The sequence below is a fragment of the Mustelus asterias genome, chromosome 26, assembly GCF_964213995.1.
Source record: "Mustelus asterias chromosome 26, sMusAst1.hap1.1, whole genome shotgun sequence".
Classification (NCBI taxonomy): domain Eukaryota; kingdom Metazoa; phylum Chordata; class Chondrichthyes; order Carcharhiniformes; family Triakidae; genus Mustelus; species Mustelus asterias.
Genome location: NC_135826.1, coordinates 34,311,403 through 34,433,298, shown reverse-complemented (window position 1 = coordinate 34,433,298; position 121,896 = coordinate 34,311,403). Strand labels below are relative to the sequence as shown.

Sequence of the window (121,896 nt, the reverse complement as noted above, 5' to 3'; positions counted from 1 at the left end):
AGCGATGCTCACATCCCATGGATGAATTTTAAAAAATACAAGGGTAGCTTTTACAGCAAAAAAAAGTATAGATTATATACAAAATATGCTTCTAGAAAAAGTGAGAGGGCATGGGATCCAAGGGACTGCTGCCCTGTGGATCCAGAGCTGGCTTGCCCAAAGGAGGCAGAGAGTGGGTATAGATGGGTCTTTTTCTAATTGGAGGTCTGTCACCAGTGGTGTGCCCCAGGGATCTGTTCTGGGACTCTTGCTGTTTGTCATTTTCATAAATGACCTGGATGAGGAAGTGGAGGGATGGGTTGGTAAGTTTGCTGACGACACGAAGGTTGGTGGGGTTGTGGATAGTCTGGAGGAATGTTAGAAGTTACAGAGGGACATAGATAGGATGCAAGACTGGCGGAGAAGTGGCAGATTGACTTCAACCCAGATAAATGCGTAGTGGTCCATTTTGGCAGGTCAAATGGGATGAAGGAGTACAATATAAAGGGAAAGACTCTTAGTACTGTAGAGGATCAGAAGGACCTTGGGGTCCGGGTCCATAGGACTCTAAAATCGGCCCCGCAGGTGGAGGAAGTGGTTAAGAAGGCCTTTATCAATCGAGGGATTGAGTTTAGGAGTCCGGGGATAATGATGCAGCTATATAAGACCCTCGTCAGACCCCACTTGGAGTACTGTGCTCAGTTCTGGTCGCCTCATTACAGGAAGGATGTGGAAAAGATTGAAAGGGTGCAGAGGAGATTTACAAGGATGTTGCTAGGATTGTGTGGCATGCCTTATGAGGATAGGCTGAGGGAGCTCGGTCTTTTCTCCTTGGAGAGACGAAGGATGAGAGGAGACCTAATAGAGGCATAGATCGGGTGGACTCTCAGAGGCTTTTTCCCTGGGTGGAAATGGCTGCTACGAGAGGACACAGGTTTAAGGTGCTGGGGGGTAGGTACAGGGGAAATGTTAGGGGGAAGATTTTCACACAGAGGGTGGTGGGCGAGTGGAATCGACTGCCATCAGTGGTGGTTGAGGCAAACTCAATAGGGTCTTTTAAGAGACTCCTGGGTGAGTACATGGGACTTAATAGGATGGAGGGTTATAGGTAGGCCTAAAAGGTAGGGATATGTTCGGCACAACTTGTGGGGCCGAAGGGCCTGTTTTGTGTTGTAGTTTTTCTATGTTTCTATGTTTCTATTCATCAATAATACAAATTGGACAGCATGGTGGCACAGTGTTTAGCACTGCTGCCGCACAGCACTGGTGACCCGGGTTCAATTCTGGCCCTGGCTGTCTGACCGCATTCTTCCCATGTCTGTGTGGGTTTCCTCCGGGTGCTCCAGTTTCCTCCCACAGTCCAAAGATTTGCAGGTTAGATTGATTGGCCACGCTAAATTGCCCCTTAGTTTTAGGGGGATCAGCAGGGTAAATATGTGTGATTAAAGGGATAGGACCTGGGGTGATTGCTGTTGGTGCAGGCCTGATGGGCCAAATGGCCTCCTTCTGCACTGTAGGGATTCTATGAAATTATACAGATCTGCAGTAAGAATGTTAAGATTGGACACTTATGGTGCATTCACAGTATAACTGTTGTGTAGTTATAATGTAAATGTAGCCTGAATCCACACTCAAGACTCAATGTGGCTGGAGCAAAGAAGAGAGACTCAGTTGGAGGGTTTTACTTTTTCTCGTTTGTAGTTATATTTTAACATCTGTTTTACACTAATGGTGCAAAACTGAAACGACTTTGCACTGGTGTTAAATTTGTAGTGTAAATGCACTCTCGCCCGAGAAAAGTGCATATTGTTGATAATATGCAAATAAAATTGCGATATTTCGACATCTTAAGTAATAAACAAAATGCTTAGCACACTTGGCACAGCTACAGTAAGGAAGTAGGTCGCGGTTCTGAGAAATTGATACTCCTTGAATCTGCCTACAAGTTCCGTCATGTAACTTCTACGCTTGCATGTTACAAACAGATTTTACTGATTATGTCTGAATAAAGCTACTTTAGTCAATGACTGCTCTTTCTCATCACAGCTGAAGGAATATTTCGTTGTAATATTTATCAGTTTTGGAAAGATTGTCGTTTCTTTGACTAAGAAACAAAGTGGGCAACATTCGGAGAAAATATTTTTACTTCATAAATGACGTAGGATCTAAACGATACAGGCGGTAAGCTTTATTGTATGTTCATTAATAGTGTGCATTTATATGTCCAGCACTTGTGATGATAAAAAAGCTACTTATCTCATTTAATCTTGTATTGTGCTGTATAATGACAGAAAAGATACTGTATGCCTGTTGTGAAAACACGATTTTCAAATATTTCCGGAGTTTTAACAGATGCAGGTCAACAATTTTAAAGCACGATGTGAGATTATTGTAGCATTCAACTACTTTGAGCATGTGTTTTAAGACATGAACAGCTAGAAAAGTCCATAAGATTTAGTCCCATTAAGAGTGATTTAATTGTGGTCAAAAATGCAACCTATAAATTAAATTAGTTTGATTTTAAAGTTGTAAGAATTGCCAATGTCATGGTCAAATCATAAAATTCACATATGCAAGGTCTGAAAACCTTCAAAAAGATTGATTTTACTCAATAAAAAACGATCGATTTTGTGTGAGGGGTGACCACACATTATGTATCAGGTCCATTTGATCATCTTATAACATATCTCAGAGAGTGCTTCACCTACCGCCTAAGTTATTTTGGTTTCTTTTCCCGCTTCATTACACTGCAATTGTGGATCACTGCTTGACTAGATTTCTAGAATAATCCCGTGTAATTTTTTCAGTTAAACTAAGGTGATGATTGCTCAGGTTATGTATGAAGAATCCCTTTTTTAAAATCAAAGGTGGATGGAAGTTTATCAGATAAATTAACGGTGCTTGTAAGGTGACAGATAAATTGGAAAGGAAATAGAACAAAGAACAAAGAAAATTACAGCACAGGAACAGGCCCTTCGGCTCTACAAGCCTGCACCGACCATGCTGCCCGACTTAACTAAAACCCCCTACCCTTCCGGGGACCATATCCCTCTATTCCCATCCTATTCATGTGCTTGTCAAGACGCCTCTTAAAAGTCACTACCGTATCCGCTTCCACTACCTTCCCCGGCAGCGAGTTCCAGGCACTCTGTGTAAAAAATCTGCCTTGTACATCTCCTTTAAATCTTGCCCCTCGCACCTTAAACCTATGCCTATGTGTCACCTATGTGACATACTTTGTTGAAAACGCAAGTGTAATTTCAAGTTGCCTTTTCTGTGAGTGTTTAATGTGAAGTAAAGGGCCCAAATGGATTTGCAAACAGTAACAGACAGCATGGCTTTAATATTATGGACCCTCACACCAGACTCCATTTATGCATTACACATTGTTTGGCACCTGCAAAAACTGTCTTACTGCTGGACATGAATATGAGAATAAGAGAAATAACAATCTCTGGATATTAATTTACTTGTTTTTGAATGCACTGATGACGAAACTATCTCACTTCCTACAGTAATTAGTGCAACTGTATAATGACAGTCTGTGATGGTGTAATTCCAGTCTAGTCTGGAGCCAATTTTAAATAAGTGCCAAGATAATTTTAAGAATTCCTGACTAATGGATATGCGTGCCTTTTCAATGTTGGAAGCCAGTTAAATTTTCCCATGTGCTCTCTGAAAATGTTTCAAAATCGTCTAGCACTAGCTGGAAGATAAAGAACTGTTTGGACCAATATTGGTATTTGTGAACCTTCCTCTCCACTCACCTGATGAAGGAGCAGTGCTCCGAAAGCTCGTGATTCCAAATAAATCTGTTGGATATTAACCTGGTGTTGTGAGACTTCCTACCGTGCTCACCCCAGTCCAAGGCTGGCACCTCCACATCATTTTAAAGTATACACGACCAGCTGAGACCAGTATTCTTATTTCCCCATTTCACTGCTGTTCCATTTTAAAGTATACATGACCAGTTGAGGCTCGTATTCTTATTTCCCTATTTCACTGGTGTCCCATTTTCAAGTATACATGACCAGTTGAGAGCAGGGTTGAAAATTTCTTGTCTTGCCCACTGTGGGAATCGTAGCGGGCGAGACAGAACATTTGGCAGACTATTGAGAGGTCCGTTGAGCTCGGGTGGGAATTTCCGGTCTTGGGCCGTGTGCGGTCGGAAAATCCCACCCCAGTATTCTCATTTCCCTGTTTTATTGTTTTTTTTCCTCCTGGGAGGGCTTCATGTAGGTCCTTGTGATCGACAATCTAGTTTGGGCTTCTGGCTCTGCATCACGGATTCCAGTATCTGTGACGGAGCTGAATGGCCCTGAAACTTTACACCAGTTGTCCCGATTTCCTTGTGTAGCTTTGATGGGGGGTCAGCTGAGGTCCTGTAGAACCATCAGAAACAGCCCTTTCAACCGTTGACGCCAGTTTTCTGGGGGTTCCATTGATGCCGTACCAAAGTTACAGTGAAAATCTGGGAGATCCCCAGTGGTAGTTATAATTGCAATTAGTTCCGAGCGGTGAGTTACAGTTGGTTGACTGCTTGCTACCTCTTAACCTTTCAAATGTTCTTCAGTAAAATTGTGTACTGCACTTGGAACACTGACAAAATAAAATCTGAAATAAAGACAACAAATTCTGGAAATACTCAGCAGTTCTGGAAGGATTTTTGAAGAGAGATTTAAATTTAAAATTCAACTAATATCAATTTATAGGTTACATTTTTGGGTACATTTCAGCATCCACAGTATCTTGCTTTTGTTAAACTATAATCTGACTTGGCACTGACTAGTGTCAACAGTTTGAATAGATTTACTAAACTTGTCTGCAACTATTTTTATATATACATGAGGCACAGTTCTTTATGCATAACTAGGTACTGACTGAATACTCGATAGAGATCAGCCATGATCTGATTGAATGGCAGAGCATGCTTGAATGGTTAAATTGCTTATTTCTGCTCTAATGCCTATGTACTCACGGAGACCATCTTTTGAAACTGCAAAGCAGAGATGCATCCATGTTAGAAATAGAAAGAAAGAATTGGTATGCACTGATATCGCAGCATTCCTGGCACGGTGGCACAGTGGTTAGCACTGCTGCCTCCCAGCGCCAGGGACCCAGGTTCAAACCCAGCCTCGGGTGACTGTGTGGAGTTTGCACATTCTCCCTGTGTCTGCATGGGTTTCCTCCGGGTGCTCTGGTTTCCTCCTACAGGTTATGCAGGTTAGATGGATTGGCCATGCTAAATTGCCCCATTGTGTCAGAGGGAGTAGCAAGCTAAATACTTGGGGGTTTAGGGGATAGAGCCTGTGTGAGATTGTTGTCGGTGGAGGCTTGATGGGCCAAATGCGGTTGGAGTTTCTATGATTCCAGGATATCTCAACATTGCTTATAGCCAAAGACTTATTTTTTAAGAGCAGCCACTGTTCTTTGTGGGCACACTTGGCAGACGATAAATATATAGCAAATTGTTGGTCAGGATTCCAGGAGAAATCTTATTTTAATCGTTCCATGGATTAAATTCAGAAGATAGCCTGAGCTTGGCCTGATTTCCCAGAAGCTAGCATTCCCTCAGTGGCGCAGTGAAGTATTAGCCTAGATTATGGACCTGACTTTAATTCTAGCAATGAATGGGCTTTGAGTGAGTTAAAATTTCGCCCAATATCTTTAAGTGTTCATAGATCATAGAATCCTACAGTGCAGAAGGAGGCCATTTGGCCTATGAGTCTGCACCGACCACAATCCCACTCAAGCCTTATTCCCATAACCCCATATATTTACCCTAGCTAGTCCCCCGACTCTAAGGGGCAATTTAGTATTGCCAATCCACCTAACCCCGTACATCTTGGACTGTAGGAGAAAACCGGAGCACCCGGAGGAAACACACGCAGACATGGGAAGGACGTACAGGATCTGCACAGACAGTGACCCAAACCAGGAATGGAACCCGGGTCCCTGGCACTGTGAGGCAGCAGTGCTAACCACTGTACCACCGTGCCGCGCAATTTTTACCCTGTATTCTCAGGGCGAAAATTGATCTTTACTATTAATTAAATTAGATTAATACAGGCGTTATTTAACTGTTAATTTTCTTGTAATCTTATTTTATCTGAGTGGCAATCAATTGCTGTTCTTAAATCATAATTAATCTACGCAACCTGACAAATCCATTTCAGTTCCACACAGTGTCACAGAGTCAATAATATTTTAGTTGATAAAGAGAGTGGGGAGAAGAAAATTAGATGCTTTTTTATGAACATTAAAGAAGATTGAAAAAGTTTTTGCTCTAATCTGCTATTCGTATAAATTTGCACAGGTAGATTTTGAAGTGGGTTCATTTTTGGTCTCAGATTTGGGCCGGAATTTTTTGTCTGTCACACGTGCGTACTTGGAGGGCCTGGAAGCGGGAGCAAAATGCGATTCTGGCCGTGGTTGGTGCTGGAATGTGATTTCACGCTCACTGGTCAATTAACAAGCAGCCAGAGCGAAACATGCACTGGAAAAGGCTCAATGCTGCCGGGGAGGACGGGTAAAGAGCGGGCGCGGAGAAAAGGGATGGCGCAGGCTGGCACTCCTAATGGGCTCCCTCAGGGAGATTACCACTGTGGAGCTGTCTCAGGGAGCTGCAGATCTGTGAAAAATAAATAGCAATGGAAAAACTCTGCAAAACGTGTCTATGCAGCACATTCAAACACAATCGTTAGTCCCCAGACGCATTTGTGAATTTTATTTCAGCCCTGACAGATCATCCCGTCCTGGATCGAGGTTGAAACTAAAATGTTAAGGCTACCTGGCCAATCGGGCTCACCTGTGCCAACTTTAAAAGCAGACTGGCCAAGTAAAATTGCATTCAATTGTCACCTTAGTGGGCAAAGGTTGGCGGTGTGCTTCTGACTCTCACACGCCCGCCGACCAAAATATTGTGATGACATTCAGACGCATGCCCGATGTCTATTCACACAATTTTAAGTATTAATGTTTCAAGTGGACTTACATTAACACTGCAATGAAGTTACTGTGAAAACACCCTAGTCGCCACACTCTGGCTCCTGTTCGGGTTACACTGAGGGAGAATTTAGCACTGCCGATGCACCTAACCAGCACGTCTTTCAGACTGTGGGAGGAAACCGGGGCACCCGGAAGAAACCCACGCAGACACGGGAAGAATGTGCAGACTCCACACAGACAGTGGCCCAAGCTGGGAACGCAGGTCCCTGGCTCTGTGAGGCAGCAGCGCTGACCATGATTTCACGTGTTTCCGGGTTGGGCACATGCCTGGCCTGAGCAATGTGAAATCCTGGCTTTGGAGTTGTGCAGCATATGTGCAGACCAAACCCAGAGGCCGGCACCAGAAATTGGTCTTCATATTTATGACGAGCTACTGACAATTGTTGCAACTCCAGATTTAATTTGCCCCATGTAAAAAATCAATTTAGGACAACGTTCCAGGCTGGCAGTAGCCCTCAGGTATTGGGAGCTGGTGGCTGAATCAGGCAACAGGAATCTATGATTTCCAGGGTTATTGTTGAGGGGGGAGCACTCCTGATCTCGGAGCTTCACATAAAGGTTGCGTTTTCACATAAGAACAAATTACGTCTTAGCCCTGTTTGGTGCTCGAAGGGGTCACTGAATACATGCGAGTGAGGTAGGCCTGAATTCTGCCCCAATAATCGGATCAAATTTTACGCAGGTATCCTCCAGTGTGTTTTAGGCCATTATTGAAATTTCAGGGCCTAATACTTGCTTTATGCATACGCTCTGGAAATCTATGAAACAGGCCAAAAGCCTGTGCACCCTCTCCCATTTTGCCCCTGGAAAACAGGCACAATACACACCAATGTTTATCCTGCTGCCTTGTTACCTCATCAGGCACTGGACAGATAAAGATATAAAAGCAAGACAGAATAGAGAAACTATAATGGGCGGGATTTTCCGGCCGCGCTCGCTCCAAGTCCGGAAAATTCTGTCCGAGGTCAACGGACCTTTGCATGGGTGGTGTCCCGTCCATTACGATTCCTGCGGCAAGTGGGATGGGAAAATCTCACTCTATATCACTGCAGCTGAAAACAATATCAACTTCTGATGACACCATCAGAAAGCTTAACGGCAGTACGCTTGGAACCATTACCGTTGTTCCAATAATAAACATGTCAGGCAGGTAACGGAAATAGAGACAGAACCAGAGGGCAAACAAGTCAGAAGATTACAGAAAAAATGGGTAAGAGGAAGGCCACAAATATCTGAGAAATCCATGATGATTGAAAAACAAAGGAAGGAAAAGGTGAGGAGCAGGAGGGAGATACAGCAGGAATGTATTGAAAGATGGTAATTATTTTTTATTAAACAGTCATTCCAGCTGACATTTGATCCAGGCCAATTTCCAAAGATTACCATTGAATAAGGTAAATTAGAGCAGAAAATCTATCGAGTTTAGATTCAGATCATTATTAGATCACGTAAGACAAGGCTGCTGAATTATGCTAGTTGCTGAAATAATATTACACCAAAAAAGGACAGTCATCTGAATGTGATGAATGAAGGAAAAACAACAAAGGGGTGAATTTTCCCGCTCTGTGGGCAAGGGATAAACCATGGAAAGGTCTATTAACCTCAGACGGCATTTTCTGGTTCTGGGGTGAGCGTGCCCAGAAAATCCCACCCAAAATGTTTTATCCTTGCTTTCAAAAAGTAATGGGGTGGCACGGTGGCACAGTGGTTAGCACTGCTGCCTCACAGTGCCAGGGACCCGGGTTCGGTTCCCAGTTTGGGCCACTGTCTGTGTGGAGTTTGCACATTTTTCCCATGTCTGTGTGGGTTTCCTTCAAGTGCTCCGATTTCCTCCCACAGTCCAAAGATGTGCAGATTAGGTGGATTGGCCATGCTAAATTGCCCCTTAGTGTCGGGGGGCTAGCTAGGGTAAATGTATGAGGTTATGGGGATAGGGTCTGGGTGGGATTGTGGTCAGTGCAGATTCGATGGGCCGAATGGCCTCCTTCTGCACTGTAAGATTCTATGATTCTAACGATCTGAGCATTGTCCACCCTCGCATGAGGGAGACGAGCTACATGTAATCTTCCTACTGTGGAGTCTCGAAATCTGAAGTCCAAACAGAAGGTGTTAGGAATACTCAGCAGGTCTGACAGCATCCGTGGAACATTTATATCATTTAACCTGAGAATATGCTGCAATATTTGATTTCAGCATTATTGTGTGTTGGCTCACAGAGTATGGATGGCACGGTGGCACAGTGGTTAGCACTGCTGCCTCACAGCACCAGGGACCCAGGTTCGATTGTGCCTTGGGTGACTGTCTGTGCGGAGTTTGCATGTTCTCCACGTGTCTCCGTGGGTTTCCTCCGGGTGCTCCGGTTTCCTCCCACACTCCAAAGATGTGTAGGTTAGGCAGAATGGACATGATAAACTGCCCCTTAGTCTTTAAAGATGTGTAGGTTGGGTGGATGAGCCATGGTAAATGTGCAGGGTTATGGGGATAGGGCGGATGGAGGGCCTGGCTGGGATGCTATTTCGGAAAGTTGGTACAGACTCAATGGGCCACATGGCCCTGTCGGGATTCAGTGGATTCTATGGTTCTGGAATAAATCCAGAAGAAATCAAATCCAGCCAATTACTACCTCATTGGTTGTCTTGCCATTAGCAAAGAGATGGCAAGTGTCATTGACAGTGCTATTAAATGGCACTTACTCAGCAATAACCTGATCACTGATGTTCAGTTTGTGTTCTACGAGGGCCACTTGGCTTAGACCTCATTATGGTCTTGTCCAAACATGGACAAAAAAGCTGAATTCCAGAGGTAAGATGAGACTGACTGCCCTTGACATCAAGGCAGCATTTGACTGGGTGTGGTATCAAGACACTGCTGGTAAAATTGAATGGGAATCAGTGGCAAAAGTCTCCATTGATTGGAGTCATGCCTAGCACTAAGGACGATGGTTATGATTAATAGAAGCCAATCATCTCAGCCCTTGGACCTTGCTGCAGGAGTTCCTAAGAGTAGTGTCCTAGGCTCAACAGCCTTTAGCTCCTTCATTGTAAGGTCAGAGTGGGGATGTTCACTGATGATTGCTCAGTGTTCAATACCATTCAGAATACCACAGGTACTGAAGCAGTCTGTGCCTGCATGCAGCAAGGGCTGGACAATATCCAAATCTCTGAGCCAATAAGGGATAAGTAACTTTCACACCACACAGCTATCAGCCAATAACCATCTCCAACAAGGAAGAATCTAACATGACCCTTGATTGATGGCATTACGATCCCAGAAACTGAACAGGGCCAACCATACTTTCCACGCCATCCATACCAGGTTTTGTGGTGGTGGAGGCAGCTTCCTACTGGCCGGCAGTGGGATCTTCTGGTCCTGCTGCTGTCAGGGGGAAATCCATAGTGGGGTTCACCGTTGGCAGGTTTAGAAGATCCCACCAGCAGGAATGGCAGAAAATTCCAGTCAATGTGGCTACAAGAGCAGATCAGAGGCTGGGAATTCTGTGGTAAGTAACTTGCCTTCTGACTCCCCAATGCCTGTCCACCATCTACAAGGCACAAGTCAGGATTGTGATAGAATACTCTTAATTGTTTGGATAAGTGCAGCCTCAAGCAACACTCATGAAGCTGGACCCTGTCCAGGAGAAAGCAGCCCGCTTCACTGGCACCCCATCTGCCCGCCACCTTAAATGTTGGCGCTCTCCACCACCAATGTACATTGGCAGCAGTCTGTACCATCCACAAGTTGCACTACAGCAAGTCTCCAAGGCTTCTTTGACAACACCTTCCATACTTGTGACCGCTGTTTCCTAGCAGGACAAGAGCAGCAGATGAATGGGAACACCCCATCTGCACGTTCCCCTCCAAGTCACTCACCATCCTGAACTGTATTTCCGTGTCTTCTCTCACCAAGTCAAAATCCTGGAACTCTCTCACTAACAACACTGTGGGTGAAGCTGCAGGTGAATTATTTCACAAAGTGCAGCAGTCTCTCAACTGTGCTACTTATACTTTGTACTTTTGTACAGTGTACCCAAGTAAATGCACAGTCTACAGGAAATTACTTCTCAGTCAGGCCTCAGAACACTCTACTTTAAGGTTCAAAAGTAATTAAACAAAGAACAGGGCGATGCATGCCAGTCTCAGTTCGCCAGAGAATATGGGACTGAAACACTGAATATTGTATACCCTGCAGGCAAAGTAGCTGAATAAAGATGTGCGGGTTAGGTGCATTGGCCATGCTAAATTGTCCCTTAGTGTCCCGGGATGCGTAGGTTAGAAGGATTAGCGGGGTAAATATATGGGGTTGTGGGGATAGGGTGGGATTGTTGATGGTGCAGACTTGATGGGCCAAATGGTCTCCTTCTGCACTGTCGGGATTCTATGGTTCTATGAAAGCATCAACACATAGTTGTGATACTTAAATTGAAAATAACTATTTCAAAATGGGTGTAAAATGAAAATACAAGGCTACTAATCTCAAACAGGCTATGTTATTGGTGTATGATACAAACTACCATTGTTAATGACCATTTTCATGTTACAGGAATATCGGGAACTCGTGTTTGAATTTCCATCAATTTGCTAGATCAAATGAGTGTCCTGATAGTAGTGATCACAATCTAGATATCTTCCCCTTCAGAAATTTCATCTTATTGTATAAAACCTTGCTGGTTTTATAAAACAATTACAAACTAATCCTTTCAGGCTGAAACGTCCAAACGTTTAATCACCGTGTGGTCACGGTAAACGTATTGCAACCCAAGCATCAAGTAAAATAAATGATGAAGTGCATGTAATTTATTCCCTCAAGATGTTCAAATGTGTTCAAGAAGTGATTTTTTAAACATTATTTACGACTTTAATTTCCATCCATGCAAGGCATCCTTTTCTCATTTCAAATAGGGAGTAAGTAGCATGAGCCATAGTTTGGATATCTTAATTCATACTGCTATGCTTTATAGTTTATAGGTCGGAGTATATGTCTTAAAATGCTTTAAGAAAGTTTTAGCCTTAAACAGGTGCCATGCCCTATACTATCACTATTACGGTTGGGGAAAAACATTTTCCATTCAACAACATCCTACTTGTGACCACAAACTATCATGAGTAGGTATCTGCAGACCAGAGTCACAAGAATTTGTGACATTTGCCTCCGATTATGCAATTTCAGATTATTTATTCAGCATGTGATTGCCAGGTCTATTCTCAGTATTGAGGTTGTCAGTTTAACCAGTAAATTCTACATTTCTTTGTGGCTGATTGTTGCAGAAAGGCTCTTCCTACTCCACTTTGTTTTAATTCATTCATGGGATGTGAGTGTCACTGGTTGCCAGCATTTATTGCCCATCCCTAGTCGCCATTGGAGGGCAGTTGTGGATCAACCACATTGCTGTGGCTCTGGAGTCACATGTAGACGAGACCGGGTAAAGATGGCAGATTTCCTTCCCTAAAGGACATTAGTGAACCAGATGGTTTTTCCGACAATCGATCATCATTAGAATCTTAATTCCATATATTTTTTATTGAATTCAAATTCCACCATCTGCTGTGGCGGGATTCGATCCCAGGTCCCCAGAATATTAACTGAGTTTCTGGCTTAATAGTCTAGCGATAATACCACCAGGCCATCGCCTCCCCCTTAGTCCTCATAACTCCAATCACTTTCACTTCTCTCTTCGGTACTTGTCTAAAATAATTTGGACCAAAGGATCATTTAAGGGTAACTAGTTTGAGCAAATTCTTTGAAAATTTACGGGCAGATTTCCTCTACTGTGCTTCTCTTCACCCTCTTCTTGATCTCCCGATATTTCTCTGAGTCAGCAAGTGGGTATTCACAAAACGAGCCAGATAGTGACTTCCGCCTTGATTTTCTTTCCTTTGTGCAGTGGCACAGTCAAGTCATCATTCTTCTGTAAAAGTACTCAACTTTCAGTCGGAAACTTTCACTGAATGTTATTTGGAGGAGTTATTATTGCGTGGGCACTCAAAGAATAAATGTTACAGAACGGGGCGATTAAATTAATCACATGCTTTGAATGCGTCGTTCTAAATTTTCCTCAAGAAAAATATTAAATGTCACTCAAGGTGTCCCTAAAGGCAGCCCACTTGCAATTAATTTTCATAATTCCACTCACCAGACTGTGTAGATTCTTATTGATAAGGAAAGCTGACTTTCCGGGTCCTTTCGAGGACAGAAACAGAGGCCCGACAAGGCTTAAAGATACCAATGCCAACCAACATGCCAATTTCCTGACCCCTCGCCTGACCCCGACTATTTTGGGTAGGCTGGACTTGGATTTGGAAAGTAATTAGATTTGTTAAGAGCCTTGTTAAGCACACTGAAAGGAGGCCAACTGGGATTTTACAATCGGCTTTCACTCTCCCAACCTGACAGGGTTTAATTGTCTGCAGGCAGGCAAGTCACGTCAGGCCAGGTGTCCAGTGTTGCAGGCAGGCTACAGGCCCTCTCTGCCTGCTTAGGATGTGGGTGCAGCTAAAAGGTTGGAGAGCGGGTGCCTGTTGTTTGTTGATTTAAACTTTCAATAAAAGGGGACAGGAGATTGTTTTGGCAGATAAGGCAAAGGAGAATCCAAAGAGTTTCTACAAATACATAAAGGGCAAAAGAGTAACAAGGGAGAGAGTAGGGCCTCTTAAGGATCAACAAGGTCATCGATGTGCAGATCCACAAGAGATGGGTGAGATCCTAAATGAATATTTCTCATCAGTATTTACTGTTGAGAAAAGCATGGATGTTAGGGAACTTGGGGAAATAAATAGTGATGCCTTGAGGAGTGTACATATCACAGAGAAGGAGGTGCTGGAAGTCTTAAAGTGCATCAAGATAGAGAAATCCCTGGGACCTGATGAAGTGTATCCCAGGACATTGTGGGAGGCGAGGGTGGAAATTGCGGGTCTCCTAGCCGAGATATTTGAATCATCGATAGTCACGGATGAGGTGCCTGAAGATTGGAGAGTGGCAAATGTTGTGTCTTTGTTTACAAAGGGCTGCAGGGAAAAGCCTGGGAACTACAGGCCAGTGAGCCTCACATCTGTGCTGGGTAAGTTGTTGGAAGGTATGTTGAGAGACAGGATCTACAGGCATTTAGAGATGCAAGGACTGATTAGGGACAGTCAGCATGGCTTTGTGAGTGGAAAATCATGTCTCAAAAATTTGATTGAGTGTTTTGAAGGGGCAACCAAGAAGGTAGATGAGGACAGCTCAGTGGATGTTGTCTACATGGATTTTAGCAAGGCCTTTGACAAGGTACCGCATGGTTGGTTGTTGCATAAGGTTAAATCTCGCGGGATCCAGGGTGAGGTATCTATATGGATACAAAATTGGCTTCTTGACAGAAGCCAGAGGGTGGTTGTAGAGAGTTGTTTTTCAAACTGGAGGCCTGTGACCAGCGGTGTGCCTCAGGGATCAGTGCTGGGTCCACTGTTATTTGTCATTTATATTAATGATTTGGATGAGAATATAGGAGGCATGGTTAATAAGTTTGCAGATGACACCAAGATTGGTGGCATAGTGGACAGTGAAGAAAGTTATCTCCAATTGCAACGGGATCTTGATGAATTGGGCCTGTGGGCTGACGAATGGCAGATGGAGTTTAATTTAGACAAATGCGAGGTGATGCATTTTGGTAGATTGAACCAGGGCAGGACTTACTCAGTTAATGGTAAGGCATTGGGGAGAGTTACAGAACAAAGAGATCTTGGGGTACATGTTCATAGCCCCTTGAAAGTGGAGTCACAGGTGGACAGAGTGGTGAAGAAGGCAATCGGCATGCTTGGTTTCATCGGTCAGAACATTGAATACAGGAGTTGGAACGTCTTGTTGAAGTTGTAAGACATTGGTAAGGCCACACTTGGAATACTATGTGCAATTCTGGTCACCCTATTATAGAAAGGATATTATTAAACTAGAAAGAGTGCAGAAAAGATTTACTCGGATGCTACCGGGACTTGATGGATTGAGTTATAAGGAGAGGCTGGATAGACTGGGACTTTTTTCTCTGGAGCGTAGGAGGCTGAGGGGTGATCTTATAGAGGTCTATAAAATAGTGAGGGGCACAGATCAGCCAGATAGTCAATATCTTTTCCCAAAGGTAGGGGAATCTAAAACTAGAGGGCATAGGTTTAAGGTGAGAGGGGAGAGATACAAAAGTGTCCAGAGGGGCAATTTTTTCACACAGAGGGTGGTGAGTGTCTGGAACAAGCTGCCAGAGGTAATAGTAGAGGCGGGTACAATTTTGTCTTTTAAAAAGCATTTAGATAGTTACATGGGTATGATGGGTATAGAGGGATATGGGCCAAATGTGGGCAATTGGGACTAGCTTAGGGGTTTAAAAAAAAAGGGGTGGCATGGAAAAGTTGGGCTGAAGGGCCTGTTTCCATGCTGTAAACCTCTATCACTCTATGACTCTATGACTCTAAATGTTGGTGTGATGGCACCTCCGTGTTGAAGCACTCTCTCAGTTACTTACCCTGCACTGCAGCTATTGCTGCTCTAAAGCTGGAAGGACTTTGACTGACCCTGCAGCTTCACAACCCTGCCATCTTTAATTAGACAGGGAAGCTATCTCCATTCCAATTAAAGGGATTCTCTGGTCAAACTTTGAAAGAGTGACTTTCTCCCGGGGAGGGGGTGGGAAGCTCAGCATCTGGGAAACAGCCCTGACTGCGCTTCCCACCCCGATGAGCAAATTCAGTCCCCATAATTCCAATTAAAGTTAAAGTTTATTTATTAGTGTCACAAGTAGGCTTGCATTAACGCTTTAATTCAGTTACTGTGAAAAACCCCTAGTCGCCACACTCCGGCACCTGTTCGGGTACACTGAGAGAGAATTTAGCATGGCCAATGCATCCAACCAGCACGTCTTTTAGACTGTGGGAGGAAACTGGAGCTCACCCGGAGGAAACCCACGCAGACATGAGGAGAATATGCAGGCTCCGCGCAGACAGTGACCCAAGCCGAGAATTGGATCTTGATCCAGACGCGATGAGGCAGCAGTGCTAACCACTGTGCCACTGAGGCGTGTAATACAGCATTAGTATCAGTCTTAGAAAGAAACAAAAAGAACAATCCACATGAAATCTAGTTGTTAATCTAAATTAAATAATTGAGTGTCCATAATATTTTCACCGTTATTCATTCTGCATAATTAAGTAATAAACCCAAATAAGCATGAATAGAGTATTCTAGAGTTTTTGCTTTGTTTGTGGAATTGAACCAAAATTACTCTGAGCCATTAACTCGGATGCTCATATCTTTAATGCTTGTCATTCCTGTAGTGACACCTAAATCTCACCCATCTGTTCAAGGTGCGAGGGCTGGAATGCATCATTGTCCACTCTATCCCAGTGATACGCAACCTAGGCTAGTGAGTGAGCTGCATGAGTGTCTCTCTTCCAAGACTGAAGTCAGCCTTATTCATTAACCATGACCCCACGAATAAGATTAAATCCATTTAATACATGACAAATACTTAAAAACAGGTTATAGAAAATGTTTAATCGTTTATATATTAATAGAACCATCAACTTCAAATGGTAAAAACAAAATAAGTATTTATGCTTTGGATGCAGAGGGGGCTCGGACAGTCAATGTTGTGAGCAATCAGCACACACCTCACTTCACTTACCCTTATTTTATGTGCGCATCGCTTCAGTCATACCGGCAGGAAAAGAAACTACACAGATGGAAATCAGCGAAATGAGGCAATGGCCAACAAAATTACCTGTGGGCTACACTCAGATGGGTCGCATGTGGCCACCGGGCTACATGTTTACCACTATGTCTCTATCCCATTGTGGTGAAGTGATAAATAAAGGACAGCATTCTTAAGAAGCAAACATGACCAGGAGGCAGACTTTGATTCAGTACAGTGCTGTAAGATTTATTTAATTACAAAGGGAATCTCTGTCAAGTCGTACTGATATCAGGTGGTTTTTGGGACATTTTGCAGCTACAGGATGACAGACACATTAGGTGCTGCTGCCTTTGGTTATGCGTCTCCTTGACCCTCAAGGGAAGGGAAGTATGTCAGTAAAGATGGTGCAATGGCGCTTGGGTGATATGCCTGTCATGGTTGAATAGCTGGAAGTACAGGCTGAGGGATGCAGCATTGAGATTGTGTTAACTGTGAGAGATTGAGGTGAAGCTGTGAATGTAGGTATTGGTGTGCTGGTAGAGATTGTTGGTAGGTGAACGATGGGTGTGTGGTGAATGGAGCTGGGTGTGAGGTTAGTGGTTCATTTGTATGAGGTCAATAAACTTCTTCGGGCATTGTATCTAGGTCATTGTATCTGGGGCTTCATGCACTGAATGGCTGGCTGCTCCCACTGCCTCCCCATTGTTTGCCTGGAATGACCTGGTACCCTGTCAGTAAGGACCTCTTTCCCCTATCCACCTTCAGCACCAAGGCCTCCAGAGCTATGTCAGGGAACAGCTTCTCTGTTTCCCATTTTCACGCTTCTTCCTTTCCAGGGATTCTTTCCCAGCCAGTTCCAGCCTCTAGTGCAATCAGAATGCATGTCCCCCTTAAGACAAGCAGACTGGCTTAAAGTGGGTTTAGCCTCACACAAACTTAAGCCTTGCTGAGGCATTCAGCCACTCAGCCGTGTGTTTAGCACACCAATGTTATTTAAAATATGCAGCCAACACAAACAAAGGTGTACAGGTTAATGTGAATCATAGTCTCCCTGTCTGTTTATGGGTCTTATCCAATTTTCTTCTCCTCCCTCCCCCATGGTGTTAGAATTGTCTTCAAGTCTGAAGTAGTTGGAAATAAATAGCAATGAGTTTTCTTACCCATGTAATGGGGCTGGGCTTGCATAATAAAATAAAATGCTTTGCACGTTGTGCTGCACAACTTTAGAGAAAACCCTTTTGATGTGTGTGAATGTTGGTCCTTTTCAATTTCACATGAAGTTCCAAAGGCAAAGATGGAGAATTCCCGAGAACATTCAGATTCAGGTGTAAATGATAGTCACATTATGTCACTGAGTTGCCGTAGATACTGACATCGCAACGACCATTGTAGCTTTAAAGGGTGGCATGGTGGCACAATGGTTAGCACTGCTGCCTCATAGCTCTACTGATCAGGGTTCAATTCCGGCCTCAGGTCATTGTCTGAATGGAATTTGTACTTTCTCCCCATGTCTGTGTGGGTTTCCTCCGGGTGCTCCGGTTTCCTCCCACACTCCAAAGATGTGCGGGTTATGTTGACTGGCCATGCTAAAGTGACGATTAGTGGGGCTACGGGGATAGGGCCTAGGTGGGATTGTTGTCGGTGCAGTCACAATGGGCCGAATGGCCTCGTTATGCACTGTGGGGATTCTATGATTCTAAGGGAAACTTATTAAACATTTGAAGGCAAATTAGATAAAGGGTTAAGATTTAAAAAAGCAAGGCACTGGGTTTGGGTTCCAGATGTTCGAGGCAATCCACTCTGTAAAGTTCTGTAATGCTAAACCATGTGTGTTTTAGATATTAAATAGATAAGAATGTTTCTTTTCTTGACACTAATCTTAAGCTTGTGACTCCTTCAGCCTTAGTATTTGTGCACACCAAATCCAAATGAAAGTTAATTTGCTATTGCCATTTTGACACTAAGTTTGGATTCAAGACTTTAAACTTTCCTGGACTGAACTTGAATTGGAAATTTTGAAAAATAAAGTATACAATTGAGTTGAAGTTTTATTTTGTGAACATAGAACATTTAACTGATCTAGCACATGGAAGTCTCTAGAATCCCTAAGCAGATAGATTGCAACAGACTGATGTTCAGGGATAAATTATAAAGATACAAATTTCAGCTCACCAAATCCTTATACCGAGTTCTCACATTTGAGTGGTTTGGTCTATTAATATTGTCACCACATGTTTCTGGCAGTAAAACCAAAAATCCTAGATTGTAAAAGCGCACAAGAAGCTCAGATGAGGGAAATTATTTGGGTCTAATGTTATTTAAAATAACATTGATGGTTTGAGTTATAAGGAGAGGCTGGATAGACTGGGACTTTTTTCTCTGGACCGTAGAAGGCTGAGGGGTGATCTTACAGTGGTCTATAAAATAATGAGGGGCATAGATCAGCTAGATAGTCAATATCTTTTCCCAACAGCAGGGGAGTCTAAAACTAGAGGGCATAGGTTTAAGATGAGAGGGGAGAGATACAAAAGGGTCCAGAGGGGCAATTTTTTCACACAGAGGGTGGTGTCTGGAACAAGCTGCCAGATGTAATAGTAGAGGTGGTACAATTTTGTCTTTTAAAAAGCATTTAGACAGTTACATGTGTAAGATGGGTATAGAGGGATATGGGCCAAATGCAGGCAATTGGGACTAGCTTAGGGGTTTAAAAAAAAGGGTGGCATGGACAAATTGGGCCGAAGGGCCTGTTTCCATGCTATAAACCTCTATGACTCTATGACTCTAATTTGGCTTGTCCATTGGGGGAAAGAAAATTTCCCACGACTTTGTCGCCCCATATTTGGCATATAGGTCAAAGGTTTTGTTCCCAGCTACTTTCTCCAGGATTAAGATTAAACTGGTGAATGGATAATCTAGAACCATTATCAGGAAGAAGGTCTATTCATCAAATGTGCCCAACACTTCCTCATACTGATTGTTGAATTTGTCTTCCACACACATCAGTCCCAAATTGTCCTTTCGTTAGTTTTGGTCTAGTCCTTCTTATTCTATTGAGTGGAAAAAGCCCCCTATGCTACAGTCTCTGGAATTGCGTCCATTGGGATCTTTCTTACAATGTTAATAGGAAGACTTAAAAAGCTGTAACAAAAACAAAAAATGCTGGAAAATCTCAGCAGGCCTGACAGCATCTGTGGAGAGAGAATAGAACCAACGTTTTGAGTCTGGATGACCCTTCATCAGAGCTCTATCTAGTTCAGGAAGTGCACATGGAAAATGAAATTGTTGAAACTCAAGTTCTTGTTACTTTCAGTAACGAAACTCTATTGCCACAGCTATTTCAATACTGCAATGGAATCTTATCACAAGCAAAGAAGCATTAAGTGAGGGATATAGAACATAGAACATAGAAAGCCACAGCACAAACAGGCCCTTCGGCCCACAAGTTGCGCCGATCACATCCCCACCTCTAGGCCTATCTATAGCCCTCAATCCCATTAAATCCCATGTACTCATCCAGAAGTCTCTTAAAAGACCCCAACGAGTTTGCCTCCACCACCACCGACGTCAGCCGATTCCACTCACCCACCACCCTCTGAGTGAAAAACGTACCCCTGACATCTCCTCTGTACCTACCCCCCAGCACCTTAAACCTGTGTCCTCTCGTAGCAACCATTTCAGCCCTTGGAAATAGCCTCTGAGAGTCTACCCTATCCAGACCTCTCAACATCTTGTAAACCTCTATCAGGTCACCTCTCATCCTTCGTCTCTCCAGGGAGAAGAGACCAAGCTCCCTCAACCTATCCTCATAAGGCATGCCCCCCAATCCAGGCAACATCCTTGTAAATCTCCTCTGCACCCTTTCAATGGCTTCAACATCTTTCCTGTAATATAGTGAGAAGGTATCGATTCTTGAATAAAGGGCATACTTACTGGTGGGGTTTCCTACTGGTATGTCCATGAAGTATTTCGTTAAACTTTACAAGTATTTAAACATACTGCTTTGGAAAACATAATCATTTGCTAAGCACATATAAAGAAAAAATAAGTAACATGCTTAAAAAGATTTGTCTTTAAGATCACAGAACAGCGATAGGGCGTGCATCCCATTTTATCCTCCTGGCTTCTTGTGGACTCCAAACTTAATCTCACTGTCTTGGTCTTCCTCTAGCCTTGTAACTTTTAAGGCTTTGAATATTGAGAGAATAGAATAGGATCACTACAGTCCTGAAGGAGGCATTTTGGCCCATCGAATCTGCACCGACTCTCCAAAAGAGCATCTTACCCAGGCCCTATCCCTGTAACTCTATGTCGTTACCCTGATAATCCCCCTAACCTGCACATATTGGGGCACTAAGGACCCCAATATCCCGCTGTTCTTCCACACTGCCAAGCATCTTACCCTTAATATTATATTCTTCCATCCTATTCGACCTGCCAGAATGAACCACCACACACTTATCTGGGTTGAAGTCCATCTGCCACTTCTCCGCCCAGTCTTGCATCTTATCTATGTCTCGTTGCAACTGCTGACATCCCTCTACACTATCCACAACACCACCAACCTTTGTGTCATCAGCAAACTTGCCAACCCATCCTTCCACTTCCTCATCCAGGTCATTTATAAAAATCACAAAGAGCAAGGGTCCCAGAACAGATCCCTGGGGCACCCCACTGGTGACCAACCTCCACTCTGAAAAAGGCCCATCTACAACCACTCTTTGCCTTCTGTGGGCAAGCCAGTTCTGAATCCACAAAGCAACATCCCCTTGTATCCCATGCCCCTTCACTTTCTCCATGAAGTGACAAGAATTGTCATGAAACCCCTTTATAACAAAACCATTGGTTGCCACCCAAATCCCTGCATGGCTCTTCTGCCCTTTTTCCATTTGTAAAGCATCTTGTAGTTTTTATACTAAAGGCTCGATATAAATAAAAGCTCTTAAAACATTGAGTATTTGGAAAGACCAATCCATCATATTCAGCATGGTTTTATGAAGGGTAGTTCATGCTTGCTTGAGTTCTTTGAGGACATAACCAGCAAGCTGGATAATGGGGAACCCTGTGGATGTGGTATATCTCGACTTCCAGAAGGCGATTAACAAGGTACTGCATAAAAGACCGATCCAGAAAGTGAGATCGCAGGGGATTGGGGGTAGAGTGCCAGATTGGATTGAGGATTGGCTGACTGACAGGAATCAAAGGGTCGGGATAAATGGGTCCTCCTCTGGCTAGCGAAATGTAACTAGCAGGGTGCCGCAGGGGTCAGTCCTCGGACATCAACTGTTTCCAATCTATATAAATGATCTGAAAACAGGGACAGAGTGTAACATAGCAACAACTACCGATGATACTAAAATAGTGGGAAAGCAGGAAATGAAGAGGAGATAAAGATTTTACAGATGGATATAGGTAGACTAGGAGAATGGGCCAAAATTTGGCAGATGAAGTTTAATGTAGATAAGTATGCGGTTATCCATTTTAGCTGAAAAAATAGAAAGACAAATTATTATCTAAATGGAAAGCAGATTCAAAATGTGTCCGGGCAGAGGGATCTGGGTGTCTATGTTCATGAATCGCAGAAAGTCGGTATGCAGGTGCAGCATGTAATAAAAAAGGCAAATGGAATATTCACATTTATTGCAAAAGGATTGGAATATGAAAGTAGAGAAGTGTTGTTGCAATTGCATAGGGTGTTGATGAGACCACATCTGGAGTATTGTGTCCAGTTTTGGTCTCCTTATTTGAGGAAGGATGTGATGGCATTGGAGGCATTTCAGATGAGGTTCACCAGATTGATTGCCGGGATGAAAGGGTTTACGTATGAGGATGGATTAAACAGTTTGGGCTTATACTTGCTGGAGTTTAGAAGGATGTGAGGGGATCTAATCAAGGTACATAAAATACTAAAAGAGATTGGTAAGGTAAACATAGACCAAGTGTTTCCCCTGTTGGGGCAATCTAGAACAAACGGTCACAGGTTGAGAGGTGGTAGATTTAAAACTGAGATGAGGAGCAACTACTTCTCACAGAGGGTGGTGAATTTTTGAAACTCGCTGTCCCATAGCATGGTGGAGTCTGAATCATTGAATGGTTTCAAGAAGGGGATAGAAATATTTCTGATTTTTAAAATGGGTTAAAGCGATATGGGGAACAAGTGGGGAGGTGGATTTGAGACCAGGGAGAGATCAGCCATGATCTGATTGAATGGCAGAGCAGGCTCGAAGGGTTGAATTAGAACATAGAACATAGAAAAAATACAGCACAAACAGGCCCTTCGGCCCACAGGTTGCGCCGGTCATGTCCCTACCAACCTAGGCTTATATATAGGCTTTCCTATAACCCTCAATCCTATTAAGTTCCATGTACTCATCCAGAAGTCTCTTAAAAGACCCTATTGAGTTTGCCTCCACCACCACTGATGGCAGCCGATTCCATTCACCCACCACCCTCTGAGTGAAAAACTTACCCCTGACATCTCCTCTGTACCTACTCCCCAGCACCTTAAACCTGTGTCCTCTCGTAGCAGCCATTTCAGCCCTGGGAAAAAGCCTCCAACCTCTCAACATCTTGTACACCTCTATCAGGTCACCTCTCATCCTTCGTCTCTCCAAGGAGAAAAGACTGAGCTCCCTCAACCTATCCTCATAAGGCATGCCAACCAATCCAGGCAACATCCTTGTAAATCTTCTCTGCACCCTTTCAATAATTTCCACATCCCTTTTGTAATGAGGCGACCAGAACTGAGCACAGTACTCCAAGTGGAGTCTGACGAGGGTCTTATAAAGCTGCATCATTATCTCCCAACTCCTAAACTCAATCCCTCGCTTGATGAAGGCCAGCACACCATACGCCTTCTTAACCACCTCCACTACCTGCGAGGTGATTTTAGAGTCCTATGGACCCGGACCCTAAGGTCCTTCTGATCCTCTACACTGCTAAGAGTCTTACCCTTGATATTATACTCCTTCATCCCATTTGACCTGCCAAAATGGACCACTACACATTTATCTGGGTTGAAGTCCATCTGCCACTTCTCCGCCCAGTCTTGCATCCTATCTATGTCCCTCTGTAACTTCTAACATTCCTCCAGACTATCCACAACCCCACCAACCTTCGTGTCATCAGCAAACTTACCAACCCATCCCTCCACTTCCTCATCCAGGTCATTTATGAAAATGACAAACAGCAAGAGTCCCAGAACAGATCCCTGGGGCACACCACTGGTGACCGACCTCCAATTAGAAAAGGACCCACCTACAACCACTCTCTGCCTTCTGCAGGCAAGCCAGTTCTGGATCCACAAGGCAACAGCCCCTTGGATCCCATGCCCTCTCACTTTCTCGAGAAGTCTTGCATGGGGGACCTTATTGAATGCCTTGCTGAAGTCCATGTAAACCACATCTACTACTTTTCCTTCGTCAATGTGTTTAGTCACATTTTCAAAGAACTCCACCAGGCTCGTGAGGCACGATTTGCCTTTGACAAAGCCGTACTGACTACTTTTGAGCATACTAAACTTCTCTTAATGTTCATAAATCCTGTCCCTCAGGATCTTCTCCATCAACTTACCAACCACTGAGGTTAGACTCACCGGTCGGTAATTTCCTGGGCTATCCCTATTCCCTTTCTTGAATATAGGAACCACATCCGCAATCCTCCAATCCTCCGGAACTTCTCCCGTCTCCACTGACGATGCAAAGATCATCGCCAGAGGCTCTGCAATCTCTTCCCTCACCTCCCACAGTACCCTGGGGTACATCCCATCCAGTCCCGGACTTATCTATCTTGATGCTATTCAAAATTTCCAACACATCCTCTTTCTTAATGTCCACATACTCAATCTTTTCAGTCTGCCGCAATCCTGTAGTACAACCACCCAGGTCTTTTTCCACCGTGAATATGGAGGTAAAGTATTCATTAAGCACCTCTGCTATTTCTTCCGGTTCTGTACATACTTTCTCACCTTCACATTTTATAGGTCCTATTCTTTCACATCTCATCCTTTTACTCTTCACATATTTATCGAACGCCTTAGGGTTCTCCTTAATCTTACCTGCCAAGGCTTCTCGTGACCCCTTCTGGCTCTCCTAATTTCTTTCTTAAGTCCCTTCCTACAAGCCGTATACTCATCTAGATCCCTATTATCGCCTAGCTCTCTGAACCTTTTGTACGCTTTCCTTTTCTTTTTGACTAGGTTCAGCGCAGCCTTCGTGCACCACGGTTCCCGTAACCTACCAAAACCTCCCTGTCTCATCGGAACGTTGTCACGCAGAACTCCAGACAAACATTCCTTGAAAATCTGCCACCTTACTTCGGTACTTTTCCTCGAGAATACTTCCTTCCAATTTACGCCTCTAATCTCCTGCCTGATGGCTTCATATTTCCCCTTACTCCAGATAAACACTTTCCTAGGTTGCCTGATCCTATCTCTTTCCAATGCTAGCGTAAAGGAGATAGAGTTATGATCACTATCCCCAAGATGCTCCCCCACTGAGAGATCCGACACCTGTCCAGGCTCATTAGTCAGTCCCAGATCGAGCCTACTTCTGTTCCTAATTCCTATGTTCCTATATGGAATGAACCTCATTTGACCGTGACAAAAGGAACATTTTTGACAATGTATTTAATTATGGTCTGTGACTTTAAAGCAACATTTTAATTAGTTGAAGCCGCGCGATCAGAATATTTTCATAATCTGATTTCCAATAAAGCCAGTGGCAAAAAATCTGCATCACTTCTCACGCTATGAAAATATATTTTTCTTCATTCATTGTTTGTAGTGGGAGTCCATATCACCCATTAAGTACACACAGTTTTAACAGCACTGAATTCACTCAGTCGGAGTAAATAAGGATGGCCTGGCCACTGTTATTCAGGTGAATAAATGTGGAATTCAGCCCTTTGACTTTGGTTCAAGTCTTTGTTTAAATTCAAAAGAATTAAGACGCAAACCAAAGGCAAAGAGTGTGAATGAAGAGTGATGTAGCATTTCTGTTCCTTAAAGCCAAGAAACAGCAGGATTATCATTGCAATGTGATATACCCTGTCAAAACACGAGATGTTGCTGCATGTGTAATCACTGGATTATGTTAAGGTTGTTAGTGATTCAAACATCTTTTATTTGTACTTATCTCTCTTCAGCACTTTCAAAAACGTACAATCCTGAGATAGCTCTGTTCCTTGAAATAGGAAATAGCACCTAACAATTCCATGAATGGGATCAAGTTTCAAATGGACACTTTGCTGTACTTTTTTGGGACAGGTTATTTGTTTCTAGTTACTGAGAAACATAGAATAAAATAAATTTTTAAAAAATGGTCCTGGAGCTAATTTGCAGTTGATTGTGTTGATGTCAAATAGTTTGCATTCCATTGATGGGAGGCCTGGGGTGGTGGTATTGTCACTGGGTTAGTAAATCCAGAGACCCAGGGTAATGCTCTGGGGACTAGGGGTTCGAATCCCACCCCGGCAGATTGGTAAAATCTGAATCTGGAAAAACCTGGAATTAATAATCTAATGATGACCATGAAACCATTGTTGATTGTCGTAAAAACCCATCTGGTTCATTAATGTTCTTGAGGCAAGGGGATCTGTCATCCTGGTCTGGCCCACATGTGACTCCAGGTCTTAAAAAATTATTTCTGAAATGTGCTAACAAGGCACTCAGTACGAGAGAATTGAGGATGGGCTATAAATGCCCAGATCCCATGAATGAATAAAAAAAGAGACAATTTGGATGTGAAGCCACCCGACTTGCAGTTAGACATGAAAGAGTGCAGGAGTTTGTTGCTGTGAATGTGGGATTTAAAATATTCTTTCATGAGTTTGTTAGGGTTTGGGTTACTTCTTCCCTTTCTGTGGGCCTCACATTTCACACACTACTTGTGGCAGAGTAGGTTGATGGGTGACCTACTTTCAGCCTTTGTTGGTGCATCTGTGAACTGCCCATTAGGAGTTTGTGCAGTAGATTGTTGGAAATAATTTTCTTGCATGTATCTGACTGATTAGATATACGGAAAATTGTAGGTCCCTCTCAACTTGCTCCATGATGCCCTTAGAGCAGGGGACTGGTGGTGCAGAGTAATCAATTTTAATTTTAACAATGCTGATATTGCTTTTAGTTTGAGAATCATCGACAGAAAGTTAAAGAAAAACAGAAAATAATCACAGAGCACTGACTGTAGCTTAACAACCTCTGGGGTTAGAGATGGTGAACAGCCAGATTTGCCCTTGGAGAGGCAGGGATATATCTGCCCCCTTCCTGTCATCCCATCCCAATCTCTCTCTCCCATGCCCAGCCCCTGCAAGAACTTGTCCGACCCAAACAAGAGTTATTAATTGCAAAAGGAACCATTTAAATTCCAGCCAAGGATATAATTCCTCTCTGAGATTGATTACTTTAATCAGGTAAAGGTTTGGACCCTTCCTGGACATCTCAAAGGGACTCAGACCTGCTGCAAATTGGTGTGGGTTACATTCATGTCTTTCAAGGGTGTAAAGAGCGGAATTCCCTTGGGAAACCTGGAAACTCCTTTAGCATTGGCACTCGGTATGAGGGATCGGTGTAATATCACCCTTCTTTTTCATTCTTCTTTCATATTCTTCTTTATGAGTATTCTTCTTTAGAATAGAGGTTGACATTCTCACCTGTCACACAGGAGACTGGGGTTCATTTCCCCAACAGGGAGAAACTTACTTTGGGGAGGCACGGTGGCACAGTGGTTAGGACTGCTGCCTCATAACGCCAAGGTTACGGGTTCGATTGCCGGCTTGGGTCACTGTCTGTACAAAGCCTGCACGTTCTCCCCGTGTCTGCGTGGGTTTCCTCCAGGTGCTCTGGTTTCCTCCCACAGTCCAAAAGATGCTCTGGTTAGGCACATTGACCATGATAAATTCTCCCTCAGTGTACCCGAACAGGCGCCAGACTGTGGCGACTAGGGGATTTTCAGAATAACTTCATTGCAGTGTTAATGTAACTTGTGACACTAATAAATAAACTTTAAACTCTCAGTAGAATTTAAAGCATCTAAGTGGACTTCGTGAAAGAAGAAGTCAACTTTTCTGTCCACTTCAACCTCAGAAGTTCTACAAGCCGTATCTCCACTGCTCTCTCTCAAGAAGAATCTGGAACTCAAACAAGCACAAGGTTGAAATCCAAGCTGCAATTGATAAAAGTTGGAGTTGGGCTACAACCTTATTAAAAACCACCTTTCAAGAAGCGTGCCAAATTAACTGGGGCTTCATAAGTTGACCACAATGATTCTGCCAAAGAAACCTCTCAACTATAATGTATGCCCTTTGGTATCTCATTATGAATGGGAAAGGTTTAATGATGTTGAGGTGCTCATTTCCCTGAATTAAACAGAGGCTAATATGTTATAGCATATCCAAAATGTACAAAACTTTAATTTGGGTGAATAGATCAAAGCTGTAACTCGCGCTAAGTTCAAGGAAGTTTCCAGTTGACCTCTAAGGGATTTTCACAGTAACTTCATTGCAGTGTTAATTGTGACATTAACCAATAAACCTAAGAATGTATAAATAAAGTCAAAATTGCTCAAACTTATTAGATTGTGTGCAAAGAAAATTTCAAGTGGTTTTGGTAGCGGAGCATGTGATGTTAGGTAAACAACCAGCCTTTTAGCAATCTGCAGGAAACCAAAACGCAGGAAGTGACAAGAGGCTTCCCTGCCTCATTCACATGTGGTTGATCTAACATGGTATGTGAGACGCAGGTGCAGGACAGTAGTTAGGTTTTTAACAGAAGCCTTTCACTTGTAAGCAAATGTTCACATATTGTAATAAAACATTGAAAGAACTTGGTTTTAAGGCAAGTTTTGATGTTCTAATATTTGTTAAGAAACAAAAGGGATAACATTTTAATTGCCTTTGAAATTGTGTGCAAGAATCGCAATGGGAGACTAACTAAACCATGGCCGTTCAAAAATAACTTCATGCAGCCTGCTAATTATAATGATAGGAGTGTCAAACCCTGCACTGAATGTGTTGTTCCGTGGCTATGTCTTAACTTGGGACCTAGGTTTGTGTGTAGCTAGCACCAAATAAAACAACCTTGCACTATTTAAAGTCAGCTTGCACTTTTTACAGGGTATGTGGCTGTAGGAGAGATTGGAAGTGATGAAAGAGGGGATAGAACATAGAACATAGAACAGTACAGCACAGTACAGGCCCTTTGGCCCACGATGTTGTGCCGAGCTTTGTCCGAAACCAAGATCAAGCTATCCCACTCCCTATCATTCTAGTGTGCTCCATGTGCCTATCCAATAACCGCTTGAAAGTTCCTAAAGCGTCCGACTCCACTATCACAGCAGGCAGTCCAGTCCACCGGGATCTTGGGTTCATGTCACTCTATCTGTAACCCCCACGACTTGCCTGGGCTTGCAAAATCTCACTAACTGTCCTGGCTGGAGACAATACACATCTCTTTAACCTGTGCTTAACCCTCTCTCCACCCACATTGTCAGTATCTTTAAGACTTGATTACCTGTAAAGACTCGCGTTCCAACCATTATTTTGTAAATTGAGTTTGTGTCTTTATATGCCCTGTTTGTGAACAGAACTCCCACTTACCTGATGAAGGGACAGCGCTCCGAAAGCGAGTGGCTTGTGCTACCAAATAAACTTGTTGGACTTTAACCTGGTGTTGTGAGACTTACTCTCATAGAATGACAGTATTTGTCCTTGCACCACTGGCACTCTGCCAGTCTCCTTGCTCGTGCCTGGCAGTAATCCAACCCAGACTGCTGCCACTGGCGCCAAGGCGGTTTTGTCCGAAGACAGGCCATCTATCCCCAGAACAGCTCGAGGGCATCATGCAAGTTTATTGACAGTCTGGTGTCCCTCACTGAACTTCATCAGCCTCCCATCGTCAGTTTACAGTCCCTGGGGTGGGGCACTAGGCGAGGCAAAAGCACCAGGCATCAAGGGAATGCACAAGGGTGATGAGTTGCGTTTTGTAAGGGAGAGGAAATACATCAGTCCTTTAATTGTATTATATACAAGCCTCCAATGGCAATGCATTAACCACTTGTGACAATTTTTCATGTCTGCGTTTGCTTTTTGATTACCTGAAAATTATTCTTGCTGTTCGACTATTTATAATGTGATACAATACAATGTCAAAAGCTTTCAATTGGAAATCCTACTTGTGTTACTTGCTCTGTATATTGATCCTTCTGTTTTTTTTAGATACAAGAGGACCATAAACAATTCCAAAGTGACGATCTAAAGCAGGAAAACTTCAAGTGACCATGCGTGATGTTGCTTACAACTTGCCATTTTTTTATGGCAGCATATCCCGTTCTGAAGCCGATGAATACCTAAAGCTGGGAGGATTGTCGAATGGTCTCTTCCTGTTGCGCCTATGTCTGCGTAACCTTGGGGGTTATGTTCTATCGGTTGTCCATGACCTGAAGGTCTATCATTACTCCATTGAACGTCAGCTGAATGGAACTTACGCCATTGCCGGTGGCAAGCCTCACTGTGGCCCCGAAGAGCTCTGTGAATATTACTCTCGAGATCCTGATGGATTGTGCTGTGTACTTGTGAAACCCTGCCTTCGACCGTCTGGTGTCGAACCCAAGCCTGGAGTGTTTGACAGCATTAGGGAACACATGTTACGAGAGTATGCTCGCCAGACATGGAACCTTGAGGTAATTGTTAATTACGAATCACTACACAGCTTAATGAAGTCAATCCAACCACAATTAGACTTGAGCTGTTCTTCATTTCAGGATGAAAACTGGCCAGTGACAGGAATGTGTAATGTAATAAATAACTTAAATACTCCGGAGGAAAGCACCAAAAGTATAAAGTTAGTCCATGAAAATTTACAAATTAATCAAAATGACAATTAGATTCTGGTAGTGGACTTCAGCTAGGATTGATATCGAAATTCTCAGTAAAACATTCATAGAATCATAGAATCCGTACAGTACAGAAGGAGGCCAGTAGGCCCATCGAGCCTGCACCGACAACAATCCCACCCAGGTCCTATCCCCATAACCCTACACACTTACCTTACTAATCCCCCTGACACGAAGGGGCAATTTAACACGGCCAACCCACCTAATTTGCACATCTTTGGAGTGTGGGAGGAAACCGGAGCACCTGGAGGAAACCCAAGCAGACATGGGGAGAATGTGCAAACTCCACACAGACAATGACCCGAGGCCGGAATTAAACCCTGGTGCTATGAGGCAGCAGTGCTGACCACTGTGCCTACCCGTGCCACCCACATTCATAGCATTTCTGAAATTTCAACAAATGGAATTTTTAAAATGTGTGGGAATTCAGTTTTAATTCCCAATTTTAATAGTGCATGGGTGGGATTCTCTGGTCTCATCCATGGCAGGACCCATTGCGAACAAGAAGACAATTTGGCATTCAAGCCAAAACTCCATTCACTTTCAGCAGCACGAGAAAATCCCAGCCACAATGGGTGGCACGGTGGCACAGTAGTTAGCACTGCTGCCTCACAGTGCCAGGGACCCGGTTTTAATTCTGGCCTTGGATGACTGTGTGGAGTTGGTATGTTCTCCCCATGTCTGCGTGAGTCTCCTCCGGGTTTCCTTCCACAGTCCAAAAATGTGCAGGTTAGGTGGATTCGCCACGGTAAATTGTCCCTTGGTGTCCAAAGATGTGTAGGTTAGATGGATTAGCCATGGTAAGTGTATGGCGTTGTGTGGGTGGGGAGAAAGTCTGGGTAATATACTCTGTCAGAGAGTCGGTGCAGACTCGATGGGCCAAATGGCCTCCTTCTGCACTGTATGGATTCTATGATATGATACGAACGAGGATGGAAGATTTTGGCCTATGAGTGCACCAAGGAAGGTGGTGGGGCTAGCATTAAATTCACACAACTGCATAGGGTGATTACAATACCACAGGACTGACTCCTGCCAGGAGGAATTGATAGGAGGACCAGTCAACAAATGGGAACTGGAAGTTTCCTGTCAAGTGGATTCATAAAGGACAAGGTGAGGATCCCCAGCTGATTGTAGTTTAAGGGGGAGGGGGAGCTTTAATCTCACAGTCAGGAGAGAGGCGAAGCCCAGGCAAAGGAGGCTCCAAAATTTGCCAGCAGTTCCAGGAAGTTGCCTGCTGCTCCTGGCTAAGAAGGAAACCATAAAAAATTCAATTTACTGATTCTCTCAGCCTTCTTCTGGGCCCACTCCTGCAGGTTACCCTGGCAAAGCCAACATGGCTGTGTGAGTTTTTGCATTACAGTAGGTCTCTTTCCTTCAAGCCTTGTACACTAGCCAAAATTCACCTGTAGAAAATGATGTAGAAAATAGTGTGCTGTTCAAAAGGTAATATTATGATGCTCTAGTTTTAACCCCCCTCATGCCCTATTCCACTTTGATGAGGGTTATTAAAACCAGGCCTTTAATGATTATCACACTTCCAAAATTTATTAACCGTACTTCTTAAACATTCATCTGTGATTGGTTTATTTGAAATCGTTATCCATTTTCTCAGTCTTTGCAAAGAAGAATGTGAAATACTGCAAACTACTTTCTTCACGGTTTAATGTGTATTTGTAAGTTGCTCTGCCCAGTGTTGCATAGTGTTTAACTTTTTGCGTTATTGCAGCAACTGCAGACTTATGTGTCTACTGTTGCACGCAAACACACAGCCTTTTAAATCGAGCATCGAGGTGAAAAAGGAAGACGCCTCATGGTGGGCTGGGGGTGAGAGGAGGAGAAGATGATTGTCCTTTCACACCCTCATTGCAGTGTAAGTCTAGCAATGCAGCTGTCATTCACTCACTTTCATCCCAAGTGAAACAGGATAGCTTTCAGGATTCAGCTATTTGTTGTAATTATTGAAAAAATGCCAACCAGAATAAGCATGAATTTTAAATGAGAAAGGGAGAGAAGCAGCATGCTGCTGTGAAGAAAATATGAAAGCATTATAACACTTTTCATGACCTCCAGATGCCTCAAAAGGCTTTACAGCCAATGAGTACCCTGCGGTAAACAGTCACAAACACAATGGCCGAAACTCTATCACCTCGCCTGCCTGGAATCGGAGCGGGCGAAAGCGCAACAACGGAAATTTCCGTTCACCTCGGGCAGGAATCTATGGTCTCGCCTGTCCCAATGGGCAGGACTCTCCAGCCGCGCTGGCCCCAAAACCGGAGAATCCTGCCTCAGGTCAATGGAGCTTTGCGTGGTCGCCCCCCTCCCGCTCGCTATGATTCCCATGGCAGGTGGGCAGGACAGGAGAATTCCCCCCAATATGATGACCAGAAAATCTGTTTCTTGTGATGCTGATTGAGGGATTACTATTGATCAGGACACTGGGGATAATTCCCCTGCTCGTCCGCAAAATAACAGCATGGAATCTTTTGCATCCACCCAATGATGACAGATGAGCCCCAGATTAACATCTCCTCTGAAATACAGCGCCTCTGATAGTGCAGTGCTCTCTCAGTACTGTATGGGAGTGTAGGCCATGATTTCTTGCTCAAGTCCTGGAGTTGGACTAAAACCCGAAGCATTTTGATGCAGAGGCAAGACCTAAAAGGATGTCAGTCAGCAGGAGTGATCTGAATGAGACGGAAGGTCCGTCACTAATGATGGGAGCTCAGGCAGGATGAAGGGGAGATCAAGAGCGATTGTGGGCAGGTGAGGTTGGGAGAATCGGGGGTAACCAAGGGTAGGCCAAAGGTGAGAAGGAGAGGATGACATACGGGGCGGCACGGTAGCACAGTGGTTAGCACTGCTGCTTCACAGCTCCAGGGACCTGGGTTCGATTCCCGGCTTGGGTCACTGTCTGTGTGGAGTTTGCACATTCTCCTTGTGTCTGCATGGGTTTCCTCCGGGTGCTCAGGTTTCCTCCCACAGTCCAAAGATGTGCAGGTTAGGTTGATTGGCTATGCTAAAATTGCCCTTAGTGTCCTGAGATGCGTAGGTTAGAGGGATTAGTGGGTAAATGTGTAGGGATATGGGGGTAGGGCCGGGGTGGGATTGTGGTTGGTGCAGACTCGATGGGCCGAATGGCCTCTTTCTGTGCTGTAGGGTTTCTATGATTTCTATGAGCTCCATGGTGATTCACTTCTCGGCCTTTTGGCGATGATCAAGTATCAGATCAAGCCCAAGATAGGGTGCAATGCCTTATCTTGTCAGCTTGGATCTTGTTTGTCTCTCTTATGGGGACATTGAATTGGATTTAATTGGAATTTGAATTTGGTTTTTGGAGCTAGCATGGAATAGATTTGGATTAACCCAATGTACTCTGAGCATTGGCTTTGTAAATTTAAGAATGGAGTAAAAAAATGTTTAAAAAATGATGCAGAGGCAAGGGTGCTAGCCACTGAACCATGGCTGACACAACATATTAAGTAAGGCTTTAAATGCCTGGTCACAATGGAAACTTAGGCCTTAGTAACAGACAGAAGCCAAAGTCTTCCAATGCATCTCACAATGCAGTCCTGTTGTGGGAAAGAATACCGGAATGTTCCGACCAAGGGTCCGTGACTCAACGCTAACTGTGTTTCTCTCCTGATAGATGCTGAGTTTTTCCAGCGTCCTCTGTTCTTGTGACTGCAATGTACTTACCTGACCTCACATTTCACGTTCTTCCTCCTCCAAAATGTTGACTTTTAAAACTAAATTTAATTGACCAAAGTAAATATATTATATCCAAATCTTAATTAAAATACAGGTTCCGACAGAGCAAGTAACACAAGAATAATTTTCGGGTAATCAAAAAGCAAAAGCAGACATGAAAAATTGTCACAAGTGGTTAATGCATTGCCATTGGAGGCTTGTATATAATACAATTAAAGGACTGATTTCTTTTCTCTCCCTTACAAAACTCAACTCATCACCCTTGTGCATTCCCTTGATGTCTGGTGCTTTTGCCTCACCTAGTGCCCCACCCCAGGGACTGTAAACTGACCATGGGAGGCTGATGAAGTTCAGTGAGGGACACCAGACTGTCAATAAACTTGCATGATGCCTTCGATGCTGTGCTGTGGAATATTAGCATACATGTTCATTGGACATTCCTTTCTATGCTACTTGTCCTGTCTAAATTGAATGGATTGAAATAACAAAGGAAGTACCTTCAGATGAATGTTAGCACTTTTATAAATTACTATGCCATGTTATGATAATTACTGACTATTCTTGCCAAGCGAGCAGGACGTATCTACTGATTTAGCAAACCAAATGTTGTGAGCCAGTTAACCAACACCAGGGTTCCTTGTGAAGGGTGCATCCCTGTCCTTTTCCCTTAACCCCCTGAGATACATTTCCAGCATTTATGGCCAGAATTCTCCCACCTCCCCCACGGCTGGGATTTTCCAGTCCCGCTGCTGTGAATGGAGATTTGGCTGAGCGCCACATTCTCCATTCTCACTGGCAGCACGAGTGAAATTGGAGAATCCTGGCCTATATTTGTGATTTCAGACTTCCAGCATCTGCTGGTCTAAGCTATCGTGAACCACAGGCAGGCAACGTTTGAACCTATTGTACATTAATGCATGCTTTCTTGACGTCAAGTGCTTGATTGAGGGAGGTGCTTAAGATAGTTTAAAGTTTATTTATTAGTGTCACAAGTAGGCTTACATTAACACTGCAATGAAGGTACTGTGAAAATCCCCTAGTCGTCACAATCCGGCGCCTGTTCGGGTACACTGATGGAGAATTTAGCACGTCTTTCGGACTGTGGGAGGAAACCGGAGCACCCGGAGGAAACCCACGCAAACAGGGGGAGAACGTGCAAACTCTGCACAGACAGTGACCCAAGCCGGGATTCAAACCCGGGTCCCTGGCGCTGTGAGGCAGCAGTGCTAACCACTGTGCCACCATGCCGCCCACGTGGATAGTAGATAATGTTGGAGAAAGCGTTGAAATGGCGATAAAGCTGTTCAATATTAATAGAATATTTGAATTGAGTTCTTCCATGGTGACAGCAGTGAAGTGGAATTTTAATCTGTAATGCACGAGTTAAGATTGAATCTATGTCAGAAACACGCAGGGAGATTTTCAACTCATGGTTGCCATGATGTGGAGATGCCGGCGTTGGACTGGTGTGGGCACAGTAAGAAGTCTCACAACACCAGGTTAAAGTCCAACAGATTTGTTTGGTATCACAAGCTTTCCAAGCACTGCTCCTCCATCGGGTGACTCACCTGATGAAAGAGCAGTGCCCCAAAAGCTCATGATACTAAACAAACCTGTTGGGCTTTAACCTGGTGTTATGAGACTTCTTACTCAACTCATGGCTATCTGTTTTTCACCTGAAGCAGCAGCTAGAACCCTCAGCCATTGGAATGGTATTCAGGACTCATTTGATGCATATTTAGAAGTTGCCAATCACGATCATTCCCTCATTGCTGCAGATTAGCATCTTTTTGTGCATCATTCACACGAGCTGCCTCCGTGCTTTCTTTCCCTCTTCATAAGTGGGTTTCCTTTGGGTGCTCCAGTTTCCTCCCACACTCCAAAGATGTGTGGATTAGGTGGATTGACCATGCTAAATTGCCCCTTAGTGTTAGGGGGACTAGCTATGGTAAATGCATGGGGTTATGGGCTTGGGGCCTTGGGTGGAATTGTGGTCAGTGCGCACTTGATGGGCTGAATGGCCACCTTCTGCACGTTGGGATTCGATGATTCTATGAAGAATTCACCCCTAGCATTGAATTTGTCGACACTGCCCTGACAAAAAGAATTTAATTCAACTTGCTCATTTTAATTGATAGGCCATTATTGCTGAAGATATATTTTTAAGAACCCTTTTTGCTCTCTATTACTTTTCATTGTGTTCTTATAAACTCATAAATTATCCCTGAGCAGCATTTTGTTGACTGATTTAGCCATTGAGATCTAAAGGTAAAGTCGCCAGAGTCTCCAAAGATTTGCGGGTTAGGTTGATTGTGGCCCTGCTAAATTGCCCATTAGAGTCGAGGGATTTGCAGAGGGTAAATATGGGAGTTATGGGGATAGGACATTGGGGGCACTGCTGTCAGTGCAGGCTTGATGGGCCAAATGGCCTCCTTCTGCACAGTAGGGATTCTATTGTCCCAGGTGACCATAGACTGCTCTCCCCTTTGAGGGAGAGAGCTGACTGGTGGTGATTTAACCTGAGGATCACCGCATCTCAGGCAAGGGGAAAGGTTGAGAAGGCAGGGCCTTCATGAATTGAACCCGCACTGTTCAGGTCACTCCGGATCACAAACCAGCCGTCCAGCCAACTGAGCTAAACCAACCCCCACGCTGAGAACTACCATGAAGAAGACAGGATCTTTTAATTATCTTACATTGGGGCGCCCCCTGGAGAAATACCCTTGAAACAATTTCAATATAAAAGACGTGACAGAACAAAGGTTACTCAAGGAATCTTAGCTTTGTGTTAGCTGCTTTAACAGTTATGGTGCTGTTCTTCAAAGCTTGAGAGAGGAGCCAAGCCGCATTCAAATAAATACAGAGAGAGTTATTTGCACAGTAAGTGTGAGGCCCGGAGGTATTTTTGAACCAGAGAATTACTTTTTCAAATTTGACAGGCTGTGAAAGCAACTAAGGTTTATTTAAATGGGTTCTGTAGGTTAAATCTTTAGGTTAAGTTAAGTAAGATGAAATCTTCACAAAGAATTGTTAGTCTAGTTAGCTTCAATCAGTGGGAAGAGGCTGTATGAATAAAAGAATACGCCAAAGTATGCTGGTTGTGACTATTTACTGTTTTAATTTGATCTTGGATACCTTTTTCAAGTCTGTTTGCAGGTTATGGGTAAGATAGGCAAGTCTACATTTGTTGCCCATTCCTAGTTGCTCCTGACAATGGCGAGTCCTGACCATGAATCATTGCTGACCAGTAGTGATGGTATTAGAGACCATCAATATCCAGCAATTTCCTATCCAAGAGTAGGAAATTCCTGGATATTGATCAATGACAATTGCTATGGACAGAATTTATCTGGCCCCTTCCAGTCTGTAACCAGGATGTTTGGCGTACGCAATTCTTTACCCTCAGAGTGATATTTCTTCATTTAAAGTAAATTCCAGCTACAGGCCTTTTGGTGATTTTAAAAGGAAAGAAGGTTATTTATTATCACACAAGTTGGCCCAAATGTTTAAACCACAACGTCTCAATCAGTCGGCTCACTCACACTATCACGCACATAGATTAGTTAGGGATGACATTAACGCCATAATTATAAACAAAATCATAGAATTATAAATAGAATTTATAATTCAGCCTCCACAGGTCTGCTGTCTTCTCAATTGAATTCATACTTTAGTTGGAGTGACGATCTTTTTGAAACAAATGGTTCTCATAAGTCTGCTATGCCTCTTGGAGATGAATAGCCAAGAGACTGGTTCTGGGCAGACTTGGAAGCTGGAACAATACAGTCATTTGGCTGCAGTAGAAGACGTTCTGCTCTGATGGTTCAGATGTTTCTGACATTTTGGATGTTTCTCTGTTGGATTTGCTTTGTTTAAAATATTTAAAACTGCAGTCCTTGAAAGCCAGTTTCAGTCACATGACAGCAAGATCAACAGCTCTGGGATCTTGACCGCCGTGATATAATGACAGTTGACAATGGCCGTTCACTTCTTATATTTGCCCCAACTTGAGCTTAAGTATTCTCCCTTATTCAATATGACACTATAGTCTAGAGATTTCATATACAGTGATTCAACCTTAAACAATGCAATGTGTAATATATGAGCAGGAGTAGACCATTCAACCCTTTGAGCCTGCTCTGCCATTCGTTGTGGTCTTAATTCCACTTTCCTGTCTGTCCCCCATAACTCTTGACTCGCTTGTCTATCAAAATTCTATTTAACTCTGCCTTGAATAAACTCAATGATCCAGTCCACACTGCCCTCTGGGAAAGAGGGAACACGGGTGGAATTCTCCCAAAAAAGTTCGAAGTGTTGAATTCGTGGGAAAACTGGAGTAAATCATGTTGTTTTTTTCAGTGGGAGTTCAGAGAAATATCTCCCACACTCTGTGCACTGCAGAGGCCACCAGCGTGAATATCATTAAATTTCAGGGGACGGGGCCTATTCCCACCGGAGAGGCTGAAATCAGCAGGTCTTTGGGCATGCGCAGCAGCCTCGAACTGTCAGCCGCCCCGTTTGCTGGTCAGCTTAATCGCTGGCCAACCTGGGACCCTCGCAGCACTGCCCCTCCCATGGGCCCGACCCATTTCCGGGCCAGCCTTGACCCCCCCCTCCCCCCACGCCACCCCCCCCCCCCCCCCCACCCCCCCACCCCCAGTCCCAGACAGACCCGATCTCCAGCACCCCCTCCCCCAGAAGTGATGATCGCCCCACCCCACTCCACCGGCAGACCCCACCCCCGGCAGGCATGCTCCCCCCCAGCCTGCCCCAATCTCCAGCCTCCCTAAAACAGATTAACCCCCTTCCCACCCCCACCCCCCCAGCAGTACCTTCCCTCCAGCCGGCCCCAATCGCTGGCCTCGCTCCTGCCCTCATCGATCCCCATGCAGACCAAGAACTTTCACAACACCCATGCAGAATGGCAGCTGGACTCCCCACTCCCACTGATTGCCCCGAAGCCCTGCCCCTGCCTGGCCCTGCCCCCTATAGGCCCCACCCCCTTGGCACTGCCTGAGGCTCTGTGGGCAGTGCCAAGGGGAAGCCTGGGCATGGGCACTTTGCCCCTTGGGTAGAGCCAGAGGGCACAGGCTGGCACTGCCAGTGTGCCCATGCCGCCCAATCCCCTGGGGGGCCTCTATTGCCCCCCCCCCCTTCACTACAGCAGGGTCAGGCCTCTAGTTCCTCGAAAGTGGGGAGCTAGTCTGAACCCCGCTGGAGTGAAATACTCTTGGTGCGTGGGAGATCACATTAAAATACCATTAAAATTAAAATAAATTAAAATAAGATGTGAAGTACTTACCTGGTGTTCCCGTCGGTTTCCAGCACAAATCAAATGGCGCCGGAAATCCAGCACTGGGAGATGCGCGCGCGGCGGGAATGTGTGCGCGAATCCCACGCACGCCCGGACGCGAGGTTCTCACACCACACTGTGCTAGAAAACTAGTGCGGCGGGGTGGGAGAATCATCCCCCACATTGCTCCTCATCTCAGTCATATAAGGGAAGCCTCTTATTCTCAAATTGTGTCCCCTGTTTCTAATCTTTCCCACAAATAGAAACATCTGCCTATCGATTCACATCTGGGAACTTATAAAATAAAGGCAAATTGTTGTGGACGTTCAGGATCGGAGATGTTTCAATAACATCACCTCTCATTCCTCTAAAGCCCAATCGGTATAGGCCTCTGAGTTGAGTGACCCTTCTCTGGATTGTTTTTAACACACATATATTATTTTCAAATAAGGAGACCAAATCTGTATACAGTATTACAGATGTTGTCTCACCAATGCCCTGCACAGCTGCACTTTTATATTCCATTCCCTTGCAATAAATGCTAACATTCCATTTGCCTTCCTAATCACTTGCTGTACCTACATGTTAACTTTTCCTGATTCATGTACTAAGACACCTAGATCCCTCTGTACCACTTAATTCTACAATCTCACTATATGTAAATAGTGTACTGCTTTTTCATTCTTCCTGCCAAAGTAGACAAGTTCACATTTTCCAAAATATACTCCATCTGCCAAATCTGTGCCCATCCTACGAGAGGCATAGATAGGGTGGATAGTCAGAGGCCTTTTCCCAGGGTGGAAGGGTTGACTACAAGAGGGCACAGGTTTAAGGTGAGGGGGGAAAGTTTAAGGGAGATATGTGGGGAAAATTTTTCACACAGAGGGAACGTGCTGCCAGAGGAGGTGGTTGAAGCTGGCATGTTAGCAACATTCAAGATGTACCTTGATAAACACATGAATAGGAGGCAAACAGAGGGATAGAAACTGCATATCGGCGCAGGCTTGGTGGATCGAAGGGCCTGTTTCTGTTCTGTATTGTTCTTTGTTTTCTTTGTTCATTTAACCTATCCATGTCACCTCCATGGCACATGGAGCACCTCCATTTAACCTCCATAGCACATGGAGCACACCAGGATGATAGGGAGTGGGATAGCTTGATCTTGGTTTCAGATAAAGCTCGGCACAACATCGTGGGCCGAAGGGCCTGTTCTGTGCTGTACTACTGTATGTTCTCTATGTTCTATGCCCTTTTTCAGGCTGTCCACATCCTCTTGACAATTTACTTTGCCACCTATTTTGGTATCATTGGCAAATTTAGCTACCATTCTTTCGGTCCTTTAATCCAAATCACTGATGTAGATTGTAAATAGTGGAGACCTCAGCACTGATTCCTGTGGCACTTGTTATGACCACGTAAGCAGGGGTAAAAAATGAATCCCCTAATTTACCACTCCACGTCTGGTTGTAATAGGGCTTTGTGAAGGATTTCGAAGGGTTCCCAATGTCTGTGTTTAACCATTTATGTATTGATTGCAAGAAAACAAGTCTGGCAGGTTTTCTTGGAAATGTTAAAACAAAAGGGGTTTTTATTGAGTTAAAAATCCACCCAGGTATAAAAAGCAAAATATATTTTTTAATAAGGTAAACCCACCGCACTTCTCAAACTTTCATGACCTACACTCACACATACATAAGCATGCAAAATTTTACAAGTTATACTGGAGGTTATTACTTTCTTAGACAAATTTAAATTTCAGTATTAAAAGATAAAAAGAGAATTCACAGTTTGAGTTCTTCCCTGTTGCAGAGATTTTTCCTTCTTCCTTTAAATATCAGAAGTTGAGTTGAAGTCCACGTAACTGCAATTGCTGGAGGAAATTTCCTTTTTAATCTATTATTTGTCTTTTCCAGAAATTGATGAGTTTTTGTGCTGAGTTTGCTTTTGATGGAAATTCATTATCTCTGTGCTGGATTTTAAAACTGTAAGAAATAGGGCTTTAACTTGAGGAATATGGGAGAAGGGAACTCCTTTACTGTTCCATTTGCATTTTCTCCAGACTCCTACTTGCTCCTGTGTTTAATAAGCTGCATTAAAGAGAATTCAAAAGCGGTTACTCATCACACAACCCTCTTACCCCACAATAATTTTAGAAAGGGTTTGTTTATCTGATGTCTGCATTGGCTTTTGTTCTATGGCTTATTTTATCCCAGTCATTACCTTCTGAGGGATTCATTATCCATTTTGATGACCCCTTTCCAGGTAGCTATTGTACGGGAGATTTTCAGTCTCCATTGGTGTGGTATCTTGCAAAGGTGCAAATGCTATGTCCCTTTCCTTTCAATGGCTGATTTTTCAAGTGGACTTTACACCCTCGTTTGTGAAATTCTATAAGCAACATGTCAGGCCCTGTCTGCAATGCAATCCATGAAAAACTTTTCATAAAAGTGATCAACTTACAATATCAGACATTAGGTGACTTGTGGCAGCCATCGTTAGCCAATGTATTTTATTGTCTTGTAAAAAGTACCAGTTAAACTGTTCAGTATATCTTTCATTAGGTGATGAAATTACAAGTTGATATTACTCAGTCACAATTTATGTCATCATAATACAATCCATATTTTGCCAATCTGAAAAAGACCAATTTAACCCTACTCTCCATTAGCTGTTAGCTAATCACTCCTTTATCCATGCTAATATCTTCTCTTATCTTTTGTAGTAAGCTTTGATGTGACACCTTATCAAGTACCTGTAGCTTAGCTACAAAGGTCAAAGTTACTGTTCCCACCAACCCCTAATTACATCAATGGCCGAACCAGACAGCTAAAGTTCTCACGTTTGAGATGAACTGCCTTATCAGGGCAGCTTGAACAGCCCTATTCCTAAAGTGGCTTTGGGAACCATATTGTTCAGAACTTTTGCTGATAAGACTCTGCACATTCTGTGTATTCATTGTTCTGAAGATTGTGGCTCGTCTCAAACTACCTTTATCCCATCATGCTGTTGGGCAGCCTGCTTTTGGCTAAACTGCACACTGTTTTAAAAATACATCTGAAATACATTTTAAAACCCAAAATACATGTTTAAATCAGAAATACTCATTCAAATCTCATACTTATTAAAAGCTCTTACTGTGGGTATGTGTGTTTTTATACAGACAGTGCCTCTGTTAGTCTATTAAGTCTGATCTAAGTCAATTTTCTTGGTGCTGTTGCTTTAACAGTGTCTTAAATCCCTGATTATTTGAAATTTCTCTAACCTATTAGGAATTTCTCCAACAGCCACCTTCTGCACTGAAGGGATTCAAAGGGTGTGATCTTACCTGCCAGTCACACCACCCTCCCATTGGAGCGAAGACTGAGAATTTGGCGCCAAGCCAAATCTCCATTCCCTTCAATGGGATGGGAAAATCCTGCCGACATGAACAGTCAGAAAATTCCGGCCTATGACTCTATGATTAGTATCAATGTGTCCACAACAACTGGATTCTCCCCCTTCCATTATAAATTACTCTCCAGACCTGATCAGGTAACTTGACACTGGCAGGGTCATCTAGACTCTCACTCTCAGCTGCAGAGATCTGTGACAATCCCCTTTACAATACTCTCCCCTACTATCAATATATTTCTATTAATTCACCCACTTGAATAGCTTCCACGGTGCCATAGTCAGTTTACTCATCCACCTGCAGCCCCCACTTTCATCTCCATGACCTTTTGTTGTTCCTTGCAGTCTTGGGCAGAGCAGGAGCCATACCAAGCTTTGATACAACCAGAAAGAATGCTTTCTATGGAGCATCTGTAAAAGCTAGTGAGAGTCGTAATTGACATGCCAAATTTCCTTAACCTTCTGAGAAAGTAGAGGCGTTGGTGGGCTTTCTTAACTATGGTGTTGGCATGGGGGGGCCAGGACAGGTTGTTGGTGATCTGGACACCTAAAAACTTGAAGCTCTTGACCCTTTCTACTTCGTCCCCATTGGTGTAGACAGGGGTATGTTCTCCTTTACGCTTCCTGAAGTCGATGACAATCTCCTTCATTTTGTTAACATTGAGGGAGAGATTATTATTGCCGCACCAGTTCACCAGATTTTCTATCTCATTCCTGTACTCTGCCTTGTCGTTGTTTGAGATCTGACCCACTACGGTGGTGTCGTCAGCAAACCTGAAAATCAGAGTGGCAGCCACATACGACAAGCTCTTCATTCCAGGGATCATTCTTGTGAACCTCCTCTGGACCCTTTCCAAGGCCTGCACATCCTTAGATATGGGGCTCAAAACTGCTCACAATACTCTAAATGGGGTCTGACTTGTCCAATGCAAATGAATTGGAGCCCTGTAAACAAGGATAAGAGGTCGGCACGGTGGCACAGTGGTTAGCTTAGAAACCTTAGAAACCTTAGAAACCTTACAGCACAGAAAGAGGCCATTCAGCCCATCGAGTCTGCACCGACCACAATCCCACCCAGGCCCTACCCCAAATCCCTACATATTTACCCACTAATCCCTCTAACCTACGCATCCCAGGACACTAAGGGCAATTTTAGCATGGCCAATCAACCTAACTCGCACATCTTTGGACTGTGGGAGGAAACTGGAGCACCCGGAGGAAACCCACGCAGACACGAGGAGAATGTGCAAACTCCACACAGACAGTGACCCAAGCCGGGAATCGAATCCAGGTCCCTGGAGCTGTGAAGCAGCAGTGCTAACCACTGTGCTACCATGCCACCTGCTTTGCTGCCTCACAATGCCAGGGACCCAGGTTCGATTCCCGGCTTGGGTCACTGTCTGTGTGGAGATTGCACATTCTCCCCGTGTCTGTGTGGGTTTCCTCCGGGTGCTCCGGTTTCCTCCCACAGTCCGAAAGATGTGCTGGTTAGGTGCATTGGCCATGCTAAATTCTTCCTCAGTGTACCCGAACAGGCGCCGGAGTGTGGCGACTACAGGATTTTCACAGTAACTTCATTGTAGTGTTAATGTAAGCCTACATGTGTCACGTCAAGGCTTATTAGAAGAGATAAGAAAAGATATTAACATGGATAAAGTTTAGAGCCCCATTAATGACGTTAATGAGTATTTTTCCAACAGTTCACTTCTGATGTTGGAAGCAAGTGTTGAAAACTGTAACTGCCATTGCCAATAAATGAACACATTCACCCATGCAGCAGTCATTTCTACTGTTTTTTCTACTGTTAAATAAAATTAAACAGAAACTTACGCTAAGGTGCTTGGGTAAAGTTATTTTAATGGGGTGAATAGAAAATACAATTTCCTTTAGCTAAGTGATCAGTAACAATGTTTCATGAATAAAAAAATGGCACTAAATGTGGTTCAGCAATTTTCTTTTGAATATTTAGCTGCAAGGGTGAATTGAGGTGGATACCATTGGATCTTTTAAGAGAAAACTGGATAAACTCTTGAAGCTGAGGAAGATACAGAGCTATGAGGAGAGTGTGGGGCAGTGGATTAGGTTTGGATTGCTGTAGGAAATAATGGGTAGATTTACAAAGAACTGCACTAGTTCTTTCTCGACTAATTGTATCACCTTAACCATCTCAATTTCCAACCATTAGAGGGAGACATTGTTTTCTCTGAGCGTTTGTAGGAAGTTACTTTCAATAAGGTGGAGCCTTTATTATTTCTGTCTTGAACCCCATGAGGGGGTTCTCAATCCAGAAAGAAAGACACTCCTGAAAGAGAAACGTAAAACCCAACGGGCGGGATTTTACGGCCTAGCTCGTCCCAAAACTGTAAAATCCTTTTCATGATCCAGCCCTCACCCGCGGATGGGGTGGTAAAATTCTGATCAATGTCTATTTTGAGCCACAAATCTAAAAACAGTAATGGTAAATGTTAATTGAATCAATTTCCTGTAAGGGTAAAAGGTAAAGTCACCATAGTCATAGATGACCATAGGCTGCTTTCCTCTTTGGGAGGAGAGCTGACTGGCGGTGACTTAACTTGACGGTCACAACACCTCAGACAAGATGGGCGACACGGTGGCACAGTGGTTAGCGTTGCTGCCTCACAGCATCAGGGACCCGGGTTCGATTCCCGGCTCGGGTCACTGTCTGTGCGGACTCTGCACGTTCTCCCCGTGCCTGCGTGGGTTTCCCCTAGTCCCACAGTCCAAAAGATGTGCTGGTTAGGTGCATTGGCCATGCTAAATTCTCCTTCAGTGTACCCGAACAGGCGCCGGAGTGTGGTGACTATGGGATTTTCACAGTAACTTCATTGCAGTGTTAAGGTAAGCCTACGTGTGACACGAATAAATAAACTTTTTTTAAAAACTGAAGGCAGGGCCTTCATGAATAACCTCAGCTGGTACGGGAGTTGAACCCACGCTGTTGGCGTCGCTCTGCATCACTAACCAACTCTCCAGCCAACTGATGTTCAAAGGTAGGGACTGTAGGAATAAATGGGCTGTTGCGTTCAAAGATGCTTATTTCACACTCTATTCCCCATGTTAATTTCTTACAATTGTTCTATTCGAAAATCTGTTGCATAACTATTCAAATCCATGAAGAAGATTTGCAATGGGTTTCACAGAATCAGATAAACTTTTGGCTCCATTTGGAATATCAATGAGCACACTTGGAGATATCCTGTTCTCACCAGGTTTGGTTTCCAGTCTAAGGTTATCTGGTCCACACCAGTTCCCTCTTGACATGTAGAAAATAAAATAAATCTTCCAGCCTTTCAGTCCCACATCTTGCAGTCAGCCTACTAGTTTGTCTGTATCCGAGTCCTTGAAAAATCTCCGGGTTCTCTGGTTTCCTCCCACACTCCAAAGATGTGCATGTTAGGTTGATTGGCCATGCTAAATTGCCCCTTAGTGTCCGGGGGGACTAACTAGTGTAAATGCATGGGGTTATGGGGATAGGGCCTGGGTGGGATTGTAGTCAGTGCAGACTCGATGGGCCAAATGGCCCCCTTCTGCACAGTGTGATCTATGATCTAACTAGGAAATAATTTACCTATTGCCTAAGCTTACTAGACGTGTCCAGCCCCGGTTTGACATTTGAGCAACTGGCTGACAGGACGTGCTAGTTGGCTGACTATTTCAGTGATAGCAGCCCCCATGATTCGGAAGCCCCAGCCTCATTTAAGCCTGTTGTGTGGGACTGCAAGAGGAACCAAATAGATTTTCCAATCCAGCTCCTTAAAATTGGGTTAGTGAAGTCACTCATGAGGGAGACTGTGGGGCCCACCAATACCAACTTAAGACCATTACCACTTTGTTAGCACCTGACTAAGACAATCAGAATCAACCTGCTTATTCTTTCCAGGTTGGCAGGGATTTCCCACACAGGAAACTAAAAGAAGATGTGCGAGACAAGGGGTGATGTTTTATCATTTCTTGCCTAAGTGCTGGGCGGACATGAAACTGGGAGAGTTTCAGATCCTTCTTTTGGGCATGGGTTTTAGGCCCCCCACCCCATACACACTCTGCCTGCAAAATTCTGAGTGAGCCTGTTGCTCGCTGCAGAAGCCTGTGGGCGGGGCTTAATGCACCCAAACGCCTGCAGAGGGAGGTAGTGCGCACGTATGGGCCTCTGAAGCTGCACATGCGCATTAGCAGTAACAGGGGTCCAACAGACAAAGAGAGAGCTGTCAGGCCCCCGCTAGTGCAAGCAGCCTGAAGCAGCTCCCCCCCTTGCAATCATGGGGGCCCGCGGCCGTAGATGCAGCCCTGCCGACCACCCTCGCCATCCAGACCCATCGTGGACCGACCCTTCCTCCACCGATCGCGGCCCTGCTGCCCTCCCCCCACCGATCGCTGCAGAGTGGCAGTGGGCTCCCTCCCCCCCCCCCCAATTAGTCCCGGACGATTGAGCTCCGGGTTCACTAATGACATGTAAATGCTTCTTTAAATAAATTTCAATAAATTAACCTGCCTCTCGCCCATTTCCAGTGAGAGGCTGACCGCGCCGGAAATCTGGCGCTCGTAAAATGGCGCCGGTCGCCACTTCACGACTGCGTCGCGTCCGAAAATGGGCGCAACGCGATGGTAAAATCCCGGCCAACAAGTTTGCAATAGATCAAAACATCAGAGCTGATTTGTCGGCTGTCAACTTGCAACCTTTTCTCCAATCCATCCTTTAACGTGTTAAAGATATAGCAGAACAAATTCAACAATAGCAGAATTACTGCTGCCGCTTGATTTAAGAAATGGGGAATTTTTGGTGTTTAAAAAAAACATTTGAGGTAATCTAATCGGAATCATCTAATTTGGCCAAGCTTTCTATAAATCAAGGTGTACAGTAAACCCTGAAAGCAGAAGCACATTAGGTTATTCTGTGGTCAGACAGAAATTTTCCATTATATGTTCAATAATGTCAGCTTTTAGCTTCACCATGAGGTTGATCCCATCATTGTTGCAGACCTCAGTTCCATCAACTTGCTTATTTACCTAAACTAGTTCCTGCTCTGAAGTAAATTGCTGTCGTTTTGAAATATCTATAAGTGAAGAATGTCGGTCGGGGCTTGAAAATTGCAGCTATGAGGAGAGACTGGATAAGCTAAGATTGTTTTACTCAGAACAGAGGAGGCTAAGGGGTGGCCTAACTGAGGTGTACTAAATTCCGAAGGACCTAGAGAGGGTAGACAGGAAAGATGCCTCCCCTTAGCTGAAGGGGCAATTACCAGGGTACATAGACGTAAGGTGATTAGTAGAAGGATCAGAGGGAACATGAGGAAAAGCTTTTTCATCCAGAGGGTGGTGGGCATCTGGAATTCACTGCCTATGTTGGCGATTGAGGCTGAAATGTTCAACTCATTTAAAAGGTATCTGGATCTGGATCTGAAGTGTTGTAATCTGCAAGGTTATGGACCAAATGCTGGAAAGTGGGATCAAAATGAATGGCAAGTTTCTTTCTTCCCTTACTGGCTGGTGCAGATCCCGGAGTTGAGAGGGTTGGCTTATGAGGGGTGATTGAATAGGCTGGGACTATACTCATTGGAATTCAGAACAATGAGGAGAGATCTTATAGAAATATATAAGATTATGAAGGGAATAGATAAGATAGAAGCAGAGAGGTTGTTTTCACTGGCAGGTGAAACGAGTAGCCTCAAAATAAGGGGGGACAGATTTAGGACTGAGTTGAGGAGGAACTTCTTTACCCAAAGGATTGTAACTCTGTGTGGAATTCCCTGCCCAGTGAAGTAGTTGTGGCTACCTCACTGAATGTTTTTAAGGCAAGGATAAATACATTTTTGAACAGTAAATGAATTAAGGGTTATGGTGTGTGGGCGGGTAAGTGGAGCTGAGTCCATGAAAAGATCAGCCATGATCTTATTGAATGGCGGAGCAGGCCTGAGGGGCCAGATGGCCTACTCCTGCTCCTAGTTCTCATGTTCTTATGTTCTTAGACACGATGGGCTGAATGGCCTCTCTCTGCACTGTAATCTTTCTACGGTTCTATGGATCAAAAAAGTCTATCAAGCAGAATTAATGCTTTGTGTCTGGTGGAAGTGTCTGCAGATAATTTGCTGCATAGTGAAGTGGTAAAGGGAGGATGGTGGTTACCCTGTTCAAACCAGTCCTGTGGGCTGGATTGAGCAGAGCAAAAGTGGTGTGGGGAAATCTCAAGCGGTGGTCAATTGTGTTTTAAACTAAGACAATTCAAAACTCGCAAGGCAATTATCTCTGTGCAAAAGATGTAACAAATTTATTTAACATAAAATATAAGACAACACAATACAAACATACAGCTGATCAGAGTCTCTGGATAGAGAAACAGAACCTCTCCGAAAGAACTAGATTACAGAGTCAAATGCAGATCAATTATACTTTTTTCTAATGAATAATTCTGCTTTTCATTAGCTTAAAATCAATTCCATTGGACAGCTATACAACAATACAAATCTCTGTCAAGTACCTCAGTCAATCATTAGATACTTAATAGCATGGTGATATTTTATTTGCCCAACTGATTCCGGACGTAGTCTCCCCTCTTGGCACGAACTATCTCCCTGTTGCCTGGTAACGGCAGATGCTACTACAAGATCAAAATGGTTGTTCCCACCGGCTCACTGCCAGTTTAAATAGACATGTGTTCCTGTGTCCAGGTTCATATCTATCCCGTGTCTGGGCAATGAATGCATTTATTTATTAATGTTGCATAATACTTAGGAATGCCACCCGATAAGACTTGCTGACTAACCTGTTCCCAGACCTTTGGCTTTAAACTATTGACTTCATCTGCCATGCCTTTCGGTAACTTTGTTTGACTAAAGCATACAATACATTGCAATACATTTAAAATATCAGTGTATATGTTTTAAATCATATTTACTTGGTTTGATTCACTTATTGTGTTCACAAACATGTAAACTGTCTGTGTTAGCTTGCCCAATAATCATTTAACTCTTTACTGATTTCTTGTCCTTTGAAAGACTGCATTCTGCCTATAAATCTTATGGGCTGGTTAGAGATCCTCTTCCACAAGAGAATTCAACACTGGTTCACGGGTAACATACTAGGATTTAAAGCTTAGAGCAGCATTAGCACAAAAGCAAAATACTGCAGCTGCTGGAAATCTGAAGTAAAAACAGAAAACACTGGAAACACTTGGGTGGGTCAGGCAGCATCTGAGAGAAACAGTTAATTCCAGTTCTGATGAAAGGTAATTGATCTGAAACTTTGCCCAGCACCCTCCCCACCCCAGCTGCGGTATGTTTTCCAGTGGCGGAGTTGGCTCACCATTGGTCGTCGCTGGGATCTTCCAGTCTCACCACAGTCAATGCTATTTGTGTTGCTCGCTTACCCTGCCACCAGGGAAACCACCATGGGGGTTGCCTTTGGCGGGGCTGGAACATCCTGCCGGAAAATTCGGTCTGTTAACTGTTTCTTTCTCCACTGGTGCTGCCTGAGCTATTGGGAATTTCCAGCATTTTCTGTTTATGTTTGAGGTTATAAACGTTACTTGCATTTCCCTTGATTTAGAAGGTAATGGGGTGACTGAACTGAGGTATTCATGGTGATAAAGGGATTCGATAGGTTGGGTTCAGTTCCTCTCCTCGGGGAATCCTGAACAAGTAGACTTAATCTAAAATTTGAGCTAGAGCATTTAGAATCAAAATCAGGAAACACGGCCAGGATTTTCCAGTCTCGCATGCCCCACTGCCACTGCCAGCCAGAACAGAGAATTAAGCGCTCAGCCAATTCTCCGTTCATAGCAACAGGACTGGAGAATCCTAGCCGTGGGCAACGTTGGAGAGTTCCAGCCTACATTTCACACACAATGTAGTGGAAACATGGAACTTTCTCCCTCAAAAGGCTGTGGATATTGGCCGAACTTTTAAGACAGATCAATATATCTCACAGAGGCTCTCTTTTCCAATATAACTTCCAGTCCACAGAGGAACTTTGCCCCTCTATTCGCTTCTATTTGCAGACACACTCTCTCCCCTTACAATTCACAGAAGCCATCTACTACCCAGTTGAGAGGTATTTTTGTTCTATCTCATAGCTTACTCAGAGCAGACCTCAGCCCAAATTTGCTCAGTTGTTCCACTGGTATCTCATTAAAACTCCTTGAGGCAGAATCCCTATAGTGCAAAAAAGGTCGTTGGACCGATCGAGTCTGCACCGACTCTCCAACAGAGTATCTCACCCAGGCTCTCTTCCCCACTCTATCCCCGTAATTTTGCACATTTCCCATAGCCAATCCATCTAACCTACACATCTTTGGAGCGTGGGAGGATACCGGACCACCCGCAGGAAACCCACGGAAACATGGGGAGAACGTGCAAACTCCACACAGACAGTGACTCAAGGCCGGGATTGAACTGGGTCCCTGGAACTGCGAGGCAGCAGTGCTAATCACCTTGCCTCCGTTCTGCCCAATTGATCATTGATCTGACTTAGGAATTCCCAGTTAGCTACAACCTGGATGTTTGTTGGTTGTTTTAAGCTTTAGCATCAGCTTCATTACACAAGAAGTTGAATGGGGCTGTAAATGGTTGCAAGTTGGCAAGCTGTGGACCCTACTGCAGTTTGGGAGTGGTGGATGTCCAAATGTGCCTGTCAGCATTATGTACATTCCTTACCCTGTCCATCTGGTGGGAACAATAATGACCCACTACTGGGATTGTGACCCATGAACTTTCAGTTCACAGATGTCTTTGCAGTGAACTTACTTTTGGCTTTATGAAAAACCATGCATCTTTCACAACCAAACAGAGATTTTCCAGGATTCTACACTGGTAACACATAAAAAAACTCATTTTTAATCGATAATGAAATTGGTTTCAAGGATTTTAATAAAGAACAAAGAACAAAGAACAATACAGCACAGGAACAGGCCCTCCAAGCCCGCGCCGCTCCCTGGTCCAAACTAGACCATTCTTTTGTATCCCTCCATTCCCACTCCGTTCATATAGCTGTCCAGATAAGTCTTAAACGTTCCCAGTGTGTCCGCCTCCACCACCTTGCCTGGCAGCACATTCCAGGCCCCCACCACCCTCTGTGTAAAATATGTCCTTCTGATATCTGTGTTAAACCTCCCCCCCTTCACCTTGAACCTATGACCCCTCGTGAACGTCACCACCGACCTGGGGAAAAGCTTCCCACCGTTCACCCTATCTATGCCTTTCATAATTTTATACACCTCTATTAAGTCTCCCCTCATCCTCCGTCTTTCCAGGGAGAACAACCCCAGTTTACCCAATCTCTCCTCATAACTAAGCCCCTCCATACTAAGCAACATCCTGGTAAACCTCCTCTGTACTCTCTCCAAAGCCTCCACGTCCTTCTGGTAGTGTGGCGACCAGAACTGGACGCAGTATTCCAAATGCGGCCGAACCAACGTTCGATACATCTGCAACATCAGACCCCAACTTTTATACTCTATGTCCCGTCCTATAAAGGCAAGCATGCCATATGCCTTCTTCACCACCTTCTCCATCTGTGACGTCACCTTCAAGGATCTGTGGACTTGCACACCCAGGTCCCTCTGCGTATCTACACCCTTTATGGTTCTGCCATTTATCGTATAGCTCCTCCCTAAATTATTTCTACCAAAATGCATCACTTCGCATTTATCAGGATTGAAAGGAAGTGGGGCTAATCGTTTTATTCAGCACAGAGTTGAGACACTGTAACATTTAAAATATTAGAAATTATATTTAAGGTGCGGCACGGTGGCATAGTGGTTAACACTGTTACCTCGCAGCACCAGGGACCCGGGTTCAATTCCAATCTTGGGGTGGCTGTCTATGTGGAGTTTGCACATTCTCCCCGTACTTGTGTGGGTTTCCTGTGGGAGCTCTGGTCCCCTCTCACACTCCAAAGATGTGTGGATTAGGTCGATTGGCCATGATAAATTGACCCTTAGTGTCAGCGGGATTAGCAGGGTAAATACGTGGAGTTACAGGGATAGGGCCTGGGTGGGATTGTTGTTGGTGCAGGCTCGATGGGCTGAATGGCCTCCTTCTGCACTATAGGGATTGTATGTATGTATGATTTGATTTAATCCCATGTTACCTTTGCTTGTTTGATCCTATCATAGGCCCCAACTTTAACTGAGGGCAAGTTTTATTTAGTGAGGTTTGATGTCCGATTAGAACTCACCTCTGCAGCATTAACGGGGCCAGGGTTATTCTAAATTCCTGTGCTTCAGTTAAATGTCACCGCAGTCAAACTGCCCACCTGCTCAGGGCAGGGAGCCATTGGAAGTGATGTGAATTCACGTGACCCGAGTTTACCCATGAAGAACGGGTAAGTCAGAAGGTGCTGCTGACTTCATAGAATCATAGAATCCTACAGTGCAGAATGAGGCCATTCATCCCATCGAGTCTGCATTGACCACAATCCCACCCAGGCCCTATCCCCATTTACCCATGCATTTACCCTAGCTGGTCCCCCTGACACTAAGAGGCAATTTAGCATGGCCAATCCACCTAACCCGTACATCTTTGGAGTGTGGGAGGAAACCCACGCAGACACGGGGAGAACGTACAGACTTCTCACAGACAGTGATCCAAGCCAGGAATCGAACCTGGGTCCCTAGCGCTGTGAGGCAGCAGTGCTAACCACTGTGTCACCGTGCCACCCCATTCAGCTCACTTAAGCTTAAATTCAGTCACTGAGCCGCAGTGCGTTCTTGGTGCCAGTGTTACTGATCCATTGGTGAAGGGTTAATGCAGTGACAATTGCTGGCACTCAGACTGTGGACGCGTTATAGGATCAGTTGGTATACAGCATAAAAATAACCCGAATGGATGTCTGAAGCCTCAGTCATCTGTACAACATTTTGTCAGATCACAGGGTCTGAGAATGGAGGTGGTGGGTGGGGAAGAGAGGAAGGTGTTTGGGAGCTGTGGTCGGCATTGGGGGGAGTGTAGGGCAAGTGTGGGCAGAGGGGAGTCAATGGAATGGATAGGGGGGTCAGCACAGCTGCCTGTTCATAAGTTGATTACAGAGTAGCCAATTATTGTCTCCTGGTCGCTGTTAGTTGCCAGGAGGAAATGACTTCAGGAGGAAATGAAAAAAACTAAATGAACCTTTTGGGACAAAAGTAAAATTACTGTGGATGCTGGAAATCCGAAATAAAAACAGAAAATGGTGGAAAAACTCAGCTGGCCTGGCGACATCTCTGCAGAGAAAAACAAAGTTGATGTTTTGAGTCTGTGTGACACTCCTTCAGAGTCAACAACAGGAAGAGGCAATGGCTAAAAGCAAATTGCTGGAGATGCTGGAATCTGAAACCAAAAGAGAAAATGCTGGAAAATCTCAGCAGGTCTGGCAGCATCTGTTAGGAGAGAAAAGAGCTGACGTTTCGAGTACAGATAGCTCTTTGTGACCCTTTGGTCAGAGGCAATGGCCTAATGGTATTGTCACTGGACCATTAATCCAGAAACTCAGCTACTGTTCTGGGGACCCAGGTTCGAATACTGCCATGGCAGATGGTGGAATTATTTTTCCAAAAAAAATCTGGAATTAGGAATTTACTGATGACTGTGTGGATACTCGTAAACACCCATCTGTTTCACTAATGTCCTTTAAGGAAGGAAATCTGCTGTCCTTACCTGATCTGGCCTACATGTGGATCCAGAGCCACAGCAATGTGGTTGACTCTCAACTGCCCTCCAAGGGCAGCTGGGAAGGGCAATAAATGCTGGCCAGCCAGCGAATGAATAAAAAAAGAGATGTGTTGAATGGTTACACTCTGTAAGAATGGGTGGAGGAAAGTGGAAGGTCTGGGGTAGGTGTGAACTACGAGAGTTTGGAATAAATGAAGTGTTCAGGACCAAAGAAGGCGCTGATCGTGGCATAAAGTTAAGCTAGCTGAATCTGTATCGCAGAGCAAAGGTCACTGCTCTGCGAAAGCAAAACTTAAGAACAGGTGACTGATAGTTTTGTGCTGTGTAATTTTGCGCCCATTCTGATTTCTGTGTTGACGGGTCTGGCAGGACTTTCAACGGTTATTTCCTCACTTCTGGCCGCTGGGTTAAATGGCAATAATATCTTCAGAAACCAACATGCAAAGCCACCAGTGGGTCCAGGGCAAGAATGTGAACTGGAGGATTTTAATTGCCCACCTGTACCCCTACCATCAAGGGGTTAATGTCTTCTGGTGCAGGCTCGATGGGCCAAGTGGTCTCCTTCTGCAGTGTAGGTATTCTTCCGCAATAGATGAATTCTAAAGTAGCAGATTATCATGATTGTGATCTACAGCTGATCAAATACGAAGCTTTAATGTTTCACTACACCTATCTTTCTTATCTTTACTCAATTCTGCCACTACTTATCTTAAAATTAATCACACGAATGTACAAATCACTCCCCTGAAAGAACTCTAATAAAGAACAAACACATGGCTTGTACAGAAGATTTTACATTATTATCATTGAATTCTTGATCTTACATTTAACAAAAAAACTCATTATTTGATAGGTGAACATTATTTTATTTCTTGTGTACATCCATCACTGATAAAGTTAATATCCTGGACTTACCCCTTAAATCAGGGTAGACTAAAATCGTGACATACCTTTCTGGTTAAAGTATGCTTTAGGCTTGAGTGCCGCTCTCTGCCTTTTCGACACAATTTTAACCCAGAGGCAAGTTTGGGCCAGAGTTGCGGGTGGACAGTCGTGGCTGTTGCGTGATTGGGAAACCAGGAAAAATGCGTTCCTGAAATATTCCGCAGTTTTTAATGGCAGCAGTTCTTTTTTAAAAAAAGTATAAAGTAAAAGTTGTAAAGTTTATTTATTAATTACAAGTAGGCTTACATTAACACTGCAAGCAAGTTAGTGTGAAAATCCCCTAGTCGCCACACTCCGGCGCCTGTTCGGGTACACTGAGGGGCAATTTAGCCTGGCCAATTCACCTAACCAGCACGTCTTTCCGATCACAATCACATTATTACAGAAAATGGTGTGCTGGCGCTAGGAGAATTCATATCAGTTCATGGAAATGGCTGAGAGAGATTGGCACTGTAGTTTGCGCATATAACTCATCCCAATTGTGTATAATGGTGGGAGGAAATCGGAGTAACCAGAGGAAACCCGCACAGACACAGGGAGAATGTGCAGACTCCGTACAGACAGTGACCCAAGCCGGGAATCGAACCCGGGTCCGACGCTGTGACTAAGACTAGCTTTCAATTCCAGATTTATTTCCCCCCTTTTTATTAATTGATTTTAAATTCCACCAACTGCCATGGTGGGATTTGAACTTGCGTCCCAAGAACATTAGCCTAAGACTCTAGATTACAATTCCAGTGACATTACCACGATGCCACCAACTCCCACTCACAGCAAGGAATGTGGGCAGAGAGGGGTGGAGAAGGAGGATTCATGGAACCCCTGCAGAAGGAGGCCATTCAGCCCGTTGAGTCTGCTCTGACTCTCTGACAGAGCATCTTACCCAGGCCCTATCCCCGTAGCCCCACATATTTACTTGCTAATCCCCTTTCTACACATCCTGGGACACCAAGGGACAATTTAGCATAGCCAATCCACCTAACCTGCACATTTTTGGACTGTGGGAGGAAACCAGAGCACCCGGAGGAAGCTCATGCAGATACAGGGAGAACGTGCAAACTCCATACAGACAGTCACTCAAGGCTGGAATTAAAGCTGGGCCCCTGGTGCTGTAAGGCAGCAGTGCTAAGCACTGTGCCACCTATTGTCCTGATGGGAAGAGGATTGAAAGATAATGCCACTGATAGTGGGTTCATCAGATAGTGGATGGGGCAAAGGCACCGATCTTGTGAGGAAAGGAATTGTTCTGACAATGAGTTGGTGGGGAAATGATGGTGATCGAGGAGAGTGGCCCCACTGGTGGTGTGTATTAGATAGCATCATAGAATCACTACAGTGCAGAAGGAGGCCATTTAGTCCATCGAGCCTGCAGTGACAACAATCCCACCCAGGCCCTATCTCCACAATCCCTTGCAATATACTCCACCAGTCACCCTGACACTAAGGAACAATTTAGCATGGCCAATCAACCTAACTCACACACCTTTGGACTGTGAGAGGAAGCCAGAGAATCCAGAGGAAACCCAAGCAGACACAGGGAGAACGTGCAAACTCCACACAGACAGTGACCCGAAGCCAGAATTGAACCCGGGTCCCTGGTGCCGTGAGGCAGCAGTGTTAACCACTGTGCCATCGTGCTGCCCCGATGATGGTTGGAGGTTTGAATGGTGGTCATGGGGATTTTCTGGGCAGCCCGCTTAGAATGGAGGAAACAATCCTGCTCCTCTTGACCCACAAGCTGTGCTATAATGGCACAGTTTTCAAATTTTACATATGAGCCTGGCTTGCCTCAAAACCCCTGAGAAGCTCCGATAAAACCCTGCATTAAGTGATAATGTAAATACAAATTAAAATTAGCTCGACCACAGATTAAATACTGGGTTCCCATTTTAATTCTCAGTACAAATGTAAATCAGAAGAGGTGTTTAATGTGTGAGTGAGCCATACATTTTAGAGTATCACCAAAATACCTTCTTTAAAAGGCAGTGAATAATAAGCTTCAATGAAAATCAATGTGTTCGATCGGAGAAGATCAACTGATTTTGTTTTCTGATGAAGTTTTATCCGTTTGCCTCATCACTTCCACTTTATACAGCGCCGACTGAAAAACATTCTTCCCTGAATCAAAATTTAACTGCGTCTTGTCAAATACATGAATAGGATGGGAATAGAGAGATATGATTCCCGGAAGGGTAGGGGGGTTTTAGTTCAGTCGGTCGGTGCAGACTTGGAGGGCCGTTGCTGTTCCTGTGGTGTAATTTTCTTTGTTCTTTGTTAAATTTGGTACCTGGAGAAGTTTACAATTACACCACTTCAGTTTAATTTCAGAAAGCTTCCCTGCTAATGTGAAAAACTGCATATTCTTCCAAAACTACCGATACTCCCCCTTACTTTGCACTCATTTGGGACAGAGGCTTGTGGGAGGGGAAATCACAGGTATAACGAGATTGCGCAAGCAACTATTTGGAGTGTAAGTACAAGACAGTCTCAAACTTCATGGTGCTTAATAATAGACCAATTTTGATAAACATTTAGCGGGGGAATTTTAATATTTCAAGGTGGGTGAGATTCAGTGGAGGTGTCAGGTTGAAACAGCTAAAACTGAGAACATGTTGGAAAGCATGCATGTATATGATGTATCATTATACATCAGGGTTTCCAGAGTGATAGTTCTCTGTCGCATCTTGCACAACTGTCGTCGGAAGCTACGCCCTTTATTTCTGAAAACATGACCTTTCAACTTTCAACTAACTGGAAATTTTGCAGTTTGAAATGAGACAGGACAAAGATATAAGGCCACCTTCTGAGGTGTAAGTGGGAAAACAAACAAGACTTCCTTAGGGGAATTTGAAGAGAGGGACGTTTCCTGTGATTCAAAGACCCATCAAAACCCGTTGCTGTCTGGGGAAGAGACATTAAAATGCAAAGTGCTGAATATTGAAACAATTGCTGCCACAGACAGACCCACTCAAAACCTGGTAGAAAATATACAATGCAGAGAGATTGCAAGTGGCACAGGGAGAGTCAAGGAATTTTTTCAGCCAAGAAAACAGGTAGAAAAGCTGCTCTCTCTCTCTCTCTCTTTTGGAACAAGTGTATTAATTGGTTCAGAAGTCAATTTTATGAGAAATCTATCTGCGAACTAAGATTTCCATGAAACCAACTGATCCAAAATCTACACCTCAAGAACAACCAAAGGACATTTAATCATATATTGGCTGTGACTTTCTGGCTGCATTGAGCCTGGCACAGATCCCGCTAATCCAGGAAAATTCCACATGGGCCCAAAGATGGGTTTTCTGCCTGGCGCCAAACGGTTTGCAATCTTCCCGATTCCTTCTGTTGGCACAAACTGGATCTCACCCAGAAAGGGCACGAGGCTGATTGGCATGAGATTGAGTTGATTTCAGTCTCATTACCCCCTCCCGGAATGTTCCCACCTCCCCAGTGGGAAGTCACACAGGCACAAATCACTACTCGTCCCTTGAAGTGTGGTCCTGGTGTCATGGATTGTGAGGGCGAGTGAGGAGGTGAGTACCGCTTAGCACTAACCACCCGGGTGAAAAAGGGCAAGTCAGCCATTGCCATGGTGCGGGGTGGGGTGGGGGCCCTTCAAGGGTGCAGGGGCTTGGGATGGCTTGGCGGGGCTGGAGGTCCACAGGTCAGGGCCCACCGCTGGGTTGAGGTTCGTGTTGCGAGTATTCTCACTGGCTGCTGAGAGGCCCTTGAGGAACTGCCTATGATGCCAGTTACAATGCCCACTTATGTTGCCCTGGTTACCCTGCTTGAATGGCTCTGTGGTTTATTTTTGACATTCCAGCACAGGTCCCGCTAACAGTTACAAAGAGCAGGTCTGGCAGCTGTTGTCTCAGTCAAGGGAGCTTGTCAGACATTGACAAAGGTCTTCACACTGCATAAACTCTGAAGTGCTTCCTACAATGAGCACTGTAATGTCTAATTGCGTGCACGTTAGGAGGATTTTCTCTTCTGTCTGAACTGCAGCCCACTCCTGGAGGCTAGTCTGCACCGGACGCCCAGGCGGCTACACCCAGAAATCATACTGCAAGCGTTTCCCCCGTGAGGGCCTTCTCACAGCCACCCTGATTGTCTACATGAGTGCCACAGAGTTGAGCCCAATCTGCCACCTGCTGCTGCCAATGGCCAGGGGTGCCAAGGGCGCCAGGGGTCATTATCTGGGTGGCAGGAACTCCCACAACTGAAACCCATGACCACTACCATCTAGAAGGACAGGAACAGCAGATACCTGGGAGCACCACCACCTGAAGGTTCCCCTTCAAGACACGCACCATCCTGACTTGAAAATATATCACCGTTCCTTCGCTGTCACTGGGTCAAAATCCTGGAATTCCCTCCCTAACAGTGCAGTGGGTGTACCTACACCACATGGACTGCAGCTTTTCAAGAAGGCAGCACATCACCACCTTCTGAAAGGCAACTGGGGTGAGTAATAAATGTTAGTCTAGCCAGCGACACCCACGTCCCATAAATGAATTAGAAAACAGATTCTGACTGGGGATAGGCTTTGCAAGGAGTTGAAATGCTTTGAGCAAATTTGCTAATTCCACTCTGTAGTGGTATCGTTTGGACTCAAAACATTAACTCTGTTTTTCTCCACAGATGCTACCAGGCCTGCTGAGTTTATCCAACATTTTTTTGTTTTTATCGACAATTCCATGTTAACTTTCTCCATTTTCAATGGCTCACCTCACTTCCTTACTAGCCAAGAGTTGGAGGTCACGTTGCTGCACTTCTCTGAGGCTCTGAACAGCTGAGGCAAGGTTTTCCTCAATAAGCTGGCATTCTATATGGGCAGACCATTGCTGAGGATCAACATGTGCTCAGTTAACTGTCACATCTGATGCTCCATGCAGTCGACCACTCTTTCCATGACACATAAATCCCCAATCTCTCTCTCCAATCGTACACAATGCCTCTGAAAAGGTTAACAGAACCCCAGACATTTTCTGCTGCTGCTTCTCAATGGCCCTCTTCATCGACAATCCTTGAGCCTTCGCATCTATGTCCAGCTGAGCAGAGCGTGGAGGATCCTGCACCCTCTAACAGGAACTTTTCTTGCTGTTCCTGTCTCTGCTCACCAATGGGGCCAGGCTCCTCACAACGCAGCATAAATTTTAGAGGGGAGCCTGCAATCATTTAGCTGGCTCACAACTTAAATACTTTTGGGCGACGGCCCTTTAAATGAATATGACAAGGGACTTCTGGCCATGTCCCGGAGAATGGCCAATCAGAGGCCAGGGACTCTGCACACAAGCAGCTCCATGCAGGTGTGGTGGCCACTGCTGGTACTGCAGGTAGGCCAAGTGGGGTGTTCAGATATGGACCCGGACATTCAGACATGTCTTGCTAGGACCAGGCTGACAGGGCCACAGCCAGCAACGGGGGTGAGGGGGAAGGCATGTTGGTCAGGGTAGGAGGTAAGGGTGGGTGTGAGACACACTGTGGAGGGGGGAGGAGGGGCAGGGTGGGTGCTCATGATTGATAGACGGGATGTTGAATGGAGGTACCAGCCCCTTTCACTGACCAGCAGTCCACAGGGTTAAACCTGCTAGGCTTCATGTTGAGCACAGGACTCTCCTGCCACCAGTTAAATTGGATTAGTGGCTGGATGAGTCCATTAATTGAGCAGCACAGTGCCTTAAATGGGCGCCAGGGATCCAGGTTCAATTCTGTTAATTCCTGTGTGCAGTTTGCACATTCTCCTCATGACTGCGTGGGTTTCCTCTGGGTGCTCTGGTTTCCTTCCACAGTCCATAGATATGCGGGTTAGGTTGATTGGCCATGTTCAATTGCCCTGAGGGCTGAATTTTCCCGCCCCACCTGCCACAGGAATCGTAGTGGGCGAGACACAGACCATGCAGAGGTCTACTGATCTCAGGCTGGATTTTCTGGTCTTGGGACAAGCACAGCCGGAAAATCCAGCCCTTAGTGTTGAGAGATGTCTAGGTTAGATGGATTAGCTATGGTAAAGATGTGGGGTACAGGGCCCGGGAGAAGGCCTGGGTTAGACATTCTGTCAGAAAGTCGGTGCAGACTCAATTGGCCAAATGGCTTCTTCTACACTGTAGGGATTCTATGATTCTATGATTAATTACCTCTTAAAAGCCTCAGTTGGTCCATGGGTGGACAATCCACCCAATGTCTCCCCCACCACCTGCAAAACTGTGGCAGTATGGGAATGGAAGGATTGGTGACAGAAATGCCACTGATGGCATGACACTCTAACTTACAGGTTCACCCGCGAGATTTCCTGCCCTCAGGTGGCCTGCAAAATTCAGCCCATGGTGTCTAATTCACTAAGTTAATAAAGCAGCTACCTGTCTCGGCAGCCCCTCTGAGGTGTGTGTATATGGCCGGTGTACGTGAGTCCTGTGATGCTGCTTTCTCAGACAGAGTGACCTCCCCTGTGGAGTTGTTGCCCTCCTCCAGCATAGAAACATATAGAATAGGAGCAGGAGTAGGCCATTCGGCCCTGCCCTGCTCTGCTTTTCAACAAGACCATGGCTAATCTGATTGTAACCTCCAATCCACCCCCAATAACCTTTCACCTCCCCCCTTGCATATCAAGATTCTGTCCATCTCAGCCTTAAAAACATTCAAAGACTCTGCTTCCACTGCCTTTTGAGAAAGAGAGTTCCAAAGGCCCACAACGCCCTGAGAGAGAAAATTTCTCACCCCTATTTTAAATGAACGACCCTTTATTTTTGAACAGTTTTCCCTTAGAATCTCCAACAAGAGGAAACATCCTTTCCACATCCATCCTGTCAATACCCCACAGGATCTTGATGGTTTCAATCAAGTCATCTCTTATTCTTCTAAACTCCAGTGGATACAAGACTAGTCTGTCCAAACTTTCCTCATTAAAAGGACCCGCTAATTCCTGTATCGGTCTAGGAGCATGAATGTTATGTGTGGGGCCTGTGGGAGATAAAGTTTATTTATTAGTCACAAGTAAGGCTTACATTAACACTGCAATGAAGTTACTGTGAAATTCCCCTGGTCGCCACACTCCGGCACCTGTTCAGGTCAATGCACCTCACCAGCATGTCTATCAGACTGTGGGAGGAAACCGGAGCACCCAGAGGAAACCCACGCAGACACGAGGAGAACGTGCAAACTCCACACAGAGAGTGACCCAAGCCGGGAATCGAACTTGGGTCCCTGGCGCTATGAGTCAGCAGTGCTAACCACTGTGCCGCTGTGCCGTGAAAGACATGAATTAAAACTGATTCCAAGTCCTCATTTTGAATGTAATCATTTCTTGTTGCTTGCCCACATCAAATCACATGAGTGAATGTTTTATGTGGTGTGGCTGCATGACATTTAGTTCTCTCGTCAGGTAACTGGGAGGCTGCCACCTTTCTATTTGTGAAGCCCAGACGCTGTAAAGCCCAGCTTATTTCCGACACATGCTCCCAATGGATTTAACAAGCTTTATCCATTAATTAACATCTTGAAGTGTTTGTTGTTTATGTGGGATTGAATTTTAATGCAGTTGAATTTTGCGTTCCTTTGCAGGGTGACACATTGGAACTAGCGATTATCAGTCAAGCTCCACAGCTACAGAAGCTGATTGCAAGCACTGCGCATGAGAAGATGGCCTGGTACCATGGTCCCATACAACGGCAGGAAGCAGAGCGCCGACTATACTCTGGTGCGCAGCCAGATGGGAAATATCTGTAAGCTTTGCCTTTTCTTCCCTATGAGAAAGAGAAATGCATATCTGTGTAATAAGTCCTTGGAGGCAGAAATCCCTTCACCAAAATCCCTTTATTTACAAGTTTGACAACAGTATACAGAGTGCTTTCAGTTAGCAGCCTACACTCGGAGTCCCAGAGGAACTGACATGCCTGGTTAAATACAAAGCAAGAGGCTCCCCAGCTTGGCCCATCAATATGGCCCTTAATCAGGGAGTTCATATTCTAACAGGCCCACCTCAATTGCCTGATTAAAGTAATTACAGTTTGCTTTAAATGATAGTCGATTCAGGGGTGCGCGGGGGTCGGGGGTGCGTGGATGCATGATAACAGTGGGGGCAGTGCTATCCTGCTGTTGCTGTCGCTCAAGACCCCTCTACTCTCCCCCACGCCCTCCCCACCCCCCCCAACTGAAACATCAGAGTAGAGAAAGCATATGCTTCCATCAAATACCATCAAAGCCTCATCAACCGTACAATTGGAAGGCCGATCAGAACAGTACTTCTGATGTCTGGACAGCAGCAGAACATACAAGGCTATGGACTAAATGCTTAAAAATGGGATTAAAATAGACAGGTGCTTGATGGTCGGTGCAGACATGGTGGGCCCGAAGGGCCTCTTTTCGTGCCGTAAAACCCTATGGGCGGAATTTTCCCATCCAGCCCTCCATGGGAATTGTAGCGGGCGGGGCAGACCATGCATAGGTCCATTGGCCTCAGGAGGGAATTTCCGGTCTTGGGGTAAGCGTGGCCTGAAAATCCCACCCTATGACGCTGTGGACATGAAAGATAGAATTACACTCTCACAACATACCAGAATCCCTTGTATTGTCATGTGCTGCATGTTGGAGCTACATCAGCAAGGGTTTTCCGATGACAAAATGGCGGAGAGCTATGAAAAGGCAGCCCAGCTGCCACCCCTTGCAATTTCCCTGATACTGTCAATGTACCTCCTCCATTGCTGCCAATGTCTAAACTTTAAGCTCATCTAACAGTTTAGTGGCACTTAACACCAACATACGAGAGTCTCTTCTCTCCTTCAAGAGGTATGTATCTAGTCGGAGACACAGGTCATGCTAAGTGCACAGCCACCGTGTTCAAATGTGGTTGCAAATGAAGAACAGATGGACTTTCTGGCATATAGCACGCCCTGTGTGCATGGACCCCAACATGCAGAATATGGGGGCTAGTATTTCCTCAGGTCAGATAGCAAAATAAGAAGGAACCAGGAGGGAACTTAGTGGCATTCAGTTTAAAGAATGGGGAAGATTGCAGTAAGTATTCCAACATTCTTCCTCATTCGCTGAATTTCCAAAAACAGAACTATACTGAGATGTGAAAATTGCCAGTAAGCTTTGGTTTATAATGGTGAATCAAGACAGAGTCTGCAGAAGTGCAATGTCAGGAGAAGCTTCGAGATGGTAGTTCTTCAAAGAGCAGCTGTGGCCGGCAAGGAAGAAGCTGAAATGAAAATCCCCTGAACGTGTTAGGCATGGGAATGAAGGATTTACAGCTGTCTTTGTGGACTGTGTGTAAACAAAAAGGAAAAGGGGAAAGAAGTTATAAAAGGGAGAGCAAACAAAAGAGAGAAATTGAGAAAACCACCCAAAAGAAAGAAAGATTGCAAGCTGGGTGGGGCTGAAGAATAGAGTAACCAATACGGTTTCCATTGACCAGAAAGTCAACTGGACTTGCCACATAAACACAGTGGCTACAAGAGCAGATCAGAGGCTAGGAATACTGCGGTGAGTAACTCACCTCCTGACTCCCCTAAGCCTATCTACCATCTACAAGGCACAGGTCAGGAGTATGATGGAATACTCCCCACTTGCCTGGAGCTCACTAACGGCTGCTCCAGTTCCCGTTACAGATGCTCAGAGCCGGACCTGTCAGATGTAAAGACAGCATCTGTCTTTATCTCCCCTCGCCTCGCCGGGTCAGGCCTGGGCGCTGTACCTCACCTCAAACAGCAGCAGGATCAGACAGCTGACTGCCGAGCTGGGCCTGGGGCTCGGGAGCATGGCGGCTTCCTTCCACAGCACAGTGGCTCACTGGCCTCCCATTGCCGGCAACTTCAGCCCCGGCGTGGGTGGCTGTCTTTGTGGAGGCAGCTCCAACAACACTCAAGAAGCTTGACACCATCCAGGATAAAGAGGGCTGCTTTATTGGCACCACATCTACAAGCATTCAATCCCTCCACCACCGACGCTCAGTTGCAGCAGTGTGTACTATCTACAAGATGCATTGCAGCAATTCACCAAAGGTCCTTAGACAGTACCTTCCAAACCCACGCCCACTTCCATCTAGAAGTACAAGGGCAGCAGATAAATGGGAAGACCACCACCTGCAAGTTCCCCTCCAAGCCATTCACCATCCTGACTTGGAAATATATCGCCGTCACTTCGCAGTCACTGGGTCAAAATACTGGAATTGCCTCCCTAATGGTATTGTGGATCAACCCACAGCACATGGACAGCAGCTATTCAAGAAGGCGGCTCACCACCACCTCCTCAGGGACAACTAGGGATGGGGCAATAAATGCTGGCCAGCCAGCGATGCCCATGTCCCACGAATGAATAAAAAAAGAGAAATGTTTGAGAGAAGAAATTCAAGAGTTTAAAACTAAAACATTGAGAACCTGAATGAGACTGAGTACACCATTAGCCAGATATTGAAAGACCCCGGCTAGGTTGATGTAACTTAGTGTACACTCTTTTAAACTTTTATGAAAGACTGGTGGTGCCTTATACACATCACCTGGACACTCCGCTTTGAAAGCTACGATCCTAGGAAGGTTGAGAGAAGTCAGAGAGAAAATAGCAGCGATTCTGAGCATAATATTGGAAACATCTTCAGTTACAGAAATTGGCTTTTAAAACTAGCCTGTTTCCAATGTAGCAGCTCTGCTTAAAATGTGAGCAAGTGTACGGTGCGGTGACACACTGCTGTCTCATAGCGCTAGGGACCCAGGTTCAATTCTGGCCTTGGGTCACTGTCCGTGTGGAGTTTGCACGTTCTCCCCGTGTCTGCATGGGTTTCCTCCCACACTCCAAAGATGTGTGGTTTAGGTTGATTGGCCATGTTAAATTGCCCATTTGAGTCCAAAGATGTGTAGGTTAGGTGGATTAGCCATGGTAAATGTACAGGGTTACAGGGATATGGTGGGGGAGTGGGCCTGGGTAAGATGCTCTTTCTGAGGACTGGTGCAGACCTGATGGGCCCTTCTGCACTGTCGGGTTCTATGGTTCTAAAGTGATAAGCCAGGTGACTAGAGTCTAGTGAGCCTTACATCAGTTTCAAGAAGTAATATGAGTTAAAATTAATACTTCCACAGACAGAGGCCAGGAATGGACACCCATCAAAAATTTGTAAAAGGTTTAACAGAGTTCTTCTGGCAAAAATTAAGTTCCCTGGTAAAAGAAATTATGTGGGAATTGCCTTGAAAGGGTTAATAATCACACAAGTTTAAAAATCACAGAAGCTGCAAGCTGCCAAGCTTAGTCACACAGGGAAAACTATGAGAAACCACAGATCTCAATTAAAGCAGACGCAAATAAGAGTCAAGGACCATAAAACTCCCAGTTATAAGGAAGGCCTCAGCAGAGCATCCACACAAGATCTCCCTTGAATTATGCACAGTTGCAGCTTGTTAGTATCTGTTCTAACAAGAGGCAATGGGTCAGAGGAGGACATGAGGGGTTGATATACCCCACTGATTAGAAATATAGCTCTCATAATCGTCTCTGGAAGGTAATAGATAAATAGAACAAAATACATGCTTGGTAATGTTATAATTAGGTAGACGTGCACAAGTTGTAATTGGACAACTATACCCTTATATTATACATTATGTAAGCCCAATTGTTAATTGTGAGTGGATATAGACATTTCCTGTTCAAATGTAACATATACATATTAACATATATACCAATTTGATTGTTAATTTCTTTTAACCGAATCTTAACTATAAATGTTTGTACAGTTCTTGAAACAGGGCTCTTTCTGGTGAACCACTAGTTGGAGGATGAGAACAAACCCCTGCTAGTTCATAATAAAGGCCTAGTCTGAAACTCCAAGGGCGGAATTTTCCCGTCCCGCCCGCCATGGGAATCGTAGCGGGCGGGATCGGACCATGCAAAGGTCCATTGACCTCAGACGGGAATTTCCAGGCTTGGGGCGAGCGCGGCCGGAAAATCCCGCTCTAAGAGTCTTTGGTTTTCTCCAGAGTGAGAGAGTGAAGTACACTGTAGCTGAGTAGCTGTATTTTTCTCCGTTACACGCCTGTACAGAGTTTCATAAAGCATTTAATAAGGTTATGCATTTTAGATTTGTTAATAAAATTAAGGCACATGGCATTAAAGGGAATAACCCCTATCTCCAAAATATAAACTTGGAAGCATTGGTCTGGGTTAAAAACAAGTAGAATGTAAGAACTGGTGCAATATTAAAGCTTTGAGATGTCTGCCAAGAAACAGGGTAAGACCTACGTTACTTGTCACCAGTGGTCACGGATCAGTTGATCATTCAGGGATTGAGGACTCTCCCATTATAAAACATGGCAGGTTCTTGAAGGAGATAAGGCAACATGCATACAATCAGTTGCACTAACATAAATCCAATGTTATGGGTAAATCTGGGAACTTTTTCTCCTCATGGACAGCAGCTTGCATTGAGGATGGGGATGTCATTCAGAAGGTAGGGTATGATATCAGGGTCCTTTAAGTTCCAACATGCAAGATGATGCACCCAGACTTCTAATGCTCAATTATATCTTTGGCCAGATGCTTTTTGTCCATTCAAATTGATGTCACGTCATTTTTGAATAACTGCTTTGTGGTGTTTTCTAGGCTCAGGCAGCGTAACGAAGCCGGAGGGTACGCTCTCTCAGTCATGTATGGAAAATCAGCTTACCATTACAGAATAGATTTCGACAAATCTGGAAAGTTCTCCATCCCCGAAGGATCAAAGTTTGATACTCTTTGGCAGGTACATAATGGTTGCTCTGAATTATTTGTGCTTTTTTCTCATTCATTCATGGGACGTGGGTGTCGCTGGCTGGCCAGCATTTATTGCCCATCCCTAGCTGCCTGGGGACAGTTGAGAGTCAACCACATTGCTGTGGCTCTGGATTCACCTGTCGGCCAGACCAGGTAAGGATGGCAGATTTCCTTCACTAAAGGGCATTAATGAACCAGATAGGTTTTTCCAACATTCGGCAATGGTTTCATGGTCATCAGTAGATTCTTAATTCCAGCTATTTTTTATTGAATTCAAATTCCACCAGCTGCTGTGGCGAGATTCAAACCTTGGTTCCCAGGACATTAGCTGAGTTTCTGGATTGATAGTCTAATGATAATACCACTAGGCCATTACCTTCCCTAGTTGTCATGGGGGACTTTAACTTTCCAAATATTGATTGGAACCTTTGTAGGTCAAATAGTTTGGATGGGGCACTTTTTGTGCAGTGTGTGCAGGAGGGTTTCCTGACACAATATGTGGATAGGCCGACAAGGGGTGAGGCCACATTGGATTTGGTACTGGGAAATGAACCGGGCCAAGTATTAGATTTGGTTGTGGGAGAGAACTTTGGAGATAGTGACCACAATTCGGTGTCTTTTGTTATTGCAATGGAGAGGGATAGGGCCGGACGGCAGGGCAAGGCTTACAATTGGGGGAGAGGTAATTATGATGCGATTAGGCAAGAATTAGGGGGCATAAGATGGGAACAGAAACTGTCAGGGAAAGGCACTGATGAAAAGTGGAACTTTTTCAAGGAGCAAATACTGGGTGTCCTTGATAGGTATGTCCCTGTCAGGCAGGGAGGAAATGGCCGAGTGAGGGAACCGTGGTTCACAAAAGAGGTGGAATGTCTTGTGAAAAGGAAGAGGGAAGCTTATGTAGGGATGAGGAAACAAGGTTCAGATGGCTCGATTGAGGGTTACAAGTTAGCAAGGAATGAGCTGAAAAAGGGGCTGAGGAGAGCTAGGAGGGGACATGAGAAGTCCTTGGCGGGTCGGATCAAGGAAAACCCCAAGGCTTTTTACTCTTATGTGAGGAATAAAAGAATGACCAGGGTGAGGTTAGGGCCGGTCAAGGACAGTGGTGGGAACTTGTGTATGGAATCAGTAGAGATAGGCGAGGTGATGAATGAATACTTTTCTTCAGTGTTCACCAAGGAGAGGGGTCATGTTTTTCAGGAAGAGAAGGTGTTACAGGCTAATAGGCTGGAGGAAATAGATGTTCGGAGGGAGGATGTATTGGCAGTTTTGAATAAACTGAAGATCGATAAGTCCCCTGGGCCTGATGAAATGTATCCTAGGATTCTTTGGGAGGCGAGGGATGAGATTGCAGAGCCTTTGGCTTTGATCTTTGGGTCCTCGCTGTCCACGGGGATGGTGCCAGAGGACTGGAGAGTGGCAAATGTTGTTCCTCTGTTTAAGAAAGGGAATAGAAATGACTCTGGTAATTATAGACCGGTTAGTCTGACTTCGGTGGTTGGTAAATTGATGGAAAAGGTCCTTAGGGATGGGATTTACGACCATTTAGAAAGATGCGGATTAATCCGGGATAGTCAGCACGGATTTGTGAAGGGCAAATCGTGCCTCACAAATTTGATAGAATTTTTTGAGGAGGTAACTAGGTGTGTTGATGAAGGTAGGGCGGTTGATGTCATATACATGGATTTTAGTAAGGCGTTTGATAAGGTCCCCCATGGTCGGCTTATGATGAAAGTAAGGAGGTGTGGGATAGAGGGAAAGTTGGCCGATTGGATAGGTAACTGGCTATCTGATCGAAGACAGAGGGTGGTGGTGGATGGAAAATTTTCGGACTGGAGGCAGGTTGCTAGCGGAGTGCCGCAGGGATCGGTGCTTGGTCCTCTGCTCTTTGTGATTTTTATTAATGACTTAGAGGAGGGGGCTGAAGGGTGGATCAGTAAATTTGCTGATGACACCAAGATTGGTGGAGTAGTGGATGAGGTGGAGGGCTGTTGTAGGCTGCAAAGAGACATAGATAGGATGCAAAGCTGGGCTGAAAAATGGCAAATGGAGTTTAACCCTGATAAATGTGAGGTGATTCATTTTGGTAGGACTAATTTAAATGTGGATTACAGGGTCAAAGGTAGGGTTCTGAAGACTGTGGAGGAACAGAGAGATCTTGGGGTCCATATCCACAGATCTCTAAAGGTTGCCACTCAAGTGGATAGAGCTGTGAAGAAGGCATATAGTGTGTTAGCTTTTATTAACAGGGGGTTGGAGTTTAAGAGCCGTGGGGTTATGCTGCAACTGTACAGGACCTTGGTGAGACTGCATTTGGAATATTGCGTGCAGTTCTGGTCACCTCACTATAAGAAGGATGTGGAAGCGCTGGAAAGAGTGCAGAGGAGATTTACCAGGATGCTGCCTGGTTTGGAGTGTCGGTCTTATGAGGAAAGGTTGAGGGAGCTGGGGCTGTTCTCTCTGGAGCGGAGGAGATTGAGGGGAGACTTAATAGAGGTTTATAAAATGATGAAGGGGATAGATCGAGTGAACGTTCAAAGACTATTTCCTCGGGTGGATGGAGCTATTACAAGGGGGCATAACTATAGGGTTCATGGTGGGAGATATAGGAAGGATATCAGAGGTAGGTTCTTCACGCAGAGAGTGGTTGGGGTGTGGAATGGACTGCCTGCAGTGATAGTGGAGTCAGACACTTTAGGAACATTTAAGCGGTTATTGGATAGGCACATGGAGCACTCCAGGATGGTAGGGAGTGGGATAACTTGATCTTGGTTTCAGATGAAGGTCGGCACAACATCGTGGGCCGAAGGGCCTGTTCTGTGCTGTAATGTTCTATGTTCTATGTTCTATGTTCTAAAGTTCCCTTGCTTGGCATTGAGTCTGTGAGGTACCCCTGCACCGCTAGCCGCTGGGTCAAAATCCTGGAACCTCCTTCCTAACAGCACTGTGGGTGTACCTACACTGCATCGTGTAGCAGCCTCAAGAAGACAGCTCACCACCACCTTGTCAAGGCCAACTAAGAATGGGCACTAAATGGTGGCCTGAATAACATTTTTAAAATCAATTTGTGACTTTGATTTGCTTGTTCAATGCCGCCCTGACGTGCGTTTTTGTTTCAAAGCTGGTTGAATACTTGAAGCTGAAGTCTGATGGGGTGATACATGTACTACGCGAAGCCTGCAATAATCCTAGCCAACCTGCTGGTAGGTCAACTTCCACATTATACATTGTAGCAAGTGTGTGTGTTGAGCAAGCGACTTCATCTTCTCCAATTAATAAAATTCCTATTAAGTAAATGAGGTAGGAGTGGGACACAAATGACCCAAAACTAAGTGCAACATTTTATTCTGAGCCATTGAGGAAAAGAAAGGCCTCAGATTTGATCCTTGTTCATTGCTGAGTTAACCAGTCTGAGCTGGGACAGCGATGGTCTGTCTCAGTTGGTTCTCTGTGATGGGAGGAAGAACATTTGTGAGAGAATGAGGGGATGAATATCGGGGTAACATATGGAGGAGAGTGGTCTGCTGCCCTGGATATTGTCCTGCCTGTTACTCTTTGAAAGACTTTCTTACAGAAAATAATTGGAGACTTGTCCAATAATATGCTTTCAATTTGACATAAGCTGAGGAACGTTAAGGTTATTTGTCTTTTCTTTAGAAATGCAAGGTTTTTTTCTGCTAAAGTAGGATAATTAAATTATAACGTTCAGTTTAATTTATTCATTCGTGTCACAAGTAGGCTTACATTAACACTGCAATGAAGTTACTGTGAAAATCTCCAGTCGCCACACTCCGGTGTCTGTTTGGGTACACTGAGGGAGAATTTAGCATGGCCAATGCACCCAACCAGCACATCTTTTGGACTGTGGGAGGAAACTGGAGCACCCGGAGGAAACCCACACAGACGCAGGAGAATGTGCAGACTCTGCACAGGCAGTGGTGACCCCAGTCGGGAATTGAATCTGGGTCCCTAGCGCTGTGAGGCAGCAATGCTAACCACTGTGCCACCATGCTGCTATTATTCACTTGTTTTGCGACAATAGAATATGTGGAAAGTGTGGTGCATGGTAAGACTTATGAGGATAACAGTAATTAAATTGTAATATTCCAGTAGTTTATTCATTACACACTCAGGATAATTTTTGACTTCACCCTGAGGGTGGTAATGTGGCAAAACCAATTGCTTGCCCATTCTAGAACTCATCAGTTTTCATTCTGTTTGAAAAAATATGTAACAATCAACACTAAACTTAGTCCATAATTTCTACTGTTGTTAATAATTGGAAAATAAAAGCACAGTGAAGTGTCATAAAGGTGAATATCATGTGCTGTCAGACTGACCCAATGGGCTGGACTTTTGTATGAAGGCTGTTTTTCTGTCAGACAGTTCAATACAATGCATTCATTGAAAGTGTAACTGCTTTCTGTAACCCTTTCCAAACCGGCAAACTCATTAAACATCATCCTGTGTTGAATGACTGATCCTGGAATGGTTGTGTTGCTACCTACTGCCCTGGACTTCTCCTTCACTGAACTCTCAGGGCTTCTCACATCCTCACCCAAGCAAAGTCTTCCTCCACATGAGGGAGCACTTCCATCTCAAGATCTGCAAAGTGGGAGGAAAGCAGACCTTTTGTACATAGTTACAGGAAAAGATTACGCCAGTGCATCTAAAAATACCTGCCTGAGTGAGGTTTGGAGGTATCAAATCCTTTTCATTAAAATCTCCTCGTTCCAAATTCTTAATTTATAACAATGGTGTCCTCAGTTATTCCTGAGCTGACAAGGTATAGAGTCATAGATGTTTACAGCATGGAAACAGGCCCTTCGGCCCAACTTGTCCATGCCGCCCTTATGCCACCCATGAACGACTAGTATTTGTGAATTAAGCAAAATTTATTATATAAGATATTAGATGTACTTAACAAAAAGCAGCAATGACAGTGGAGAGGTTTCTTATCCTTCATGGGCTAGAGTTCCTTGAATGCTGACAGGACAGCAGAGATCTTTTTCTTCTGCTTCGGAACTGATGTCAAATTGTGTCTCAGAAGGATTAGACCACTAAAGCAATGGTAAAACCAAGTCCAAAGATGTGTGGGTTAGGTTGATTGGCCATGCTAAATTGACCCTTAGTGCCAGGGGGATTAGCAGACTAAGTAAGTGGGGTTACGGGGATAGAGCCTGGATAGGATTGTGGTTGGTGCAGGCTCGATGGGCTGAATGGCCTCGTTTTGCACTGTAGGGATTCTATGAATTCTAAAACTGTGCCAAGGAAGACTCTGAGTTTCCAACTGTGATTCTTAATTCTGATTCTTCCTTGTCCCTTAATAGGAAATAGTCTACATTAACCATTTTATTGGCTACGGGTCAGGGCTATTGAGTGTCACCCCAGCTTCGTAGCTCTTGTCATGTGGGCTGTAGGTTGAGACAAGTGTCTATTTCTTATTTCCTTTGGTCCCAGAGATTTATATTTCATTGTGAACAAATGAAACGCTTTCTTTAGATACAGAATGGAGGTGTACAAACAACTTACATCCTCTTATCAATAATACAAACTGTCTTAACCCAATGCTAACCCATTCTCATGGATACTGAGACGATTAAAGACAGGCAGCACAATGGTACAGTGGTCATCACTGCTGCCTCACAGCTCCAGGGACCTGGGTTCAATCCCGGCCTCAGGTGACTATTTGTGTAGAGTAATAATTCCGAGCATAATATCAAGAAAATGTGTCTTTTTAAAACACAGGAGCTTTGCCCGACAGATATGGTTCACAGGCAAAAGCAGTTAGTAAGCTAAAATCTGATTTTAAAACATGGTTGTTTGAAGATTATGGGTGCAATTTTCTCTTCTAAGTGCTGGAGAGAAGGACAGCGTGCAGCATGCCAGTTCCACTGCCAGCTTTTCCCACCATATTGTCCAGCACTTAGAAGAAAAATATCCCCAGGCATATCCCATGTCATCATGCTGGCAGGGGTGGGGCGTAGAAATATGGTGGGGAAACGATACAGCAGGAAAGCCCGCTAGTGAGATGAAAATGTACCCTGAATGAGGTTGTCAACTTTATTGTGCAGGAACCTCGTTACATCAATGGCAAACGACGGGGACAATCTGCGTCCTGAGATTGCCCATGCAAAATGGCCCCTTCGTGTCAGGGGGACTAGTAGGGTAAATTCGTGGGGTTATGGGGATAGGGCCTGGGTGGGATTGTGGTCGGTGCAGACTCGATGGTCCGAATGGCCTCCTTCTGCACTGTCAGGATTCTATGATTCTATGAAAATGCTGGAAAAACTCCGCAGTTAAGGGGAGGAAATCATGTCCATTAACTCTGCTTCAGTTCATTGCCACTTCTCTTCCAGGAATGCCTACCTTGAAGAAGTACTCCTCTTCAACAGGAGTTCCTTTGCCTCTTTTATCATGTTCACCTTCATTGCTTTCCAATTCCCTCCTGGGGTTTGACAACAGACAGATGTGCCTAGTTTTACATATCCCATTGCCAATTTTCCAACAGAGAATTAACTCAGTTCTAATCTTTTTTACTTGGGCATCTTTTCTTTAAGCCATCACTGTATCTACCTTATTACCCTCTCCTCAAGGAAGATACTAACTCTTTGGTTATTGAATAATTTACTTCTCTACAATCCGGCCACGTTCCAGGCAAACAACCCTGAATATGTACTTATCCCCGGAGGCCAGATGATGTCTTCCCACAGTTGACATCTTCAGTCGCAGAATTTTCTCACGAGCTATGTAAAGCACATTTACCTTTGTTGTGTTAGGAAGACGCATCCAGGACAGGTAATGATCTATAACAGGCATCCATGTTAGAAAGACCTCTTTACATAGTCAAATATTCAAGAAGTTAAAGCAGCAGCTCTAACTTATAAAAGTTTAATATTAAAGAGGATTTGTAAAACATCCTTGATGGCTCAGGCTAGAAGGTCTATGGAGTCAAAAAGCTTATTAATATAAACTGACAAGGGTCAGTTGTGAACAATGTTTACTTGATGAGGCTTCAGAGAATTCCGTTGAGTCATACTCCATTAAGGGTTTGAAGTTTTTGAGGAGGAAGGGAGGGGGAGAAAAGGAAGAAAAGGGAATTTTGTCCACTTGGATTTTAGAATAGGAATTTACTCAGGTTTGCTAAAGTGAATTTTATTAAACATACAGCATCTCACAGAAGAAGTCAGACTTATTGATTTTAACCTTTTTATTTCATAGAACCTGTAAGACCACCTTCACTTCCTCCCAATGTAAGTATATCTTTTATATTTTCTGTTATTTTACAAGACTCTACAGAAATGATGACTCATTGTGCAGATGTTGGCTCACTGGAAGAACTCTTCACAGGTAGTCTGTCCGCTAGACCACAGACTGCTTGTGAAAAAGGCGACAGGAGCTCTCCTAGCCTTTCGAAAGTAATATTGATGTCTTTGTGTCAAAGAACAAAGAAAGATACAGCACAGGAAGAGGCCCTTTGGCCCTCTGAGCCTGCGCCGATCATGATGCCTGCCTGAACTAAAACCGTATGCACTTACGGAGTCCTTATCCTTCCATTCCCAAACTATTCATGTATTTGTCTAGATGCCCCTTAAATGCCGCTATCGTACCTGCTCCCACCAACTCCCCAGGCAACGCATTCCAGACCATTTACCACCCTCTGTGTAAAAGATTTGCCTTGCACATCTCCTCTAAACTTTTCCCCACGCACCTTAAACCTATGTCCCCTAGTACTTGACTTTTCTACCCTAGGAAAGAGCGTCTGACTATCCACTCTGTCCATACCACTCAATCTTATACAGCATTCTTCATTGGCAAGTTATGTGCGAATAACCAATATGTAAGCACCGGGTTTTGCACATGCTTGTTTTTAGATTGTTGGTTAAGCTTGCTAATAATATCAATCTTTGATTCTTAGAGACAAAGTGCTATCAGTCTTGCCTGCAATCCTGATGGATATACACCGGAACCAATGGGAGGTGAGTTTGTATTGGAACACTGTTGAGTTGGATGTTACTGAGATTATGATGTTAACATGGTTGCCAGATCTTTCTCTGGTACTGCTGTTTGTGGTCACACCCAGGAAATGAGCAATGAGAGGGTAGGCACTGGCAAAGTTTGTGACTTTCAGCGTGAGTGAGTAGCCTTATAAGGCTAGGTATTAGAAAATTAGTCCCTTTGCTCAAACAAGGAGCTTTCAGTATTTGGTGGTGAATGACTTGTACCTCTGTGCGGGTTGTTTTTTTTAACCAGCATTAATTGTTAACCACAATGGATATCGAAGCAAGGTGCTGATACATTTTTTAAACATCATTTTTTTTGCCAGCTATCTTCCCATCTTTCCTCTTACGGTTGTGTTGGGTTCTTCTTCCCTGGGGAATGGTATGGATTATAGAAACATAGAAACATAGATACTAGAAGCAGGAGTAGGCCATTCGTCCCTTCGAGCCTGCTCCACCTTCACTTTGATCATGGCTGATCATCAAATTCAATATCCTGATGCCCCTTCCCCCCATATCTCATGATCCCTTTAGCCCCAAGAGCTATATCTAATCTCTTCTTGAAATCACACAACGTTTTCGCTTCAACTACTTTCTGTGGTAGTGAATTCCGCACATTCACCACTCCCTTGGTGAAGAAATTTCTCCTCACCACAGTTCTAAAAGGTTTATCTTTATGCTAAAACTATGACTGCTAGTTCTGTACTCCCATACCATCGGGAACATTTTTTCTGAATTTACTCTGTTAATCCTGTTAGAATCAAATATAGAGTATGCCAGCAGCCTACTTGACTACAGTGAACAGCAGAACCAAGCCCAATCTTGCACTCATCTAACACTTAATTATGTAATTAGTTGAAAGCAGGAGAATGCCTGTGGGAACTAGCAAAGGAAAAGTGATGCAAAATCTAAATTCACAAAGAAATCCTTTCCTTGAGGCTGTTCAGAGGTTACTCCAGAAGCTAGCATAGGAAACTGATCCACATGAAGGAATCAGGTATAGTTCTACATAAAAGGTATTAACTCATTGTTCTTTCACCTCAGGGACTTAGATTTTGATTTGGTCCCAGAAGACTTTCTTTATCTTGTAGTTAGAAGGCAATGATATCCAACCTAGAGTCTTGCGGCTTAGTAGCTTTCTGTCTCTTAGTCATTCGCTTTCTGAATTTTCTTAAAATACTTTGTTGCCTGCCCGCTGTGCATACACAAAAAAGGGAACTATCTTTTTCTTTTCAGTTTGGTTTCTGCCTTTCAGAAGTTATTAAGCGTTTGCCAATATTTGCAGGAAGTCTTTGGAATAAAGTCATAAGATCATAAGAAGCAGGATCAGGGTAGGCCATTCAGCCCATCGAGCCTGCTCTGCCATTCAATAAGATCATGACTGATCTGATTGTGGTCTTGCCTCCACTTTTCTGCCTGCCCTCTGTAACCCTTCACTCTCCTTTAGACCAAATACTTGCCAAACAGCCTTGAATATTTTCAAATATCCAGCCTCCACTTCTCTCTGTGGAAGAAAATTCCAAAGGCTAATGACCTTTGAGAGAAGAAATTCCTCCTCAATTCCACCTTCAATAGAAGACCTATTATTTTTAGACTGTGCATCCTAGTTGCAGGTTTTCTCATCCTCTTAGCAGCTACCCTGTCAAGACCCCTCAGTATTGTATTTGTTTCAATAAGATCAGTTCTTATTCTTCTAAACTCCAATGAATAAAGACACAACCTGCTCAAACCTTTCCTCATAAAACAACCATTTCATCCCAGTTAACGGCCTAGTGTCACCCCACTTAAGTAATATACACGTGATTAAGTATTAGATGAGTGCAAGATCGGGCTCGGTTCTGCTGTTCACTGTAGTCAAGTAGGCTGCTGGCATACTCTAGGTTTGATTCTAACAGGATTAACAAGATAAAGTCAGAAAGAATGTTCCCTATAGTGGGGGTGTACAGAACTAGGGGTCATAGTTTTTTGCCCATCATGAGTTAGTGGCTATAAATGGGATTAATGCTCATAGCGAACAGGCCAGGAAATCACAGCCTTTGTTTCCTCCTTGCAACTGGCCACCCTACTTGACTTTGTATTATCAGTAAATCTGGCTCCAATACAGTCAATCCTTCATCTAAGTCATTAATATAGATCATAAATAGTTGAGGACCTGCATTGTTCCTTGTGGCACTCCACCCTTTATTGCTTGCCAACTTGAACGTGATCCATTTAACCTGACTCTGTTTCCTGTTCGTTACCCAGTCCTCTATCCACCCTAATGTATCACCCCAAACACCATGAGCCCTTATCTTCTGCAGTAACATTTTATGTGATACCATATTGAATATCTTTTAGAAATTCAAATACATGCCACCTACTAGTTTCCCTTTATCCACACTGCTTGTTGTGACTTCAAAGAACTCTAATAAATTTGTCAACCATGATATTCCTTTCACAAAACCATGTTGACTCTGTCATGATTGCATTATGATTTTCTCAATGTCCTGCTACTACCTCCTTTATAATGGACCCTAGCATTCTCCCAGTGACAGTTGTTAGGCTACTTGGCCTACAGTTTCCTGCTTTTGGTCTCCTTGGTTTCTTGAATGGTGTTCATTTGTAGTTTTCCAATCTGCTGGGACCTCTCCCCAATCTAGGGAATTTTGGAAGATTACAACCAATGCATCCACTACCGCTGCAAATCATAAATAGGCATATGGCCAACCTTTTTATTTCAATTGTCCAACAGCTTGGGGAGAATATAGTTCTCTGCCAATCCCGCCAGTCAGAGACAACTTGCCGATCAATCAGCACCCTTCGCTCCTATGGTACAAATTGTTGCGGTCATTTGAAATTTGGCATTCTTGCATTTGTCCTGAGGAGTGAAAGCTGAAAAACTTTGGCAACATGTCACTCTTTCCAACAATATTCAAGTTCTTGTATGACCAATCGACTGCTCAAGTATTTAATTAATCTGCAAACTCTTTATGTGTAGGGCGTCGGATACTTCCTATGGATGCAGATTCGTACGTAAGTCCCTACAGTGACCCCGAAGAGTTAAAGGACAAGACGTTGTATCTGAAGCGAGAATGCCTGCTGATAGATGAAGTGGAGCTTGGATCTGGCAACTTTGGCTGTGTGAAAAAGGGGGTGTATAGGATGAGAAAGTAAGTAATTTAAGTGCAGAATTGTCATATTTCATAATGTCACCCTGGAAAAGCTCCCTGAGTGTTCAGTAAGTGTGGCCATTCAAAACATGGTCTTCAAGACAGATGGAGCAATTGGCAGAAAAATAAATGATCAAAGAGGTGAAAGGCTGTTCAGTAAACAACAGATCAATGTAGACCTGAAGTAAATTATGGTGAGAAATGTGAAAGTGGAATGATACTTGGACATCATAGAAATTCAGTTGACCAGTAAAAAATGAAACAGAAAACATATTAGCAAAGACAAATTGTGAAAGTTAATACAGTTAAAATGACAGAAAAACAATCAGAAGTGACTGTCTGAGACAATAAAAGACTAAGAATTTTGTATACATGTGCATTGCTGTGAGATAAAGCAACTCCTATTTTGTGTCTTTACTTTTTATCCAGGAAGCAGATTGATGTGGCTATCAAGATACTGAAAAATGACAATGAAAAATCATTAAAGGATGAACTAATGAAAGAAGCTGAATTTATGCAGAAACTGGACAATCCCTACATAGTCCGAATGATCGGAGTGTGCCAAGCAGAACATTTGATGCTGGTAATGGAGATGGCTTCTGGAGGTCCACTCAACAAATTTCTGTCTTCCAAAAAGTGAGCGTTTGAGCAAATAGTATATTCCTAGTTATAAGTATGCACCCTTCTCAATGCAGCACATCCCACTTACCAAAGAATGGATAGCGTAGATAGCTAAGGCTAAGGCTGGCAAGAATCGAAAAACTCCTCCAAGTTGCATTATAAGGAGAAGTTGAACAGGTATCAATGATGTTCCCATTGCTTGTTCCTGTAGGACATGGTCGCTGTTTACCAGATAGGTCTGTGTGGAGTTTGCACATTCTACCTGTGTCTGTCTGGGTTTCTTCCGGGTGCTCTGGTTTCCTTCCACAATCCAAAGATGTGCGGGTTAGATGCATTGGCCATGCTAAATTGCCCCTTCGTGTCCTGTAATGCGTAGGTTAGAGTGATTAGCAGGGTGAATATATGGGGTTACGGGGATAGGGCCTAGGTGGGATTGTTGTCGGTGCAGACGTAATGGGCTGAATGGCCTCCTTCTGCACTGTAAGGATTCTATGATTCTGTAGGGATTCTAAGTAAAATCACAATCGAGACTGGGAGGTGAAAACTTCTGGGAATTGATACTCAGGTCACTTGATTCCAGATACCTCAATGCGCTAAGCTGCCCGGAAAAAACATCAACTACAAGGAATATGGCAGAGTTTCCAAGGCGGTCATCCAATCTGCATTTAGCCTCCTGCTGTACAGCACTGCGAGCAATCAAATGATAAATTATGCTGAAGGAAATTCAGTTTCAAGAACTTACAGCGTTAAAGATATTTTGCTTGAAAATGTAAAACTTCCGCAGTATTCTTTTATTCTTGGGGAGGCGGTGGCACAGTGGTATTGTCACTGGACTAGTAATCCAGAGACCCAGGGTAATGCTCTGGGGACCCAGGTTCAAATCCCACCATCGCAGATGGTGAAATTTGAATTCGATAAAAATCTGGAATTAAAAGTCTCACGGTGACCATGAAGCTATTGCCAATTATTGGAAAAAAACCATCTGGTTCACTAATGCCTGTCTAGGTGCTCTGGTTTCCTTCCGCAGTCCAAAGGTGTGCAGGTTAGGTGGATTGGCTGTGCTAAATTGCCCTTTAGTGCCATTCATATCCGGTCTGGCCTACTTATAATCCAGATCCACAGCAATGTGGTTGACTCTTAAAAATTGCCCTCTGAATTGACCTCGCAAACCACTCAGTTCAAGGGCAATTAGGGATGGGTAATAAATGCTGGCCTGGCTAATTATGTGCACATTCCCTGAACAAATAAAAAATATATATTTTGCTTAAAAAATGCAAAACCTCCACAGTATTCTTTCAAAGTAAAAAGTATAGTAAAAGTAAAGTTTATTTATTAGTCACAAATAGACTTACATTAACACTGCAATGGAGTTACTGTGAAAATCCCCTAGTCGCCACATTCCGGCACCTGTTCAGGTAATATCCTCCCTCAGAGAGGGGAGAATATTAGCATGGCCAATGCTCCTAACGTGCACATCTTTGGATCTTTTTATGCAACACACGGTAGCCCAGTGATTAGCGCTGCTGACTCACAGTGCCAGGGCTCAATTCAGGGTTTAGGTGACTGTCTGTGTGGAGTTTGCACATTCTCCCCCTGTCTGCGTAGGTTTCCTCTGGGTGCTCTGGTTTCCTTCCGCAGTCCAAAGGTGTGCAGGTTAGGTGGATTGGCTGTGCTAAATTGCCCTTTAGTGCCAATAAGATGTGTAGGTTAGGGGGAATAGTGGGGTAGTATTTATGGGGTTACAGAGATGGGGTAAGATGCTCTGTCAGAGCGTCATTGCAGACTCGATAGGTCGAATGGCCTCATTCTGCACTGTAGGAACTCTCTGACTCTATGATTCTATGGAAGCAGCCACTTATGATCAGTCTTAACCTTGTCCAATACACCAGAATTAGTTGACCAATATCGTTCAGTACTGGAGAATGACCACATATTTTGGAAAGACCCTTTACAGAGAGATGAGTGTTTCTGAGTAGAATTCGAATTTTACACCAAAATTGGATGTACGTTTGTTGCTGATCACTAAACCAACTTTCAATTCAAGTAGTAAAACTAACAAATGAGTCAGTTTCAGTGGTTTACTGAAAATTAAACCACAAGTGATCTGTGCAGCAACCAGCTTGCCATTTTCGTTCACGAGTTATGCATGTCATTTTAACAAGATACTACTTTAAACAATTTGCGTACTCTCAACATTGAAGCTAGATCAACTATGTATTGGCTGCTGATACTTTATTGTTTGTCCTGAAAACATACAAAATATAATTTATTAACGTCTCCACATTGCTCTAGCCAGGTACCTGTAGAAGTGTTGCAATTCAAAATGAAAGTTTTCAATGTCTTAAAGTTTTGGGGCGGCACGGTAGCACAGTAGTTAGCACTGCTGCTTCACAGCTCCAGGGACCTGGGTTCGAATCCCGGCTCAGGTCGCTGTCTGTGTGGAGTTTGCACATTCTCCCTGTGTCTGCGTGGGTTTCCTCCGGGTGCTCCGGTTTCCTCCCACAGTCCAAAGATGTGCGTGCTAGGTTGATTGGCCATTCTAAATTGCCCCTTAGTGTCCCGGGATGCATAGGTTAGAGGGGTTAGTGGGTAAATATGTAGGGATATGTCGATAGGACTTGGGTGGGATTGTGGTTGGTGCAGTCTCGATGGGCCGAATGGCCTCTTTCTGCACTGTAGGATTCTATGTGAGGCCAACTTATCATGACGCTATGTTATGACAAACCACAGATCAGCGTAATAATTGGAAGAGTTAACTTTTTTGAGGAACAGCATTTTCTAATTAAGGATAATTGGTGCAAATGTTAGATAGATGTCTTTATTTGGTTATGTCTTTTCATGACTTAAGTTTAAAGTTTATTTATCAGTCACAAGTAGGCTTACATTAACAGTGTAATGAAGTTACTGTGAAAATCCCCTAGACGCCACACTCTGGCGTCTGTTTGGATACACTGAGGGAGAATTTAGAATGGCCAATGCACCTAACCAGCACGTCTTTCAGACTGTGGGGAGGAAACCCACACAGGGAGAACGTGCAGACTCTGCAAAGTCAGTGGCCCAAGCCGGGAATTGAGCCCGGGTCCCTGGCGCTGTGAGGCAGCAGTGCTAATCACTGTGCCACCGTGCCGCCCTGACTTTGCAATAGACCCCGTACCGACTTTGCAATAGACGTTTGTTTTCACCTATAATTCCATTCTCGATTTTGTATCACTATTGGATAAAAAGAAATAAATATTGTTTAATCTAAGGTACACTTCAAGTATCTATATTGATGGAAAGTATCTCCAGCAAATTAGCTAAAAATAAATCTCTCCTGATACATTTTTCTTGCCAGAGATCAGATAACCGTAGAAAATGTTATTGAATTACTCCACCAAGTTTCTATCGGGATGAAGTACCTGGAGGAAAATCACTTTGTGCACAGGGATCTTGCTGCCAGGAATGTACTGCTGGTCAATCAGCATTATGCCAAGATCAGCGATTTTGGATTGTCCAAAGCAATAGGCGCTGATGACAGCTACTACAAGGTAAACCTCATGGCAATGCAGTTAAAATATTCAGAGTGCCTGGAGCTGAATAATCAGAGAATATTCTGTGGGATTTAACTCGGAAAAAGTCACTGTAGGGGGTCCCTTCATAGTTGCTAGTCAGGGCATATAATGGACCCCAATGTGGGAACATGCCCAAAAGTAAAATGGTTAATTATGCACACTGTACCATATTAGCTGTGGATGATTTAATCTGTTTGATCAAAAGTCACAGCATCTTCTCTCCGTGTGCGCAAATTAAAAGCCAACAATCGTTGACAGAGAGATTTTTGACCCATTTTCTCTGCTCCTCTCTCAAAGCTTTTCATTCCTTCCCGAACAGCACTGTGGGTGCACCACAGGGGGAAGCGATGGCCTAATGGTATTATTGCCGGACTATTAATCCAGCAACTCAGCTAATGTTCTGGGGACACAGGTTCAAATCCTGCCTCGGCAGATGGTGGAATTTGAATTCAATAAAAAAAAAAGTCCGGAATTAAGAATCTACTGATGACCATTGTCGATTGTCAGAAAAACCCACCTGGTTCACTGATGCCCTTTGGGGAAGGGAATCTGCCGTCCTTACCCGGTCTGGCCTACATGTGACTCCAGAGCCACAGCAATATGGCTGATTTTCAACTGCCCTTGGAAGTGGCCTAATTAACCACTCAGTTTCAAGGGCAACTAGGGATGGGCAATAAATGCTGGTGAGCCAATGATGCCCCTGTCCCAAGAATTAATTAAAAAAAAAACCCTACAGCGCATGGGCTGCAGCGGTTCAAGAATGGGGCTCGCCAGCACCCTTCTCAAGGGTAATACGGGATGAGTAAAAAATACTGGCTTGACCCACATCTCGTGAAGTGAGTTTAAAAAGTATCTTTTTAGAGGGTATAGTTCCTTGGACTTTGGTTGTGTTTAAATGCCAATATAGCCATTTGTTCATATGTGAATATGGTGTTAAGCGTTGGCACTCGTTAACCATAAAAGCATAGCAACTGAGCCAAGTTCTATCCTTATCTGCTGTGAGCACACGTGCACACAAGCTGGGGTTGAGTGAGTGCCTGCCCCAGTTACAGTTCCCTAATGTGGCAGCTTGCAGATATATAATGCCTTTCATACAGAAAAAGGTTCCCTGTAGAGGATGGGAAGAAAAGATGTTGAGCCTTTAACGAGGGGCTCTGAGGGCTGCTGCTCTGTCAAAGAATCAAATTTTCAGGAGGCTTTTAAAGCAAAAAGATAATTAAGCAAAGGGGGTAGTGTGGTTTAGGGAAGGAGTATCAGTGAAGTTGTCCAAGGCATCTGAAAGCTTTTTTACTGATGGAGATAAACACAGAAGGTTAGTGTCAGAAGGTATAGGAGATGATGTAAGGTTTGAGGGAGTGCATATCGACATAGAGTGGTTTATACTGATGGTGGACTGAAACACTGGAAATATTCAGCAGCATCTGTGGCGAGTGTTTAGGGCCAGAATTTAAGCCTTTGGAGAGAGGCTGGGAGATAAGTAGTGTGGCAAAACGGCATGGCAAGGCATCGTCTGGCATGCCCAATGTCTTTCTGCTGCTATGCTGGCAGAAAAGCCACCCACCTGGAGTCCAACTGAGTCACTTGTGAGCAATTAAGGACGACTTCCCACATCACCAGGCATTTCACCCATGTTGGGGGCATGGATGTGTGACTGGACTCCAGGATGGAGGAGGGAGTTTCCTTTTAGGTACTCCATAGAACTCAGAGTGCTCCCCCCACTCGCACCCCCTGCCATAGCTGCCCCCATGGCAACAGTGCTGCCTGTCTGCTGAGACCCCTCCCCCACCAAAGACCAGTGCCTGTCTGCATGGTCCCTGCATTCCCAGATTCCACTTCGCCACTCTCCTTGCAGCTGCAGCCTCTTCATCGGCACTGCTTGGGGTGGCACTGCTGCGCCGTCGATCCTCTGTAGGATTCCCTCACGCTTCAGCCCTGGCGATGGGACTTTAACCCTTTGGGTAAAATTCAGCCCAGTGTTTCAGGTCCATGACCTCTCATTTGTCTGTTGCCTCCATTACACTCTCCACAGAATTGCTGATTGTTTCCAATATTTTTTGCTTTTATTGCAACTTTTCAACATTCACAGTATTTTGCTTGTGGATGGGGAGAGGGAATTATTCACAACATTTAAGTGTGGAGAACGGGGAAGGAGTAGAGCAAAAGAAGCTCAGATGGCGAAGTCAATGGCCGCATCACAGCTGAGTTACCCACCCTTATTCATCATCATTTGAATATCTTAGGCCTGGTGTAACTCATAGTGTCATTTCAGTACATTATGTGATACTGAGTTATAGAGGTAGCATTTCCGAAATAATGTTTAAGTGAAATTTTATCTTGCTTGATCTTAGGCTCGAACTGCTGGCAAATGGCCAGTCAAGTGGTATGCACCAGAGTGTATAAACTTCCGGAAATTTTCCAGCAAGGCTGATGTCTGGAGCTTTGGTATTACCATGTGGGAAGCTTTGACCTATGGACAAAAGCCATATAAGGTAAGCTCATGTCATGTTTATGTGCTATTGTGGGCAGCAGTGATCACAAACACTTTACTTCACCTTAGATCATGTTTCATAGAATCATAGGGCGGCACGGTGGCACAATGGTTAGCACTGCTGCCTCGCAGCACTGGGGATCCGGGGTTCGATTCTCGACCGGGGTTCGATTCCCCGGTTTCCTCCGGGTGCTCCGGTTTCCTCCCACAACCCGAAAGACGTGCTGGTTAGGTGCACTGACCATGCTAAATTCTCTCTCAATGTACCTGAACAGGCGCTGGAGTGTGGCGACTAGGGGACTTTCACAGTAACTTCATTGCAGTGTTAGTGTAAGCTGTTTGTGACTAATAAATAAATAAACTTTATAAATAATTTTTTAAAATCCTACTGTGCAGAAGGAGGCCACTTGGTCCATCCAGTCTGCACTCTGCTCAATCCCACCCAAGCCCTATCCCCATAACCCCATATATTTACACCAGCTAATCCCCCGACACTAAGGGGCAATTTAGCATGGCCAATCAACCTAACCCACACATCTTTGGACTGTGGGAGGAAACCGGAGTACCCAAAGGAAACCCACGCAGACATGGGGAGAACGTGCAGACTCCGCACAGACAGTGACCCAAGTCGGGAATTGAACCCGAGTCCCTGGAGCTGTGAGGCAGCAGTGCTAACCAATGTGCCGGCCGCACAACCCAGTCTTCGGGGTAATTTAATGGCTTTTCCATAAAGGACTTTTAAGATTAATATAGTTTGGACAAACTGAACAGGATTTATTTTTAAAGGCGAAACTAGAAAATGATTATCTGATTTTGCTTTGGGGATGATAGAAATCTCTCTAGAATGCTGTGATCACAGTCTGCTGGTGTTATCACATATCCCCCTCAATCTTCAATCTTCCTTTCCTGCGAGCAGTTGTTTGGTCGGGGGTGTGGGTTATGTAGGTGTCAACCTGTTGGTGCTTTTCCAAATTGGTCATTGAGCAAAGGCCAGATATCTGCCGGGTGCAATTCTATGGGTGGCTGTTGACACGAATTATATATCTTCAGAAAGGCAAGAGGAAGACTTGCAATTATATAGCGCCTTTCACGAATATTTTCAAGGCTCAGATTGATAGGTTTTTAATCAGTAGGGGAATTAAGCAATGTGGAGAGAAGGCAGGAAAGTGGATTTAGTGCCTGGAATTTTCCGGCTGTTCACACCGATGGGATTCTCCCATCGCTTCCCCGCTCGTGGGTTTCTCATGCGTGAGGTGACGTCAATGGGAATTCCCATTGATTGTGGCGGGACCAGAGAATCCTGCTGCTTGCAAACAACGTGCCACCTCTCACTAGTGGGAAACATGCAACTAGGAGGCTGCAGAATTTCACCCAGTGAGTGTTAGTGAATGAAAGAGCAGACTCGAAGGGCTGAATGGTCTATTCCTGTTCCTCTTTCTTATGGTCTTAACAGATATTTCAAAGCACTCTACAGCCCATACAATACTTTTAGAGTGTAGTCGCTATTGTAATGTAGGATCAAGAATATAAATGGGGTAGTTTATGACCAAACAAGACTACTTCTGAAAATCATCTGAAATGTATCATTAATCTCCCAGCCGCAGAAGTACATCAGCTGCCCTGCTTTTAAGTCAGTTCTGCTAAGTGAATCTGTTCTCTTTTACAGAAAATGAAAGGGCCAGAAGTTGTTAGTTTTATTGAGCAAGGAGGTCGATTGGAACGCCCTGCTGAGTGTCCAGATGAAATGCATGAACTGATGCAAAACTGCTGGACTTACAAGTAAGTTCAAATGGATTTCTAGATATCCATCAACAAATGAATGATGTTTTATAGAGAGTACATTCCCTCAGCTTCAGTATTCAGCCTTTAATCAACAAAATACACTTCCTGTCTAAACTCAGACTACAATCATGGGAATATTCAAAATACACCGCTATCTGTTACTATCTGAAGCACTGCTCTTGGTATATAACTGACTGTCATCTTGATTACACTGGCTAGAGGTATCAGCAACAGATCTCCTTTACACTGAGCATGAGATACGCAAGTTGCAAATTGCACGGCAGAAGCATGGCCTTCTGTTCATGCTACTCCACAGATGTAAACAATGCTGCAGTGGTTAGCACTACTGCCTCACAGTGCCAGGGACCCGGGTTCGATTCACGGCTTGCGCCACTGTCTGTGCGGAGTCTGCAAGTTCTTCCCATGTTTGCATGGGTTTCCTCTGGGTGCTCTGGTTTCCTCCCACGGTCTGAAAAACGTGCTGGTTGGGTGCATTAGCCGTGCTAAAATCTCCCTCAGTGTATCCAAACAGGCGCCAGAGTGTGGCGACTAGGGGATTTTCACAGTAACTTCATTGCAGGGTTAATGTGAGCCTACTTGTGACTCTAAATTGCCCCTTAGTGTCGGGGGATTAGCATTGTAAATACTTGGTGTTACAGGGATAGGGCCTGGGTGGGATAGTAGTCGGTGCAGGATTGATGGATCATGGTAGGAATTCTATGATTCAAAATAACTTCTCATACTAACAAAAGCGTCCAGAAATTCCAGTTTCTTACTGAATTCAGCAGGAACTGGAGCATGAGGAACCATGACATTGGAAGACATTTGAGACAGTGTCATGAAACCCAAAGTTTTTCTTAGACTTTGAACAATCCACAACATATTAGAGAGTATCAACGGAAGAAATGAGAGAAAAGATAATTTTTTAGCCTTATGCATCTCACGAAACCATCAGATCCCTCTCAAGTCCTGACTTAGCTTCATTTTTAAAGGAAATAAATCCTTACGTTTCGACACGTGATTACTTATGTGCTCACATTCAAGATCGCTGTTAGACTTTTTCAATGTTTTTCATCTGAATGAGGTGTTAGTAAATGTGTGACAGTGGAGTGTGTTGGTGTAGAATGTGGCTAAATGCATGCATACACACTCAAGAATCACATGGCAGTGCTATGCATGACAGTAAGTGTTGCTTGATGATTATTTTTAGAAGTGGTTTTGTGGTGGCAGAAATACTAAGCTTGTAATATCTTAAGTTTTCACAAGGGAAGTTTCAACAAAGTAGGTTTAAATTCTGCATCAAACTTCATAACCTTCCAGCATAAGTTGCTCGATGATCAAATATTCTTATATTTGTCCAAAGCAGATATAAAATGTCAGTTAGTATGGAAATTGGTTTCTCTGTGCCCCTGTTGTACTGCTTGACACCATCATCACAGCAAACAGGAAACGACACAATCCTTAATAACTGTACTCTAAAAGCTAACTGCTTTGACTGTTCATGTCAATTCAAATGGGGCCTAAATGTAAGCAGAAAAATCCTAAGTGTGGTTCCTTAAAATATTCAAATGTTCCCATTTATAAACTCACTCGACTTAGCTAAATTTGTGCTTTTAGCAATCAAAAACTTAGCTCTATTCATTTATAATGGGATCATTGATAAGTTCCACTGAAGTAGTTTCTTCATTGGTTTCCTTGTCATGGAATCTTCATAGAATCCCTACATTGCAGAAGGAGGCCATTTGGCCCATCAAGGCTGCACCGATTGGAATTGAACCCGGGTCCCTGGAAGCAGTTCTAACCACTGTGCCACTGTGATGCCCCATCTTGTAGGAATGGTCATTAGGAATTATTTCAGTCCTGCCATTGGGAGACACAGTTAGCTGAGTTGGCTAAATGGCTAGACATGTGGTACAGAATAGTGCCAACAGCACAAGTTTGAATCACATTCCAGCTGAGGTGGACTTGGGGACCTGCCTTCTTGCCTTGTCCCTGAGATTGGAAGGCATTGGCAAACCACGCCTGTCACAAACAGCTCAGGATGAAACATCCGCAGACAACGAGCCATGGACTTGCCTTTAGGCAGAGCACACACGGATGAACAAGCAACTCTGCCCATTCATAGTCCTACGTGGTCTCCAATTTCATTCATAGTCAAATGTAAATGGGGCTGTGGAACTGCTGGTGATTCTCTGCTGATGGTGCCACAGGTGTGTAAAACAAATCCAAAGTAACTCACCCTTTATTTTTTCTCTTCACCCTGAGGAGAAGCCCTGGGCATCCATCTTCATAATTCATCTTTGTGTACTCTGCCTGAAGGCAAGACCATGGCTCATTGTCTGTGGGTGCTACATTCTGAGCTATTTGTATTAGGCGTGGTTTGCCGTTGCCTTCCAATCTCAGGGGATAGGGTGGGATTATTGTGGGTGCAGGCTCGATGGGCCGAGTGGCCGCCTTCTGCACTGTAGGAATTCTATGGTCTGAACAAAGAACTTATTGACTGCCTATTCACCGTAAAGGTGAAGCCAACACTGAAGGTGCTGTATACCAAAAACACGCACATTTTCGGGCTTCTGAGGGTTCACTGAGCAGCACAATCTCCTCCACAAGCTCCAAATGTGCACAACTTCACCCTGTCTCAAATGCTTACAGATTCAATTTTATAATGAATTCTGCCCCTTACTATTAGAGTATCAGCAAGCTACATGAGGTAAGATGCAACTCTGCTTATGCATAATCCTACATGGTTTCCATTTCCATTCATAGTCAAATATATTTACCCTGCTCATCCCCCTGACTCCAAGGGGCAATTTAGCATGGCCAGTCAACCTAACCCGCACATCTTTGGATTGTGGGAGGAAACCGGAGCACCCGGAGAAAATCCACGCAGACATGGGGAGAGCGTGCAGGCTCCGCACAGACCAGATTCAATTCCAAGACCCAAATTGAACCCAGGTCCCTGGCGCTGTAAGGCAACAGTTCTAGCCACTGTGCCACTGTGCTGGCCAACTGCATTAAGATTGTTAAGTCAAGCTGACTGTTACAGAATTTGATTGCAAACTTCTTTTACTTTTGCAGTAATATTTGGCAACACTTTGCTCTTTGTATTAGCTTCATTAAAAATGTCACACTCTCTGGCTTTCCCCACACTATGCTTATTTGCTACTACGATTAAATTGCAGTAAGCAAAGTGATGAGGGTGAGACTCTCTTTTGGTTTACTGAATATGCTAAAAGAAAGGCTTGAATTCATATAGTGCTTTTCACAGGCTCCGGATGTCTCGAGATGTTTTATGGTCAGTGAAGTACTGTGGTAGTGTAGAGAATGTGGTGCTACAGAACACAGATAAGCGGGGTAACACCAGAAGCTATGTTTTCATGTAGGACTACACCTCTCTGAACATGTCAGAGGAGACCTGCCTCTGCTTCACCAGCCTGTCACAGAGTTACACCATAGAGAACATAGAACATAGAAGATAGAACAGTACAGCACAGAACAGGCCCTTCGGCCCACGATGTTGTGCCGAGCTTTATCTGAAACCAAGATCAAGCTATCCCACTCCCTATCATCCTGGTGTGCTCCATGTGCCTATCCAATAACCGCTTAAATGTTCCTAAAGTGTCTGACTCCACTATCACTGCAGGCAGTCCATTCCACACCCCAACCACTCTCTGCGTAAAGAACCTACCATCTGCTACACGCCAACTTGAATGCTCAATGTCTAGGTAGCAGCCAAAATGCTTCCATTGAGTGGCAGTCCTTCACTGTACTCAAGCTGATAATGAAGAGGGGGATAGCTGACTGGCAAAAAATTGCCCTTTACTACCAGGTCTGCTGTCACGTCATAGAACTGAACATAACAATGATAGAATAGACAAGAATTTTTTGCCTTTGGAGAATCGTTGTGGGGCAGCCTTTCATGAACCCCTCTAACCTGCCCTGATTATTAGTTTCCTTTTTCAAAATTGATTCTTTCAAGGGATGTGGTGGTCACCGGCAAGGCTGGCCTTTGTTGCCCATCCCTAATTGCCTTTGAACCGAATGGCTTGATAAACCATTTCAGAGGACAGTTCAGAGTAAATTGCTGTGGGTCTGGATTCACATGTAGGCCAGGCCAGGTAATGATGGCAGAACCTGGGGTTGCTTGACACACAGGGCAGGACTACCTGTACAGGTGTTAACATGGTCCAGATGTTAAAGGTCAACAGAGGCCCTAGGAATCATCTATGTGGCTGCAAGTGGGAGCTCAATACAACATGTTTATCTCTGGTTATGGTGCTTGCTAGAAGCACACCTTTGAGGTGTCTACAATGCTATTTTTGGCTACTATTAAAAGTGTGTTTGCAGTTTTACCAGAATGAAAGGTTACTTAAGAAAGGGGAATTGTCTGGAGTCATGGTTTGAATGGACCCTTCCTGAATATATTGTGGTATATGCCTTGCGTGGTTGTATACAATACCCATGTGAGGGATAAACAAGATCCAAGCTGACAAGCTGAGACAAGCTGAGCCCATCTTGGGCTCGATCAAACTAGATCCAAGCTGACAGGATGAGGCATTACACCCCATCCCGAGCTCCTGCTGTCAGAACTGGAAACTCATAGAATCATAGAATCCCTACAGTGCCATTCGGCTCATTGAGTCTGCACCAGCAACAATCCCACCCAGGTTCTATCCCCATAACCCCATGTACTTACCCTGCTAGTCAACCTGACATTAAGGGGCAATTTTACATGGCCAATCAACCTAACCCACACATCTTTGGACTGTGGGAGGAAACCGGAGCACCCGGAGGAAACTCACGCCGACTCCACACAGTAGGTGATCCAAGGCCGGAATTGAACCTGGGTCCAGTGTTAACCATCGTGCCGTCCCCAAATTCTTCTCATGGGATGTGGGCATCCCTAATTGCCCTCAAAGGGACAGTTAAGAGTCAACCACAGTGCTGTGGATCTGGAGTCACATGTAGGCCAGACCAGGTAAGAATGGCAGATTTCCTTCCTTAAGTTTCAGTACATTGCTAATTTCACAAGCAACAATTTCATGAGAATCACCTGAAGCAGACATGTTGAAGGTGAAAAGGGACTGCAGGGATGTTTGTGAAGAATAGCATGTGAAATACAGCTTTCCAACTGCTGTGATCCATATGAAATGTTACAATTCTTATCGAGCAGCAATCACTATTTAAAATGCATTGAGTATTCATGCCAACAATACAGTTAAGAAAGCCCACCAATGCCTCTACTTTCTCAGAAGACTAAGGAAATTTGGCATGTCAGCTATGACTCTCACCAACTTTTACAGATGCACCATAGAAAGCATTCTTCCTGGTTGTATCACAGCTCTGCTCTGTCCAAGACCGCAAAGAACTACAAAAGGTTGTGAATGTAGCCCAATCCATCAGGCAAACCAGCCTCCCATCCATTGACTCTATTTACACTTCCCGCTGCCTCGGCAAAGCAGCCAGCATAATTAAGGACCCCACGCACCCCGGACATTCTCTCTTCTACCTTCTTCCATTGGGAAAAAGATACAAAAGTCTGAGGTCACGTACCAACCGACTCAAGAACAGCTTCTTCCCTGCTGCTGTTAGACTTTTGAATGGACTTACCTTGCATTAAGTTGATCTTTCTCTACACCCTAGCTATGACTGTAACACTGCATTCTGCACTCTCTCGTTTCCTTCACTAAGAATGGTATGCTTTTTCTGTATAGCATGCAAGAAACAATACTTTTCACTGTATGTTAATACATGTGACAATAATAAATCAAATCAAAATTTAACAAGATAAATCAAGAGTTTAACAGCAAAAAACAACTCTCAAAAACAATTGTGAATCTTTGAAAATCCACAGCAATACTCAAATTTATATTGGACGCTGTTGGGCTGTTATTAAAGATGCAGAAGCTAATGGAGTCCTTTGCCTCCTCTGCGGGTAAAAGGTTCACCAATGCCGATGTTTAATTTACCTTCTGGCTATCAAAGTCTTGGTTGAAAATAAACAATTGCACAAATTCCTGAATGGCTAATACTTGTTTAAAGTTTATTTATTAGTGTCACAAGTAGGCTTACATTAACACTGCAACAACGTTACTGTGAAAATCCCCGAGTCGCCACACTCTGGTGCCTGTTTGGGTACACTGAGGGAGAATTTAACGTGGGCAATGTACCTAACCAGCACATCTTTCAGACTGTGGGAAGAAACCGGAGCACCAGGAGGAAACCCACGCAGACATGGGGAGAACGTGCAGACTCCGCACAGACAGTGACCCGAGCCAGGAATCGAACCCAGATCCCTGATACTATGAGGCAGCAGTGCTAACCACTGTGCCATCACTCCACTGATGCTGTCAGGCAGGACTGACAAGGGCGTTTATTTTTCTCTACTTGGAATTACAGATATGGAATAGTTTTGTTACGTCTCCAGATTCTTGTTCTGGGAAACTATTATGCTGTTCCATCACTCTTGGGGAGGTTTTACCTCAGCTGTCAAGTTCAGCAAACATTTTCATTTGATTGCCCCCTCTGCGGCTCTTGGCAATGGCAAAGCAAAGCTAGAAAGTAAATCCTACGTCTACCTTGGCATGCCTGCTCCAGGCAATGAGAACAAGATGCATTGTAAAATCTGTGAATTCCTGCTCTGGTTTCTCTCAATACGATTCCCCAGCATGTTGAAGCCAGACAAGTCAGTTTTGTATCGAGTGGAGGCCAATGTTTCCAGGGCAGCAGTACGCACTTTCATGAGCAATACTCCAGCCATGCTGGAGAGGTAGGGGGAGGGGGGGGTTATGTCACAGGGGACTCCCTGTGAGTTGCTCTTGGAATTGCTATGCACCACATGGTGGACTGTAAGCTGGCAAAGCCATTCTTGCATTTATTACAGAGCAGTGACGAGTAGACTCTTTCATGTTCCTTCTTCATACAATATCTACAATCCGGAAGGAGGCCATTCAGCCAACTGAGTCTGCACCAAACCTCCGACAGAGCAACTTACCCATGCCCACCCCGCAACCTATCCCCATAACATCGCGCAGTTGCCATGGCTAATCCCCTAATGTACACATCTTGGGACAATATGGGACAAGTTAGCATGGCCAATCCACCTAACCTGCACACCTTTGGAGCGTGGGAGGAAACCGGAGCACCCGGAGGAAACCAGCACAGACACAGGGAGAACGTGCAAATTCCATATAGCCAGTCACCCGAAGCCAGTATCAAACCCGTGTCCCTGGCGATGAGAGGCAGCAGCACTAACCATTGTGCCACCCTGGCTCCTCCCCACCCCACCACTGCTCCACCCATCCCTCCCACCCTGAGATGCCCAAATCCCTAAGCAACACATCTGAGAAAGGAATGCTGCTCCTCTAGTCACAGGTTCCTGCTGCTTCACTGCTACTGCCAATTCCTCTTCGTAATTCCGCACTATCAATTACTCAGTACCTGAATGTATGCCTATGAGTGCTCGAGCGGTTAAATGAATCGGAGAATGAGTAGGGGGAGGTGACATTAACGGACAACTCTGTGATATAACTGAAACGTTGTTTGCAGATAGGCAATAATTGCTTGAAGCAGAATCTAGACTTATGTTATTTTTATGGACCCCACCAAAGATGTGTGACAAAGTACTAGCCCTTAGCTTGGTGGAAGTCACCTTTAGTCCTACACTCTATACTACTATAGCTAATCAGATGTCAATATATCCTCTTTAAGGGCTGGACAATTCTGGGATCTCCTCCAGTTTGCATCTGTTCCCTCGACGATTCCCAGCTTTGGAATATCTATGTGCACATTGGAGTATTGACCACTGCAATTGAAAAATCCACTATCTGTTCCACTGTGTTTGCTTCTGCAGGTGGGAAGATCGACCTGGATTTGAGGAGGTTGAGACGGCCATGCGGAATTACCACTATCAGATAACACAGAAGGTGTCGACCGATGAAAAAGTTTGACAAAATACCCAGGATTATAGTATATCAGACAAGCAATGACATTACATTTATCAGCTAATATATTACTATTTCTGCTATCCTTGAGGGCAGTGGCTATGAATGCTTTCAGTGACTATAAACCTTGATTTTCAGCATAATTTTTTGGTTAATCACGTAATACAACTTAGAAGAAAATTGTTTTGCTTTTTAAATGGTGGATCTAATTTTAAACCGTTATCAAACTGGAACGATAAATATCTGCTTATGTGAGGTTTTTGATTTTAGCGAGATTCAGGAAGCAGTGCTGCAAAATGTCACATTTTAAAGCGGTAAAGGTGTAACGTGTTGTGCTGATACATTTATTTGACAATATTGTATATTAAATTAGAAATGATACAAATAAATGATGTACAACATCAAACGTACAGTTTGCCCCCGTTACAAAATTGCAAACATTGTGCCTTATGATGGAATGTTCCTAATCTTCCAATGGCAATAATTTTAATTCAGAATTAAAAATAAAGGATCGCTAAAATCTTTGAAAAGAAAATGGTGAATTAGAGTCTTCAAAAGTGGATTGTCTCAAACAACTCCTGTCTTAAAGCGTAATGATACACTTTTGTCTAAAGTGCATCATGGAAACACATCTTTAGCGCAGCAGGTGGTGCAGTGGTTAGCACTGCTGCTTCACAGCACCAAGGACCTGGGTTTGATTCCAGGTAACTGTCTGTGTGGAGTTTGCACGTTCTGCCCGTGTCTGCGTTGTTTTCCTCCGAGTGCTCCGGTTTCCTCCCGCAGTCCAAATATGTGTGGGTTAGGTTGATTGGCCATGCTAAATTGCCCCTTAGTGTCAGGGGGATTAGCAGGGTAAATATGTGGGGTTATGCGGATAGGGCCTGGGTGGGATTGTGGTCGGTGCAGACTCGATGGGCCGAATGGCCTCCTTCTGCACTGTAGGGATTCTATGACTGTTGTGAATAGGTGTGACTATGACATATGGGTTATGATGTGGAGATGCCGGCGTTGGACTGGGGTAAACACAGTAAGAAGTTTAACAACACCAGGTTAAAGTCCAACAGGTTTATTTGGTAGCAAAAGCCACACAAGCTTTCGGAGCTCTAAGCCCCTTCTTCACCTGAAGTTGTTAAACTGTGTTGTTAAGTGTTGTTAAACTTCTAAACTGTGTTGTTAAGTGTTGTTAAACTTCTTAATATGGGTTATGACCAGATAGTAAATTGTCAGCTCGACCTGGTTATTTTGCACTTTATCCACCTAGTAGATGAAAGGAAGTTTTCTAGGGATTGCATTCCAGTCATCCCTTTCCCTGATTGGTTGATTACAAAAAGCTGCTGATGGATTCAGTCCTGACAGGCCGTCCTCCAAGTTGCCCTGGGCAACACAATGTTCTTAGTCTGAGTCCAATTTGCAAAGGTTGGTGAGGGAAGAAATAAGGACCAATTCCTGAATAAAGTCCATTGATGTGTCCCTGCTCCAGGTGGAGCCCCAGCAGGGGTCACTGCTCAGTGTCGTGTTGATGAGGCTGCAATGTTGCCAGCCCTCCAAATTGGCCAGTGGCTCTTGGGGCTAGGTAGCCATCATTGATAGGGATGGGCACTCTGGGGGGACAGACACTTGGTTGTCTGCCACTGATATGTGGGGCCCTCGTGTCCCATTGACTGCTGAAGCAGGGACACCCCATCAGAACGTTGAAACTTCCCAGGCATTTCCCATGGAGCCACTGCACAATGCTGTGACATGCGCCTTGGGTGATACGTCCTGTCTCCAAAGATCCAAAGACCAGAAAATCTGGATCATTGAATTAAGAAGAGATATTCATACATTCGGCTGTACACAGTCCTGGTAGTGGGTGTCCTGCTGATGGAATTAATATCTCTTTGTAATTTAATGGCCTAGATCTTCCAGTCTCCAGGATGTTGCAATCCAGGTTTACAACACAAAATGCACATCTGAACCCTACAGCAGTCCTGAGAGGCCATCCTCCATGGTAATTACCTGGGAAGTTTCAAACTCTGCACCCCGGGACCCTCTGTGAATGTCTCCATTCTGAGCTGGAGGCAGAGATTTTAGACAGTTCCGTGGTACTCAATAGAATTAACACCCAGGAAATGTTAGACAAGTGAAAACCTAGTCTAACATCTGGGTAACTGCAAAACTGACTCCCCAGTCACTCACACTAATCCCCCACTGACTCCCCTTGACACCCCAACTACCCCACCGACTCCTTGAATATCTCAGTGATCCCCAAATACTCACTTTGATACACCCGACCACCTGATCTTCCAGCACCCTGACTACAACCCCGACACAACACTAACTTCCCCTCTTGACAATGCTATTCCTCAGATCACCTAATACCCCCTCGACCAGACTTGACTATCCCGACCACCCAACTACTCCCTGACCCAAGCTGACAAGGCGCAATCTAACTGCACCTCCCACCCTGATCTCAATTCACCCACCAGCCACCCCAACCGTCTACCACCGTACTTACTTACCTCACCCAGCATACCTACTTACACACTTAGTTCACCCACCCTACCCACTTACTTTACCCACCTCACCCTTCCTACCGCCCTACCCATTCACTCATTCATCCACTCAGCCGTTTATCGGTTCAACAGCATTTTCCAAACCCGTGACCTCTGACACCTAGAAGGACAACAGCAGCAGATGCAAAGAAACACCACCCCCTGCAAATTCCCCTCCAAACCACCCACCATCTTGAATTGGAAGTATATCATACAATCCCTACAGTGCAGAAGGAGGCCATTCAGCCCATCGAATCTGCACCGACAACAATCCCACACAGGCCCTATCCTTGTAACCCCTATAATCCCCCTGACACTAAGGGGCAATTCCAACCAGACCTATTCCCTGCAACCCCAAGTATTTATCCCACTAATCCCCCTAACCTACACATCTTGATGGGCAATTTAGCATGGCCATTCCACCCAACCTGCACATCTTTGGAGTGTTGGAGGAAACCGGAGCACTGAGAGGAAACCCACGCAGACATGGGGAGAATGTGCAACCGCCACACAGACAGTGACCCAAGGCTGGAATTGAACTCGGGTCCCTGGCGCTGCGAGGCAGCGGTGCTAACCACTATCGTCATTCCTTCACAGGGTGAAAATCCTAGAGCTCTCTTCCTTACAGCACTGTGGATGTACCTACACTGGATCGACCACAGTGGTTCATGAAGGCGACTCATCATCATCTTTTCAAGGGTCATTCGGAATCAGCAACAAATATTGGCCTCGCCAGTAATTTGCAAATCCCAGGGAGGAATAAAAAATATCGCCCGGTCCTCCTTAAATACCTTGCTTAAAGCATTCTCTTTGATCAAGATTTTGGTCACCACCCCCCGCTCCTCACATATCCCTCTTGACTGGGTGTCCATTCTTTGCTGCATTTTCTGACATAAAGAGTTGGACTCCACTGGGACCGGGATCAGAGGGAAGTGAGTGCTAAAAAGAAAAGTGAAGCATACACAACGCAACTGCTCATTGAGGAATGTCAGCCGCCGCAGCGATTAGAAACTGATAATGAATTTTAAAAAGATACAAATATTCAGAAAGAGCTATGAGATCGAAAGAGTTGGTAAAGGGGAGAATATTAGAGACTTAATTTTAAACAACAGAGGTTCCTTTATTCAAATTGATTTGGCTTAAAAAAATACCTATTCCACTGAAGTGAGTCATAGGCTGGAACTCCACCACCTCGCCCGTCACAGAATCGGAGTGGCCAAGGGTCCAACAATGGAAATCCCTCTTGACCTCGGGCGGGAATTTCCGGTCTCGCCCGAGCGAGGCCGTAAAACCCGCCCGTTATATTTACGAGTAATCAATGAATAATTTGGGCTCTAAATTCTTGTTAAGTAAATGAATCTGCTACATAATACAACATTTACAAAATACCCAATTCCCCCCAAAATAGTGACATTCTGAAATGAACAAAAATAAAAGGGAAAAAAAAATAATATCAAGCAGTCTGCAAAAAAACTGGAAATATATGATACGCAGCTGGGACAAAAAAAATCAGTAAGAAGTCTCACAGCACCAGGTTAAAGTCCCAACAGGTTTATTTGGCAGCACAAGCCACAAGCCACAAGCTTTCAGAGCACTGCTCCTTCATTAGGTGAGTCCTGATAAGGAGCAGCGCTCTGAAAGCTTGTGGCTTGTGGCTTGTGCTGCCAAATAAACCTGTTGACTTTAACCTGGTGTTGTGAGACTTCTTACTGTGCCCACCCCAGTTCAACGCCGGCATCTCCACATCATGACAAAAAAAATCACCAGTCCTGTAACTTATTGCACCTGCCCTTTCCCCGCACCTCAACATCCAGGAGAGACTGAAATCTCAGCAACCTGTAGCTTATTCAGGAACCTTGTCAATATTTTTTCTCTGGCCTTTCAAAAGCAATGAAACAAGCCCCAAGAGAGGTTTTTCCCCCCCATTGTAACCTGAGATATGACCTTAGTTTGGCTTGCAGCCAGGGAAGTCTGATACATTCCTTAGTCATACAAAGAATGATATGAATCACCTATTCACAATCAAGTCTGCGACATTAAATTTTTAATAGAAAGACAGACTGTATTTCAAGTTTATTTTAATGCTGTAGAAGGTTGGAATCTCAAACTTACAGTAATTAGATTAATCTTGTTACGGCCAGGCATATACTCATCAAGCTCCTTGTGCATGTTGATGGTCACGTATTTGCGGGAGGATTTGCCCAGTTCAAGCTGAAGATAGGCGTGACTCATGTATAAGTGTTTTAGGCGAGACTCATGTATAAGTGTTTTAGGCGAGACAGAGAAGGGGGCTAGGAGAGGTGGGGGAGTAGCAATGCTGGTTAGGGAGCATATTACAGCGGTACAGAGGGTGGACAATTTGGAAGGGTCAGGTAACGAATCACTGTGGGTGGAGCTCAGAAACAGGAAGGGCGCAGTCACTATGTTGGGGGTATACCACAGGCCTCCCAACAGCCTACGGGAAGTTGAGGAACGGATATGTAAGGAGATCCTGGACAGGTGCAGACAAAATAGGGTTATTGTAGTGGGAGACTTTAATTTCCCTTGTATAGACTGGAAATCGCTTAGGGCTGGGGGCCTGGACGGGGAAGAATTTATAAAATGCGTACAGGAAGGTTCTTTGGAACAATATGTTGACAGTCCAACTAGAGAGGGGGCTATACTGGACCTAGTACTGGGGAATAAGCCCGGTCAGGTCATCAAAGCTGCAGTAGGGGAACATGTGGCAAATAGTGACCACAATTCTGTAAACTTTAGGATAGTAATGGAAAAAGATGAGTGTTGTCCTATGGGTAAGGTGCTGAATTGGGGGAAGGCTAACTACAGCCGGATTAGGCAGGATTTGGTGGCTGTTGATTGGGAGAGGCTATTCGAGGGTAAATCCACATCTGGCATGTGGGAGTCTTTTAAGGAGCAGTTGATAGGACTGCAGGACAGGCATGTGCCTATAAAGAGGAAGTATAGGAAAGGTAGGATTCGGGAGCCGTGGATAACCAGTGAAATTGTGGGTCTAATCAAAAAGAAAAAAGAGGCATACATGAGGTCCAGGCAGCTAAAAACAGATGGAGCACTGGAGGAATACAGAGAAAGTAGAAAAGAACTCAAACAGGGAGTTAGAAGGGCAAAAAGGGGTCACGAAATGTCCTTGGCAGACAGGATTAAGGAGATTCCTAAAGCATTTTATACATACGTTAGGAACAAGAGGGTTGTTAGGGAAAGAATCAGACCTCTCAGGGACAAAGGAGGGGAATTATGCTTAGAACAAAAGGAAGTAGGAGAGATCCTAAACGAATACTTTGCATCAGTATTCAAAAAGGAGAGGGACATGTTGACTGGTAGTGTCTCAGAGAGATGTGCTGACCCGTTAGAAAAAATCTCAATTACAAGGGAGGAAGTGTTGGGTTTTTTAGGAAACATTAAGACAGACAAATCCCCAGGGCCAGATGGCATCTATTCTAGGCTCCTCAGGGAGGCAAGAGATGAGATTGCTGGGCCTCTAACAGAAATCTTTGTCTCTTCACTGGACACAGGTGAGGTCCCAGAGGCTTGGAGGATAGCAAATGTGGTCCCGTCATTTAAGAAGGGTAGCAAGGATAACCCGGGTAATTATAGGTTGGTGAGCTTGACGTCCGTGGTAGGGAAATTGTTGGAGAAGATTCTTAGAGATAGGATATATGCGCATTTAGAACTGAATAATCTCATTAGCGATAGTCAGCATGGCTTTGTACGAGGGAGGGCATGCCTCACAAATTTGGTTGAGTTTTTTGAGGAGGTGACAAAAACGATTGACGAGGGAAGGGCCATGGATGTCGTCTATATGGATTTTAGTAAAGCGTTTGACAAAGTCCCTCATGGCAGGCTGGTGCAAAAGGTTAAATCTCACGGGATAAAAGGTGAGCTAGCTAGATGGGTGGAGAACTGGCTTAGCCATAGAAGAAAGAGGGTAACAGTGGAGGGGTCTTTTTCCAGTTGGAGGTCTGTGACTAGTGGTGTTCCGCAGGGCTCTGTACTGGGACCTCTGCTGTTTGTGATATATATAAATGATTTGGAGGAAGATGTAGCTGGTGTGATCAGTAAGTTTGCGGACGACACAAAGATTGCTGGAGTTGCGGATAGTGATGAACATTGTCAGAGAATAGAGCAGGATATAGATAGGCTGGAACATTGGGCGGAGAAATGGCAGATGGAATTTAATCTAGATAAATGCGAAGTGATGCATTTCAGTAGATCTAATGTAAGGGGGAGCTATACAATAAATGGCAGAACCATCAGGAGTATAGACACACAGAGGGACCTGGGTGTACAAGTCCACAGATCCTTAAAGGTGGCAGCACAGGTGGCAAGGGTGGTGAAGAAGGCATATGGCATGCTTGCCTTTATTGGACGGGGCATAGAATATAAAAGTTGGCATATGATGTTGCAGCTGTATAGAACGTTGGTTAGGCCACATTTAGAATACTGCGTCCAGTTCTGGTCGCCACACTACCAGAAGGACGTGGAGGCTTTGGAGAGAGTACAGGAAAGGTTTACCAGAATGTTGCCTGGTATGGAGGGTCTTAGCTATGAGGAGAGATTGGGTAAACTGGGGTTGTTCTCCCTGGAAAGACGGAGGATGAGGGGCGACCTAATAGAGGTGTATAAAATTATGAAGGGCATAGATAGGGTGAAAAGTGGGAAGCTTTTTCCCAGGTCGGAGGTGACGAACACAAGGGGTCACGGGTTCAAGGTGAGGGGGGGGAGGTTCAACACAGATGTCAGGGGGATGTATTTTACACAGAGGGTGGTGGGGGCCTGGAACGCACTGCCAAGCAAGGTGATTGAGGCGGACACGCTGGAATCGTTTAAGACTTATCTAGATAGCCACATGAACAGACTGGGAATAGAGGGATACAAACGAATGGTCTAGTTGGGCACATGAGCGGCGCAGGCTTGGAGGGCCGTAGGGACTGTTCCTGTGCTGTATTTTTCTTTGTTCTATGTTGTTCTACCTGGAGAATGTCTAGCCAACTGCTATCTTAGCATACAGGTCTTCGATTCAGGGCATGGATACCTATTGTGTTTGGAATCTCAATTGACTGTTAGTTTATAGTTTCCATGAACACCTTGATTTGTCAGGCTTAAGGACAGAGACTAAAGGCACAACTCATTCTGCAAACTTCACAGGCCTTATTATATCTCAACTTTCAAGGTGCCCTAGTTCCATTTCCATCTTCTCCAGCAGGGAGTATGGGACTGCTCTTGCTCTGAAATACCTAGGTGGAGCATTGGAATCGACATAGATCTCGACCTTGGCCCCTTTTATTTCTCCCAGGCCTTCTTGGAAAGCTCCAGGGTACCTACTGATATCTTCATACAGTCCTGCATGCCTAGCCTGATGATCTCCAACCAGCTCAGTGGTATCTGCTGGAGCCAATATCTCCCCATAAGGCTTGTACCTTGCCCCCATACAACAATGAGTGGGAGGCGAGCTGATTGCTGCTTGTAATTCACTTGGGCCATTGTGGTGCCTTTTATTTGTAAAGGTTGTCCCATATAGGTGACTAGTCTGGCTTTTGTGTCTTCCAAACTTAGGAGTTGGATGTGAGGTTGGGGGCGCGCATATGTCTGTTTTCTGATAACGAAGACTACAGCCCGCATGTCCACCTCCATCTTCAAAGGATGGCCATTCACCAGTAATTCTACCATTGTAGGGGTGATTTTGTTGCAATGATATGATTCAGTTGTAATGTCCCGGTCTCTGGAAGAGGGGATACCTGCATGGTATGGTCAGGTACGGGCCTTGGCTTCTTCACTAAGAATATGTGTTTTGCTTGTTCCTAAAACTTCGCCTTGGCTGTGCCCTTTGACAATCCTTGCAATAATCTATTGTCTGGCATCCGCACCTTCCAGGGGTTGTCACTGCCTTTCCTTGACTGTCTGGTGGTGTATGAGAGCTCCGATATCGTGAGGGGCTCTTTAACACCTGGTTTACACAAGGACTCTCCATCGGGGACTGATTAAATGTGGCCTCTCCCCTTAGTTGGAGGATGTTTCTGCCTGCTGCCCCTGTAATTCCTGAGCCCTTTTTCTGATATTCTCCAGACTAAGACTGTCTTAATGGCTTTTTCAAAGTCCAAATTGGGTTCTGCCAACATCTTCTTTTGTGTAGTTATGACATTTATGCCACATACCGACCTGTCTTGCAACATTTCATTAAGAGGTGGTCCAACTTCGTAGGGTCCTGCTAAATTTCATAACCTAGCCAAGAACTCAGTGACAGGTTCCCCGGGGGATCTCCTAGCCATGTTGAAGCGATATCTCTGGAGGGTTACAGTGGGCTTCGGGTCGCAGTGGTTTTTCACCATTTCCACCAGCTCGTTTAAGGTTTTTGAGTCTGGGGTATCTGGATTGGTCAGACCTTTTATCACACTGAAAGTCGGGACCCCGCATGCCGTCAACAATATCATCTTTTGTTTTTGTCTCCTTCAATGCTGTTAGCACAGAAACAGTAATGCATGTTCTCTGTATATTAGGCCCAGTCTTCCCCACTGTTATCATAGGGTTCAAGTTTCCCAAAAAGGGGCATAATAACTGTTTTTTCTTACTGGACAAGATTTCTTAAATTATGGAGACTGTCAGGAGAGAGGGAAAAAAAAATCCTCTTTGTCGCCAATGTAGTAATTCAGCCAGACCAGTTTCCTGTCACCAGAAACGCTTTTTTGTAAACCGAAAGGAAAGATTGCACCCGTAGCTTACAATTAGCAAGTCTGTAGCCCGGGACCTACAGCAACGGTCCAGGTTGAAGCAACATGTCTTTAAGCTTCCATTGCTCACTTCTCAGCAAGATGGCATTGCGGTTAGCACTGTTGCCTCACAGCTTCAGGGACCCGGGTTCAATTCCAGCCTCGGGTCACTGTCTGTGTGGAGTTTGCATGTTCTTCCCATGTCTGCATGGGTTTCCTCCGGGTGCTCCGGTTTCCTCCCACAGTCCAAAGATGTGCAGGGTAGATGGATTTGCCATGCTAAATTGCCCCTTAGTGTCCCAAGATTAGTGGGGATTAGTGGATAAATGTGTGAGTCTACAGGGAAAGGACAGGGGAGAGGGCCTGAGAAGATGGGCCACAGCTTGCTCAATAAGGAAATTCGCATTCCACAAAGCCCACGAGAACATCTATTGATGACCCCCCCCCCCCCCCCCCCCCCCGTGCCCTTTGCGGCCCTCACAATACCTCCCACCCCCTCTACTTAATTGGCCACTCAAGGACCTCAAAAGGGTGAAAGGGTGGGTGGGCGCCGCCCGAAGACCCTCAGTCCCCCTGTAAAATTTCAGGCAGACTGGGGGCGGGTGAGTAGGTGGCAGGGAGGCCACAAACAGTTTCTTCCATTTGGAAAGTCTGGGTGCAGTTCTTTGTGTCACTTCCTCTGCAGAATCAACACTCCTGTTGTGCCACTGCAGACGTTGGCTGCTACAACCGATCACTATTCAAAATAAATTCAGACTCCCAGTTACTAACTGAAAATCATCGCATCATTTCACATTTTACAGAGAAACACACGTACTGACAAAAGAAAAAATACAGATTAACACTATGGGCAGGATGTAACAGCCTCACTCGGGTGAGACAGGAAATTCCCACCCAAGGTCAACAGAGAATTCTGTTGTCGGACCCCCGCCCGCTCCAATTCCGTGGCGGATGAGGTGGTAGGGTTCTAGGGCCTATGTCTTAGAAGCAATTATACTTTAAATCAAAATTCTAAGTGGAACACTCCCTGTCCTACTTCTAATATCAACTGGGAACTCCTTTTGACATGACAGTTTCTCGAGTGTCCATACAGCTCTCCTAGAACCAAACAACTATGCGTTTCATTTCTCAGGGATTCTCCTGAGTTTCCCAGCCTGGCTTTCAGATTTCTAGAACTTTCTCCCTCAGAGAGGATTCTAGGTCTCTTCCATTTGCTTTGCTCCACACTTTTAGCGATCCTTCTTTTCCCACAACTTTGGACTTTACATCCTGCTTAGCAAACACCCCCAGTGTCTGTTGCTCTTGTCCCCAGATTCTGGTGAACACAGACTGCTTTCTCATGGACTGTTGCCAGGCTGGCTGCCTCACTGACCGTGAGATAAATTAAAGCAGAGACATATAAAATTAAAGGAAACTATGGCCGGAATTCTCCAGCCATTCACGGCCCGCCGTCACTGCCAGTGAGGACGGAACATTTGATGCCCTGCCAAATCTCCATTCACTTCAGTGGGATTGGAGAATCCCAGCGGCAGGCGAGGTCGGAGAATCCGACCTTCAACATATCCGACCTTCTTGATAACATGGGCAGGATTTTCCGGCCACGCTAGTCCCAAGGATGGAAAATCCTGCCCGAGGTCAATGGACCTTTGCATGATCCGTGTCCCATCCTCTACGATTTCCGTGGTGGGCGGGATGGGAAAATTCCGCCCTATGACACATAAGGAGTGTCTTCAGAAAAAAATGCAAATTATGCATCTTTAGCTTTAAACCTTTGCTTTGATCAGAAAAGGATAGAATCCCTACAGTGCAGAAGGAGGCCATTCAGCCCATCGGGTCTGCATCAACCACAATCCCACCCAGGCCCCATTCCCGTAACCCCTCATATTTCCCCTAGGGTTAATTTATCATGGCCAATCAACCTAACCCGCACACCTTTGGACTGTGGGAGGAAACAGGAGCGCCCGGAGGAAACCCACACAGACACAGGGAGAACGTGCAAAACTCCACACCGACAGTGACCAAGGCTGGGAATTGAACCCGAGTCCCTGGCGCTATGAGGCAGCAGTGCTAACCATTGTGCCACCGTGCCGAAACCAATACATATACTTTAAAACCTTCCCTTGTTTACCAGTGGCCTTCTCTGGTTTGGCAAAACTACAGGGAGAATTTAAGTTCCCCCAGTTTATTTTAACCTCAAACAAATGCTCTCCCGAGATCACAGGTAGACCATCTCAAGAGATATTCAGAGAGGCCGCTGTGACCCTTATTGTGAATACTGCTCACCACTATCCCAGCAGCACAAGGTGATTTCCCCTTGGATCAGCAACTCCAAGCCTCTCTGATGGGCCCTTCATACTCGTCGTTCTTTCATGTGTCCAACATTTAAAAATGACAATTTCCAAACTAAAGGAAGTGCACATTTGTAACTTGGCATCTTCTTTATTATTTAAATTACCCTCATTCGCAGGATCTGTAGGAAGTTAGTGGCGGGCAGTAACTTCACTAGAGCATCCTCTAGCAGTGCAGTACTACTGAAGGCTCAGCAGGTTATAATTTCTACAATGAATGCAAATGCTCCCTGATGCAGAAATTATTATTTGTATTTTAGAGATTTCATAGAATCATAGAATCCCTACAGTGCAGAAAGAGGCCATTCGGCCCATCGTGTCTGCACCAACCACAATCCCTTCTAGGCCCTATTCCTATAACCTCACATATTTACCCCAACACTAAGGGGCAATTTAGCATGGCCAATTAATCTAACCCACATATCTTTGGACTGTGGGAGGAAACCAGAGCACTCAGCAGAAACCCACGCAGATACGGGAAGAATGTGCAAACTCGACACATACAGTGACCCGAGGCCGGAATTGAACCCGGGTCCCTGGCGCTGTGAAGCAGCAGTGCTAACCACTGTGCCACCGTGCCGCCCTTTGCCTTTGCAATGTACTTTGCCACCATTGTTTCTTCTTACTTTTGCCAATTGCGCTATCATAAAACGGTGAAGTCAATGCAGGTCTAGAGGCAGGGTCTTGTGATTGTAACTTCTGTACGTTGCAATGCAATTCTGCGATTATTGACAGTTCAGATTCTGAACTTTAAAAAGGCAATTGAATTATAGAATTTTACAGCAGAGAACGGGATAATTGGTCTAGGATGGTTAGGCTAGCCTCCTGAAAGAATTATGAGCAGAAAATGTCGGAAATGCTCCGCCGGTCTGGCAGTGTCTGTGGAGAGAGAAACAGAGTTAACGGAATAGGTTTTCTGACCCCACCCACCATGGGAATCGTGGGCAGGATGGGCAATTTAATGGGCCGTTGACCTGGGGCGTAAATTTCCAGCCCCCCCCCCCCCCCCAGGCAGGTCTGGAAAATCCTACCGAACATTTCAAGACCTTCTTCAGAGCTCTGAAAAAAATTATCTGTTTAGTGACAGTCCCTCACTATTCCAAAAACTTTCCTTTTCTGAAATACCCTTATGATAGTCTTCACGACAGATTCTGAAACATAAAAAAATAATTTCTGCCTTCACTCCATTGATGATAATCTTACATGTGTGCATCATTACTGACTCAGGCGTTTCCATATTTAACGTATTAAAACCACTCAGAATTTTGAGTTTTTCTATCATCTCTTTTAATCTCCCTTGTTCGATCTACACAATGAACGGCATGACAGAAATGGAGAAAACAACATTTGATAACGTATTCTATAGGACACGTGTTACTACAAAACTTACTTTTAAAAGTTTGTAATGGGAACTTTAAGGTTGAAATGTCAACTGTTACCTATGACATAGACTCTTGAAGTAAGGGAAGGCATCATGCCACTAGGTGGTGCTGGAAATGAGCATTCCAATATTAAGTGGCAACATCAGTTTGTCTTGGATGGTTGGCTACACCATTAGATTGCACTATCTCATCTCTTTGCCATAAATCACAGAAAATGCTTGAAAACATTATTTTCACGCACCATCGTGTTTCTCAGTGAGAGAGCAGGGTGTTTAAGGAGCAGAGTGGAATAGAGAAAGACTATCCTGGGACAAGAGATATGAGTGTTGAAGGAGCTGTCAGAGACTGTCCTGGGGCTGAGGCCACGCTATCCAGAGCATATTGAAGAGAATGTGCTGGGTCTGTGCTGGCCATGCTTGAGCGTCCTGCATGGCAAGCACGCCTTGGTCACCAGTCTCGGGCAGGGAAGGTGTCTCTGAGCAGTGAGGTCCATGCACAGCACGGTGTGCAGCGTGTGACTTTGGTACTGAAGGGGTTAGAGGCAAGGTGCTGTGGGGCAGATGACACATTCACGGTCAGATGAGACATCTGCATCCTGTAGGCTGGTCGCTGAAATGTCATGGGGAGGAGTGGATGATCTCACGGGCCAGTATGGGAGAGTGAGGGGGAGTGAGGGAAGGGGGTATAGTCATGGGTGGTCCCGGAAAGTGAAGGAGCATGTGACCTTGAGAAGAGGAGAGGTTAGGTTGACAAAGGATGTGGGAACTTCACGATGGCAGTACTGTGGCACAACGGTTAGCACTGCACAGTGCCAGAGACCTGGGTTCGAATCCTGACTTGGCTCACTGTCTGTGCGGAGTCTGCACATTCTCCCCGTGTCTGCGTGGGTTTCCTCTGGCTGCTCCAATTTCCTCCCGCAGTCCGAAAGACGTGCTGGCTAGGTGCATTGGCCATGCTGAATTCTCCCTCAGTGTACCCAAACAGGTGCTGGAGTGTGGCGACTAGGGGCTTTTCACAGTAGCTTCATTGCAGTGTTAACGTAAGCCTACTTGTGACACTAATAAATAAACTTTAAAACCAATAAAGGGTTCAGTGGGAAGGACAGGAATAGAGATAGGTGGGTTCAAGGGCAACAGGGGCAGGCTGGATAGTTAAAGGAGGAAAAGGAATGAGGAGGTGGTGGGGACGGAGGAGGTTGGGAGGGGCTTGGTGGGTGATAGTGGGGGCTGGTCTCCTACATGAAGGTTCATAACACTAATTTCAAGTTCATCGTGTAAAAATCAAGCAAGGAAACAATCGGTCGGGGAGAGGTCCCAGAGAATGAGGGAAGAGGTCAGCACAGCAAATCTTGGCTGATTGTAGGGACCCACTGTAATAACGGCCATGCTCAAACCATGGAGAGTGGCACCCAGCTCAGTGCTGGACTGGAGGGTCCCATGCACAATAAATGAGCTTGGCTCCTTTTCTAATGTTGCGCATATTGGCGACAATCCATTAAGTTTAGGTGCTTCAGTGCTTGTGGGCTTGACTGGAATCTGATCCTTACAGAGGCATGTCAGGATGGATGCATGCTCCGAGAATCAATGGCCACATCATCTGTACCAAAATTGCATGGACTCCATCTTCCCAGTGCATTGTTAATTGTATTCACAGTACCGTTCCTGCAGTCAGGACACAAGTGCATAGACAGGGTGTCTATAGTTGTTGTGAAGGCCACTGGAGAACAACCAAAACAAGGCAGACAGGGGCTCCTCAGACTTGAGTCTTTAGGTCCTAATGAGCACCCTCATTGTGAATGTGTAGTCTGAGGGGAAAGATCAGTCACCTCTCCTCCAGGATGAAACCATCTGCAAGGGCTGGTCTTGGTCTGCTATGTGCAGGCTGATGGACAATTGAGGGTTGGACAATGCATAGCTACCTTTTACATGGAGAAAGACAATTCAACCGGAACTAATATTGATTCCTCAATTGTATCCATCCACAGAAACAAGGAGAATGCAAGCATGCAAGGCGGGTAGCTATAGGCTGGTTAGCTTAACTTCTGTAGTAGGGAAAATGCTTGAATCTATCATCAAGGAAGAAATAGCGAGACATCTGGATATAAATTGTCACATTGGTAAGACACAGTGTGTGTTCATGAAGGGCAGGTCATGTTTGACTAATTTGGTGGAATTCTTTGAGAACATTACATGTGCAGTGGACAATGGGGAACCTGTGGATGTGGTGTATCTGGATTTTCAGAAGGCATTTGATGAGGTGCCGCACCAAAAACTGCTACATAAGATAAAGGTGCACGGTGTTACGGGTAATGTATTAGCATGGATAGAGGATTGGTTAACTAACAGGAAACAAAAAATGGGGTTAAATGGGTATTTTTCTGATTGGCGATCAGTGACTAGTGGTGTGCCTCAGGGATCAGTGTTGGGACCGCAATTGTTTATGATTTACATAGATGATTTGGAGTTGGGGACCAAGTGTAGTGTGTCAAAATTCACAGATGACACTAAGATGAGTGGCAGAGCAAAGTCTGCAAAGGGATATAGATAGTCTAAGTGAGTGGGCAAGGGTCTGGCAGATGGAGTACAATGAGGTCCATTTTGGTAGGAATAACAGCAAAATGGACTTTTATTTAAATGGTAAAAAATTGCAGCATGCTGCTTTGCAGAGGGCCCTGGCTGGTCTTGTGCAGGAATCTCAAGGAGTTGGATTTGAAGGTGCAGCAGGTAATTAAGAAGGCAAATGGAATTTTGTCCTTCATTGCTACAGGGATGGAGTTTAAAAACAGCGAGGTTATGTTGCAGCTGCATAGGGTGTAGTGAGGCCACACCTAGAGTACTGTGTCGAGTTTTGGTCTCCTTACTTGAGAAAGGATATACTGGCACTGTGGGGGTGCAGAGGAGATTCACTAGATTGATTCCGGAGTTGAGAGGATTGGCATATGAGGAGAGACTGAGTAGACTGGGGCTATACTCATTGAAATTCAGGAGAATGAGGGGAGATTTTATAGAAACATATAAGATTATGAAGGGAATAGATAAGATAGAAGCAGGGGAGTTGTTTCCACTGGCGGGTGAAACTAAAACTAGGGGGCATGGCCTCAAAATAAGGGGGAGCTGATTTAGGACTGAGTTGAGGAGGAACTTCTTCACACAAAGGGTTGTGAATCTGTGGAATTCCCTGCCCAGTGAAGCAGTTGAGGCTACCTCATTGCATGTCTTTAAGGCAAGGATAGATAAATGTTTGAACAGTAAAGGAATTAAGGGTTATGGTGAGTGGGCGGGTAAGTGGAGCTGAGTCCATGAAAAGATCAACCATGATCTTATTGACTGGCGGAGCAGGCTCGAGAGGCCAGATGGCCTACTCCTGCTCATAGTTCTTATGTTCTTATGTACTTATGTTCAGGCAATGCTGGCTGATTGATAGCTTTGTTTCGAATGAGTAGACAAAGGGCCAGTCACTGATCAGCACAGCTCGGGGAAAACCATCACCCTGAGGAACTCGCGCCAGCGGGGACTCCGGAAGACCCAGCTGCTGACAAGGAGGGGCCAAATCCACAATATTTGGCACAGCCAAGTGTCTACAGAAGACACAGTTCATACAGGGAGATAAAAGATAGTGCCACAGATGCTTTCACTTGTCTCGGGGTGTGGTATTTTCCACATTCTCCATGAGGAAATCATGCCGCAAGGACTTGGAGTAACCCAATGCTGGTTGCTCTGAAGTTAACTGCCATATGAAGCTTTTCTTTTTGCCAGCAAATCCTTCCAGAGCTCCAAAGAACAAAGAAAATTACAGCACAGGATCAGGCCCTTCGGCCCTCCAGGCCTGCAGCGACCATGCTGCCCGACTGAACTAAAACTCCCGACCCTTCTGGGGACCAGATCCCTCTATTCCCATCCTATTCAAGTATTTGTTAAGACGCCCCTTAAAAGTCACTATCGTATCTGCTTCCACTACCTCCCCTGGCAGCGAGTTCCAGGCACCCACTGCCATCTGTGTAAAAATCTTGTCTCATACATCTCCTTTAAACCTCTGCCCCCTGTTAATTGACCCTTCCAGCCTGGGAAAAAGCTTCTGACTATCCACTCTGTCCATGCCCCTCATAATCTTGTAGACTTCTATCAGGTCATTCCTCAACCTCCGTCGTTCCAGTGAGAGCAAACCACGTTTCTCCAACCTCTCCTCATAGCTAATGCCCTCCACACCAGGCAACATCCTGGTAAATCTTTTCTGCACCCTCTCCAAAACCTCCATATCCTTCTGGTAGTGTGGCGACCAGAATTGAACACTATGGGCCCGATTTTACCATTTTGATTCTAAGTGCTGAATCTGGACGTAATGCAGATCTGACTTAGAAATCTGCTGTCAGGCGCCCCCATACGCACTCACCCTTTAAAAAACATCTCCAGTCCCATTCGCGCTGTGGGCGGGGCTTAGCGCGGCCGAAACGATCGGAGCTCTGAACTGCGCATGCGCAGTTGGAAAAAAATTTGAAAAAGCGCGCCCGTGCCAGATCGCTCGCGGGCCCCAGAAAGTGGAAAAAGCGGCCCGGGAGTGACAAGCGGGAGTGATGGCCCCCACACACATCACTGTCCCCTTTATCAACCCCCCCACTACCCACATACATCACTGTCCTCCTTACCCGCCCCCCCACTACCCACACACATCACTGTCCTCCTTATCTATGCCCCCCCACTATCCAGACCGATCGCCACACTTGCCCCCCCCCCCACCGATCGCCCGCAGAGTGGCAGCAAACCCCCCTGCCCCCACCCCTCCCACCAGAGATCCATCTGAACCCCCTCCCCACCAGAGATCCATCTGCCGCCCCCCACCAGTGAGCGATCGGGCCTCCCTCCTCCCCCCACCCCAGACAACAATCTGGCCTCACTCCCCCCCCCCCCCCCACCCCCAGAGAATGGTCTGGCCTCACTCACCCCACCCAGAGGAACATCTGACCCCCCTCCTCCTCCCTCCCCACCAGACAACGATCAGCCCTCCCCCCCCACCACCAGACAATGATCAGCTCTCCCTGTCTCCACCAGAGATACATCTGACCCCCTCCTCCTCCTCTGCCCCCCCAACCAGACAACAATCTGGCCTCACTCCCCTCCCCACCCCCCAACTAGAGAATGATCTGAACCGCCACCCTCCTCCCCCCCCACCACTGATCTGAGCCAGAGAACCGTTGGAAGCTCTGAACGCATCCTTCAGAAGCTGGAGCGCCCGACTCAGACTTTTATTTAGCAGGTCCATTACGGCGCAGTTCCGGATTGGCGAACGCGGCGGTAAAGGGGGAAATGCTGATAAAGTTGGGCGGGCAGTTCATTAATTCAATTTAAATGCATGTTTTGGGCGCGAATTGAATCGCCGCCATTCCCGGGTTTTGATAAAGTGGCAATCTGCGTGGACGCGGGCGCGGATTGCGTTAATGGCCTCACACCTGACTTTACCACATTTTCGTGCCCGAAAACGGCTGCGGCGCAATGGTAAAATCGGGCCCTATATTCCAAGTGCGGCCTAAGTAAGGTTCTATAAAGCTGCAACATGACTTGCCAATTTTTAAACTCAATGCCCTGGCCAATTAAGGCAAGCATGCCTTCTTGACTACCTTCTCCACCTGCATTGTGGTTGGGGTGTGGAATGGACTGCCTGCAGTGATAGTGGAGTCAGACACTTTAGAAACATTTAAGCGGTTATTGGATAGGCACATGGAGCACACCAGGATGATAGGGAGTGGGATAGCTTGATCTTGGTTTCAGATAAAGCTCGGCACAACATCGTGGGCCGAAGGGCCTGTTCTGTGCTGTACTGTTCTATGTTCTATGTTCTATTGCCACTTTCAGTAACCTGTGTACCTGTACACCCAGATTCCTCTGCTTACTAATACTCTAACGGTTCTGCCATTTACTGTATATTTCCTATCTGTATTGGACCTTCAAAATGCATTACCTCACATTTGTCCGGATTAAACTCCATCTGCTATCTCTCCGCCCAAGTCTCCAACTGATCTATGTCCTACTGTATCCTCTGATGGCCCTCATTGCTATCCGCAAATCCACCAACCTTTGTGTTGTCTGCAAACTTACTAATCAAACCAGTTACATTTTCCTCCAAATCATTTACATATATTACAAACAGCAAGGGTCCTAGCACTGATCCCTGAGGAATGCCACTTGTCACTGCCCTTTATTCAGAAAAGCACACTTCCACTGCTACCCTCTGTATTCTATGACTGAGTCAGTTCTGTATCCACCTTCCCAGCTCACCTCTGATCCCATGTGACTTCACCTTCTGCACCAGTCTGCCATGAGGGACCTTGTGAAAGACTTTTCTGAAGTCCATGTAGACAACATCCACTGCCCTACCCTCATCAATCACCTTCCACTGGGGACGTTGGTGGAACTCACAATCAATGACATATGAATACATAGGGAAGGTGGCTAATGTTCTTTTCAGTAAAACTGACCATCACATGCCGTTCTGCATAAGTAAACTACACCAGGGTGACAGACTGTAATATCAGGTTTCATGCAAGCACAGCACACCATCGACTGTACACAGGTGGCCTTGACAGCTCCCTGGCAGCAGCCTGTGAGGTTCATTAATAGAAAAGGATTTCACTCTCTAAATTTTCAGCTAATGTGTGGTCACAGAAAGCAGAGAATGCATGTTTGTGCTCGGTAGCCAGAGAGATCACACAACATGTACATTTTGAGTCACCCCAGGTGTCAGAGATTTTTGGGGGATCTTGACATTTAGGGGGTTGGCCCATTGGTGATTAGGGGTGCCCCCTAAAAATATGGCGAATGATGCCCATTTGTCATCCACAGATTGCATCTGAGGAGAGATGCAATGCTGCACATTCAGACACAAGGTTATTAACAGAGCAGACCATTGTCCTTTATTATGTGTTTTAGATGCTTGAACCAGTCAGGCAGGGCTCTGATTGATTCAAGCCAATATTCGCTGCGAGAGTGTCCCACATCATTGTTGTTTGCTGTGCTCTGCACAATCCTACACTGCAAAGGAGGAATGTTTTCAGGACATAAGTACGAGGAGCAGGATTAGGCCATCAGGCCCCTCGAGCCTACTCCACCATCCAATAAGATCATGGCTGATCTTTTCATGGACTCAGCCACAGGACAACATAGAAGAGCTACACCTTACTCTTCAAAGGAAGAGGACATTGAAAGGGATGAATTTGAAGAAGGCGAGGATTCAGATAAGCTACATGAGGAGGCCATTGCATAGGCGCAATGCGGAAGGCATGCCCGTGACGACCTCATAGCTACAAGATTCCAGGAGGAGCGAGTTGTTACGAGTGCAATTCTTTTCACGCTTCAGTATAGGGGAAACAACAATATCTTCATTGTCATCTGCAACATATTACGAAAGGTCCTCAATCTCACATTGATCATGGAGGAAGCATAAATCACCTTCGACCTTGACAAGGGGGTTCTCCTTTGAAGATGCAGGAGCCTAGAGACTGTAAGTCACTATAAAATGGAATAAGCACATTACGAGCACACATCCTTAAGCAACTATTCACAGTGCAGTCCTTTCAAACAGGTCAGTGGCCATGGCATCCTTCAAGAGGCTGAAATGCTATTGGATGCATGGATGCACTCATGCCAGCGTGACATTAGCTTCACAAGATAGCTTCAAGAAGAAAAACATTAATCAGAGTTTAGCGCTAGACCATGTTAAAAGGGACAGCATTATATCTCCAAACACCAGCTCTTATGTACGGTTAATGCAGAGGTCACATCCTGATAGTGAGCCCTCAAGATGCCATCAGAATTCAGGACGCAGTGATCTGTTACATGATGGCATGAGCACGAACCTGCGAGTTATGTCAGCAGGGCACGGGGCGGCACAATGGTTAGCACTGCTGCCTCACTGTGCCAGGGGCCTAGGTTCGATTGGGTCACTGTCTGTGCAGAGTTTGCACATTCTCCGTGTGTCTGCGTGGGTTTCCTTCAGGTGCTCTGGTTTCGTCCCACTGTCTGAAAGACGTGCTGGTTAGGTGCATTGACCATGCTAAATTCTCCCTCAGTGTACCCAAACAGGCGCCGGAGAGTGGCGACTAGGGGATTTTCACAGTAACTCATTGCAGTGTTAATATAAGCCTAATTGTGACACTAATAAATAAACTTTAAATTTTAATTGCACTCACAGAACCTGGTTCAGCAAGGCCATTACATGATTATTGACAAACACTCATTACTCTGCATTCATCAAAGCCAGTAAGAAGTCTCACAACACCAGGTTAAAGACCAACAGGTTTATTTGGTAGCACAAGCCACTAGCTTTCGGAGTGCTGCCCCTTCTGTGTTTACCCCAGTCCAACGCCGGCATCTCCACACCATCAAAGCCTGCCAACTTTACATCTGCATTGCATTAGTATCGAGGGGAGACGTAGCCCAGTCAGTTTTGACACGGCAGTCAAAGATAATTTATTCCCTTTGTAGGTATTGTTGAGGGCTCAGGAGATGTACTGGAGCATCGCTTTCACATCATTACAGACCTCACCATGGTTCATCTCACAAAGGTCAGTCCCAACTGTGAAACCAAAGTCGGTGAGTACACAGTCATATAATGAATTCCATATCGATTGATGTCCTGTGACTCAGAGAAGGCTTCCTCGAAGCAATGCTTGGCAGCTGTTGTAATTCGAGGTAATGCAGTGTGACAAATAACAAAATAAAAGATTGATTAAGAAGGACTACATGTAACCCAGGTGTTTAACAGCTCAACTGATACAGGTCTGTTTCGAACAACACCCTGACTCCAACTGAAGGCTTCCAACCCCAGGGGCTGTGTGCCTTCACTCCCAATTGGCCCAGGTTCACATGCTCGCACTACATTGGTTCTGACCTGGTCACGTGGCCTGCGAAGGATTGCGCATGAAAGGGGCCATGCGACCATATTCCTTCTTGCCTAACCTTTTGGGCTACGTATGATAAAGCAAAAAGAAAAACATTTAACACATGAGCAGAGAAAAAGCAATATTACAGAAGGGACACTGGGGAAAGACAGTTCATAATGTCAGCCCTTCTGGAAACTTCTGGACACTTGCAGAACACCACAACTCTGTCAGGGGCTCTTCAGTAGCCGACAACACAAGGTCACGAATGGTGCAGACGTGCTAACCACTTCAGGAGCGAGGCCCTTTCCGACCCCTTCCTCTGCCTCAGCCACCGAAGCCAGAGGTGGTTTTGGTCCCCGGTGGGTATCAAAATCTCTCGTTCAGAGACTGGTACATGTGAATTGGATGCAGGGGCCACTTGTTTGTCTCCTGAAGTTGGCTCTACTCTCTTGCAAACTGGTTGACATGCTTCTTTACTCGATGGCCCTGTGCCTCCACCACATATGAGACCAGCCCCAACTTTTCCACAACTCTCCCTAGTACCCAGGAAGGTCCGCCACCAAAATTCCTTGGCAAAACAAGTCGTCAACATTAAACTATCTGTCCCCTTTCTGAGTCTCATGGTACTTTTTCTGAGAGGCTTGCCGAGCCTCCATCCTCCCTGACAAATTTGGGAGACTAAGTCCAGGCGGGTACACAGGCGTCGACTCATTAGCAACTCTGTAGGTGTGACCCCTGTGGTGATGTGAGTGTTGTAGGACAACAAAATCACAATAGCAATGGCCTATGAGCCTGCTTCTTCATGGAAGCCTTGAACGTCTGCAGGGCTCGTTCCACCAACACATTCGAAGCAGGAAGGTCAGAGACTGACCTGACATGATGAATGGCATTAGACTTGATGAAAGTCTGAAATTCGTCAGCCATGAATGTCTCTCCAATGACTGATAAGAACACTTCGAGAAGACCATGGATCACAAAGACCTGCCTCAGTTTTTCAATGGTAGATGCGGTGGGTCTCATGAGCCGAATGTCCAACTCCTTGAAGTGGGCATTGATTACAATTAGAAACATGTGCCCCAAAAAAGGCCCAGCAAAATCTACATGAAACCGTGACCATGGATGGCCCGGCCATTTCCAAGGCTGCGTGTTCGCTGGTGGCGGTAACGTTTGCTGGGTCTGACAACTTTCACACTAGTGTGGGTGGCTTGGAACGAGAATTATAGGTGGTGAAGGTGTTCCCATGCAACTTCTGCCCTTGTCCTTCTAGGTGGTAAAAGCTATGGGTTTGGAAGGTACTGATGAAGGAGCCTTGGTGAAATAGTGCAGTGCAACTTGTAGATGGGTACACACTGTTGCCACTGTGCATCGATGGTGGAGTAAGTGATTGTTTAAGACAGTCGATGTGGTGCCAATCAAGTGGGCTGCTTTGCTTGGTATACCGTCACCAATCCTCATGTCCCATCTCTGATGGCCAATAATGGAAAAATGCCATTGAGCCGCAGCATTCACTCCTCTTCCGTTGCTAGCTGGGAAACCTGTTGAAGACTGCCTCTGTTTCTCTCCCTCTCTCTAGGGTTCGTGCTCTCTAACCCTGTCACAGGGGAAAGAACAGATCTATGAATGTCTGTAATAACATTCGTTCACCCAGAGAGTGTAGTGGACTTGCTAAGATTGACAGTCAGGAAGAGACATGATCAGAATGAAAGTTAGTGGTATGTGAATTGATGGGAATGTGGGGAAGTGCTCATAGGAAGAAAGATGTTGCAAATGGGTGTGAGGACTGATGTGATGGAGTTGGCTTGAGAAGGCATAATTGTAGTGTTGGGCACAGAAATAGGCAAATGTGCAACTGTATCCACCTTCCCTTACTTGGTTAGCCCATTTTATGGTTGCTGGCACAAATTCACAAATCCACTGTGCCGTGGGTGGCACGGTGGTCTAGTGGCTAGCACTGCTGCCTCAATTCCAGCCTCGGGTCACTGTCTGTGTGGACTTTGCACATTCTCCCCGTGCCTGCGTGGGTTTCCTCTTGGTGCTCCAGTCCAAAGATGTGCGGATTAGGTTGATTGGCCATGCTAAATTGACCCCAGTGTCAGGGGGATTGGTAGGGTAAATATGTGGGGTGATGAGAAAAGGGCCTGGGTGGGATTGTGGTCAATGCAGATTCAATGGGCCAAATGGCCTCCTTCTGTACTGTAGGGATTCTGTGAATAACTCAGTCTTTTGGGATAACTTCCACTAGTCTCAGGATTTGTCCCAAATATTTTAGGAATCTGAAATCTTCCCCTCAGTCTTGCAGAGCATGCTAAGGAAAGGTAGTGCAGTCCCTATATGAACAAACCTAAAGAGGCAACTTAAAAAGGTGGCACAGTGTTTGGCACTGCTGCCTTACAGTCCAGGAACCCAGGTTCAATTCTGGCCTTGGGCGACTGTGTGGAATGTGCACATTCTCCCTGTGTCTCCGAGTGCTCTGGTTTCCTCCCACAGCCCAAAAATGTGCAGGTTAGATGGATTGACTATGCCAGATTGCCGCTTGGTGTCCCAAGATGTGTAGGTTAGATGTGTATGGTAAATGTGTGGGATTATGGGGACAGGATGGGGGACAAGGCCTGGGTAAGATACTCTGTCAGACAGTCGATGCAGACTCGATGGGCCAAATAGCACCTTCTGCACTGTAGGGATTCTACGAATTATCTTGTTAATTGCGCAATTATCCCTCAACCAGGATTGCACTTCTGGAATGAAACTTATGCAACGAAAACCTGTACTCATTTACTTAATGGAAATCCCGGAGGCAAGGATGGCCACTCTCTCTTAATTGCTTTAACGCATATCTGTTCACAAAGTTTCATTTTGTCCAGAAGTACATTAACTTTACCCATTGAAATATGTTCTGCGAAGTTTGCCTATGACTCTAATGAATCCACAGACACAAGATGGAGGGAATTTCCATTGAGCTGATCGGCTAGATGTCTGTTACAAATCAAGAACCTTATCATTTAACAGGAACTTGATTTTCAGAAGGCCTTAGTAGCCACAGGTCACTAATGTCAGCTTAAAATTTGATGTCCATGATCGATTGGGGGCTCATTCAAAATGTCTGCGTGGTTTGCATTGTGAGTTTTGCTGTGCATTGATTTTGCAAACAATTGCGTGTTAAAGGTAGCAAGGATGAAAATGTAGATGGTGTAGATAAAATGCATCCGAGCATTTGCACATCCAATGGAAACTTCACCCTGAAAAATCATAATGCAACTTGGAGAGAAATTTGTGGAGGCCCATTAATCTAAAATGACGCAAACTGCAAGGAATATCAATAGGCAAGATCTCCCACTCTGTCTCAAACCACATCCCACAATTTCAGGCAAAAAGAACCCGACAAAGGTATGACAGTCTAAGTTGCAAAAAGAAAACCCACAAGAAAGCTAAGACAAACCAAGAAAGGCATGTGATTAAACAAAAAATGGTATAGCAAATCGACTTCTCAGTCCATGGTACAATATGGAATTATATAAATGAAGATCATTTGAACTTCTCATGGTGAAAAAAACAATCCTTAAAGCTCTGAATCACACACTGTCTGTATCTAATGGTCAAAATTAATCATGGCAATGCGACATTGCTTCTACGTCAAATAAACTGCTGTCACAATGTAACAATTATGAATAAGCTACCACAATGTTGCCTACACAGTTCCCACAAAAAAATGCGTCTTGCACTTCGTACATGAATTGAAAAGGAATTGTTTTGATGTGTTTTGAATATCATGTCACAATGTATTGTTAAAAACAAATAGGTTTCGAAATGATTCAGAGTTTGCTGTACTTTACCAACTGCATCCATTACCATATGGAATTTCTTCTTTAGTCAGCAAATGGTTCCTTCTCCTGAGTTATGGTCTCATTTTCTTTCAAAACTTAGCTCTTCCTCAAAAGATTGACCTTTGACTGCACTGTCCGTGCAAACTACCTCTAACCTAAAAGCAAAATACTGCAGATGCTGGAAATCCGAAATTAAAACAGAAAATGCTGGAAATACTCAGCTGGTGAGGTAGCATCGGTGGAAAGAGAACCAGACTTCATGGCCAGTATTTTACTGTCCATCTCGCCACAGAGCGAGGTGTAGGCCATGAGGTGCTGACCTTCGACGGGATTTTTACGGTTTTGAGGCCGTAAAATCCCACCTCAAAGTTTCAAATCATTGATGTTCTGATGAAAGGTCATCGACTTGAGATGTTGAGTGGGTTCCATT

At 44.8% G+C, this 121,896-nt stretch overlaps 1 protein-coding gene across 1 annotated transcript; it reads left to right on the top strand.

Annotated features, from left to right (window-relative positions):
- The first annotated feature begins 1,866 nt into the window (after positions 1 to 1,866).
- On the top strand, positions 1,867 to 96,327 carry zap70 (zeta chain of T cell receptor associated protein kinase 70). The gene is made up of 13 exons (XM_078198784.1): positions 1,867 to 2,160; positions 29,846 to 30,309; positions 63,079 to 63,239; positions 68,104 to 68,242; positions 71,375 to 71,456; positions 75,475 to 75,506; positions 76,172 to 76,232; positions 79,231 to 79,402; positions 79,832 to 80,038; positions 83,358 to 83,550; positions 85,923 to 86,063; positions 87,729 to 87,841; positions 95,697 to 96,327. Exons 2-13 carry the CDS (start codon positions 29,908 to 29,910, stop codon positions 95,791 to 95,793), a joined length of 1,800 nt encoding a protein of 599 aa, XP_078054910.1. The 5' UTR covers positions 1,867 to 2,160; positions 29,846 to 29,907; the 3' UTR covers positions 95,794 to 96,327.
- The last annotated feature ends 25,569 nt before the right edge of the window (positions 96,328 to 121,896 follow it).

Coding starts and splice junctions, on each gene's coding strand:
- zap70 (XM_078198784.1), top strand. CDS start 29,908: ATGCGTGATGTTGCTTACAACTTGCCATTTTTTTATGGCAGCATATCC. Junction 76,233..79,230: donor TACACCGGAACCAATGGGAG/GTGAGTTTGTAT, acceptor CTTTATGTGTAG/GGCGTCGGATACTTCCTATG. Junction 83,551..85,922: donor CTGATGACAGCTACTACAAG/GTAAACCTCATG, acceptor GCTTGATCTTAG/GCTCGAACTGCTGGCAAATG.